The sequence below is a fragment of the Lactuca sativa genome, chromosome 6 (genome assembly GCF_002870075.4).
Source record: "Lactuca sativa cultivar Salinas chromosome 6, Lsat_Salinas_v11, whole genome shotgun sequence".
In the NCBI taxonomy this organism is placed as follows: domain Eukaryota; kingdom Viridiplantae; phylum Streptophyta; class Magnoliopsida; order Asterales; family Asteraceae; genus Lactuca; species Lactuca sativa.
This window is the reverse complement of record NC_056628.2, coordinates 54,024,506-54,168,684: the sequence shown is the minus strand read 5'-3', so window position 1 is coordinate 54,168,684 and position 144,179 is coordinate 54,024,506. Positions and strand designations below refer to the sequence as shown.

Sequence of the window (144,179 nt, the reverse complement as noted above, 5' to 3'; positions counted from 1 at the left end):
TTTTACCTACGCATGGATATAAAGAACGTCGAAAACGGAGCTCGTATGCGAGAGTTGTGATTTTTCTAAGTTCGAAGGCTGATACGCGATAGGGGGTGACGTGGCACCACCAGAATTGGACACGTGGCACCACCAGATGGCCACCACATGGACCAACTCGGTGAGTAGGTCCCCCCTACTCGGCGAGTCCATCAGATTTTTGCACTATAAATAGAGGTGTCGGGCATTCACTTCTCTTCACCCCTCAACCCTCTTCTTTCTCTCTCTAAACTCTCTCTCTAAGCCTCACTAACCCCCCAAAGCCTAGGGTAACTCCCTAGCACAAGGCGGAAGCCCCGGAGCGCCTGACGGCTCCGAGAAAAGAGCCTTTCGGCTCTGGAACGCTGCTCCAGCGAAGCCCGGTTTTGCGAAAAACCCGCTGTAAGTGAGCTGTACCTACCCTGTCTTTAGTATAGCTTATGTTTTAATATAGTAACGTTATTAGGAACTTATAATGAGTATTTGGGCTATTATTATGAGTTATATTGAGTGTTATTTAACGCTTATATAATAATAATAATAATAGCTAGACTATTAATTTGTCGCGGTTATCGTTAGACTAAACCCTAGTGGTATTGGTACTAGGTTTTATCGAAGGAAAATCGTTTTGAGAGTATCGAAGCGCTGTCCGAGTGCTGAGTCATCACCTTTTAGGTGAGTGCATAGTCCCTTTCATCTTACACATAGATATGAAGTATTTTATATAAACTACATGTTATGTGTGCATATTATCTGAATACTTGTTGTCTATGCTGGATGAACGTTTTATACATGTTTTAAAGGATTTAAACTGTATACGTATTTTATATATACGAATGTGTTGGGTATGAGATGGGTAGATGAATGATGAGAGATAGAAGATGACGTGAGTATACATTGGCAGCTATAGACTTAGTGCCTATGGGACAAACGCCGGTAGCTATGGACTTAGTACCTGTTAGACGTTGGTAGCTATGGATTTAGTACCTGTTAGGAATTGGTAGTTATGGACTTAGTACCTATTGAACACTGGTAGCTATGGATTTAGTACCCAATGAGTAGGATATAGCAGCTATGGACTTAGTGCTTTACGAACGAACATCGACAGCTATGGATTTAGTGTCAGTCCTATAACCCTGGAAGTAAGGGACTTCGGAATAAACGAATGTAGGATAGATGACTCTTATGTTAAATCCTTAAGAGTAAAGAAGATAATGGGGATGGGTAATTGGGTTAATTGTTTGATGATTGAACATAATAATTATATTATTGTGGGTTGAAAACCCTATGTACTCACCAGGTTTCCCAACCTGACCCACTCAGTTTATTTATATCATAGGTGACGATATGAAGTGACATTACACTGAGAGATTTAAAGAGATGTAGATCACTAGTGTAAATAATTGTAAGTTCTGTTTATGCTTATGTTTCTGTATTAACGATGACATCCCAAACGTTTTAAAATGAAATAAATGCGTTTCTTCGAAAATGTTTTAATAACGTATTTACTATGTTTTTCTGGGAACAAATTCCGCAACCTTTTTATGAAATGAAGTACTCTGATTTTTATAAAGCATAAACAAAATCGGTCTTTTCTGGCCGTGAAAATTGGGGATGTCACAGATTGGTCAAGATGTATTTGCTTTATTGGTTGATGAATGTAGTGATGTTTCAGAAAAGGAACAAATGGCTATTGTTTTGCGATATGTCGATAGTCGTGGCTTTGTGAAGGGAAGATTCATTGGACTTGTGCACGTGAAGGATGCATCCTCTTTGACACTCAAAAACGCCATGAATTAAGTACTTACAAGTAATAAGTTGAGTTTTAGTAAGGTAATTTATTCTTTATTTTTTTATTATTCCAATTTAGTTTAATTTGCTTTATGTGATATATATATATATATATATATATATATATATATATATATATATATATATATATAATTGTTTTAATAGATAAGAGGACAATGTTACGATGGAGCTAGCAATATGCGATGAAAATTCAATGGTTTGAAAGCTTTGATATTATAAGAGAATGACATAATTTTTATGTACATTGCTTTGCACACCAATGTAGCAAAGAAGCATGATGATGTTAGTGACTTTTTTGAGCAAATTTCGTTGGTGGTTAATGTTGTTTGTACCTCGTGTAAAGAAAAGACTTATTACGAGAACAAGTAAGAGAAATGGTGCAAAAAGGCTTGTGTAGTGGTGAACTTGAAACCGGAAGAGGGTTAAATCAAAAGACTACACTTGTTCGAGCAAGAGAAACAAGATGGAGTTTAAATTTCAACACACTCACAAGTTTGATGAAGTTGTTTGCGGATGTTCTTGTAGTTTTAGATTTTGTGAAAGAGAAGTGCGGGTCGTTGGCAAACCGTCAACAAACGTCCGGAATCTTAGCATATTTTAAATCATATGAGTTCGTGTTTTACTTACATATGATGTATGACATTTTACGCCTCACAGGTTGGCGATGACTTTTTGAACGACACATTGTTTTGTAATGTTAAGACCAAAGCACTTGCGAAAGTTGAGAATGAAAAAGTAATGGAGCTGTTTCAAAAGATGTATGCGCGAAGAGGAGAAATTTAAATTGTAATAGATCGTTGTTATATTATGTTTGACCAGAAAAAAATTGTATTAGACGTAATGAATCATTTTTATGTTTTATATTATGTTTGACCGGAAAAAATTATGCAACCCCTAGTATTAATTATTGTGTCTGCCCTTGTTAGAAACATACGGTCCCACGTGATACACATCTTGATCACTCCCTAAAGTGAATAACCCAAAATCAGATCAAAAGGGGGTCTTTTGAAGTGATAATACAGAGGAATACCTTCATCAACATAACCAAGTTGCTCCATCATGTCGTCTATGTCATGAACCGAAAATGTATCAATGTCTAATAAGTCTGCGTAATCTTGTGTTTCCTTTGATGTACTTTCTTCCAGGGAACTTCGTAAACTCACCACCGTGGTGCAACAAAATAGAGAAAATTGTTGGATGTTTGGCTATAAAAGGAAAAAAAATTGAAATTATTTTCCAAGAATCATACAGTACATTCAAAATTATCATGAAATCTTGTTAATGCTTACCATATCGACGTCCAACATTGATTCCTGCCATTGTTGCACGTGTATGCCAAGAAACCATGTGACGGTGTCCGATTGCAGGCGATGATGTTAGGGTTTTCGTTAGAAATGTAGAATTGTGTGTGTGTGAGTTTTTTGTTTGAAAAATGATCGTTGTTACCTTCTTTCTTAAACGATTACTCTTCTAAAATGGCGCATACCCTTTCTCAAAAGAAAAAGACAATATTACCCCTGTGTGCCTTGCACGTGCTGTGTTTTAACATATGCTTTTAACATCTATAGACAGATGGACTAAACGTGTAACAAGTTTCCAAACTGAGGACTATCCAAATGTAAAAATAGAGTTAGAGACTAGGCGTGCAAGTTACCCCAAACCATGGGGACCATCCGTGTAATTTACTCTTACATAAAAATAAAAACTCTTAAAAACTATTTTAAATATCTTCTTAATTAAAATAAAAGTTTTCAACAGTATTTCAAAACAAAGTTTTTTTCTTACATTTTTTCTATAAAAAATAAAAAAAATAAAAATAAAAAACATATTCAGTAACGTACCCTGTTGAAATCACTGATGTCTGTTTTAATACAACTGTTTTGCATAGCTGCATAGCACTAATGTTGTTGAGAGAATTTAGGGTTTGGGAATCCTATACCCTCTATTCCAATTTTACTTGCCTTGATTTTGTCAATTCTTGTCACTGTCTCTACACCTCCGTGACTACTAGTAATAAGTGTCAGATTTAACCACTTTAGGCGGCTCTCTCTTTTATTATATTCAAAAATAAACAAACTTTGATATCATATAGTTTGCAAAATATATAAACTAGCAAATAAAATAGATTCATATAAAATTATTACAAACTTATAATAGTATATTAACGATGTTGTATGAAAAGGATATGGAAGCTAGTCACGTAATATGAAAGTGTACAGCTAGATAAAAGGTGCTCATGTAAAAAATCGAAACGATATACGGAATTAGCTAAATCAAAATTTATTTTTAATAATAGTTGACAAGTTTCTCTATATATGTAATATTATATAAAAAAAAAAAAACAAAAGACATATGAGATATTGTTTTAGTTATCAAGACCGGTGCGTCGACTTTGAAAGCGTTGTGTGGAAATTTAAAATGAACTCCTCAATTTCGGATTAGCAACAGATAAGAACATATAGTGACATATTAGTGACAAATTACTGACCTAAATACAACGGATTAGTGATGCATTAGCGATCGAACCCGACGGAATAAAATTTCAGACATAATAACAATATAGGCCTTCTACAGTTGCACACTCTACATGTACTCAGGGCTTCCACGCCGTTAATGAACCATAGCAACATGCATTTTGTATTTAAAATACCATATCATTACATATGTCTTTACATTACAGATGTATTCATTACTAATTATTACTAAAACGTTCATTCAAAAAAAAATCATTGCTTTGAGTCACTTTGAACATCACAAAGTTATTTGCATGGTATGTAATTTATATATTGCTCAAGTATATAAAAAAAACATTATGTATTCTTCAAAATTCGTAAGCAATGTGGCTATAATAACATTTATTTGTGTTTGCAGATTATATATATATATATATATATATATATATATATATATATATATATATATATAGAGAGAGAGAGAGAGAGAGAGAGAGAGAGAGAAAGAAAGAGATATGAATAATTTGAAACGAACATAATTTTGTGAGACCATAATACCAAATTTTTTAATGAAATATTCTAATATTTTATTGTTTGTAAAAATAGAATATATAATATATTTTAACATTATATGTTTTAGAAATATTTCATTGTAAAATATGTTAAAATTATTGGCTTAGAATATTACATATTTAAATTTTATAAACACTAGAATATTAGAATATTTCATTAAAAAAGTGGTGTCACGATCTCATAAAATTAGACTGTCTCATATGAACCTAACAATATATATTTATATATATATATATATATATATATATATATATATATATATATATATATATATATATATAGAGAGAGAGAGAGAGAGAGAGAGAGAGAGAGTTAGGTTCAAATGTTTTCAGTATCTATTGTGTGCATGTATGATTGATTCTGAACCAATCATTTTAGTTATTTTAAGAAAAATAATTAATTCATATTAAATGTTGAAGATGTAATTAATATTCATTATATCTTCAACATATAATATGTATTAATTACTTTCTTAAAATAACTTAAATGATTGGTCCAGAATCCATTATACATGCACACAATAGATAGTGAAAACAAAATAACCTAACCCTATATATATATATATATATATATATATATATATATATATATATATATATATATATATATATATATATATATATGACGGTTCACATGAGATGCTTAATTGTAGACTGAGTAATCATAAATGATTATGACAGTTGGTGGCAAAAAATAAGGTGTTGACAGAGGTGGCGGTGGTATAAATGATGGACGTGGCGGCGGTGGGGTCAGCTGGTGTCAGAGATAGTGGTAGTGGAGCGGTGGTGATGATTGTGGTGGTGTAGAGGTAGGTTACGTTGAGACTAAAAATAAAGATCTTGAGATTCAACCTCAGTCATGTATATCACATATGCCGCTCTAACCCTCCGGTATACCGGCACGACAGGCCTGTTATAATCATAAATGATTATATAGCGTCGTCCGTTCCTTTCTCCTCCGCCACATCCCCACCGCCACAACCGCCACCGCCACCAGCTACTCCATCACTGTCACCTTTGTCACTTATACCACTGTCACCTCTGTCACCACCACCTTTTTTGCCACCAACTATAATAATCATTTATGATTACCCAATCTGTGAACAAATATATATATATATATATATATATATATATATATATATATATATATATATATATATAATCATTTATGATTAAGCATACCCTGCTGCTGCCGGTACGCTGGAGCGTTAAAGTGGTAAATAAGAAATATGTGGCTGAGGTTGAATTTTAAGATATCTATTTTTTCTTTTAATCGCAAGTGAACTGTCCCTATATATATATATATATATATATATATATATATATATATATATATATATATATATATATATATATATATATATATATATATATATATATATATATATATATATATATATATATATATATATATATATATATATATATATATATATATATATATATATATGGTTTCTTTTCTATTTTTCTCCGTCTAAAATATCAAAAGTCATATATACATGTATCATGTATAGATTAATTATACAGATTATGCGAATGAGATAGCATCACAAACATGTGAAATTTTATCCCAGACATGAAAACGAAATGGTAAACCCGATATTAGTACAAGTTACAAGTAATAAAAAAATAAACTATCTTTATGTCAAATACTTATAAAATATATTTATTACTCTGAGATATCACGAAATCTTGCATACGATTAGTTCCGCAGTTCCCAATTCATGTTTGATTGACATAATTTGATATAATTATTTTGGTTATTTAAAAATATGTTACAACAATTTAAAAGTATGAATCAATCCAAACTGAAAATATAGAATAATTATTATTAATGAAAATCATTTGGTCGAATATTATTGTCGAAAGACCTAGAACAATTATATATCTGAAGGGTGAGTACGAAGTTGCAACATGATCAAAGGCATTATCACAGTAAAAATTGTAACTACTTAGATGGTGTTTGGGATTGCTTTTAAAAAGGATTTTGGCTTTTTGAAAAAGCTAAAAATAAAAAAAATATTTGATAACTTAAGAAGTCATTTTTAGATCAATTTTTTGTGACTTTTGGTAAGAACAAAAATGAACTGTTTTAAACTTAAATTAGTTACAAACTTAAATCAACTTTCAAAGATGACAAAAGCACAATCCAAATTCATATATATATATATATATATATATATATATATATATATATATATATATATATATATATATATATATATATATATATATATATATACTAGCCGTCTACCCGTGCAAAGTGGCGGGCGGCGAATAATTTGATCTTTTTAGAGTTAAAACCATTTTGCGTTCACTTCAAGAAATGAATATTAAATGACATCTATTTTTCAAGAGCATTATCATACCATATTAAGAGGGTGTTTGGCTAAGCTTTTTTTAAAACAACTTATTAAGTTTCACATCACTATAAGTTAAAAAAGTGTTTGGATTAAAATAACTTATTCCGGTGGGAAACCTCTAATACGTCATTTTTTCATAAGTTACCCTACACTTACTTATTAACTTATAAGCAATAAACTTTTTTGCCAAACACCCCCTAAATGGTTATTACTTCCATTTATACATACTCAAACCACTTATACTGTTTATCGTCCTCTTTTTTTTCGTTTTCTTTAATTTCTTTATTAATTTAATGTCATACTAAGTAAAATGCTAAAATATATAAATAATAGTTTATAAAAGTAAACCTTTAGAATATCAGGTGTTGTGATTCAAAAGTCGATAAATAGACCTTTGAGAAGGCCAAAATACTCAGGTGTCAACTTGTTCGTTGTGATTTTAAACCAAGTTTGGTCACAAATTAAAACATTTTCAACGATGGTATGTAATTCAAGGATTCATATTGATTTAGGTTCTCAAAACCTTAAAATATTGAACAAAATCTATATAGAACTTTATAATAAGGACAATAATCACCGTAATCAGGAAGTCCATGTGATGAAACTTGATATTATAAGGACCAATGATGAAAAAGGTTTCATTTTTAGACTAAACAAGATCAAAAAAATACAAACTACCTTAATCATGTCAAATCTTGTGTTTAACCGTTCTTTATTGCAAAAGTAAGATGCCAAAATATACAAACTAATGATAATACAATGCTCTAACTGACTCTCTTGGTTGAGTTCTTTGAACCTGCAAAGCCAACACATTAAAGAAACATAGTAAAAACCTTTTTAGGAACAAACCTGATATAATAAAGCCTTCACCCAATATATTTATAAGATAAAAATACAAAAAGTTAAAAATGATGAAATCAATTACAATTAAGGATTAAAATAAAAACCTGTTAAGAAAGAGCCATCTACAGAAGGGATATTTGAATCAACATGTATTTTCTGATGATTTCAAATTTTGAATTATCCGAAATTCAGGGAAGGAGATAGAATTTGTTGAGAAATATAAGGATTCAAAACATAGGTTAAAATTTAATATTATTTTATTGATGACTATTTGTACTATTAGCTTAATGATTTGAACGTCTTAAAAAAATAATATTATTATATTTAATCTATTTTTAGAAATAGTAGGATTTCTTTTATAAGATAGTAAATATATATATATATATATATATATATATATATATATATATATACACACACATTTTTTACATATTATTAAAAATGTTTAATTTCGAAATGATTTTGAAGAATAACTAGTGTTGTCGGCATAAAAACAAGATGAGAATTATGATTGTATTTTTTAAACATAAATAATAATACAACAATATAATTTATAAAGTTATACTTAAAATGAGTTGGCGGGTTGAAAACAAAGTGATACTTTTATCAAATCCAACATATTTAATGAAATGAGTTATATAGGTTGACGCTTTAACTTAAATGAGTTGAAAATTTCAATCTAATCTATTAATTTTTGGTTGGATTAACAGTTCTATCGATTTTTGTCGGTTCTACTTTCAACTTATGCACTTATCATCTCATTACCACATCAATTTTTTAATTTATTTTCGCTTCCATTCCTCTCTTCCTACAACATATAGAATTAAGTGAATCATCGTGTGTTACACGATATTATATTTATATAGTTACAATAATATTTTTTTAATAATTTGTAATTCAATATTTATACATGAAAATCAACCAAACAAACCTATAATTAACCAATAATATTTATTAATTCCTATTGATTTAAATAAGTAGTTATGTCAATCATTAATTGATTTTTTTTAGACCGTTTTAGGTTGTATAAATTGTATATCAAACGTACATTAATTTCTTTATATAACAAATAATAAATTGTATGCAAAAAATACTACAACTTTTGGTTATTTTATACACCATTTTAAATTGTATAAATTTTATATCAAACATTTTTATATATAAAGAATAATATATATATATATATATATATATATATATATATATATATATATATATATATATATATATATATATAACACGAATAAATTATTATAATTTTTAATAACATAAACACACTACAACATCTACTATAAAATTTATATCAAAAAGAACTTATTAAGCACTTAAAAATCATACAGAAAGAATAGATAGAAATTAACATACATTTGATATATAGAAACACTATTATCCAAAAAAAAAAGTTTTGGATTACAATAACCATTGATGCGTCAAAACGTATTTTTCCAAGCCTTCGTATTTGAATCATAAATCGCTTTAAAACACATGATTTTTTTTGTGACCAAAACTTACTTATATACTACTAAAATAGCTACAATGTCTATATATAAGAGGAAAATTATAAAAAGACAATACCAATTAATTACCATAAATTAAAAAACTCACCAATTGTCATGATAAATTAATTAGTTATAATTTGAAATCATAATGGTCCTCATTTAGTTTCTTCCGTTTTCAAAAAATAATTTGAAATCATAACTAAACATAAATTTGAAAACACTTAGTTGTAGCCGGAGTTTTAAATGAATTTTGTGTTAGTAAATTTACCTATATTATAATAGAGTGTAGATGTTGGAGTATAAAATGGAATTTGGAGTGCCAATAATAGCAAATGGCATAACTATCATTGTTGATTTACGTAAACTAATATTTATTTTTTAATTATATATCTTGTCGAAATATATAACTACATAATTAAATAAATGATACTATAAAATTGTAATTCAATATTTATATATGAAAATCAGCAAAACAAACATATAAACATAAAACCAATAATATTTATTAATTGTCATAGTTTTAAATAATTGGTTATGTCTACCACTAATTGATTATTTTATAAATCATTTTAAGTTGTATAAATTGTATATCAAAAGTATGTTAATTTCTTTATAAAACAAATAATAAATTATATAAAAAAATAAATACTACAACTTCTGGTTATTTTATACATCATTTTAAGTTCTTTAAATTTTATATCAAACATATGATGTTTTTATATATAAATAATAATGTATAGCATGAAAAAAATACTATAACTTTTAAAAACATAAAAACACTACAACATCTATTATAAAAAATTTAACAAAAAGAACTTATTAAGCACTTATAAATCATACAAAAATAATATATAGAAATCAACATATATTTGATATATAAAAACATATTATCCAAACAAAAGTTTGCATTACAATAACCATTGACGCGGAAAAACTCATTCTCCTTTCAACCCTTCATATTTGAATCACAAATCACTTTAAACACTTGATTTTTTTATGACAAAAACTTACTTATATATTACTAAAGTAGCTACAATGTGTATACATATTTGGAAAATAAAAAGACATTACCAATTAATAACCATGAGTTAAAAAAACTCAAGAATTGTAGTGACTAACTAATTACGTTTAATTTGAAATCATAACTACATATAAATTAGAAAAACACTTGAGTTGTAGTAGGAGTTTCAAATGAATTTTGTGCTAATAAATTTATGGAATCCAACCTTCCAAACTTCCAAACCATGAAGATTAAGGGACAAAAGGCCTAGATCTAGAAGCAAGTAACAAAAAGATTAGACCTTGGACACTTACAGAGAATGTACAAGGGAAAATGATGAGGCTTGCTTGCTGAATCCACATTTTAAAGCACCTTCTTATTCTACTCCAAGCTACCAAGAGCACCAAAATGACCAAGAATCACCAAGAGAGGCTAGGTTTAGGGTTTCTGAGGTTAGAGGATGATGGAGGCTAATGATGAATAAACCCTAGCCTACACTTTCTTATATATAGGCCATAAATTCAGAACATTAGGGTTTTAATCGTCAGACGGTCGCCACGTCGTGGAGACCAAAACAGATTCACAATTCATTAGTCATCGCCACATCGTGGTGGTACCTCCACCACATCATGGCACCCAAAAAACATAAATAATTTTAAATGACAAGTACCTCAAGATCCGGATGTTACAAAATGATATAAAAGTGGTTGTTGAATATGGAGTGTTATAAAAAAAAGAAGCAATCATTCAATTCACTGATGATGATGGTACATTTTTCATCAAATCCTTTAGGGATAACTATGTATTGTGTAATCAATTTATGCAAATCAACAAGAGAAGCTGGGAAAATAAACATTTTAAGTTTTTTTTTTCTCAAGGGAAAGTTTCAAAGAATATTTTTATATGGATTTGATAGTTTGCTTGGTTACTTTTTCATTTCACATAAAGGTTACAAAATTGTTTATAGGTTGCTAAAATGACTAATGCTTGTGGTGAATTCAAATATCCAATAAAAATACTTACATAGTTGATATTTGTAAAGGACAACATACACATGTGTGCAAAATAAGCTTGATCCTAATAATAGGTTGACCTTGATCTAACCCATTTATCCCTTGAGAATTTGTGATTATTATGAAAACGTTATCTAAATAAGGTTTAACAACAATCAGAAAGTTGAAGATGGTTAACGATGTGTTAGAGGTGGGGGTATAAATAGAATGTTGAAGGATCAATTGGGGACAATGGCATAATTTGAAAGTTGAATATAGTTAAAGATGTTTTGGAGGCGGGGGCATAAATGGAAAGTCGAAGGTTATTTGGGGCTTCAAAAACTACCTAGATACACTATTATTGGCATCTTACCAATAATAGGATCAAGTTCTAGAGGACTTACTCGAATTTTCCAACTCTATTACTCTTAAGAACTAAGCCAAGCCACTTGGCATGGATGGATTCACTGTTAAATAAGAGGGTGTACTTGACCCTTCTAAAGAAATAGTAAGTTAATATTTCTTGGTAACAAATGGAAGTAAGTTCTTATTTCTAGCATTTAATTTGGTTTAAATCCAAGAAATAACAACTTACTTTCATTAGTTTGTTTATTACATCATCCTATTTTCATTTATTCTTGTTAAGCATTATACTTTAAAATGTAAAATGTTGTAATAGAAAAAAAATGAAATTAGTAACTCATAATCAACTAATAAACGAAAGTAAATTACTATTTCTTTGTAACAAATTTAAGTAAGTTGTGATTTTTAGCATTTAATTTTGTTTAAATGCAAGAAAGAAAGAAAATATGAAAGGACTCTTGCCATCTACATTGTATTATAAGAAATGTTTCCTTCTACATTGTATTTTAGTTAACTATGATATCCGCTTTGAACTTTTCTGAATTTCATGCCTCTACTTAGATGAAGAGATAAGGGCAAATGGTCATTTCATAAAGTTAATGAATAAGCATTGAAATTAGATAACCCGGTGACGGAAAAGATGCAGTTTCAAGATTTTGTACAAGCCTTTGGATTCAAATTTGCGATAATGTGGCTTTTCATAATTTGCATATAAAGGTGTTTGTGAATGTCACACCCCCGAACCAGACGGCGGAAACGTTTGAGGGCTCGTGTGACTTAAATTGAAATATCATCACAATGAATATACATGAAACATAACATAAACATCACCATGTATTAATACATTACAACTGACCTTGTTCACATCAAGTACATTGTTTACATTACAACATCACAAAACATAAATTGTTTAACGATTGACATTGCACAAAAGAGATTTTAGAAACGCGCTTGATGATTTTTCATTCTAATGGTTACCTAAGAATACAAGTTATTTTGAAAACGGTCAACGTATATAATGTTGGTGAGTTCATAAGCATGTTTGATATAAAGAAAAATAGTTTGTATTGTTTGTAAAACCCAGAAAATCTGATATTTTCTGTAACAAAAATTGTTTACGAAAAAGATGGGATGATCTCATAAGCTGTTAAAAGTTTCTCCCTAGAAAGGAGTTATTCGTTTCGGAAAGAGGGGAAAATTAAATCCACGATACATTGGACCTTTAGAGATTCTTGCCCGAATTGGTCCAGTAGCGTACAAACTGCAGCTACCCGCTGAGCTCAGCAACGTACACCCCGTGTTCCATGTTTCCAACCTAAATAAGTGCTTATCCGATGAAACTCTCGTCATGCCCCTTGATGAAATTAAAATCAACGAGAATCTCCTGTTTGTGGAGGAACAAGTCGAAATCATGGACAGGGAGCTGAAGCGTACCAAGCAAAGTCGCATTCCGATTGTGAAGGTACGGTGGAACGCGAAGCGTGGGCCAGAATTCACATGGGAACGCGAAGACCAGATGAAGCAGAAGTACCCTCACCTATTCTCGCATTCTCAATTCTAGCTTTCAAAAGAATTTCGGGACGAAATTCCCTCTAACGGGGGGATGATGTCACAACTAGGAAATCCGATGCCTTGTAAACATGGAACAATGATAACAAATGCCCAAAAATCTTCTCTTTCCCTCTCCATTTTCGGCCCAAGCCCACAAAGAAAGAAAGAGTTGACATTGTGGTGCCAACTCATTTTTATTTAGTGGACTTCCATGCATGCTCTCATACTTCCATGCAACAATCCCATCACCCTTCTCTCTTCTTCTCCCTTTCTTCCTCTCGGCCGAACCCAAACAAACACACACACACTTCACTCAAAAATTCTCTCAAGAAACTCTCTCCATTTCTCTCCAAATTTTCGAGATCTAAGATGCTTTCAAAGAGATTCTTCCATAAAAATCATCATCCAAGGTAGGTTGATGTTTGATCCATGCTTTAACTCACTTCTTTTCATCAAAAATCATCTCTTAATCCATTCAAATTCATGATCTTGCATCTTAGAACACACTAAGTTCGAGATCCATCCAAGAAACTTGCTAGGGCTAAAAATAGCACCAAATTTCTCCCAATCTTCTTCAAAACTGAAACTACAACTCAAGGTGAGCTTCATACCCCTTTCTTTTCGGTTTTCATGAGTTTTATGGTGGATAATACAAGAAAATGTGTAGATCTATGTGTATGTGTATGCTATGTGTGATTTTATGCATGTATGTGTGTGATTTCATGTGTTTTGTGATGAATATGTTAACAAATGGGGTGTAAACCCGAGATCTATGACATGAGAAAGGAAACAAACATAATCTAAGCCATTTTATACCAAACAAGTCAAGAATGATAGCTTATAAGGTTATGATGAACATATTCTAACATAAAACCTATTTTAGGGTTTTAAATTGTCAAAAATACAAAACTTGGGTTACAAATCAACAAGTCACGGTTTTTTGAGGGTCAAAAGGGTCAAAATAGTTTCTATAATCATTTTTCTGAATAATAAAATTTTCAATGGACTTAAAATGTAAATTTTTAGCTTAATGGGCTAATTTTGGGCTTTTCGGCCCAATAAGCCTTAAAATGCGAAAATTGATAAATTTTAGGGGCTGAAATGAAACTTTCGGTAAAACAGGGGGTAATTAGCATAACAAAATATTTTAAGGGTCAAAAATGCTTTTCACTGTCAAAAAGGACCAAAAATGGAAAGTTTTTAGATTGTGGGCCAAAACTGTAAAAGTTGTGAAAAATGGGGTTCTAACCAAGAATCACCATTCTGGGAGGGTTGAAGCTGCCAACAAAATAAATTTTGGGTTAAAAATTGTGTTTTCATCAAATAAACGATACAAAAGTGTCAAGAAAATGTTTTAAGGACTAAAAATGAAATTCTTTTATATAAAAGGACCAAAAGTGTTATTTTTATAAAAGAAGGGTAGTGAAAAGGTCAAATCCCTTTTTTAAACAAATTAATTAATACAAAATACAAGATCCACAACTACCGACGAAACGGAAAACAAATACACTTTCAACAACAAATATCGTTACAAACGAAGCGATTCGGTCTCGAATCAATACAAAACAACAAGCGTTGAACCAAGCCATCTAAATAAATACGCGATAACTATGAAGAGCAAACTTACAAACTTTGGGCCTGGAAGTTTCAAATCATGCTTGTTGGGCCTTGCTAGCCCATTAACATGATCTTTGGGCCTAAAAGGAATATGCTTATGTGCTATTGGGCCTCCTATGACCCGATTTCATATAAAAGGACTTCAATGGCTCTAATGTGCTATTGGGCCCTAGTGGCCCATTAGCATTGCTAGTGAGGTCAAGAAATCAAATGCAAGTTGGGCCAACGTGCCTTTTCGCATTCCCGATAGCCTAAAATAACTCATGGAAATAACGGGACTTTGTACTCCCCTTTTCCTCGTTTGATAGGCTTACGAGAAATCAAGATAAACAGATTCAGGACGTTATTCAAAAGTAATCATGGTTGTGGATTAAGTGAGTAGTAACGGGCGACGCCTTTAAGGATCGTTCGAAATTTGTAGTTATAAACTAGTCATTTTCTAATGCGTGGTTATAACAACTCACAAACCCAAATTAATCCAACGCCACCCGAGTAATCAAAATCATTCGTCGTAATGGTATAACAATTGAGAAATCACTGTATTTTATGTATTGGGAAAACATCGGTTTTTCTAGGAAGTTCAACATTTTTCACTTGTGCGATTAATACTAAAGTTCAACATTTATACATGTTTTGAAAATCAACAAGCATATATTCACGGATCTTCACACTTTTTATAAACAATGATCTTTTCAGAAAATATCGGATTTTCTGGGTTTTACAAACTACACCAAATCATTTTATCAAAACATTGCTTATGAACTCACCAACATTTCATATGTTGACGTTTTTCAAAATTAACTTGTATTCTCAGGTAACAGGTAAACCGAAGAATAAGTACCAAGTAATTTCAGGGTGTTTTGCTTATGATATCTATCAGATAATCTATGTTATGAATTCGAAATGTTCAAAACAATGTAGTGGATGTAAACAATATCAGTTGTATTATTTTAATGCATGGTGAAGATTTATGTTATGATTCATGTATATTAATTGTGATGGTATTCAATTTAAGTCACAAGAGCCCTCGGACGTTTCCGCCGTCTGGTTCGGGGGTGTGACATATGGCCCAACAAGGCCCATTGAAGGTAATCTAATCCATTTTAGGCCCATTATGGCCTAAAATGTTTAAGTTTCATGAAAGTAGGTCCAATTAGAGCTCATTTAAGAGTTCTAAGCCCAAAATAGTCAAATTGGAGGCTTATTGGTCCATTAGGCCCAATAAGAAAATCCTAGTCCATAATGGACTTAAACCAGAATTTTTAGGGTTTCAAATCTATCATTGACCATTTGAAGTGTTTGTATTGAGCTTTGCTCTTTCATTTGGATTTTTAACGGAAGTTGTTGTCATTGAATATTCATAAGTCATGTTTTCAAGTCATGGTTACAATTGTTGTCATTGATAATGTTTACATAATTATAGAATTTCCTAGCCAAATTTGCTAGTTGTGACAGTGAAACTAACAATAAAATTTTTCGATAATGTCATTTTTCCTAATTTTGTAATTATGTTGGTCTTTTAATCTTTTGCTCTTGGAGTATGTTGTTGGAGTAGAAACAAATTGATTTTTAAAAATGTCGATTATATCATCTTACTCTTGAATTGTTAGTTAAAACATCCTAGTGTACAAAATTAACATTCTACTTTCTTAGAAATGTTAGTTATAACATCCTACTTAAGATGATAATCAATGTTTTAATCGATTTTCAGCATCATACCTTTCTACCATTTTTTTTAACATCCTACTTTTTTAGCGTCATACATGTATAAAAAAAACAATTTGTCAAATTTTGTTTTTTTTTTTGAACCGGCAAATAAAGGGTAACCCGACCCGATGGATCAGGAATGTCTGGCGGGCCACCAAGAGGGGCACCACTCACCACCAAAGGGAACGAAGAATCGAACCCACGCCAATCCAGGGAAAATCCCCCAAATGTGTTCAGCCAAGAGTAGAACTCTTGACCTCACCCACTGAGGCCTATAACCCAGGATGCATCACAACCAGCTAGGCTGGTGATCACTTGCATTTGTCAAATTTTGCTAACTTGTTTAAAAACTCCTACCAATTGACTTCCTTGAACGGAATGTTTAATTTATGTTTCATTAGTTTTCAAAAGCCATAATTTTGTTGTTATAAAATTAATAAGCATAAAATATAAAATATTTTATGGATGATATTCATATATTTTATCGAAAGTCAAGAATTTTTATCCTTTCAAATTGTTTTTAGCTTTTTACTATGCCTATTTTCATTCAACAGCTGGAATGTTGTTATAAAATTAATAAACATATAAGTATTTTACCAAAGTGGAAGAAAAAAAAAATAACTCGTCATGTGGCAGAAAAAGATTATAAAATTGGTCCTTGCTAGAAAAAATATTATAAAATTGGTTCTTGTTGCTAGAAAAAATATTACATAGTTGGATCCTTTGGTAGAAATATATTACAATAATGGTCCCTTTGGTAGGAAAAATATTACATATTTGGTTACCAATAATGAGATTTTTTTTTCTTTTTGCTATTTTTTGTTAAAAAAAAGAACGTTGGTATTTATAATTACTCGCAATTTTAATCAATTCCATCCATTACAACCTTAATTCCTCAATATTAGAACAAATTCGAAAAACTCTATTCTTAGAAAATTACCCAAAAGAATTATCAACTCATGATAAAAAAAATGTAAAACCATATACTACCTCTTAAACCTTTATATTCATTTTATAGTCATTAACTCATAAAATAATCAAATGATTCAGTCAATTTATTCGGTTTAACAAAGAAACAACATTTATATCAAAAACCTTTTATCCACGTAGATATTTATATCAATAGATTTTATTAGTTCAATATTTAATACCAAAAAAAGAAACATATTTCATCTATTTTAATGAACTTTAGTTACTCATTTTACAATTTTAAATTCCTTTTTTTTCACCAATTTTGACCTCATTGGTCCTTACGCTAAATTATAGACCAAAATGGAAAATTTGAAATATACACAAGGATAAAAAATATACGCTAAATTTGTCCTCAACTCCTCATGCTCTTCTTCAACCTCCAATCCTTATATTTCGTTTTATTCTTCCCCACGTTCCCTCAATCTATGTCAATATGAAAAATTATATAACAGTGATTATGTCACTAAAATTCAATGTTACACTGTTTACTTTACCATTTTCATTGCCTCCTAAAATCAAGAATGAATGATAACTCGGCCAATCAAAACAATCAACATCAACAATAGCAACCCAAGTTAAATTCTTGAAGCATCTTTAACCCAATAGCAACTTTTGAATTTCGTTAGTATTCTCGTGTTTCTATGCTATGAACTTTTGTCGGATTTCCATTTTTTCCTTTGATTATAATTGCTCTGCATTTTTGTCGGATTTTCATATTTTCCATAAGTTAAAATTGCTTTGAATTTGAAGTTCACTACTAATATTTGAATTTCAAACTTTGATTAGTTTTTATGCTTTGGTTTGAGACTAGAAAGAAGGGAGTCAAGACCAATGTGCTACAACACCCATGGCAAAAACCATAAACGGGTGTTCAAATTTCTGAACTTTACATTCAAATTATCAAATTTTATATACAAGATAACAAGATAGAGCAAAATTTTGCAATTAGAAATCCCTCAGATTCGATAGAAAAAACTTGGTTTGTGCTTCAGCGATTCAACCCTCTCACTTTGCAAAAACAATTAATGTTCACTTTATCTAACTTTCTGCACATAAAAATATACAAAAAAACATAATGTGATATTAGACAAAAAGATAACGCCATAACAAAACGCATCAAATTATCACACCAAAATTAACCAATACCTGACTATATAAAACTTGGTGATGATGAATAAACCACACAACGATCATTTTGTCCGAAGTCAATGTCTAGTTTTTTCACAACTCCATGTTTCAGATCATAACTACACACACCACAATTCCGAATAGCAGTTTTTATGCACATCATATATCTCTTACTTATCAAGCTAGACATAGGCGTTATAAGAAAATCATCGTATTCTCCAAAAAAGCAATTCGGAACAGTTAACTCCAACTTCTCCCACTTCATCTTCTCAAAATCTTTTAAAATCCACATGTCAGTTTGTTCAAAGGAAACTTGATGAATAAGAGTGAGAAAACCACCCATTTCAAAAACAGTGTATCTGAAACTAAATTCAGGTATAGGAAGACTCATTCGGATCATCTTCTCTTTCACCATATCCATGGAAACCAGGTACCCTCCATCACCATGAACATCCCAGTGAATGTATCTCGCTTGAACTGAAACTGGGTAACCCCAAGAACCCCACCCTTCATCCATGCAAGAAGGAATTTCAATCTTTTTCCACTTTGAGGAGAAACGAGAGAGAATGTTTCTTTTCAAGATAAGAATATGGCATTGCATTGGTGGACCTATAAACATGTGAAGCACTTTGTATACTCCTTTAAATCCATCAAAGGAAAGGGAAACTCCACATTCGTAGGTGTAGCGTCCTCTACAATATGTGCATGAAGGAAGATATGATCCTTCCTTTGTGATTAGGTTAAAAACGTATTCTTTTCTTTCTTGATTTGTTATCAGAAGAAACTCGTTACACCATGACATTACCCATCCTTTCTTAGGTAAATCCAGGTTTTTCTCTTTTAGTTCTAGCTCTTGTTGTTCTTCTCTTATGTCTACATGTCGCACTGTGGGTTTACCGAATTCTTGGAAGATAAAGGAAGTGTGGTCTAGTAAGAGCCCATTGGTGATTACATTGAAAAATCGTCTGCAAATGTGCTTAGCTTTATAACGAAGGAAATCATCAGGAAGTCTTTTGAGGATTTCTATAAGGATATCGTCTGAAAGAAAATCAAAGCAGTCAACTTTCTGTTTCTTTCTTGTCATTTGTTCATCATCTTCAGACTGTTTCCTATACGCGTTTGTTGCCAACTCTATCGCCTTCTGATGCAAAATAGTATATATTACAAGCTGTTCATCTTCTTACAACATGGATTCTGAAACGCAAGGTTAACTGATGTAAACTAGGAGTTATATCGATCATATCTAGAATCTATAATCGATCCATGGGATTAAATTCAATAAAAGAATGGGTGTGTACACATTAACGCTATCGAATTCTCATAAAGACTCGATGCATATACTGCAAGATTAAATACAAAACGAAATTGCATAATTTATGATTCGATCAACAGACATTTGTGTCGAATTGCAAGATAAGAAGGGCAATTTCACATCGTGAACTCTCAAGATGAAATAAATAAACGAAAGATGTACATAAGAAGCGATATTGACGAAGGTGATGAGAAAAAAACCTGTAGGACCTCGTTTCCATAAGAGAAGAAATCGATCATCATCGTCGTTAGGTTTCCAGTTAGTATTCGGAAGAAATGAGGATGTTCTAGGGTTCAATCGAGCAGAGCTGGGGTTTATCAAAATCTCATTACACTTTAGAAACAAAATTTGTAATTCGACGACTATCGCAACTAACATGCGTCAAGGGCGGGTGGACTTAAAAACCTGAATATGATGTCGTGGAATGTTACATTTTATAAGAGGAATTTTTTATTATGTTGTAGCTTTCCTTTGTCTATATAATTTTAAAGTTGGGGATTTTGTCTATTTGCAGATTTGGTCATTATCATAAATGAAAAAATTATTCATTAAATAAGATATTAACGTTTATTGTAAACCAAACCTGAATGATGTAAACCAAACTTGAATGATGTAAACGGAAACAAGAAAAACATAATCGAACGATATGGACCAAATCGAAGCCACGATACAACAATCAAAATAGTTAGTCGAAACCTCCTAATGTTACTAGACCTAAACCATACATCGGTGCAAAACTTGAATTTTCATAGCAAATATATGGTGCAAATAGAGATAACGAAATGGTGTTTGTTGATTCTTGTGTCTAACTTTTCTATGTACTATACGATAGTATTTAGGAAAATTAACCATATATTTATTGCAACAACCCAATTTCCAACAAAATCTTTTCTTTTCATCATGTCCATACTAAATTTCCAAACACAAACAACCCTTCAACCAGCAATCACCACCCACACAACCCTCGGTAGGAATTGTTTTTAGAGCTGTAAAAGTGCAATATCAATTCTAAACTATCTATAAGTTTTTCTTTTTTCTCTAGTAAGACTAGTTTCTTGCTAGAGTTTTGTTTTTAATTCAAGTTAGTTGTTTCTAAAAAAAAGTGCAGTATCAATTGGAGATGGGCCATGTTTTCATTTTTGAGAAACCATGGGAGATTTCAAAAAAAATATCCAAATAGGTTCACATTCCAACGTCATCGGAAACACAATCGAAGAGGCCACAAAATTCGAGTCGTGTTGACATTTCCGATACACGAACTTACTTCAACCTTAACATTGAGACAAATGAAATTTTAGATGAACTTGCAGAGGTCTCCCCTCAGCAACCGGTGGGAAGGAACAAGGCAAAGCAAGCGGCTAAAATTTTTAGAGGATAGTGAAAGGAAATCGAAGCCTGTGACATATATAGAAGAGAAATTCAAGAAGCATATAGTAGCAGGGCGTAGGCGCGTAGCAAATATAGGGCAAGAGTGGGCCTTGGCCCACCCACACAAAATTAAGGTTTTATATATATATATATATATATATATATATATATATATATATATATATATATTTGTTATATAAAAAAATTAGGATTATGATATGGTATATTCCATTCAAAACTTGAAATTAGTAGAAGAGAATACATTATTTCTATGTCTATCCATTTTAGATTATTTTAATGATGTAAGACGGCATAATGTGCAACTTAAAATAAACAATTTAGTTAAGAATGTATATATAGTTATATTTTGTTATCGCTTGAAGAATTTTGTCACTCGTTCATATTTTATATATTATTTGTCATACCCTAATACAAAATCATGGGTACGCCACTGCGTAGTAGTGCAACAAGAGAGAAATGCATTGAGACGTGAGCACTTAGAAATTCTTCGATGACGAGAAGGGGGTTGAGAAGAAACAAAGAGAGTGAGAAGAGGCAACCCAACAGCAACAAGAACTCTTCAATGATCTGATAATTCTAAGGATGAGAACTACAGGTTTGGCGCCCAAAGATCTTGAGGTTTTGCTAGCGTCTAAGGCAAAGATTCGAGAAAATGTTATGGGCAAAATTTAAATTGGTTATCGTTGTATGTTTTTTATTTATCGTAATATTTTTTTAATGTCTTGTAATGTCTTTATTTTCAATTAAAATGTATTGTTTTTGTGTAAATATTATGTTCAACAAAATTATATTTTAAAAAATTATTTAGTTTATTTATTAAAAAACGAAAAAAAAAAATGACATGAAAATTAAAATGGTGTGTTGTGTGGTAGGGATAAGCATTTGGACCTCCCGATTGGACGAAATCGAGACCAAACCCAGTTTATTAGATTAGGACCGGTTCTCGGTTCTTTGTATTCATGAAAAAGGTCCGAATACAAAGCAGGCTGGTCGAGGTACAAACCATTTACTCTCATCCCTACTCCTCCTGATCACTATGCACATCCCAAATCAGATTCAAGCACATCAAAAATTAAAAGTTACAAAAAAAAAAACCACACAACAAAAATCTATCAATAAGTCTTACATAAGCTGCGACATTTGTGGGTGAGACCGTGAGACAATCGACATGTGTGCAAGTTATAGTATTATAGATGAAGTTAGATTTGATTCAAAGTTCAAACAAATGATATAAACAATCATAAATTATTTTTTTATCTAAAACAAACAATTAAACAAAACATTATATTTTTAATCTAAAACGAACAATCAATCCAAAAAAACATAATCGTTCTAAGCCTCGTAACAAATAAACTAACTTCGGTAGCGCTTCAACGACTTGTACCACTACCATATGCACCTAAAGTTATACCGGCCCGGGTACAAAAACCAGAAAAACCCAGACACAGTAAGTCTCAACAACCAGTCCACGGTCTACCCATTTCTGTCAAACCAGTTCGAGGTCCAAACATTCAACCCGTGACTATGCAGTGACCATTTCTTTGTAAAAATGAAATGATGTGGAGAATGACATGACATGTGATGTGATAACAAAAAACGGTATGTAGAGAATGACCCATACCCACTTGCCTAGTAAAGTTTCTTTTTAAAAAAAAGAAAAGGAAAAACTATATGAGATTGCTCGTTAATAAGCTCAAGAGACTTTCTTTTATGTGTTTTCACATTTTCCATGAGATACTTTCAACTAAAACCTAGTTATCTCAAGAAGATGAAAGTGTATAAGTTGATTATCACTTATCATCACAAGTATTTTAGTTATTGTGAAAGTAATGGGTGAGAGTAACATTTTCTTTAACAATTATTAATCATATAGTCCAACAGAAATTTATTGACATTATCAATCATTTAACAAACAACGAGGGCAACGACACTCAAATCCAAACCCATTGGACAAAATATTTTGTCGAGCATCACGATCCATACTTGCATCAATGTAACATATCCGCAACTCTTCACCTGCCACATCATCAAACAACTTCTTAATAACATAATAGACATCAGACAAAATCTTATACTGTGTTTGACATGTATTGGACTCTGACTCTGACCTGCTTCAATGTCTCTCAAAGCTTTCAATCGTGCATCCACATTTTCCACCCAAACTATGTGCGAATTAGGATCTATATCATAGAAAATCAAGAAACTACATCAAATACTAATTTTCATTTTATAATAATTTTGTGTATATCAAGGTCTTACCACAGTCATGATTATAAAAAGATGGAAGAATATAAACAGCATTGCCAACAGCAGCTTCTGATTCTACTGATAAAGCTGCTGATGCAAGTAGATCTTCATAAGAACAGCCTCCAGCTAACTCAATACGAAAAGCATTGATACGAATTCTTGCAAGTACTCCAGAATACCATTCGATAGTTAAAACTGTTGATAATATATAGTCAATTAGTCAAAGTTAATTCAAAACGTATAGTTTAAGATAATAAGTTAACTGAAAATCAGCATTTAGAAAAAGACTGTGAAGTTACATTTTAGTTGTTTGCTTGTGATGCCTGAAGCTTCTAGTGCACTTTTCAATAAACCAAGCTCCTCTTCCATCTGGGAAATGTTTAAAAGAATGTGTGAGAAAATATGGTTAATTAGTTGACATTTTATAAAAATAACAAGGCTTTATGTGTTATATTTACCTGTGAGATCATTTGAGGAGACAAAAGGGCAGGTTGAAGTATGTCTAGAGAATTTGCAGAGGTTATTCCGGATAATATCATGCAGGCTAATCGTTTAGCAAGAAATGGGTATTTCAAAGCCCGGGTTCTTTAAGAGAAAATAATCAAAGAGAAATTATCATCTGATAAATGCAGATATGAAATACAGGCTAAAACTATTGGAAAATAAAAGAGCGAGAATATGGATGATCCTTACTGACAATGAGCAACAAATGCTGACCAATCAGCTTCCTTTTCAACTTCATAGAATCCCTAATGAAATCAGCATGAGTGAATGAGAGTTTGTAGGATTGCAATAAGCATTGGTGAATTTGAAAATTAACAACTACTTTGACATCGAAAGTGAATGTGCAGTTATTTTGGGGATAACATGGTAACAAAATGATCGATTAAGGTTTTGTATGTTATGATCATGTACCATTTTCTTAACCTCAGTCAAGTTCTTTCTCTCAGAGACAAAATCTCAAACAGGTTGTGGGCATGTATACATATATACCTTTGCTTGTTCCCTACATTCTTCACTGCAAAACAACACTTTCTGCGCCTCAAAATCGGAACCTTTTGGAGTGTTTTTGAGACAAAAGTAACATACTCTGTCAATTGAGGAGAGAGATGGGTGAGAGATCATGGGTCTGGCTGTATGGATGAGTTCGCCGGATTCTATATTCCGCGTAGCAAAAACACCACGGCCAGCTGATTCAGTGAGTAGAACCTGGATTGGTGGCGGCGATGGTTGACTGCACTTCGAGCCATGGCGGTGGTCGGTGGCGCTGGTGGTGGAGAAGAAGTAGGAGGTCAAAAGTTGTTTGCTTTTTGGAGGACATCGCTGTGCAAAGCGTCTGGAACGAAGTAACGATAACATTTTGTTTGGGACAGGAAAATAACCAGAACCGAACTGAGATCAGATCGTTCGGTAGAGCTCCAACCCAATGTGTCTGAAGTCTGAACTGTGAAACCAAAAATAGTCATCCGACATACTCGAATGGATGATTGAAACAGAACAAGTATGGATTTTGTTTGGAATCAATTCGTTTCAAATCAAACCGTATGCATACAGGATAGAGAGATCTGGATTGACTATCGACAAAGGCCCAAAAAATTTGTACAAGCCGAAATTAATCCACATTAATGTAGTTTTCTTTTCGTTTTTATTAGGAATATGACTTACGAAGGTAATTAACTTTTCGGTATGTTCACATCTGGGTAACTATCTTTTTTTGTAAAAATCTAGGTAACAAACTTGTTGGAAGTGTTCACATATAACCATTATGACCTGCTATAGCAGGTTAAATCCTAAATGTGAACAGTTTCAACAAGTTCGTTACCTAGATGTGTACAAAAAAAAAATAGTTACTCAAATATGAACAAAACGAAAAGTAAAAATTAAATTACACGAATGGTCCCTGTGGTTTAGGGGAATTTGTGTTTTTGGTCCCTAACTTATTTTTTTTAACTTGGATGGTCCATACTGTTTATTTTTGTTGCGCGTTTGGTTCCTGTCTTACCTAATGAGACTATTGTGCCTTATTAATTTATTTTTTAATTAATTTTCTTATTTATGTATTTATTTTTTGTATATTTAAAAAAATTAATAGACCACCCTACTGTTTATTTTTTAATTAATTTATTTTTTTTAACTCGGATGGTCCCTACTGTTTATTTTTGTTACACGTTTGGTTCATGTCTTACCTAAAAAGACTATTTTGACCTTATTAATTGTTTTTAATTAATTTTCTTATTTATATATTTATTTTTTATATATTTACAAAAATTAATATACTCCACATATCTGTATCTCCTCACCGTAATCCTGAAACCACATTTGAGAAATTTAATTTGAGTCTTACCGGTCACCATCTCATCTCTCATCCTCCCAAACTTCTATTTCTTTTCCATCTTTAGTAACATCGACGTCTTCACTATCCTTCTTTTTTTGGTATTTCAACTCTAGCGAACCAACACCATAACCTACAGTCTCTTCATCTTTAGTGGGTTGCGGTATTGATTCGACAGAGTTGAAAGACCGAAAAAAGAAGTGATGATGAAGACGTCGATATCACTAAAAATGGAAAATAAATAGAAGTTGAGAATGATGAGAGACGGGATGGTGTGGAGATACATATATGCGGGGTCTACTAAATTTTCTTAAATACATAAAGCATAAGTACATAAACAAGAAAATTATTTTAAAAAATAAATTAATAAGGGCACAATAGTCTTTTTAGGTAAGACAGAGACCAAGCTCGTAACAAAATTAAACAGTAGGGACCATCCGAGTTAAAAAAATAAATTAATTAAAAAATAAATAGTAGGGATTATCTGAGGAGATACAAATATGTGTGGTCTATTAATTTTTTTAAATATGTAAAAAATAAATATGTAAATAAAAAAAATTAATTAAAAAATAAATTAATAAGGGCACAATAGTCTTTTTAGGTAAGACAGGAACCAAACGCGCAACAAAAATAAACAATATGGACCATCCAAGTTAAAAAAAATAAGTTAGGGACCAAAAATACAAATTCCCCCAAACCACAGGGACCATTCGTGCAATTTAATTTTTACTTTTCGTTTTGTTCATATTTAGGTAACTATTTTTTTTTGTACACATCTAGGTAACGAACTTGTTGAAAGCGTTTACATCTAGGATTTAACCTGCTATAGCAGGTCATAATGGTTATATGTGAACACTTCCAACAAGTTTGTTACCTAAATGTGTACAAAAAAAATATAGTTACCCAGATGTGAACACTTCCAAAAAGTTAGTTACCTTCATAAGTCATATTCCCTTTTTATTAAGGTAACTGTTTTTTAGTTTTATTAATGTAATTTTTTTTATTTAATTTGTTGAAAATAGTTTTAATTATATAAAATGTTTGTATTAGAAAAATATAAAATAAAAAAAATATTTATGACATGGAGTGGTGACCAATTAAAAGGGTTAGTGAGTAGTTAATTAAAAGTGATAGGAAATAGTATTGCGATGGGATGATATAACCCTTTTGAATTTGAAGTGATGATGTGATTACACTTTCAGCCTCCATGTTTTATAATCTACCCACATTCCAATTTCTCTTACTAAATCAGGTTCTAAAAATTATATAATTAGCCTTCAATTTTTATAAATTTTCATTTGTCTCTTTTTCATTAATATAATGTTTTTTAGTCCCTCGAAGTTACTTTGCTTATATATAAATAAAATTTTTATTTAGGGCCCATTTTACTCTTGGCACATAGCCATCAAAATCAACCAGGAATAGGGATGCTCGAGATGAGCTCGGGTCTCTATGAGGAGAAGAGAAAAAAAGGCTGAGGATGGATATGTTGATTCAAGGTAAACGGTATGGATGTCGTGCAATTTGCTTGTCTATTCATCGAAACTTTTTTGAAGTTGTTTTGATATAAAAAATTTTAAACTTTATTTATACAATCACTTCATAAGAAGATATTCCACTACAAATCATTTATATTTCACTGGAGCTTAGAAATATTCAAATATATCGAACGCTTCCTTCATTTTCATATATCCAAACTCATTTCCAAGATTAAAGGCTTAGCAACAAACCATTTCAGAACGGCTTTTGCATAGAGTAGTCGTTGTATGACATACTAGGTGTGAGACCCGTATATTATACGGATTGATTTAAAAAGAAAAATAAACATTAAATTAAAGTGTAAACATAAAATATTTTTTAATGTACAACTTTAAAATAAGAAAGGAAAAATGTATTTATTGCAATTTAATATCATATATATGATATTTAATACTTTGCATATATAAATATATGACTTTAATTTTAAAAATTGAAAAAAATCAAAAATTGACAAGTGGATAATATTTATTTCAAAAATACCACAAAATGACAAGTGTCAAAATTTATGAGAGATTAACACGTGGCAAAAAAAAAACATTCATTTATTAAGGAGGATAAGAACAAAATTCACAACAAAAACCAACATACAAATATTTTCGGACTCCTTCGTCATATGATTTTTTTTTTTCAAACTCGTTGTTTTCGTTAGAGGATTTTAGAAATCAATAACCTTCACAGTAAACCAAAGTTATATGGGAGGGAGCACAAAAGTTGATCCCAAATTAATCCATGTTCTTTTTTTTTTTTCAAAATCAATGTTTGTTTCTATAAAATTTACCTAAGTTATTTTTTTTGTATAAAATGTAGGGTTTTTTTTTTTGAATATCCTATGTAGTAATCTAAACTAGTATATATCACATGACTATAAAGTCGTAACCTTTAATTTGTATTTATTTATCTTTAGATTTAACTTGTTAGGTACACAAGAACGCAACAAAATGGAATTTGTATTTATTTATCTTTAATTTGTATTTATTTATCATTTGTTTGACTTTTTTATAAGTTAACAAAGTTGTATATATGCTCTCACAACATGAGGAGTTGATGATAATCTTCCTCACGCTTAATCATGAACACAAATATGGATGGTTAGAGCATTAGGTATGGGTCACGTTATAACACCAAGTTCATATGTCATCTCATCTATAACATCATCATAACATCAAGGGGGAAATGGTGTTCCCCATGTTATAATATGTTAAGAAGTAGAGAGAGAGAGAAAAAAAAATGATTTGATTGGTTGATAAAGGCAACAACCAATTAAACTTCCCGTTGAATCTTGTGCTCGTCACAACAAGATATGTCATAACATCCTCTTAACAAAAAGGAGGGGTGGTGTTCATCTTATTATGACTAGGTTATGAGGTGCCACATCAACAAAAATAGCACTTCTCGTTGCTCATACCGTATGCTCTTAAAGATATAACTTATGATGTTGTTTGGTGGTGTATGTGACGATTTTTTATGATTATTCATTTTTAGTTGTCGACAGTATGATATGGGTCATCATCATTTTTGTTTAGATTATAGACATTGATATATATTTCTTACGAATTTATTTTTTTGAAGTGTTCAATTTATTTATATATTTAATGAGATTATTATAAAAATATTGGTCTTTTAATTTGTTTATGTTGATGTGATGAATATATTATTTTTGATTTTTTAATATCTATTTATTACGATGTAAAATATATTTTTTTTCTAAGTGTATAATGTTGTAAAAAATTGTAACATATGTATTTTATGTCTATGGTATATTTTGTTATTGTTAGTTCATTTCATTCTTATCCTTTTCTATTCCTATATATCAAATTATCAAACAATATGGATAAATGATCCATTTCATTCCAATAAAGTAATCAATCATGAAAATAAAATGGAAACAATCAATTTCATTACTACAAATTCAATTACGTTGTCATTGTATTTCACCATGACAATAGAATGGAAATGAAGTTGTTGAGACTATATTTAAATATTTTTTGTATTAAGGTCGAAGAACACCTTAAGGTGTTGAGACTTTAGCTATTATCCTTTTTCATTACATGGACTAAAAGTTTGGTGTTTGCCTTTGCACTTGCACCCTTTATATAACAAAAGTACAAAACTCCCTTATCTCTAACAAAATTACAACTCTTCTCCTAATGCTTTTTTTTTCTAAGTTACCTCCACAATGTCCCTTCATTTAAAGTATAATTTTCGTAGTTGGGTTTTCTAAAATTCTTTCATTAAAATAAAATATTTGACTTGCATGGATAAAAACGATCACAATTTTTTTTCAAATGGCTAAATAAATAAATAAAATAGCAAATACTTTCATCTATTTTGTGTACTATAACATCCTTACTTCCGGTTCTTTTTATTACAACATTCTACTTTCAATTATTATCTTAATAAGGCATTGCACTTTGAAAAACTTATCCAATTATCGAATAATACCTTCAATTTTTTTCTTATCAGAACATTATGTAAGTCTCAAAAAATCTAATCAATTATAACAACGAAATTTGTTTTGTATTTTCATGACATAGCTACATATTTACCCCTTCAACTTGTTTAAACTGTACACATTCAGTCACTATATTTTTTTTTCTCACTTCAAGATACATGGTATGCTTGTCTATCCACATAACATCAAACCAATCACATTTGATTCCCTAATTCACTTTGAATCAAATTTTCTTGCTTTTTTCTACAAGAGTTTGGAAATTATGTTGGTGACAGATTAGCAAAACTTAAAAGAAACAATAGAATGCCATAGCATGTAAAATCCAAACCAAGTGTATCCATAAAGGTTAACCAAGCAAAAACAAAAAAAAAAAAAAGTTCTTGGTTGAAATTAACAAAATCATAAAATGCTATCGACTATGGAGTTAACATCTTGTACCTGTGAGAATTTGCTGAACTGATTCATTGTTGAAATCCTGGCAACAAATACAAATAGAAATCATATCAAATTCAAGTGTAATTACAAGGCAAAAACAACTTGACACATGTTCGAAATGTCAAGAAAGGTAATCAGAAAAACATTAAGGATAGTATACAAGAAATTAGACAAATTTACACAAATAGTCCTTATGGTTGGCAGAAAATACCACTACAAGTCCGTTTGAAATTAAATTAACATGGTTGGTCTTTTCATGTTTAAAAGGCAGACGATGGGTGGCAGAAAAGGGCCCATTGTCTGCATTTTAAACCTGAAAATGACCAATAATGTTAAAAACTTCTCAAAAGGACTTGCAGTGGTATTTTCTAGTAACCACAAGGACCATTTGTGTAATTTTGTCAAAAAAACTATATACTTTTAGTTTATGAATTACCCGACTATATAAAACTTGGCGATGATGAATGAGGCACACGACGATCGTTAGATCCAATTTGAATGTCAAGCTCTTTCACATGAAAATCTTTCAGATCATAACTACAAACAGCTCCATCCCAATTAGAAAGCCTTATGCATGTCAAATATCTCATACTCATCATCCCAGAGACAGAATCTGGAAAATATTTAAAATATTCTCCAAAGTACCAATAATTCGGGATACTTATACGCAGCTTCTCCCACTTCATCATCTCAAAATCTTTAAGAATCCACATGTCAGTTTGAAAATCGTTAAACATCCACTTGTCACTTTTTTTAGAGGAAAGTTGATGAATAAGAGTGAGAAAACCACCCATCTCAAACACAGTGTAGTTGACATTACTAGATTCAGGTATAGGAAGACTCATTCGGACCATTTTCTCTTTCACCATGTCCATTGAAACCAGATACCACCTTTCACCATGAAAATCCCAGATCCTCCAATGGAAATACCTCGCTTGAACTGAAACAGGGTCACCCCAATAAGGACGCCTTTGGTACATATAAGTAGGAATCCATTCATCCATGTAAGAAGGAACCTCAATCTTTTTCCAATTTGATGAAATTCGGGAGAGAATGTTTCTTCTCAAGACAAGTATATGGCATTGAAGAGGTGGGCCCATGAACACATGAAGGACCTTGTATACTCCCTTGAATCCATCAAAGGAAAGAGCCATTCCACAGTTAGTGTCGTCTCCTTCTCCACAAGATGTACAGTGTGGAAGAAATGATCCTTCGTTTGTGATTACATTGAAAACATACTCGTGTTTTTCCAAATCTGTTACTAGAAGATACTCGTTACACCATGTTATTATGTGGCCTCCTATAGGAATTTCAAGATTTTGCACTTTTACTTGTAGCCCTTGTTGTTCTTCTGTTATGTCCACGTGGCGTACTGTGGAATCGTAAGATGTTTGGAGGATGAAAGAAGCATGGTCTAGCAAGATCCTGTTAGTGACTATATTGAACCAACGTTTGCAGACATGCTTAGCTTTATAACGAAGGAAAGCTTCAGGAAGCTTTTTAAGGATTTGTAAAAAGATGTCGTCTGAAAGGAAGGCAAACCAGTTCTCTTTCTTTTCCTTTCTTGTCATCTCTTTGCTCGTTTCTATCTCCATCTCCATTGCCTTCTGTTTCAAACAGGAAGCAACATAAGGAAGAAACATTTTTATGTATGTATGCATAGGGAACTGTATGAGCTTTGTGTCTATACTTCAGTTGTTTGCAAATGAATACTCAATAACTTACTTGGAGCAATTAAATACTATATGTTTTTGCTTTGGATCAACGTAATAAAGAATGCAGAGTTTAGGTGTAAACAAGATTATAACCTAAATGTTCATATAAAATGGATTGAAAAACAATAGTTACACCTTTAATTGGTTGAAAAGAGACAGAGTATGAATGAGGCAAAAATATTCATCTTCTTACAACATAGATTCTAAAACGAGTTCAACTGTTGTAAACAGCACTTATATAACATCTAGAATCTGTAATTACTTAACTACAAGAACTGTAATCCATCGATCGGGTTGTCATTAAGGATCGGCGCACATGTAATGCTAGATACGAAACGAAATTGAAGAATGTAAAATTACGATTCGATAAACAAGCATTTCCGCATAAATGCAAGCACGTACGGAGGACACATTTCACATATAGAACGACAGAAAATAATGAAACATGAAGGTGAAGTGAAAACCTGTAGGGCGCTGGTTGTCGATGATAATCGGAATTAGGTTTTCCGGTGAGTAATCCGCAGAAAATGACGGTTTCTTAAGCTCAATCGATCCAAATCGGACTCTCATATGCCTCCCAGTAAACCTGGAGAGGTCGGTTTTTTCTTTTTCCCAAAATTTCGGAAGAAACGGATTTGGATTTATAATAAGTATAAAAAGAATTTCAAAATAAAAAAAAAAAAAAAAAAAATTGTTTATTAGCTTGTAACTTATTTGTTTATCTTTTTTAATAAATAAATGTTTTTTGTGTCACTTGTCACATTTTCATTTAATTTGTCAAATGTCATTTTATGGTTATTTTAAAATTATTTTTTTTGCACATGTCATTTTATGAGTTTTTTCTATTTTATTAAATTTCATACATTGTTTTAATATAATAATTGCAATAAATATAATAATAAATAGATTATTTTTTAAATTTCATTAATGAACTAAACTTTTAATTTCAAAATTCTTAAAATTAAAGTTTATTAATTTCTTGTATTTATTTAAATTATTTTTTAGATTTAAAAAATAAAAAAAACATATGTATTATAATAATTCAGTATTTTTCTTATTTTCTTATAAATTCAAATTTATCAAATATTTTGACCTTTATATTTATTTTATTTTTTAAATTAACCCATGTAATACATAGATCTCACAACTAATTATCTAATAAGTAAGTATAGGTAGCTTATGAAAAAATGACTTATTAGAAATTTTCCTTTGAATAAACTATTTTTCATCCAAATATTTTTTTTAACTTATAGTGGTATGAAACTTCTAATCCTCGCTAATAAATCAAAATCTTTTTGCCGCATGTCATCTTTCCTTCATTTTGACACATGATATTTTCTAGAATTTTTGAATTTTTTATTTTTTACTTGTTATTTTATTGTATTTTTCAATTTATTAAATTAAAATTCCACATTTAATATGTAATGTAATATATATGTAAGGTATTTATTAGAAAGGGTTTATATATGTAATGTATTCAATGTATTAAAGCATCATTAATTTTAATAATTTTAAATTTTTTCTCATTTTTCTTATAAATTCAAATTTCTCAAATTGTTAAAATTTCATATTTAATTTTTTTTAAATAAACTTTTGTAATACATGGGTCTTACACCTACTAAACTAATAAGACAAGCTTAGTCAAACACCCCTAAAAAGGAAATTATAAACTCACCACATAAATTTGGTTTTCTATAAATGTCCAACTAATATTGTTATTAAGTTACCACTAAATATTGTCATTGAAATAACCAATATTTTTTTATTCAATATTTTATTAAAAAAACCCTTAATAAAACTTAAAAATTCGTCCACCTAACTATATTTTTTATAAATTTACTGCTAACATTGTGTTACTTTTACATCTAATGCTAGTATTAAGCCTCTAACTTAATAACTTATGTAGCTATGTAGCTATATGTATAACGTTAAATCATAATATAATGCACACTAATAACGTGGCCTCCAGCATGGGCCAGAAGCTATGTAATGCTTCAAAAATCACAATAAATTTAAAATTTTCAAAACAACCTATTTATTAAAAATAAGTATTTACATAACCATTGTTTCTAAAAATATTATTAAAAATCAGAGTCTCCCAAGATCAACAACATAAAATCAAGGATGTGTACGGTCACGTCTTCGTCTTGCCACGATCCTCGGAAGTATCAGAAACAAAACTAAAACTGTAAGTCAACGCTTAGTGAGTTCCCCTAAAGTACCACCACATAAACATAACAAATAACAGCATGCATACAGATCCTTCAGCATGACTGGATCGCCTCACCGGGCCTTCAGCCTATCTGGATCACTCTATGGGCCTTCGGCTTGACTGGTCCGCTCTGTAGGCCTTCAGTCTATCCGGACTACCCTAGGTGTCTTGCCTTTAGTCTCGGTCCGCCTCAACCCAGTAAATCATCACATATCAACATATACCATAACAATCAACAGTTAGCATATACAGGTAATCATGCAGATCTAACAAATCACTACAGCATAGCAACATCCTAAATACCAGGATACAGATCTAACAGATCACCACGGTATATCGATATATAATAAACCAGGATATCAATCCAATGGGATAGCCTTGGTGTCTTCAACCCGTAAGTACAGTGAGGAAAACTCACCTCACTGTCTGAATGCAGTTTGAATAACTCCCAGCTCTGACAACCAGGTCAACCCAAATCCTAAATGTCAAAACATTTCCTATTCTAAATTAATATCATTTCCCCCAAAATACCCTTGGTCAAAACCGGTCAAAATCCACAATTCAATCGAGTCAACACAGTCGAGTCGACTCAGGCTTCGTACGTTGGACATACTCCAGAGGTATGCGGGGCGTACTCGAGGTCCGAGGCATCAGGACCAAATCTGCGTACACGCAGCGTACCTTTTGGTATGCCCAACGTACGCAACAACTCCCTTCTTAATCGATTAAGAGCTTATTGCTCCGACTTATCATGTCCAAATGCATATCCAAGTCCCAAATAATGTTTTTGACCATAAAGTTTCCAACTTTATGGTCTTGCATGGCCAATAAGGTCTTAACATTAAAAACATCAACCACTTATGTAACAACTGGCTATTTCGGATTATTAAAAGTCAAACAAGTCAACCAAAAGTCAAGGCAAGTCAAACAAAAGTCAAATAGTTAAAATTAAATCATGAAAATTCACTTTGCTTTAGAGTTTTCGGTTTTGGGAATCAAAAATCACATGTCATGGCCGAAATCTCTTAGGCCGAATTCATAGCCTAGACCGAAATCGCTTTGGTCGAGAACATGTGATACCGAAATCTCTTTGGACCGAAAACACTCCAGACCGGAGACCTTAGTTCTCGGTTGGAGCTTGGACCAAAATCAAGGTGATTTCGGTGAAGATAGTCCGAAATCACAAATCTTATCCGGTGGCACTTTTTCCAATGTGATAAATTACACAATCCAATGCAAGTGTCACATCATCTTCACCCCTCTTATATAACTTAGACCGAAATCACTCCCCATTTTCTCATGTACATCTTCAAAATTCTTTACATTTTCTCTCAAGATTCATAAGTACATCTTTAAATCTTCAAACTTTCCCGGGAGTTTAGTTCTTCAATTGAATTCTTAGGAAATATTTGTAAGTTTCCTTGTTCAAACTAAGTGTTTATACAACACTTTCATTGATAGTTCATCTAATTTACACACTTTATTATGTGTTTAAGACTATTAGGATACGACTATCTCCAAGTGCTCTAACTCGAAAATCATCCCCATCATTTCGTTATCCAGCCAAGAACACACACGAGGTAAGTTCATATCCCTACACTTTCTGCGATTTTCTATGTTTTAGGGCGCGGGGGGGGGGGGGGGGGTATAAGTAAAACACGAGAAAACTTGTGTTAAATATACAATATGATTACACATACTTTTACTACCGTTTGTGCAAAAATACTAAAATACATGAAATAAATTTATTTCCAAATTCGTGAACATATACATGCAAAGTTTTTGCTAAATTTACAAAGTTATGAAAAACGAGTACAAATACACTATATTCACTAAAATAAACTATAATGAGTATAGTTTATAAGACTTTAACACTTTTTGTAACAAGTTGAGCAAAAAGGTTAGAATTATATAAACATACATATATAATTATTTCATTTCATTTTATTATCATGGTAAATTGATAATAGCATACAAAGGATTCATTATTTCAACGAAACATTTATATAAACTATAATAGGTATAGTTTATGGAACATTCACACTATTTTACCCTTTTGGGGACAAAGAAATAATTGTTTAAAAGTAAAATTATTTTTACACTAGGTAAACACTATAAAAGGATGATACATACATTTACAAGAAAATGAGTTTTCATTACACTACATGTAAACCGCCAATATGGCTTTAAGAGACATTCCTTCACCGTACTTACCAAATTACATACTAAAGTTCCTGTATTATAACAAGAATCTCCTGTAAGAGAGTGTGGCACTTGTGTATAGATCTAAACGGGACTGACAATCACACACCTAAATTGTTAGCTATAGTTGGACCGGCAAGTCTAGGGTGACAAATGGCATACAATTCCGACGTTTGGAGAACGTCGTACAGGCCATCTAGGTCATTAGCATGGTTATAATAACTCACAAGGGGTATTAACAATATGTTTGGTTTATGAATGCATACATACCTTCAAATGGTTTTATTTAGATAAAACTACATTACATAATTTTCTAGTACAATATAGTTTACATTTCCGGAAACATGCATTCAAATGGTTTTATAAAGATATGAAACTATATTATACTACTTCAGAGTAAAGCAATACTTATACATTTCCAGTCTTAGGGTTCCTAAGACTACAATTCACTTTAAAAGAAAATATTGGATTTTCTAGAAGAACGCACTATCATTTTCAAGGAACAATGACATATCTTTCTCATACAAAATGTGTATGAACTCATCAACTTAAATGTTGACACTTTTTCAAAACCACTTGTATTATCAGGGAATCAATAGACAGATACCCACACAGGTTTTGTGAAGATGGAGCGTAACAGTGTTACGTCTTATATTTTTGTTGTATGTTTTTTGAGTCAAACAAACAATGATTCGAATACAATGTAAAAATTTATAAATTATCAATATAATTTTTGTAATGTTTTGATCTCTATTATTCAATTATTATGATATTGCACATGAAAGTCATCCATCCCCAGACGTTTCCGTCATTTTACTCAGTTTGGGGGTGTGACATATTGGTATCAGAGCATTGTTTATAGTGAACTAAGTATATCAAACCATATAAGATATACAACTATAAATACAATGGGACTAAAACGCTTTGACTAAAAAGTATACTTTTAAAATATAAGTATTTTTATAAAAGTATACGTATCTACATGCATACTAGAACAGTGTCGTAATAAGAACCATATAAAAGTATTTAGATAAGTTGGACACCGCAGTTAATCCTAGATAGTTATGTAGTCATATATGGGATGAATATAGCCTTATCAACTATATTTATGCGAGATATAACTAACATGTGTTTGGGAATTATCTTGGTGAACAACAAGTCTAAAACTTACCAACACCCCATGCGAGGAAACACTATAACCAAAACATAAAGTTTAAAATACTATAAGAGTATTTTACGATACTATAGGACTACACAATTAAGCCATTTATGTGTCTTTCATACCATTATTCTTATACAGTTGACATAAACAGACCTATAGTTAAGATTCTAATTCGAAAACATCTTTAAACCTTATAGCAGAAAGATGCCACCACGTAAATCTATCAGGCATGTCAACAACACACCATTAACTCCACCACCGCCACCACCTCCACGGATGGACACTGTCATTTTCAAAGCCGCTGTGGAAGCCGCCATGGCGTAAATCAGCATAAATAGTGCCAATAGGATGGGAGGTGGTACCAATAATACCAACCAGGGAGATAGTCAGGGACACCCGAGGGAATATTCCTACAAAGACTTCACAAATGGAAAACCAAAGTCTTTCGATGGCAGTGGAGGTGTCATCACTTTAACAAGGTGGTTTGACGAAATAAAGTCAGTGTTTGAAATCTACGCATGCCCAAAATTAAACTAGCAAGGTCAAATTCGCAGCCTACACATTCATGGATAGAGCCCTCTCCATGAGCTGGGAGGACTTGAAGATCTTGATGCTAGCAGAATACTGCCCGAGGGGTGAAGTACAAAAGCTAGAGCAAGAGCTCTGGAACCTTACAATGAAGGACTCTGACATCGCAGCCTACACTGCCAGATTTAGCGATCTAGCAATATTATGTCCCGGGATGTTCACCCCGGAAAGTAAAAGGGTGGAGCGATACATCTAGGGACTATCCCCCCAGATTCAAGGAAATGTGATATCTACAAACCTGTCCACTTTTGACAGTGTCAAACGCTTAGGACAAACACTTGTGGATCATGGAGTCCGCCAGGGCTTTATGACAGCTATTCCCGAGCAAGCAAAAGGGTGTGATATTAAGAAGAAGTTTTGGAACAAGAAGAAGGGCCAACCAACACAAGAGCCCACAAAGAAACAACAAATTGTGGCAGTTCACGCTGCTACTGTTCCTACCGCTCCAGCACCCGCGAAACAATATGTTGGAACTCTCCCAAAATGCAACAAGTGAAACTTTCATCATTATGGAGCCTGCAGAGAGATGCACTGAAATAATTGCAACAAGAAGGGGCACACTGCCCGCTTCTGTAAGGCACCGGCACAACAAACCACCCAAGCCACTAATGTCGGAGTGAACCAGGCTTGCTACGGATGTGGTGAAACGGGGCATTTCAAGAGGGACTGTCCAAAAGCAAGGAATTTCGGAGGCGTGGGAAGAGTTTTAACAATGGGGCATGAGGAGGCCATGAATGATCCTACCGTGGTTACCGATACGTTCCTCCTCAATAATTCATATGCATACGTACTTTTTGATAGTGGTGCAGTGAAAAGTTTCGTGGGCGACAACTTTAAACACTTACTTAAACAAAATCCCCAATCACTAAATGACATGTTCACTGTAGAAATGGGAAATGGAAAGGCAGAGAGCACTAACGATATATACATAGGATGTACCCTCACTCTAAACAACTATTCTTTCCAAATCGACCTAATGTCGGTTACAATAAAAAGTTTTGACGTCATCATTGGCATAGATTGGTTAAGTCCTCACCATGTCGATATCCTGTGTTACGAAAGTTTCATTCGCCTTAATCTGCCAAGTAGCTAAACCCTCGTTATTTATGGTGACAAACCCGACACGAACCTTCAAATCATTTCTTGCGTCAAGGCTCACAAGTATCTACGCAAGGAATACTACGCCTTCTTAGCCTACATGGTGGATAAGAAACAAGAAGTGAACGACATCAAGGATATTCCCGTAGTCTGTAACTTCCCCGACATATTTCCTGAAAATCTCTCAAGAGTACCTCCCGAACGCCAAGTCGAGATCATAATTGACTTGATTCCTGGAGCCACCCCTGTAGCCAAATCCCCATACCATATTTTGTGTGATGATATAGTTGAAAAAATTAAATAAAGCTTCAAGAAGCAATCAAAAGTCGGGAAACAAACTTATATGAGAACTCTTTCAAAAAAACAAGCTTATATGAGAAAGCTACAAGAGATATATGATCCATAAAAAAACTGACATTGGAGAACCTGCAGTTCAAAAAAACACTCGTGGACGACCAAGTGTGAAGAAACAACAGAAAAAGAAAGTCAATCCTCCAAATCAAGCTCCTGGTAGATACAACTTCTCAACCACATCAAAGTTTGTTGGGTTCGATTTAAATAAAGAACCTGACTTAAATGATGAACCACCGAGATTCTAACTGAGAAGTATTCTAGTGGCTTTATATTCGATAACAATTGCTTGAATGGTTAGAGAGTTAATATTACGCATATCATAGAGTTTTTACTGACGGGTTCAACGAGGTATACGATTCATTGCGTTGGTCTGAAACACCTGCACCTTCTCGATATTGGTTGCATATGCCTTTAACTAGTTACCTAATTTCCAGCAAGTTCGGTGTGATCGTTCATTGTTTAAGCTACGAACAATCTACGACATGTTTCCCTCTTTGGAGAGGCCCCGAAGAGTTCCATCCCCACCGAGCCATTACATTGGCATTTGTAAATGGCAACCATTATATGTCGGTGTTTCTGAAAGGAAATTACCCAATGCCTCCTACCACAATGTATTGGAATGCCCACAGAAGTTCGTCAACATCTACATGGGAAACTATGTATTGGTCTCATTTTGAATTATACAATCAACTTAGGCTTCATAGTTGTGTAGCACCTTGGATACATATCGATTAAGTGCGAAGGTATTTGAACTTTTTTTTATTTGTTGCGTTGAAATATTATTTTATTATTGTCGTGTGTTAAATCAAATTCTTTTATATAAAATAATTTTATTAGATGCATATTAATAATATATAACAAATGTTTTTGGTTTATAAATTTAAAATACAAAAGTGTTTTATTAAATAGATTAAATAGTTTGCACAAATAATATATGTAATACATATAAAAAATGTTTTATTAAATATATTAAATAGATAATCAATTATTTTTACATCAAATAATTACTTAATCATTATAGTAAAAAAAAGATAAATTATTAAATAATCATTTTAATCAGTTAAAGAAAAAGTTAATATAATGATTAGGGGTATTAGTAGAAGGCAAAGGGGGTATGGATAGCATATGCCAAAAAAATGCAATCATTGACGTAATTATAGATAAAAATATAAAATTATAATCTAGTCATGAGTGACATCCATAAAAATTCAAGCCAATTTAAAACTTTTTAAACAATATAAAAACCATTAGTTATTACAAAACTTGTTTTACAAAATGTATGATATCAGAGTATCGCAGAAACATAACATAAATATGAGCAGTTGTACGATCACGCCTTTGCCTTTCCGCGATCCCCTTGATGTACCTGAAACAATAAACTGAAATTGTAAGCCCGAGGCTTAGTGAGTTCCCCCAAAATACCGATACATATACAGTCCAATAACACAGGAACAAATAACAGCATGTAACGAGTCCACAACTTTACAGACTGGAATACCCATGGGCCCACAGTGTGAGTCTGGACCGGGCCCACAACTCACATCTGGATTGCCACCAAGCCCATAGTACGAGTCTGGATTGCCTACCAGGCCCACAAATCGTATCTAGAATGCTCCTAGGGTTTGTTGGCTATCGCATGGAGCAGTACAACCTCAACCCATCCCACATAACATGTCGACATGTAACAGATAAATGCACATACCAATAATCAATAATATCACAGGTAGTTCTACAGGCCTACCAAACTAGCATATCCAACTAGCATGCATATCTAACACATGCTTATGATAACAAATACTAGAATATCAATCCAATAGGCCGACCTTGGTGCCTTAGACCCCTTAGTATAGTGAGGATAACTCACCTCACAAATGTCACCTCGAAAGATAAGCTCACACTCTCGGATCACTGTCGAAAACTCCACCACCTATAATCGTCATACAACCATGTTCATAAGTCCCAAAAATGCCTCCAAAAGTCCAAAAGTCGACCCATGGTCAAAGTCAAGGTCAACTGTCAAGGTCAACCATCCATGTTGATCTGAACTCGTCGAGTGCAACTAGACACTCGCCGAGTTCCTTGCATAACTAACCCTCTCACCGAGTTACTCTAGTGACTCGCCGAGTCTACGACAATCTTCATCGGACTCGCCGAGTCGTTCATCCAACTCGTCGAGTTCATGACCATCTTCGTATGACTCGCCGAGTTCAACCATGCGACTCTCCGACTCCCTTCAATCTTTCATCCATACAGGTGCTCTCTAAGCCATGCAAAGTTGCAAACTTTACGTGCATGCAAGATGATAATACCCCAAAACAAGCTAAAGGAGCGGCTTAAGGTAAGAGAACGGTCATAGCTTGACAAGGACTAAAACTTTATGATAGAGAGGGGCTAAAGGAGTCCAGATCTGAGGTTGCATCCTCAGATCTTGACCCAAAACGGAGAACCGCCACACAAAACTCTAAAAGGGGCTCTAAACCCATAAATGGAGAGATCTAACTAAAAGAGATCCAAGGTAACAACTTGTTACCTCCAAAATGATGCCAAGACAGAGAAGGATTCAGATATACAACAACTCCTTTGCTCCAACTTCTTGAACTCCAAGCTTTACTCCAAGAATCTTCTTCCAAGCTAAGAAACACTCAAAGAAATAGAGAGCAAGCACAATTTAGGGTTTCTGAACTCGAGGGAGGCAGTAAGAGAGGCTAAGTGTAACGCCTCGTTCTTTAAATATCTATGTATGGGTTCCCGAGAGCAAGAGTAAGGGCGTTTCGGTCCTTGATGTGGATATAGAGTTCATCGGGAACAGGTTTAGAATAGAGGAGTTACGGTGTTTCAAAGATATTGTCGATTATATCCCTTAATGGGAAAAGTTGATAAGGAAGGCCAAGTATGAGAATGGGACACGCTGAGTACCCCCAGCGTATTTGGGTGAATGAACGCGGGTCTGTGGGGGCGTACGCCCAGCGTACGTCCAGGGTCTTTATGATGGGTTTTAGCCATAAGAACTTTCCTATGTGCGCATGCAAAACCCTAATGCTTGGATCTAGGCTTTCTAATTAAACATGCTTTGAATCCAAGACTTCTAATGACTAATTAGGAATAATGACAATACTAAATCAGATCTAGAATCATACCTTTGAATCTCTTGTTTGATCTTGTTGTCTTGGAGCTCTAGAGTCACAATTGTCACTCCTCTAATGGCTTACACACACCAAATAGCAAGGAGGATGATTTGGGAGAAAGGAGAGGGGAGGAAATCGGCCAGGGATTCTCTACTTTAGATCAAGTGCCGATTTCCCTTTGCCATAGGGTCTATTTATACTTGTAGACTCCTTAAGGGTTACAGCTTAAACCGTAACTGGATAATCTGCTCTTAAAGCTATCCAAATCCATTCCTTAGATAGCCTTTGGACGATTTTAAGCTATCCCTAGCTTCTAGAATTTGTCCAACATCTATCCAATATGGATTTACAGTCTAAAGTTTAACTATCAAACAATTGACAGTTTATACCCTCTTATTTAATTAATCTCTTTAAGTCACCAAATTAATACCAATTAATTTATGACTTATATTAATCAAATAACAATATTATTCTTTATATTATTCTCATAATATATTAATAATATTTATTCTCTCTTAATAAATCATCCTATCAAGTTGCTATGGTGAAGGCAACCCAAAAGGACGATGCACAACCGGGTTAAATACTTGCCTAATATAGTTGCAGCCTTAGACACTATTCCAACAGTCTCCCACTTGGATAAGTCTAGTAACTATATGCACAAGTACAATTCGATTTGCAATCGTAGCTCTCAAAGACGCTGTCAAACTCTGATCTAATCAATCTTGTCCTTTAGATAAGGGATCATACAGTCATCTGTTAGATATCATGCTGACAATTCAATGGAATGATTAGTCAAGCATTTAGGTTTCTCGATCTATGATTTATTCGACATAGAACTTAATCGAACACATCAATTCAGTTCTGACCGGGCCCGGCACATAAGTCAATTCAAATCATCGAGCGGCCGAGATATCGCTTTTACCTTCTTAGGATAAAAGTTACAGATAAACTTCGACTTATATGCATTTACTTATTCATTAACCAACTCTACACAACAATGCGTTTTATAACACCGAGTTACTGATGCGTTTTCGCATTATCAATGTACAATCAATTAACAAATAACAAACCATATATCTAGGTTTTAAGACTATATGATATTATCGTCTTGCAATCACCCTTTTATATCATATTCCATAAGGTGATTCCAACAAGCGCGGGTTTGTTCCAATGCTCAAAACTAGTTCATAAGCACTCATGAATGTTTGCAGCAACCCTTTGCTATGTCTAACACCATTTAGACAATCTACATACCAATTCATGACAATCTTCATTCATATCTACTTCCAACATATGAACGATTGTGGACAATTTGAATAATTCGATTATTCTTAATAAACTCAATTATTCTGGAAGTCAAAACATGCAAAGTGAAACAATAGTTAAACAATTAACATAAGATAGTAACATTACTCATAAATAAAACTCCTTTATTTAATCATCAAATGTTAATTACATTTATCTATCACACGTTTCTAATACAATCTAATCTATGCTAATGTCATCCTTCAGCCCAATGCTCCTAGCATGCTGCAAGTGCTTAACCCTACTCAGTCCCTTCGTAAGCGGATCTGTCGGGTTATCTTCTGATGATATCCTCTTCACTATGAGTTGTCCTTCTTCTACACGATGTCTAATAAATTGATATTTTCTATCGATATGTCGTGATCTACCATGATCCCTCGGTTCCTTGGTCAAGGCAACCGCTCCTTCATTATCACAGAAAATATCCATGGGCTCCTTTATGGCAGGTACGCCTCCAAGATCACCAATGAAGTTCTTCAGCCATATTGCCTCCTTTGACGCTTCGCTTGCTGCAATGTACTCTGATTCGCATGTTGAATCAGCTACGGTTTCCTGCTTGGAACTTTTCCATGTCATTGCTCCTCCATTCAGGGTAAAGACCCAGCCCGACTACGAACGGTAGTTGTCCCTGTCGGTCTGAAAACTGGCGTCACTATACCCTCGCACCTTCAAGTCATCACTCCCTCCGAGGACTAAGAACCATTCCTTCGTCCTCCGAAGGTACTTAAGGATATTCTTCACCGCAATCCAATGGGCTCTGCCAGGATTCCTTTGATATCTGCTAACCATGCTCAAAGCGAAGGTTACATCAGGGCGAGTACAAGTCATAGCGTACATGATTGAGCCAATTGCGGAAGCGTATGGTACTCGGCTCATTTATGCTATTTCAGCTTCAGTACTCGGACTTTGAGTCTTACTCAACTTGGCATTACTTTGTATCGGTAATTCTCCCTTCTTTGAGTTTTCCATACTAAAATGTTTTAGTACCTTCTCTAAGTAAGTGTTCTGACTAAGTCCTATTAGTCTCTTACTTCTTTCTCTTACTATCCTTATTCCCAAGATATAAGAAGCCTCTCTGAGGTCCTTCATAGCGAAGCACTTCCCGAGCCAGGACTTAACTTCCTGCAGAGTCGGGATGTCGTTTCCTATGATTAATATGTCATCGACATATAGAACGAGGAAGCTAACTATACTCCCACTGGCTTTGACATATACACATGATTCATCTTCGCTTCGTACAAATCCAAACTCTTTGACTTTCTCATTGAAGCAAAGATTCCATCTGCGAGACGCTTACTTAAGTCCATAAATGGACTTCTCAAGCTTACACACTCTATTCGGATGCTTCGGATCCACAAACCCCTCTGGCTGAGCCATGTAAACATCCTCAGCCAACTTTCCGTTAAGGAAAGCGGTCTTGACATCCATTTGCCAAATCTCATAATCATGAAATGCGGCAATCGCTAGCATCACTCTAATAGATTTTATCTTCACAACCGGTGAGAAGGTCTCATAATATTCAACTCCAGGAGTTTGAGTGAAGCCCTTCGCAACTAATCGCGCTTTATATGTGTGTACGTTTCCATCCACGTCGGTCTTCTTCTTGAAGATCCATTTGCACCCAACGGTCTTACGTCCGGGCACATTATCAACCAAATTCCAAACTTGGTTATCATACATGGAATGGATCTCGCTATCCATTGCCTCTTTCCATTTCACAGACTTCGGGCCTGCCATGGCTTCCTTATAGCTGTTAGGTTCATCAAGGTTTATTTGTGTACCGTCACTAATATATGTGTCCCCTTCGGTAGTAATATGAAAACCATAAAACTGGGGATGAACTCTAACTCTATCGAAACATCTAAAAGGTAAGGACTCGTCAATCGGTTCAACTAGAGTTTCCTCATCGGGTTGAGTGCCAGCGGCAGAGGTTCCTTCATCTATCGACTCTTAAATCTCTTCAAGTTCGATTTTCCTCCCACTGTCTCCTTGGCCTATGAGTTCTTGCTCTCGGAAAACTCCTCTCCTCGCAACAAAGACAACATTTTCCTTCGGTCTATAGAAGAGATATCCAAAGGATTTATGTGGGTAGCCGATGAAAATACATCGCTCACTTCGAGGTTCGAGCTTGTCGTGAGTATCTCGTCTTACGAAAGCCTCAAACCTTGATATGTGCCAACGAGGGAGCTTTCCCTGTCCACATTTCGTGAGGTGTTTTGGCAACCTTCTTAGTAGGGACTCGGTTAAGGATATGGGCGGCAGTCTCTAAGGTATACCCCCAAAAAGAGATAGGTAGTGAAGCACGACTCATCATAGAGCGAACCATATCCAATAAGGTTCGATTACGCCTTTCTGCCACACCATTCAACTGCGGTGTCCTAGGAGGCGTCAATTGTGAAACTATTCCACACTCCTTGAGATAATCGTGGAATTCAAGACTTAGGTACTCTCCTCCTCGATCGGATCGGAGCATCTTGATTTTCTTGCCCAATTGATTCTCCACTTCATTCTTGAACTCTTTGAACTTTTCAAAGGTTTTCGACTTTTGCTTGATTAAATAGATATACCCATATCTACTATAATCATCGGTCAAAGTTACGTAGAAGCGGTTCCGATCCTTTGTGGTTGATCTAAACGGTCCACATACATCGGTATGTATTAGGTCCAATAGACCCTTACCCCTATCGCACGTACTCGTGAAGGGTGATTTAGTCATCTTTCCAAGCAAACAAGACTCGCACGTGTCATCTTCCCTAAGGTCGAATGACTCCAACATTCCATCCTTTTGGAGTTGGGCTATGCATTTCTTGTTGACATGTCCAAGACGACAATGCCACAAGGATGCTCTATCCATACTATTGGAAGAATCTATGTTTAAAACATCATTTCCTAAGTTATCAACAATCATAACAATTTCATAAATTCCACTACATGGTATAGCTTCAAAATAAAAGACACCATTTAGATAAGCCAAAATAGAACCATTCTCATTATTAAAAGAAAATCTAAAACCTTGTCTAAACAAACCATGAAATGAAATGATGTTTCTAGCCATTTCTAGCGAATAGCAACAATTGTTCAAATCTAAACATAAATTATTCCTAAGCACTAAAGAATACACTCCAATCTTGGTCACAGTCGACGATCTTCTGTTCCCCATGATTAGATTGATCCTCCCTTGCTCCACATCCCTACTTCTTCTTAGTCCCTGCACATTAGAACAAATGTGATAACCACAACTGGTATCAAGAACCCAAGAAATAACATGATTAGAATCGTTAGATTTAATTGTGTATATACCTGCGAAAGACGGCTTGATCTTTCCTTCCTTGATGGCTTGCAGGTACTCTGGGCAGCTTCTCTTCCAATGTCATATCTTATGGCAGTGGTGACACTCTGCCTCCTTAGGGTTAGGGCAGGGCTTAGCAGGATCAACTTTGGTCCCACTAGAAGAGGCACCATCTCGGGATTTAACCTTGCGATAGTTCTTAGACGAAGCCTTCCTCTTCTTTCCCTTTCCTTGACAAATAGCCAAGACAGGAGCAGCGGGTGGATTGGGAGTTGGTGCAACAGACTTGTCTTTGAAGTTGCTCTCAGCGACCCTCAAGAGACCTTGGAGTTTGCTTAGGGTGACCTCCTCTTTGTTCATGTGGTAGGTCATCCTAAAATGATTGTACATCGGAGGCAAAGAGTGAAGCACCATGTCGATCGCCAAGTCTTCCCCAAAGTCAACATTTAACTTGCGAAGGCGGTCGACATACCTTTGCATCTTTTGCAAGTGCATGGTAAGAGATTCTCCATGACCCATCTTAGCGGAAATCATGTTAGTGAAAATCTCATAACGCTCTTGTCTCGCGTTCTAGTGGTATCTTTCCAATAAGTCTTGATGTATTTCGTACGGGTACATGTCCTCATAGGAATTTTGGAATTCGGAGTTCATGGTGGCTATCATGATGCAATGTACCTTCGTTGCATCGCGCTCATGAGTTTCAAAAGCGGTTATTTCAGCCAGAGTAGCGATTTCAGGGTTGATCTTCTCGAGCTTCTCATCGAGGACATACTCCTTATCCTCATAGCGAGCAATGGTGCGAATGTATCTTATCCATTCGCTAAAGTTCGTTCCATCGAAGGTGACCTTTTGGCAAAGGCTCATCAATGTGAAAGAACTAGCAACAGTGTTGTTTGCGTTCGACATCTACAAATAGAAAGGACAAAGATAGATTAGAATATGAATCCCTAATTATCACCCAATAAGAAAAATTAGGGATAGGATCCAACAACAATATTTACATATTAGAAAAGGGATGTCGTAATCCAACATGCAAATAATATGAAGGTAAGTGAATGACGATTCACTAATTCTCCACCACATAAACCTAACTATTAGACCTAAATGTATTGAGAATTCCTAGATTCGGATGAGATTCATTGAAACTATTCAATGACATGTTTAAATGTTGATATGCCCCTCTTGTTTGTGACTGGGATACCGAGGATCACAAAGCGGGTGTGAATTACCATGCAAATTCACATGGTGCCTTCATTGTAATGATCACCTATTCGATGTGCCGGTAAACCACACACGCTCCATCGAACTATGATAAACAATGAATCACCCTTTGCCACCTTTGCTTAGAACCAATTAGTGTGCCGGTAAACCACACACGCTCCACTAACTTCTCAGCAAGGGTGCAAAGTATAATTTCATGGGATTGCATCAATTCACTTTTCCTAAAGTAACTAAGATTGGGAAATTTTAAAAAAAATATGTAGTTACTTTATATTTCTTATTATACTTTTAATGAGAGGATGAGGTTGCCCTATCCTACCCGTTCGGCTAACGACCCTCCACCGATCAAGCAAGCGGTGGGTGTGAGTGTACACCCATTAAGCGTCATTTTATAGGCCGCAACCATATACTCACCTTATAGATCGGCTTCGTGAAAGAGGCCTACTAACGGTAAGACTAGCATATATATATATATATATATATATATATATATATATATATATATATATATATATATATATAATTCTTGTAATATTATATTAGTATAGGGTTGTATTTTAATCCTTTTAAAATCTAGGGTTTGAAATTTAAATTGTCTAAATTAAAACTTTTAATCACAAAATGTAAATTTCAAAACTTGAGGACAAGTTTTAAACATTTAAAACATGGAGGATCAAATAACAAATAATTTTAATTAACAATTAATTCCCTAATTATCTATATTTGATTTATTCGAGATTTCATGCAAGATAATTACCAAATTAATCAAAATAATTAATTAATTATCATATAAGGAAATTAAATATTTTATTAGTTGATAAATATCTTTAATTAGATCAAGATTATAGTCATATATATCAAAAAATCGGATTAGGGTTGATATAATATGATTAAGGTAAGTTTTCATAAGATAATCATTAAAAAATCCCGAATCTGGCCATTCCTGACGCTTGGACTCGCCGAGTGCACCAAAGGGACTCGCCGAGTCCACTATGGAACTCGTCGATTCCATGACTCAGAAACACAAAATCGAATTTTGCAGTTAAGATTCAAACAATTAAGCAACAATTTAATGATAACCAAGCTAGGGTTTGATACCACTGATGGGTTTTAGCCATAAGAACTTTCCTATGTGCGCATGCAAAACCCTAATGCTTGGATCTAGGCTTTCTAATTAAACATGCTTTGAATCCAAGACTTCTAATGACTAATTAGGAATAATGACAATACTAAATCAGATCTAGAATCATACCTTTGAATCTCTTGTTTGATCTTGTTGTCTTGGAGCTCTAGAGTCACAATTGTCACTCCTATAATGGCTTACAAACACCAAATAGCAAGGAGGATGATTTGGGAGAGAGGAGAAGGGAGGAAATCGGCCAAGGATTCTCTACTTTAGATCAAGTGCCGATTTCCCTTTGCCATAGGGTCTATTTATACTTGTAGACTCCTTAAGGGTTACAACTTAAACCCTAATTGGATAATCTTCTCTTAAAGTTATCCAAATCCATTCCTTAGATAGCCTTTGGACGATTTTAAGCTATCCCTAGCTTCTAGAATTCGTCCAACATCTATCCAATATGGATTTACAGTCTAAAGTTTAACTATCAAACAATTGACAGTTTATACCCTCTTATTTAATTAATCTCTTTAAGTCACCAAATTAATACCAATTAATTTATGACTTATATTAATCAAATAACAATATTATTCTTTATATTATTCTCATAATATATTAATAATATTTATTCTCTCTTAATAAATCATCCTATCAAGTTGTTATGGTGAATGCAATCCAAAAGGACCATGCACAACTGGGTCAAATACTTGCCTAATATAGTTGCAGCCTTAGACATTATTCCAACACTTTAAACCCTAATTTGAGGGTGATCCACTATATAAGGAACATAATGGCTCAAACCCTAGCCTCATTATCAGTCTCCCCAACCTCAGAGAAACCTTAGAATGCCTCTCCCTTCCTTTTTGTGAGATCTTGACCTTGGGAAGCTCATTTTGGAAGTTTAAGCTTGGAAGAGGAAAGGAGGGAGTTGTCAAAGAAGGACTTGAGAAGTTGGAGCTTTTAGATCTGGAATAACATCATCTTCTGGAGCCCTTTTGAGGTATAAAGTCTCTTGCTTGACAATCATATTGTGTAGATCTTTGTGTGGTGAAGTTTTGACATCATTCTTGTCCCAAAAACCCTCATCTTGATGCATGTTTTGAGTTGGTTGAGATTAGCTGTCCTTTTAGACCTTAAGAGAGGTCTTGAGTAAGAAAAATGAGGTCCCAAGGGTTTTGGTTGTCTGTTATGTGTTATAGATAGGTCTTAATGGATTAAGACCTTGGATTAAGAGCTTTATGGACGTCCAAAGTAATAAAGTTTGAGACTTTATGACTCCTAGGCATATTTGGTCTATGGATTTGAAGTTTGGACTTAAGACCTAAAGTCATTAAGATCTTATGGGAAGTTGTAGTTCAGCAGAGTTATGCCCGGCATAACTTAGAGTACGCCCAGCGTAGTGGGTCTGTGTCCCGTTTCCTTTTCGCGATCAGCGTTGTACGCCCAGCGTACTCCCTCTGTTGGGTTTTCATTTTGGGCCTTAGGGATTGGGCTGTTATTGGGCTGCTGGATTTTGGGTCGTGACTGGACATTATGGATGGAGTATTGTGGAGTCATTAATTATTATGGACCATGGGTCTAAGCCCATTTGGTGAGGTGGGCCCAATTTAGTAAATTGGGCCAATATTGGGCTTTGCTTCGGACTTTTGGTCTTTGGACCATTAGTGGGCTTGAGAGCTTATCTAGTGATGCGTCTTTCATATTTTGATTGTGGGCCTTAGTTATGGACCAGATTGAGTTAAGGGTAAATTGGTCAATTTACCCTTGGAAGGATATTGTGTTGGGTCTAATGGTTATTTTGCTTCTTCGGATAGTTCGGGATTTTCGGTGAGGCGGTGATTCGGGAATCTGCTTCTTCAGTTGTGGTTGGTATTTTCGGGGTATCTTACTAAGCTTTTGGGCTTACAATTGTGGTTTAATGTTTTTCAGGTTCTTCAGGAGACCGTGGCAAGGTAAAGGCGTGATCGTACCGCTCCTCATGATTATGTTTTATGATGTGATTCTGGGAAGACTCTGATAATAATTGTATTGAAAACCTTTTTGTAATAACATTAAGAAAATGAGTTGTTTTTGAAAAGTTAAAATTGGTTGAAATTTTATGGTCGTTACACTAAGGGGGGACAAGTGATCCTTAAATAGGGTGTAAAACCCCGAAAATTAGGGTTTCACCTTGCAACTCCTACTCGTCGAGTCCCTTCTTGGACTCGACGAGTAGGTCACTTAAACACGTGGATCAACCCCCTGCTACTCGACGAGTCGGGTAACCAACTTGTCGAGTAGACCTTGAAAAGAAAGTTCTTATAACCAAAAGAAATAAGTACATGGGAATCGGGATGTTACATCATGAGTTAGGTAATACAAAAATCAAGATAGAATGATGAGGAGGTATAGAAAGATTATAAAGGGGGTATGGTTAGACAACCACCTATAATTAACCAAATGTCATTATTGATTTTTTTCAATTTCTATTTTCCTTATTAATAACTAAATTTCTATTTTAGATGCACGTTAAACAGGTAACTGACCTTAAACATTTTTTGAAATAGTACATATTTACACCTTTTATTTACATTTATATTCGATTCTTAAGTTTTTTTATTTTAAAAAATTACTATTACATCTTTTTTATTATTGGTACTCTTATTATTATTATTATTATTATTATTATTATTATTATATAGACACACACATTGTTTATGATACGAGGAAGAATCGATGAACATAGTTATATTATTATAACAAGTAGTGAAGACTCGATTTATACAAGAAGTATTTTGAGATTATTCGGATCTAATAATTATAAAAAACAATAATTTTAATATATATATATATATATATATATATATATATATATATATATATATATATATATATATATATATATATATATATTTCGTGTTCCTTTGCTTATATAAGTGAACAAAATCATATTTGGATTTTTTTATTTATTAAATAAACGTAAATAAATGAGTTTTATCAAACATTTGGATATATGTTGGATTTGTTTACTAATATAGTTACATTTTAGTAATAACTCTAAATTTAAAAATACAAATGTTAAAAATATATATCGAATTAAAACCGTACAGCATTGAAACTTTTGTTTTTGCAAAGTTAGAAGTCGCACCATCGGTTAAAAATATGTATCATATTTAGATTCGTTACTGACCCGCATACTATTCAAATGCTAGTTACGTAGTCGGTTTCTATTAGGTTGATTGGAAGTCAACGAAAGACGTTAGAGGCTATGTTGATTACTGCTTTTTTTGGTGCATTTGGAATTTTAAAAATTTTATTATTTTTGGAACGATTATACCTAGGAAATCCATCATTTTTTATAAGGTGGTTGATAGATTGTTTTTTTTTTTTATTTCTAATAGATGTAGGAAAGCTAAGTTGTGTTTTTAGTTTCTTGGTTTTAAAACCTGGTTTTAGCTTCTATTTTATTGTAACGAGTCTTTTTAGCTCTTCTTTAGTTTTCAAATAAAATTACGCCGTTCTAACAAAAACTAATGAATTTTTGTCAAACTATTTAGAACGTTTGGATATAGGTTCTGTTTGTTTATAGTTACATTTTTAGTGAATAACTATAAATTTAAAAATACAAATGTTAAAGAACATTGTAATTAAAACTTTATTAAATAATACAAAATATTTTTTTATACTATAAATTTAATTAAATAGAAGTTGTTGGAAAATACATAACTATTAAGATTACAAAAAATAAATTATATATTAGTTATAAGGTTTAATAATAAATATTAATAACATAAAGGCTTAAGTTAAAAGTTTGATATATCTCAGGGGAGGTATATGTAAATAATCAATAAATTTTGATTTTGAACGTTTGGTAACCGTGTATCAGTTTCATGCGTTTACTTTGACTATTGGGTTGTTAACTTGTTAAAATTCCCCGTTTACACCATGATGTGCATAGAATTCCGCTTATAGGGTCTTTCCCATTTTTCACATAACAATCAACTTTTTTTTCATTGCCCTTTTGCGCTCCGTAGAAGCCGGAGTTCCCCACCATTTCGGCGGCAAATCCTACCTTCGTCGCCACCGCAGTTAGTGTCGCCGCCGCTGGGTCGACCGGAGCTACACCCAACGCCTTTTAGGTCAACCTCTTCTTCACCAAATTGTTTTTTTGAAGGTAAAACTCTATTTTTCTTTTGAAACTTTTAAATTCAAGTGGTTATATGTTGAATATTAGGTTTAGGTTTATGTTTTTATGTGTTTAAGTGTTATTTCTTAGATTTTAGGTTGAATTTTGCCATGTGATTATGTTGATTACAGTTGCTTGCGAATTTTTTTAAGGTTCATACTTGTATGATGGGTCACTGTATCCTAGTTGTCCAATTCACAAGGCTACGAATTTGACTTATGTCGAATATTGTTGTGGATTTTATTAGTATACATATATCTCTTTTGGTTTTCCTAATAGGTGGAATTTAAAATGGAAGAGTATCGTTGAAGTGCATGGAGGGCATTAGCATCATAACTCCGATAACTGAATCTGTATGAAATTAATAACTATTTTCTAATATCACGTGGCCTTGTTTTGCTAATTGTTTTGGGCTTTCTTTAACAGCTACCTCTACCTCTTAATTTTCACTGGCATATTAATGTTTGTTGATTTTAATAATATTTTGAATTTATGGTTTATATTGGTTTATTGAATTGTTGGTTTATTAATATTTTAAAGTTATGGTTTAACCATATGCTATAAAAAGATTGTCTTAGCGGAAAAAAAAAACTTATTTTAATGGATTTTTCTGACCACGATTTAAAGATGAAGAATGGATTTTTTTCGCCACGATGCAAACGAAAACAAACTTGATTGTTAGGAACATTGTTTGTTGTTTTCCGGTTTAAATTTTGTGTGATTTATCATATTTGTATGTTCGCTTTAAATTATATGAGATTTATCATATTGGTATCTAACCGTTCTTGTTCAATCAAATGTAGGATACACACATTATGTCGGGTTGTCGTGGCCGTGACAGTACCGGTAGTCGACAACATGACTCTACTCTTGGCCGTGACAGTACCGGTGGTCGACCGCATGACTCTACTTGTGGTTCTGAAAGTCAACTGCATGACTCTGGTCCTGAAGGTCGGCCGTACGGCTCTACTCCTAGTCCTAAAAGTCGACCGCATGTCTTAACTTTCGGTCCTATAAGTCGACCGCATGACTTTACTCATGGTCCTCAAAGTCGAACGCATGAATCTACTCGTGGTCCTGAAAGTCGACCGAATGATTCTACTCCTAGTCCTAAAAGTCGACCGCATGACTCTACTCCTGGTTCTGAAAGTCGACCGTATGACTCTACTCCTGGTCCTGAAAGTCGACCGCATGACTCTACTCCTGGTCCTGAAAGTCGACCGCATGACTCTACTTCTGGTCCTAAAAGTCGACCACATGACTCTACTCCCGGTCCTAAAATTCGACCGCATGACTCTACTCCCGGTCCTAAAAGTCGACCGTATGACTCTACTCCCGGTCCTAAAATTCGACCGTATGACTCTACTCTCGGTCCTCAAATTCGACCACATGACTTTACTCTCGGTCCTCAAAGTCGACCGCATGACTCTACTCGTGGTCCTGAAAGTCGACCGCATGACTCTACTCCTGGTCCTAAAAGTCGACCGTATGACTCTACTCCTGGTCCTAAAAATCGACCGCATGACTCTACTCCTGGTCCTAAAAGTCGACCATATGACTCTACTTCTGGTCCTAAAAGTCGACCGCATGACTCTACTCATGGTCCTAAAAATACTCATACTCATAGACGACTGCATGACTCTACTCATGATCCGTGACAATACTTGTAGTTGGCCTCACGACTCCAATCCTAATGTGAGCGACAAGAATGTACATGGCTTACTCCGTTGAATGTTCGTGATGCCGAGAACTTAGGTCGTGGATACGTTGGCAACACAACTCGAATGTCGCAGAATACATATGGCGATAACAGGCCATCTCTTGTTGAAGTTTGCATCCTATCAGGTACATCATCAAATCAGGCTTATATTTGATCAATTTTTTGGATGGAGCGCGACCACATATACTAAGCTTCCCCCAACAGTATTTCAACAGATATTTCATGCTTTTTGGTAAATATATCAATTATTAATTTGTATACCTTAAGTTGATTTGTTTTATGTTTGCCTTCAAGGCTAAAAATTATGATATGATTCAAGAGTTGGAGTTTTGTACACATATTGTTAAAGCAATATGTGTAATTTATCTTTTCCTTTTTAGATAATTAGAGCCCCAACTTCAAGTAGTATAATAATAACAGTTGTTTTCTTTGGATAAATTGTAGGAGAGATACACTAGTGTCATAGTTGAAAAGTAGGCAGAGGATCTAACTCAACATCCGGAGGGTGATGTTGACTTGTAGGTGCAAGCATAAGAAGGGAGAGGCAAATGCAGACATATTTACGGGGTAGGATGTTCAGATCGGCACTTCGTTGTCACATGTACATCATCCAATGAGAACAAACTGACCTCTTCTGACTATCAGTAGTCACAACAACTAGGGTGAGGAAACCGAACGAAACCGACGAAACCGAACCCGGAAAAACCAAAACTGGAGCAAAACCGATAGTTAGCGTTTGAATTTTTTAAAAATCGAAAAATCAAGTTTTGTTTTGGTTTTTACCCAGAAACCGACCCATACTTAAAATCGACAAACCGCCCCAAAAAACGACCCATCCAACTCCAAGAAACCTACCCATACTTGATTGTGTTTTGGTTGTAATAAAATATTTTGGGCTAGATTGTAACTTGTAATAGACTATTTGGTTGTAAGATTCATGTTTTTTGAAGTATTTAACTTCAATTTTGTGTTTTTTTAAGTATTTAACTTCTTGCTTTATTTCTGGAAAATAGGTTTTAACCCAGAACCCGTGAGTGTATGGGTTGAACCCAAGAAACCGAAAAACCGTTCAAACCGATCTCAGACCCCGAAACAACGAACCAATCAGAAACCCCCTATTGGGTTTTAAAACCAAAAACCGACCATTTATGGGTTGGGTTGGGTTTGGGTCCAAAACCGACCCATGCACAACTTGTAACGCCCATAGATTCGGGCTAGTCAATTTAGTGACAATGATTGTCAAAAATGACTTTTTGATGGAAATTATTTATAATAAATAATCTCAACCAAGTTATAGTATATGTAACAAGGGTTCCGTACATATAGAATGAGAATTAGCCAACGGGATCTAAATGAAAGTTGTAGTACTCGTAAATACCAACACGTGGATATAAAGAACGTCGATAATAAAGCTCGTATGTTAAAGATATTGACGAAACTTTGTCCCTACTCTTCGAGCGCGATAAATCCGATACAGTTTTGTAAATCGGAGATAGAATTAGAATTAGCCGACGGGGATGAAAATTGTAGTGCTCGTAACTACCAACGCATGGATATAAGGAATGTAGAAAAAGGATCTCGTACACGAAAGATACGGACGAAACTTAGGGCCTACTCTATGATCAAACCCTTATAAATAAAGGATGAATTATTCATATTTTCTTCACACCATAAGTCTTTCTTTATCTCTCTAACTTCTCTCTAGACTCCCAAAACCCGTCTAATCCCTAGTAACCTCAAGGTGCTAGATGAAAGCCCCGGAACGCCCGAAGGCTCCGAGAAAAAGAGATTTTCGGCTCAGAAGCTCTGCTCCAGCGGAGCCTGGTTTTTAGCAAAACCCGCTGTAAGTAAGGTAAGCCTAACCTACTTTAAATATAGCCTATATTTAAATATAATATCGTTATTATGAACTTATAAATAAGATTATCAGTTATTCAAAGTCATTATACTGATTGAACTACTTACGGGAGAGGTGTCTAGAATGGTCACGTTGGGTTTGGTTGTTGGATTTCAGAAAAGCTATATGTCGAAATGGTCCTGCCTCCCAATTGTCCTGCCTGGCTGATCCTTACTTGATAGATCATGAAGTAGACTCTGAGTTAATAATGAATCTAGACTAATAAGTGGTCGCAATAAATATTAGACTAAAACCTAGTGGTAATAATACTAGGTTTCGTAGAAGGAAATTATTTTTAAGAAGCAAAGCGCTGTCTGTGTTCGGAATCACCACCTTAACAAGTGAGTGCTTAGTCCCTTTCATGAACATGATTTTAATACGAGTATTCATTGAAGTATTAAATGTATGATTATGTGTGAAATATTTGATTTTGCCTGAAATACGTGTTAAAGAGCATACTTGATAATATATGATGATTTAGGATAAAGAATAAATCTAAATTAATTATGAGGAATATTGGGTAGTATCTTCTTATGAGTACGAGTTAGATATACACGGAGAATAGAACTTTAAATTATGTCATTGATCCAGGAGCATGAATTAGACATAGTCATTCGTCCCTAATCCGAGAGTATGGATTGGGCACAGTTATTTGTCATTAATCCGGGAGCATGGATTAAGACATAGTCATTTGTCCTTAGTCCAAGAGTATGGATAGAACATAGTTATTTGTCATTAATCCGGAAGTATGGATTTAAACATAGACAATTGTCCCTAGTCCGAGAGTATGGAATGGACACAGTTATTGATCCGAGAGTATGGATTAGATCAAGGAGTATGGATTAAGTAAAAAAAGATAAATTTTAAGGTCTGAGGGTATGGATAGTGTTGTTGTGAGGATCGACGGGGTGGGGGTAAGAATTGCTTATATATGGTGAAATTGTATACTTTGTGAGTTCTAATATGTATATATATATATATATATATATATATATATATATATATATATATATATATATAACATTGTGCGATTGAAATCCCTATGTACTCCCCAGGTTTCCTAACCTGATCCACTGAGTTTATTTGTATAACTGGTGTCGATATAAAGCTACACTACACCGAGAGATAAAAGATATGTAAATCACTAATTTAAATGAATGTAAGTTCTGTTTATGCTTATGTTTCTATATTGACGATGACATCCCAAAGTTTTAAAATGAATAAAATACGTTTCTTCGGAAATGCTTTGATAACATATTTATCATGTTTTTCTGGGAACAAATTCCACAACACTTTTCTTTACAAGGTTACTTTGATTTGAAAATAAAGTATAAACAAATCGGTCTTTTCTGACCGTGAAAATGGGATGTCACACAACCCTAACTACAACGGATATGTTTCTATGATAGATAAATTAAAAATGTAAAGTATGTTGTTATTATTGATAAAAAAAAATTCAAGTTTATTGCTATTATGAAAAAAATACAATGCTACAATGGATAAAATAAAGTTTGTTGTTATTATTTAAAAAGCATAAAAGTATATTGTCTTTGGTAATAAATAACAATTAAAGTATGTTGATATTATGAAAAAAAAAAGGTAAAATGCTATAATGGATAGAAAATAAAAGTATGTTGTTATTGTGAATGAGAAAATTTAAGCTCATTCCATTTATTAGTGAAATGTTGCTATAATAGATGAAAATGTTAATATATACTTTGTTTTTACTATTTTTATGTTACTAATGTATGTATGTTTCTTTTAACATTTTTTTAGGTCCGGGAGTTGGACCTATCATGCCGAATTGGCCCGAAAAAATGGCGAAATGGCCGAAAGACAAGCACAAATAGAAAAACAAATGGTGGAAATGGTCAAATTCATGAAATGATATGAGGGTAATAATCGTCCCAACAATCCACCCAATCCATCGAATGCTCCTTAGTTTATTTGGTGTAAATGTTTGTACGTTTTTAAGACTTATATATTATGTTTTTGGTTTACACGATCGTTAAAACTTATGTTCTAAAGTGTAAATGTTTGTATGACTTTTAGATTTATGTTTATTGTTTTTGTGTATGAATTTATAACATAATTTTGTTATTTGTATTAGACTTTTTTTAGCATTTTAGGCTGAATGTTGTTGTTGTTGTTTTTCATAGCTGTCTTGTTTCTCATAAATTCCTAGGAACCTTCTGTCATGATAAAAATTAATGTCAAGAGAAGTTGTCAACAAAGGGAGGGGATGGAAAATTTTCTTTATTCCATGTTTCTGGGTTCGGAGAAAATGAGAATAAATGAGAGGAAATTTTTAAGTTTTTGTATTCCCGAGTTAGGAGGGAAAAAAAAACTTAAAGATTTTGCTTTCCCTCACTTTCTTCTCAAATCCGCCCAATTTTGGAAGGAAAATATAGCTTCAAAATCTTTTCCTTCCACTCATTTTTCTTCCATTAATGAAACTCGGGAACATGATATTCTTTCGACATCCCTCACGTTTTCTCCATTTCCATCCATATCCCTCCTTAAGTAGAACTCGAGAATAATACATAAAGATCAATTAAATGGTAAATAAGTTTCAAACCACCACTTTTTGGTAAATATTTTTTAAAAACACAACTCTTTGGTACAAAACTCTAAAAAAGTTATCGTTGTCCACAAAAAAAAATATAAGAACATGTAATAATACATTTTTGGATGGATTATTTAAGTAATTTTGTCTTAAAATAATGAATTCCAAATTGGATAAAAGAAATTGATAATGATTTAAAAAAGTAATATAATTTTTGATTTGTAAACATTTGGTCATTAGGTTTTTTCGTCCGTATTTACCCCTTCAACTTGTTAAACTGTACACATTCAGTCCTTATGACCGGCTACTCTAGGTTAGTCGATAAAAATGATTGAACAGAGTAATATATTTCTCACTTTGTACACATTTAGTCCTTAATATTTTTGTACACATTTAGTCGTTAATATTTTTTTGTTGCAAAATAAGTCAATTTTGTTTTTATACTCATTCAATACTTATGAATGATTTCTTTAAGTTTCTTCTCACGACATCTTACGTGAAACATTCATTAATGAGATGTTTGCGACTTTTAATGTTTATGTTCATCGCGATCTTGACTACAACTTTCATTTATATTGCTCCCGTTAAAAAGTTATATATTTTTACTTACGATCTTTATATCTATACGTTTTTTATGAATGAATGTATGGATGTCTTTTTAATAAAATCGAAAGTAAAAATATATTACATTTTAACGGGATTAATTTCAACGAAAGTTGTATAGACTCAAAAAACGAACACGTGGATATAAAGATTTTTAAAATCTGATATCCTATGAAGAAATTACGACATTCAGAATACAAAACCTAAACCAAACCACAAGACCTACACAACCAAACAGTCGAAATCGCGATGGACATAAACATCAATAGTCCTAAAAAAAAATAATATATATATATATATATATATATATATATATATATATATATATATATATATATATATATATATATATTAAAAAAACATGACAAAATTCATACAAATCAAAGAATTTAACAAATCGAAGAGGTAACTATACGGAAAAAAATCAATGATCAAAGATTTATAAATCAAAAAACATATTACTCTTCCCTAAGGAAATGTTCGCAATATGGATGTAGAAGCCAAAAATATATATAACCAAACGTTTGAATTTCTTGCAACCAAACCAAATCACCATCATCACCGCCACGTGGTTGGAAGTTGGAACCACTCTATTCCTTCATCTCTCTTCCAATTTGAGATCGTCTCAATTGTGTGTGCCCTAAATCATTCCTGATCATAGATACCACTTGCAGGTAACACACATTGCCCTCAGCCAAAACTGTGTGTAAGAGAAAGCCAATACGATCATCCTCAACGTTTTCATTTGCATTTCTTCTTCCGACTCATTCGATTTAGAATCCTTGTAATCAAAGGGTTACACCATAATAGCCACATCAAGGTAATAATAATGTATTCACCCTTTACTTCTCATTGTTGCTTATAATGATTTCTTTGAAACAGGTTTTCAAAACATTGCATTTTGCCGGATTCTTAATTGAAAAAAAAAATTCGGTGATCAAAACGCGTTTTAGCTCATGGATCGTGACAATTACTTTAATTATCCCCTGCTTTTCGATATTAGTGGCTTTGTGTATTAATTATGAACCAGATCATGAATGAAGTGTGTGAATTTACTTAGATGAATGTATGGAGCATATGGCGCCACCTCCATTAATGGAGATCTGTTATCTATTAATTGTCATTATAAAGCTGTCTACCAATTGGCATTATCACCTTTTGATCATGCATTGAGCTACTTGTACTGTGAATTAAGTACCAGTCCATTAGGGTTCTTATTCATTGCTAGATTCAATTCTCATTCATCTTACACTTCAAACACTCCGAATTGTTAGTATTACATTCAAACGCCCTACCATATCAAATCATATGGTTATTCAGCATTTAACGTGGCACTTTAATATGAATTCAGTAGGGGACAGAAGTGGATGTTTCACCTAACATTATTAACTCATGAGCTACACAGCTACCTTCAAAGTTGACTTCTAAAATCACTTAAAAAATCTATTCTGATGATGTCTTTCTTTTATGTGTCAGGTTGCTGATCTCAAACATACCTAAACCCCAATTTGTTTATGCAAACAACAATATATATATCTCTCTCTCATTCCCATTTTCACATATTGATGAAATCGATTATTCTAGAAAGATGGTTGTTTGAGGGTTTTTAAAGCTTTAATGGGAGTAAAATGGAAACTCGTGTTCCCAGTTTATTCCTCTACAAAAGAAGAACACATTCCTGCAAAAACCTTTGAAAGTCAAATGACAGAGTCAAACATGGTGGGGCCTGAATCTCCATTGCCTGAGCCTCTAATGGATCGTGATCTTGCAGCATTGAAGCTTCAGAAAACATACAAAAGCTTCAGAACCAGAAGACAGTTAGCTGATTGTGCAATACTTGTTGAACATAGATGGTTAGTTAATAGTTATTCAATTTTTTGCAATGGGTACAAATCTTTATGCATAGATTACAAGTTGAAATCTTTGATTATGTAGGTGGAAGCTCTTGGATTTTGCTGTGCTCAAGTGTAGTTCTGTATCATTCTTTGAAATTGAAAAACCAGAAACTGCTGTTTCACGTTGGTCAAGAGCAAGAACACGAGCTGCAAAGGTACATATTTTTAGTTTTTACTATCTTTAATTTTTTTACTTCTATAAATATTAAATTCTAGGGTAAAGTATATAAAATTATCCTTGTAATGACTCATTCCATTACCCTAAGTTTATACCTAAAATTTCAGGTTGGAAAAGGGTTATCACACCATGCAAAGGCATGTAAACTAGCCTTACAACATTGGCTCGAAGCAGTAAGTTTTCCAATCTTGATGGATTTTATCTTTTTTTTTATTTATAATTAAATATATTGATTCAATTTCATTTTTGTAAAAAACAGATCGATCCACGACACCGTTATGGTCATAATCTTCATTTTTATTATGTCAAATGGCTTCATTGCGAAAGTAAACAACCCTTTTTCTATTGGTAAGATCGTATCTAACCAAAAAAAAAAAAAAAAAAACACAAGTCAAGTTGACTTTTACTAAACTAAACTAAACTCCATAGTTTATGACACAATGTTAGGCTTGACATAGGGGAGGGCAAAGAGGTCAATCTTGAAAGATGCTCGAGGTCAAAGCTTCAACAACAATGCATCAAGTATCTAAGTCCCGTAAGTTTTTAGATAAAAAATTTACACGGGTTTGCTTTCTTTATACAAAAAATTTTGATTTTTTTTTTTTTGTTTTCAGATAGAAAGGGAGGATTTTGAAGCTACAGTGGAAGACGGGAAGTTTATTTATAAATTGAGTAGGAAGCTTATTGATACACGAGAACCCACGGGTGTGAAATGGATATTTGTGCTTAGTACTTCAAATATTTTATATGTTGGGATGAAGCTTAAAGGCAAATTTCAACATTCGAGTTTTTTGGCTGGTGGTGCTACATTGTCTGCTGGACGATTGGTGGTTGTAGACGGTATCTTGAAGGCATGTCTATCTATATAACTAAATTTCAACCGGTCATCAGATATTCTGATGACCGGTCACAATCATCCATCCGATATCTGATGATATCGGATGACTGAAATCTGTTATTTGGTATCTTAACTGTTAATTTCTTCTGATAGGCTGTGTGGCCTCATAGTGGACATTACCTCCCAACCAAAGAAAATTTTGAAGCTTTCATTTCGTTTCTTGAGCAACACCAAATTAATATCCAAACTATTAAGGTACAATAATTATTCAATATTCATACGAAAAATCATGTCTTTTTATCCGGGTTAAAATCTATTTTTCCAAAATTTAAACCAAGATAATATCAAAAAGGTTCGAGTCTCAACGGCTACAGTATGAGAGTTTTAATTTCCAATATGAATTGAACTTGTACATGTCAGTGAGTCATTGTATACCTGATTTACATGTGGACTAGATAAGATTTTATTTAATGATATAAAATTCACAGAAAAGCCCAGATGGGGATGAAGAAGTACCAAATGAAAAAATGACGGGATACGAAATGCGGAATAGTGTATCAGAGCCGGATTTCTCTCGAGCTACAGAAGAAACCGAATCCAAATACCGAAATGATTCCAAACCACAAAGGGAAAGGTCGGGCACTTGTCCCCCATTTTCAAACCCAAAGATCCCCACAATTGAAATCCCAACAAAAGAAGACATCATTTTGTCATTCCAAACTTCAGAATCCCAAACAGGCCCTACACCCGAACCAAAACCGGAACCTGAACCCAGTCACTCCTCAGATGAAGGGGATGATCATGATGAAACAGCTGAAAAACTGTTGTCAAGTATCGAACTCATGGTATCCAAACGGAATCTTTTTGATTCGGGAGAAGAAGGGTATGAGTTTCCGGTTTCGGAGGAGAAGATTATGGAGAGGATTAATTCACATAAAGAAACAAAGTCTTTTCAGTTGGCTAAACAGCTGAGCTGTCGGTGGACAACGGGTGTGGGCCCACGAATCGGGTGTGTACGAGACTACCCTACGGAGTTACAGTTTAGGGCTCTTGAGGTGTGCTTGTCACCCAAAAACTCTCTTTGGAGATTGGGGTTTAAAAATTGTGAAATAAGTAATAGGAGGAAAAAAAGCTATTCTTTAGCGAATATAGAAGAATTTTCAAGAAGTCATCAAAGTTTAGACTAGGAATCACATTTTAGGATCAAATTTTGTAATAATATGTTTTCATTACTTTTTCTAACTTGTCTTTGTATATGTTTTCATCGTTTGTATTTACCTATTTACCTTTCCCCTGATGTTTCATATGCGTGATTTGTTTACACTCTTATTAAATATAAATACCTGTATAAACTCTTTGTCAAATACCATTACAACATTTCTTGAAAAAAGATCAAGAACGTATTGAGACTAACAAGAAGTCAACTTTCATCATTCTTTGAGGCAAAAAAAAAAAAAAAAAAAAAAAAGTCAACTTTTGTTGAAGTCTCATATGATTACATGAAGATCAGATGAAAGGAAATATGATGTACTCTGAATAAAATAAATTCCATATAAAACGGTAGTACCCTGCTATAGCCTCCTGCAATTGAAAAGTGGTTAAATTAAGTCTAGCAAAAGGTACAACTTTTAATGCATGAAATACAAGTCATTATAGCATAATAACACTGAATCTATGGAATTTTGCAACAAGTATATGTTACCTGGGTGTAATTCGCACGCTCAAGTACCCATGCCTGAATAAAGTTATCCATATTTAATTTTTATTTTTTTAAAAGGTGAAAAAATAAAAAATTGATTAAATAGATTAAATAAAAACCTGAAAAATCAAACAGGAAGCCAAGATGGTATGTAATGGTATCATCAAGCTGCTCCTGAAAGCCTGCATTTTTCATAAAGCCATTATTCTAAAATTTTAAATTCTAATTCAGAAAAAATAAATATTAAATTTCTGTTACTTTATTAAACTCTCATTTTTCTTAGACAACTATGGAAACCTTTATGCTTTGTTGGTCCTTGGACCATGTAAAAAGACATTTTTGCCCTTTTCAGTTATTTTAGACATTTTGATATAAAGTGTTCACCTGAGGCAAGTAGAATGCTGCCACTATTGAACCAATATAATTCATCATAAGAAGCCCAGATCCTAATAAAGCAATGTTTCTTACTCCAAGTTTTGTTGCAAAAGTGGAAATTTGAAACCTGGAAAATGATATCATAATCAATTAAAAAAACAAAAGAAATGGAAAAAAAAATATTACAGTTTTAAATTTTAAAAACTTACTTTCGGTCACCTTCTACATCAGGAAGATCTTTAGTAATGGCGATTACTAATGCAAATAATGTCACAAATGTTGTGATAAAAGCCACTGGTGAACTGCATAAAAATTGAATCTTGAAATCATTTCAAGAAAAAAAGATATTGCAAAAAGGAAAAAGTTAATGTAACTTTTTTTTTTGTACAAAAAACAATTAAAAAAGAGTTACATAAAAGCAAGAATTTATAACCTCCATTGAAATGTTAGTCCTAAAGCAGCTCTCACAGCATAATATACACCAAAATTTAGAAGAAAACCTCTCACCTGAAGAGTTTACATATTTCATTCAAGATTTAGACAATAAAGTAGGTTGATATACTTTTATTGAAAAAAAAAAGAATTGTAAGAAAAACTACCGTGGCAATGATGAGAAATGCTGCAACAGGAAATCTTTTCATGCGAAATGGTGGAACAGAATAAATGGTGCCCAGAAAAAGACCAAGACAATAAAGGGAGGTGATAAAAGGGCCAAAATTCATGGCGACAATAAGAACACCAAGTGCTGCAAATGATAACACTAAAAACCATGCTGATTGAACAGAAAGATCTCCAGCAGCAATTGGTAGATAGGGTTTGTTTACCCTGAAAAATCAAAGCCAGAATCAAGTAATAAACCACAAAACTATGTTAATAATTGACAATTATGAAATGATACAATGCTTACTTATCAATTCCGATATCATAGATTTGATTGATGCCGACTATGTAACCATTTCCACATATCAGAGCGATTAGGCCGGAAAATGCCTTGATTAAAAGCGACCATTTGATGAGATTTGGGTTTTCGAGAAGTGCTCTTGTTACTAAAGACCTATGAAGAAAATTAGAGAGAAGATGTTTTAGTTTTGATGTTTTGAAGCTTGTGATTAAGGTTGTTTGATGATATATATGCTTACACTGATCCTAATGATGTTCCGCGAATTGTGTGGGGTCTAAGAAATCTCCAGAATGCGTCTTTGAAATCAGCAACTTTCTTTAATGGTGGTTCGGATTCAGCAGCACCAACTTGACTGCAGGCCTGTTGATGAAGATCAGATTATAAATAAGTAACTTCTCGAAGAACTGAGATGGATTGATGCTTAATTTCGAAAGCTCGAAATGCAATGGCAACGGGAATCCAAAATCGAATTCAATCCTACCTTAGAATCAAGTAGCAATTGGCAACTGAAAAGTAAAATTAGCAAGAGCTAATAGGTAACGATTAAAAAAAATTAATTAAGCAAATTTTGATTGTTACTCCCACCATTCCCAAATTTTATGAGCTCAATTGGACTTCATTCAACTTCAAACGCGATACACAATTTGAACTTCACAGTAGCGATCACGTGAAATTGATAAATTTCGAAAATCTAAAGACGAATTTCACCAAAATATAAGAAATCCACGAAGATATCGATGGAATTGAACATACCGTGATGGAGAATTGCTTTGGGAATTTGTTCGAAACGACGTTTGAGCTTCGTTTGATACTGTAGAAGTTGGTTGTAAGAGTAGAGTTGTCAGGGAACTTGAAAACTGTATCGTAGAATTTGCATTTGGTGTTTGTGGTAAATTTTCTGAAATGTGGAGATGAACCAGAAATTCGAAGGGAAGAAGATGAGAGTGATAACTCCATTGTGAGGGGGAGAATGAACTCGTGGTGCCTTTTGTTTGAGTATTTTTGCCAGGGTACCCTTATTGGTTGTCCTTTTGTTTCAAAGGAACCCTCTTCTTGGCTCTTCTGTGCAATTTCTTCACACACGATTGTTTTTTTAAAACTAGTTAACATTTAATATTATCTATCTTTCGTCGCTCGCTTTTTCAATTTTATTTTCAAAATGCAGAAAAAAAAATTTCGGTCTTTGCCTATCTTAAATTTTTTTTTAAAAGATATATTTTATATAAATATTATATTTTTTTAGAGAATTATAAATCATAAATTTTAATATATTTTTTATAATTTTTTAATATATACATAATTTAATAAATATTAAATAAACTGCAAAAGAAAAAAAAAAGTTGGTCAATCACAGAAGAAGAGAAAGGTCAGGGTAGCCTCCCCTCACCTTTCCTCCGCACCCCCTAAACCACATTGGCAGTGTTGTATAGTTGGATATGGTTCCTTTTCACGCTTCCTTTTTCTATCATCGCACCCACCGCCCTAATATCATTACATTTATGATGGTGAGTGTCATATCATAGTATACGATATTGTTGTAATGTTATGTGATCATCATATCATTTTTCCCTTATTCTATAAAGTTAGTTCGAGTAATAACACACTTTTATTTTTATTTTTTTTATTTCTTTAATTATATAAAACTAAAAACAAATCCATCATTTTTTATTTATATTGAACAATGGAATAAGTTATTGATTTACACTTAAAGGGTGGATAACTTTTTTATGAGATATAACTATTTTTAATAATCACTCAACTTCATCGGTGTACATAATTTATTTAATTTTTTATTGACCATTTAATATATATTAATCAGTAATATACTTTTATATTTTGTATATTTTACCCCTCATTTTTTACTTATATTTCAGTTTACCTTTTAATTATATTTTCAGCTTAAAACATTTTTTATTTATTTAATACTATCAAAACCCCTCATTTTCTACTTATGTTTCATTTTACCTTTTAATTATATTTTCAGTATAAAACATTTTTTATTTATTTACTGTACTATCAAATGTCTAATGACATTTTATTTATGAAAAATAAATTTATAATGATATATAATATTTTTAATTTTTTTATAACTAGGATGTGTTAAACAAATTCTCTTATTTTACATTTATAGAATAAAGCCTAGGTATATTTTTATTTTTATTTTTGTTTGTTTGTGGTATTCAACATCTATAAAATATGTTGTGTGTTTTTAAAAAAAAATGTTTAATTAAATGAGAGGGTTTTGTTTCCGCCGTTCCAAAAAAAAATGAGAGGGTTTTGTATAACATTTTTAAAAGATAATGATAGATTAGTTAATAAAAAAACTACTTGAAAAGGTTAATCATTGGAAATGTAATATAGTTAGAGGTTAAAGTTAATGAATAATGAGGTGACAACAATTTTAAGTGGTGATATAACTTTACCAATGAAGATTCTCTTATATGGAATTGTGGAACAAGAAGTTATTGATATCTATTGACATATTAAAATCGGAATTTGAGCATCGTGAAGACATACCTTTTAGACTCGAAAAATAGACTAATTGGTTATTTTGGCATTTTTCTAGAATTAGGTGTTTTTTCCACAAAACCTCTTCCAGGCCTCTTTTTCTATTAGCTGACATATATTTTGTAACGTTCCAAAATCATACTAAAAATTTTCTTTTTTAAAACCATTTTGATAATCCATAAATCATTCAGAATATTGTTCCAAAAGCCATAATTGTTAATCAGAGTATCCCAAAATCATTTATCAATCAAATATCAAAGGATGATGTGCACAATCATATATCCGCCTTGTCGCGATCACTAATGTACTTGAAACCATAAAATCAAACTGCAAGTCAAAGCTTAGTGAGTTCCCCCAAAATACTTCACATGATAATAACAAGTATAATACATGCAAATAAGGTTTGTTAGCCTATGGCCTTAACCCAACCGTCCAGATTTTATTGGCTTATAGCCTTAACTCAACCATCCTGATTTTGTTGGCTTATTGCCTTAACTCAACCTTCCTGAGTTTGTTGGCTTACAACCTCAACTCAACCATTATGGGTTTGTTGGTCTACCGCACGAAGCAATACCACATCAACCCAACCATTCATGGTTTGTTGGCCTCCCGCCTCAACCCAACCACCACTAGATAAAACGAGCTTGTTGTTTAACAACTTCCTGCCGCAAAGACAACTCACGCATTCCTAAGCACATACATCTTATGGCAACTTTCCCTGCACCCTGTTTTTATCAAATCTTGAACTAAAATCTCGCATACCTAAAGTGTAGATACATGTGACCTATTATACCAAAACCATAATTTGAACATGTCAATGGCCCTCCAAGCAGAATACCCAATTCTCCCCCACATAGGGTTCGAACTACCATTAACTAGCATTGCAAACAAACCAAATCTCAAATCGGCTCAACCAAATCCATATTATCCCCGACTCTTGGAGTGTATAACACAACGCAAGGTGATCTTCCAGATAAAGACCAATAAAACTCAAAGAGATTTTGAATCTTAGATGGATCCCTCATATCTTCCTAATCATAGCTACCTCTAACATCAAGAATATCATGCATATACACAATCAATAATTCCAACAGTCCATTTATAACACTGATTCTTTATCTAGAAACAATTAGACTACCACACACCTCGTCTACAAATCCCCAACCATCGATTCATCGCGAGAATCCTTCATAAATACAAGAGGCATCAGTCTCATAGTCGGGATACATCAGAGACAATAAAAGTTGGCGTTCCCAATTCACCCCCCTTGATCACCTGAAGCAATCAACTAGCACATGACCTAACTAAATTCAAAGAAAGCAGACCCTTGATCACATATCAAGACAAACATACCATAAGAATCCTCCTGTGCATTTCCACACTGCCACACTTGCCGCCAAAAACCACAACCATCTAGCCCATGTTGGGTCTACACCCCAACTCTAAAATTCACAAGTTTTCTCTCCCTTTCCTACAAACACAGAAAGCTGTAAGAACATAGCCCATGTTCAAGATAGTGACATCCCAATATATCTACCAATTATTTAGCCTCCGGGTACAATCCTCAAGTCGATCATCACAATTGCTTTGTTCTTGAGTCTTGCGATTCGACTGGCACTACCTTAAGCAAGGACAAGCCCGAACTGACATGACCACTAAGGCCCCCAAAAATTCACCAAACCCATCCTCAGTTTGAACAACCATAACCGATAAATCGATGAGAACAGAGCCACACTTCAGTGAATCATGGTTCCAAACCATACAATCTATCCCCCGTCAGCTCCTTAGAATCCCTGAAATCCTCCTCGATTCGAGTACGGATCCTGTTATTTAAGTAGCACGAGCCCAATACTACCTTTCACACATATCCGTACTTTTCCTCAAGAATCATTCCAGATACTCTAAGTAACTACTCATGTCCACTACTGTTCGATCCAATCACATATACCCACTCTTCAATAATTACACATCGCCAAACAACGCACCAATTTCTCTAAAGCACTTCCTACGCTCTCCCAGGATTCCCACCCACCCTGCCATCAGCTGCTGAAGAACCCCTAATAATATCAACTAATTACTTCATTAATACAATTGCACATAACAAAACTTAAATTGTCTTTTGAATAAAAGAACCAACTCTACGACGCTTAGACTCAAACGAGAGTTGCACAATAGGGCCAATCAATCATTCCAAAATTAGTTAACCTTTGCAGCATGTAACTTAACATATTCATTTAATAGTTAACTCGTATCAATATGAGTCCTATAAAGCATAAAGCAAGCATCATTCAAGAAGCGAGATTGACTGACAACAAGACATCATAAAAAAATCAAGCAGATCCTCACACATAATTCTTGACCATTGTGTCCAAGCATCTAGGACACGTATACGCCCTACACTTACTCTCTCAAGAGTAACTAACAATTCCTTGCTTGTTGGCTTACTACAAACTATACACACTCAAGGAACTTCCACCAACCCTACATCCGATCGTGCATGCTAATTATACATAATGTTGGATTCCATGGACAGTCGAATACTTGATTTTACCTTAAGCTCACAACCAGACGAGGAACGAGAAATAAGGCTAAATCAAACATTCTTGGACTACAAAATCTTAGTTATATATAACTTTGGTGCACACACTAAGCAACCACGATATTGAAGTCAATTCCATCTAGCATAACAATAAATTCTCTTAGGCTATCAGGCATCATAAATCATGCAATTCTGTCATGCAATTCCTGAATATCCCTAGCCTAACAACTAGCATGCAATTCTATCATATCATCTATACACAAAACAAGTGTAGGTATCTTGGGGAATACTTTCCTTGGATCCAGCTGATTGTACACATCGCATCCTCTCTGTTGATTATTTAGAGTTAATTTGAAAATTAATATTGCAGATCCTTAGTTTGAGGTTGGAATCATACAAATATTCATTCGATTCTCTCAAACCAGGGATCTAATACCAATTTGTAACATCCTAAATACCATAGTAAAGATTTTTAGTTTTAAAACCATTTTGATAATCCATAAATCATTCGGAACATTGTTCCAAAAGCCATAATTGTTAATCAGAGTATCCCAAAATCATTTATCAATAAAATATCCAAGGATGATATGCACAATCATACCTTCGCCTTGCCCCGATCATTTGATGTACCTAAAACCATGAAATCAAACTATAAGCCAATGCTTAGTGAGTTCCCCCAGAATACTCCACATAATAATAAGAAGTACAATATATGCAATTATGGTTTGTTGGTTCACGACCTCAACCCAACCGTCCAGAGTTTGTTGGCTTATAACCTCAACTCAAACATCAGGAGCTTGTTGTCTTATAGCCTTAACTCAACCATACAGAGTTTGTTGGCTTATATCCTCAACTCAACCTTCCTGAGTTTGTTGGCTTACAGCCTCAACTCAACCATCCCGAGTTTGTTGGTCTACCGCACGAAACAATACCACCTCAACCCAACCATCCATGGTTTGTTGGCTTGCCTCCTCAACCCAACCACCAATAAGTCGACATATACAACAAATAAACAATAATCAGCAAGTACATGCAATCATAAAGATCTACCAATCTAACAGGTCACTACAACATAACAACATCCTATATACTAGGATACATAACCTAGTGGGCCGATATTAGTACCTTCGACCCACGAGTGAGAAGAACTCACCTTAAAGTCCAAAAGATATATGAGCTGATCACTGCTCCAAATACCAGGTTTATAGGTCACCTATGCAACAGACAGGGACCAAGCCTCAATCTACAACTTAAAATACCCTAAATAACCTAAAGCCAAACTTGGTTAAAGTCAACAGTCAAAAGTTAAAGTCAACATCCAACTCGAGTACGCCCAATGTACCAACGTAGATCCCAATATGGCGATTACGGGTGGAAATGAGGCCACACGTTGTGTAGCTAGAACTACTCCCCATATAATAAGTTATTGTCCAACTTTTCCCATTAAGTGCTTAATATAGAAAATTAACCATTTAATTCGCAAATCTGGTTATCGATAGCTCCATAATGGATAAAGTTTCCAACTTTATCTATTATAATGGTCCAAACAACAAAGGTATAGTCTTTAAGTCTCAAAGGGACCAAAAATGCATATTTCTCAACTTAATCCATTAAGTCTAAGTCTCTAACCAAGGTCTACACTATGTTTGGGGTTCTTTGGACATCCGATGCTCATATGCACCAGGATTGAGCTTTTTAATTGTGTCTATGTGTCTCTTGAAGTCACCTTCCACACGACTCATAGTTGCAGCCTAAAACAACTTCTTGAACTCTAACCTAGTGTAATCTTTTTCTAAATTTGCATATATGTGTCGGGCACATTGCTTGTGCTCTACATGTAGCAATATATCTTTACCAGATTGCAACAAACCCTATATAAAAACCATCATACATGTAAGTATTTATAAGTAATTTGAAAGGATTGATATTTTATAAAGAAACTTACTTTATGTTGATTTGATATAACTACTAAGCTCGTGCCATCAATAAGTTCTAGATCACCACTGAGTAGCTCAAGCAACCAAGTCCAGTTGGACTTATTTTCCACATCAACAACAACCCAAACAATTGGATTGACCTGGTTGTTAGCATCTCTACCAATGGATGTTGGTAGTTCACCCTTCACCTACCCCTTTAAAAAGTACCCATCAAGCATAATTAGTCTCCTACACATTATTTTCCAGCTAACACTTAATGCTTTGAAACAAATGTAAAACATGTGAAAATAATTCTTTCCATGTGGATTGGTTGTTACACCAACTTGACATGTGGATCATGGGTTTAACCTTAACCATTCATCACCATAATCCTATATCACTGCATAATGCTCAATGTGTTTACCTTCTATTAAATTTTTGGCCATTTCATTGCCATTTTAACTTGTCCTATAGATACCACACACCTATACCTTTGTATGATGTCACCAATCATTTCCTGAAGTTTCATCTTTGGCTTATTTGCAATTCCAGTCACATAATGTCTTCCAATCCATTCATGGAAAACAATGGATCCAAACTTAAACTGCATATAACATTTATGGCCAACATTCATAGCTTTGATTTGAAAAGATATCTCTTTGTACATCCATGCAACATAAAGTCTGAAAGGGCATTTACTTTCCTCCTTCCTCTTGCCACATCTAGCTACAATTCTTTTACTATCACATTTTTTTCAAATTATATTGTATAACCATGTGACACTGCATAATTGGTGACACAAAACTTTAGTTGGGCAAGGGATTCACAGATGTCACCAAGATTTGGTACCATCTTGTCCCACTTGATGGTTGGGTCATGAATTCTATAGTTGTTTTTCAATACCTCCTGTTCGTCTTCATCACTCTGCCAATCGGTAACATGGTATACTTGTGCTCTGATTTCATCTGCTATACTAGAATTTCGTAGGTTTTCATCATTTAATAGAACATTTAGGAAGATATCCTTACCTTTATCAAGCGAGGACACAAATTATTCCTCTGGTTCATGGTCCATGTAAATGTCGTGGAGTCCAAAATCCATTTCACTCAAGCCAGAAAAATGGCTTATGTATGTCAGCAAAGGGGTCAGCGTACCCTTCGTCTGATGAAGCCATTACACCCTCCTGCATAAACACAATAAGTTTAGGAAACTATTTCAAGAAATATTGAATGTAAACACAACAAGATCATGACCTGTAAAAACCTTACCTTTTGAAGAACAATTTTACCCTAATCTTCTCCAAGAAAACCATCTTTTGAAAAGCTTTTCTCTGTGTATACAAAATTTCAGTCGACGAAATGAGAAAAGGTGAAGTGATCGGGATATAGAGGGAGGATGAGGATGCGACAGTTTAATGTCCGTAACGGACTTGGAGTTTTCTCTCAAACGATGTTAATGAGCATTCCAGCTAAGCAAGTGGTAACCTGTTGATTAAAATAAACCAGTTAATAGGCAAAAACGACCCATTTAATACAAGTGCGAGGCAAAAAAAGACATAAATTTAAACTTTTGGCAAATCTATCAATTTCGTGAAAGTTGAAAGTTTTAATATCATTAGCCCTTAACACATCTTAACTTATTAAATATATACCCGGTATAAATTAAATGGGCCATAAATAAGCCCAATAAAGAGCCCAGTTATCTGATATAAACCTAGTTAGGGTTTTGTCATCGTCATCAACGTCCGAAAGATCCCGGCTAAACTACAACACCAGCGGCTTTCCCCTCGCCATTCACCCCCTCCCCAATCCTCAATCCAAGGTTTGCTTAGTAGTTACTGTATACTAATCATCCTATTTCTCTTTATATCTTTTTATAGTTTGTTTGATGTACTGAATTTAATCTCAATTTCGTTTCTGTAAGAATGGCGACCATACCACCTATTGCTGAAGACGATAAGGCTCACTGCGAAGTATTGCTTTTCAATCGTTGGACTTACGATGACGTTCAGGTTCATTTCTTAACAGATCTATACTACAATTATCAATAAACAGTCCTACAATCTGGTTTTCTTCGACATTCTTTTAGTTAATTCGTTTAGCCTGATTCCTTCATTTGAAAGTCAATTTAGTACCTTTTGTTTAGTAAACGCTGTTCGTTATTGTTCATATAGTTTGTATGTTAGCTATTAAACCAGATGATTATTGACTTTCGATAGGTTGATTTCCTTGACATTTTCACAATCGACAACACAGTGTCTATCTGTTATCCATCATCCGAATAATTATTCACATTATCAATGTTCTTCATTGGATTCATTTACAGGTCTCTGATCTTTCTGTCGAAGATTACATCACTGCAACTGCTTCCAAGCACCCAATCTACATGCCTCACACTGCAGGTAGATACCAAGCCAGAAGATTCAGAAAGGCTCAATGCCCAATTGTTGAGCGTTTGACAAACTCCCTCATGATGCACGGAAGAAACAATGGTAAAAAGTTGATGGCTGTTCGCATAGTCAAACACGCCATGGAAATCATCCATCTTTTAACTGATGCCAACCCAATTCAAATCATTGTTGATGCTGTCATTAACAGGTAGAAATCAGAATCGCCCTACTTATCTAAGCTCGATGATGTCTTACAAATCTCATCTTTCTTCTTCTTTTTTTAGTGGACCAAGAGAAGATGCAACTAGAATTGGTTCAGCTGGTGTTGTTAGGCGTCAAGCTGTTGATATTTCTCCATTAAGACGTGTGAATCAGGCAATTTATCTTCTTACAACTGGTGCACGTGAGAGTGCATTTAGGAATGTTAAGACCATTGCTGAATGTCTTGCTGATGAGCTTATTAATGCTGCAAAGGGATCTTCAAACAGGTAAAGACTTGTATTTCATTGTTTAATTATATGTTTATAGTTACTGTTTATGATGTATTATTGATTTTGTTTTTGATGTTTATGTAGTTATGCTATTAAGAAGAAAGATGAGATTGAGAGGGTTGCAAAGGCCAATCGTTAAAGAAGATTTGATAATGTTAGAGAAGTCGATTTTGGTTGTTGGAATGTTTTGGTTTTTCATGAAAAACAATTAATTATCAAAACTATTGGTTGTTTTGTTATGGATTTTGAGTTACAGAGAAAGTATCTGCATTTGTTTTGATATACCTTTTTTTGCTATTATTTTTTTGTTATTAATCAAATATCTGCTGAGACTTGAGAGTTTGTCTTTTGTTTTGGCACTCTTTTAGTGAAATGGATGAGATTTTCTGAATTAATGTTTACCAGACTTATTTATTATTTTATAAACTTAACATGTTTAATAAGTAGGTTGAAGCTAAATGACCTACCTAAGCTCTAAAGTTTTACTAAAATAGAAAAAAGATTGCACGTAGTTACATAAGTTACAAAGTCCAATATTAAAAATGTCTTAATATATAAAAACATCCACGACATTAAAGCTATTTGGCTATGGTTTTTCATGCCCACTTAAACAAAATATCTTGCCACATCAATCAAATGAAAAGCTCAAAATATATTTACAATAAGAAACTTTTTTATTATGCTTTTTTATAATTAAAAAATGCTAAGTATTACAAATGGTGATATGGGTCCAACCAAAGTGGTTAAACAAACTCTTGGTATTGTTTGAAGTCTATGGACTCCACTAAGAATATGAAAAAACTCTCCCTTAGAACTTGTTCATTAACAAGTCATGTTGAAAAACTCCATTTGAAAAAGTTCCTGCTATAAAGAATAAAAATTTTCATGTTGAAGAAGTTTTGAAAAAATGAATATACATATGATTTAGAATGAAACGTAATCAACTTATTGGATTGTTGACTAGTTGGTCTATTGGTATTTGGTGGCCGACAATGGAATCTGGATTGTAAATGTTCAATTGTTCGAAAAAACGAATACTATGGTAAGGGTAAGGCTGAGGTCGTGAGTGAGAACTAAGGAGTTTAGTTAGGGTTCTATTATATGAACCAACAATATGAGAATAAAAGATGAAACCAAGCCAATTGGTTAATTAAATAAAAAAAGAATTCAAAATACTAAATATGTATTTAAACATATTTAATATATGTTCAATTTAAATGAGTTGAAAATTCCAATACAACCAGTTAATTTTGGGTTGGGTTGATGATTTTTTTTTGCTTTTTGTTAGGTTGGCTCTTAACTAATGACGAATTAAAAGTAATGGTTTTTTTGAGGAAGAAAAACCATTTTATGAGAAAAAAAAAATGAAATTGTTTTTTAAATTTTCCAAAATTTTATATGAGAAAAAAACTTGTTTATATATAATTTCTACCATTTTATATGAGAATAAATAGTCAAGATTACTATAATATAGATTATGAGTTCTCAAGAATTTTTTTAAATTTGTAGTACATATTCAAATTCTTACCATTTTTGCGAGTTCACAAAAGATATACTGAGTTTGTAGAGGCCAACTCAAATCTCTACAAACTTGTTTTTTTAACATTGACTTATGCAGACCGAATTCTTTAAGAGCGAGTTCATAGAGAAGTTTTTTTAGATCTGTTTTTTTGCGGATTGTAAAACAAAATTTGAAATCTAACCCTTTAAATATATGGAAATTTGAAATCTAACCCTTTAAATATATGTTAGTCCGTAGAAGATCTTTTTCGAATTCAATGTTCATTTTCGGAAAACCTTAATACTTTGTTATTTTTTGGCAAAAAATGTTGATTAATGGCTATATTTATTATTTTCTCATAATATAATTTCTTTACTGAACGTTTATTTGATATTTTTTTAGTTAAATATTTATTATTATTTGATTAGTTTGTATTATTACAATTATCATAATTTAAATAATAAATAATCATAATCATTTTAATTTACTACTATACAAATAAAACCAATCATTAGAAGTATAAATTATGGGAAATTCTATATATATATATATCCCCTCAAATTGCTTTGTGTAACTTCTTGTGAGTATAATTTGTGTACTCTCATAATTTGACAATTTGTATGAGTAAGAAAGATATGGAGAATAATTTGTGTGCTCTCATAATTTGACAATTTGTATGAGTAAGAAAGATATGGAGAGTAACATTTTAATTTATTTGTTGATGTAGAGTGAAGATAAGAATGAGGGTCTTATACTAATACCGATGCATATGTAACTGCAACTAATATGCCAGTTAAAAAAGCAGTAGAATTGCAGTGGCTTGGATAACCCAAGTTATGTATATACAACAAATTTATAAATTTATAATAATGTATTATCCTATCTTTATTATTATTATTATTATTATTATTATTATTATTATTATTATTATTATTATTATTATTATTATTATAACTATAACGTATGCATCAAATAAAAAAAATTATAAACCCAAATTAATATAAAGAAAGATATAGAGGTTACATAATGTCATCTTTGACCAGGTATATAAAGTATATACGCTTGACGCCCATATCCAAGGACATATTAGTCATTTACGTGAGATTTGCCGCCATGGAAGTTAGTACTAATATCCTTGGTCCTCATCTTCTTCCATGCCATCTTGCAACACTTCCTCGTAATCTTTCTCCAGAGCTGCAAGATCTTCACGCGCCTCCGAGAACTCGCCTTCTTCCATCCCTTCACCGACATACCAATGAACGAATGCTCGTTTCGCGAACATAACATCGAATTTATGATTGATCATACTGAAAACCTCCGACACCGCCGTGTTGTTGCTGATCATACTCACTGCTCGTTTCACCTTCGCCAGATCTCCGTCAGGAACCACCGATGGAGCCTGGTTGTTGATCCCGCACTTGAATCCCGTCGGACACCTGAAAAATGTAGAGGTAAATCAACATTTTTAACATTCCATCGTTCTTCAGATCTAGATAAAATGCAACGCGATTAAACTCACCAATCGACAAATCGAATCGTTTTTTTGGTTTTGATGGCTCCGACGGCCGTGTTAACATCTTTTGGAGCAATGTCTCCACTATACATTAAGCAACAAGCCATGTATTTCCCCCGCCGTGGATCGCACTTCGCCATCATATTCGACGGATCAAACACGGCGTTAGTGATTTCTGGAACTGAAATCAGCTCGTGGTAGGCTTTCATCGATGAAACCACTGGTGCGTATGATGAAAGCATGAAGTGAATCCGCGGGAATGGGACTAAATTCGTTTGGAATTCGGAAATGTCAACATTCATGGATCCAGGAAACCTCAAGGAAGTTGTTAAAGATGAAATCGTTTGAGATATCAATCGATTCAAGTTCCTGTAAGTTGGCTTTTCCATATCCAACGCTCTCTTACAGATCCCATATATGGCTTCGTTGTCTAGTTGCACGACAATGTCTGTGTGTTCAATCAATGAATGAGTCGATAACACAGCATTGTAAGGCTCCACAACTGAAGTCGAAACCTACAATTTCACAATGAAAATCAGAACACGAAAATTAGGACAAGTTAATTTGGAAATTCGTTACCTTGGGAGATGGATAAATTGTGAACCCAATTTTCTGAGTTTTTCCATATTCGTTAGACAAGCGTTGTAAGAGCAACGACCCCAAACCAGAGCCAGTTCCACCACCCACAGAATTGAAGATCATAAACCCTTGCAAATTACTGCAATTGTCTGCTAAGATTCTCACCCGATCTAAACACTGATCCACAACTTCTTTCCCGACTGTAAATACATTATATGATTATGTTCATATCAATGATCAATCGAGAAGATGAAAAGTGATGTAAAAAGTCAAAAAATTGAAGTCAAATTACCGGTGTAATGTCCTCTGGCGAAGTTATTGGCGGCATCCTCCTTACCGGAGATGAGATTTTTGGGATTGAATAGTTTCTTGTAGCTTCCGGTTCTTACTTCATCAATGACTGTTGGTTCAAGGTCGACAAATACAGCTCTTGGGACATATTTCCCGGAGATCCCTTCCCTGAAGAAGGTGCCAAAGGAATTGCTCTCTTCGCTTGATGAGGTAATATTTCTAGATCCCAGCCTACAATTTTATTAAAGATGATTTTTATACTTTCAAAGCATATAAAGAATTAGTGTTAGATAGTTATGTCTGTTATAAATACGAAAGTATAGTATGGATGTATTTTCCAAGTCAGTGATATTATTTTCCGTCAACTCTTCATCAATGACTTTGCAACTTCCGTCATCTCCTATCTACTTGTTGACTACCACAACTTCGGAGAATTGATAATACTATCTTTCTACATGCGATGAGCTTCCTACCTACTGTATTATATTTTCTCTTTAGTTTTTCTGGGTCCGATAACAACCTTGTCATCTACTTCCACTGCCAATGCCGACCTCAAGATGATGACGATGAGGATTGGACTGTCATTGATTCCCGGATAAAATCATGGTTTTAGTCTACTTGTGATGCTAACTTTCTTTGGATTATACCCGGTGACAATTGTACAACGAAATATCTATGGGAAAAACTTGATGAATTCTTCCTCAACAACATAATATCACGAATTCTACAAGTCCAAGAGAAATTTCGAAACATGAAGAAAAGTTCATCTACCATCACTAAATGTTGCCATAAGCTAAAGAATCTCGCTGATGTACTCGCCGATTGCGACTCCAAAATTGATGAAATGGAATTAGTCATACAATTAATCCTACAACAACTTCCCCATTCCTATCACATTCTTTTTAATGTTCCGATTACTCAAGGCACATCAGGACAATTTCATGCATATTTTGGAGCATTTAGCATTTTTAGGACACCTATTACGCAGCAGTATGGACTCTTCGTGCCACCACCATCGACCTATGCTCTTGGTTCTCGCTCCCCTGCTGTTATCGCACCACCACAACCATCTCCCATTATTGTCAGTTCTCTCCAGAAGCCACTTAACATCATCCACACTGCTTATGTCACAGGAAATCTATTGGATTAGATGTCTAAGCCAATAACTAAATTAATATATATTTGAATTAAAAGCGGAGTCCCTTTGGGTTGCCATCAAACCTAGTATCTAACAAAATGATTTTTGAAGTAAGAGGTTGATTTATTGATTTATTATAAGATTAATAAATAGAAATAAATAATTTATTAATATGTTGTGAGAATAAAATATTAATTAGAAATAGTATTATTTAATTAATAATTAATTAGAAGTTAACTAGAATTAATTTTGTGATTAATTGGATTAATTAAAATATAAGGACTAAAGGTGATAATGTTTAAAAGTTGAACATTGAAGGATTTCAGAACCTTCCACTTGAGGAGGATGGTTTTGGAGGTTCCTAGGGCTTCTTGAAAGCCTTAGGGAGCAAGAAAAATGATAAGAGTTATATAAAGAAACATGCCTTATCCTAGACTCCTTACTTACCTATATAAAAAACCCCTCATAGGGTTCATAATTTTGACACTCCCCTTCTAAGAGCCTTGGAGCCGAAAATTCTTTTCACTCTCCTCTCTCGCTTAAAGTCTTCTATTGCTAGGGTTTGGGTACAAACCATTAGAGGCACGAGATTTCTGAAGCTTGTTGAAGAAGTAATTATTAATTATTTACTACAATAATTAAAAGGTATGTAAACCCTAAAATCCTTTATGAATTTCAAAAATAGTAGAGCACTCCTAGGGTTTTTGATGTTCAATTATTTGTTGCAAATTAAAAGAGAAAACTTAGATTCAATAGATTGCATGTGAACTTAGGGTTAAGTTTTTCCGCCATATATATATTTTTTAGTAAACTACTGAAATTGTCCCTATGGTTTGATCAAAATTGCACGTTTAGTCCCTAACTTTTTTTTGCACTCAGATCGTCCCTATGGTTTGATTTTGTTGCGTTTTTCGTCCCTATGGTTTGGTCAAAATTGTACGTTTGGTCCCTAACTTTATAAATGTAAGGGACGAAATCAAACCACATGGACGATCCGAGTGCAAAAAAAGTTAGGGACCACACGTGCAATTTTGACCAAACCATAGGGACGATTTTAGTAATTTAGTCATTTTTTTTGTAAGCTATAAAACCTATCAACATCCCCCGTACCAACAACTGTAACAACTGATGCACTACTTTGGGAACCCTCATTAGCTTCTTTCATCCATTCTACAACAATATTTTTTCCCTTATCAACCTACGCAACATCCTAAAAACAAGCACCAACTTTTAGAGGGCATGCAACTCAAGTAGGACCTCCAAACTGACCTCACCTCTATGTTTCAATCTATGCCGGTTCAACCTCCTCTGGAAAACAATTACTACATGGACTTTGTAGCAAGCTCTCACATGACCTTTAGTTAAGGTAACATACTAACATGCACACTCTAACTCTATGTAAATCTCAACACATAATGGTTGGTAATGGTGCTGTGTTTCCTGTCAATTATGTCGATCAATCTTTTTTCCTTTTTCCAATAAGCGTCTAGTACTTTCCAATGTCCTTGTTTCCTATAAAATGGTTAAGAATATTATTTATGTTCGTCGTTTTTGTACTGATAATTGGAATTCTGTTAAGTTTGATCCTTTTGGTTTCATGGTGAAGGATCTTATCACAGGCGCTGAGTTACAAGGCTGCGATAGTACTCACTTTGATCTCTATCTAATCCCTCCTTCATCACCATGGTCCGACTCTGGCTCTGATCTTCTTTCCACATCATATGATATGTGGCATCATTGAACATTTGTCTCTTGTTGTAGTCGTAGCTCCTTTTTATGTCATGTTTTCCAATTAGGAAAACATTGTCATTTACCATTTAATTTATCTTCTACTAGAACGTCTCGTGTGTTTGAACTAATTAACTCAGACCTATATTATATTTTATTTTTGGACATTCTCTCTCATTTTTGTGGGTGTTTCTTTTGCATATGAAATATGATGTTTTTTGTTTTTAAAAACTTGCATGCCTGTGTCATAAACCAGTTTAAAACCGACATACAACTTTTTCAGTGTGATAATGGTCGTGAATTTAATAATCAACCCCTTTTCGATTTTTTCAATATTAATGGCATCAAAATTCGATTTTCCTGCCCTTACACGTCTCAACAAATTGGAAAAGGCTGAACGAACCATTCACACTATAAAAAACGTTTTTCATACTTTTTTAATTCAAGCTTCCTTCCCACCTACATTTTGGGTGTAAGCCCTTCATTCCGCTGCACACACCTTCAACCTTCTCCTTACCACTACTTTAAAGTTCTGAACTCCGTTTAAGATACTTTTTGGTTTCTCTCTCTCTCTCTCTCTCTCTCTCTCTCTCTCTCTCTCTCTCTCTCTCTCTCTTACGTGTTTTGGTTGCCTTTATTACCCTAACACCACCTCCACTGCAACACACAAGCTTGTTCCTTGCTCTTCAGCTTGTGTCTACATTGACCATTCCCTTGATCACCATGGATATCGGTGCCTCGATCTCATCACTTAGAATGTACTCATCTCACATGATGTTATCTTTGATAAACACCATTTTCTCTATTCTGATTTTCATTCTCCTACTCCTAGTGTCTGTGAATCATTCAGTCCCGATGATGATGATCCATCTCCATTGTCTAGTATTCCCGATGCTTTTTCTCCATCATTGGACCCAACTTCCACCCATATCCTCTCTACCGAACCTCAATCTTCTGGAGCATCCTCAACCTTGTCTCCATCCCCCCACTTATTCCCTCTTCCTACAAACAATCATCATATATGGTCATCAGATCTCGCAATGTAATGACCCATAATTTTGAATGAAATAATGTAATAAAATAATATTAATATGGTTATGAAAATAGGTTTTTATTATGAAAATAAAGAGTTATGTTGTGTAAAATGTATGATATAATAAAGAAACCTGACGTGACGCGTAGGATAACAGACACGCCACGTTAAAGAAACAAATGTGAAACACGGATACAATGATGCGGCGCTTCGATGTAGTAGACAAGTTTTGGCAGCGTGTGACACATGGTGATGCAAAGTTATACGTAGTAACGTAGATAAACAGACAACAAGTGTTGAGTTGTGGCATCTTTTGAAACCGACACCTGGATGCAACGCGTCCAAGGATTTTACATGACGTTTCGTCTGTGGTTTATTAATATGTAAATAGGGTAAACATGTTATTTGGTGATTGTTTTTATGGAAAACTAGATCGAAAGCTTGTGATAACAACTGGTAATATGACAAAGTAAATTGTGGTTAGAAGACACGAGGTTACATAAGTTGAATGAGTCGAGGTATCCTCTTATTTCATATTTTTGCGTAAGTATGATTAGTAAAATAAGTGTGAAGGGTTATGAACCCTAGATTATGTAAACTTATTGATCTGGTAACTGATAGTTACCATGGTTAAGGAGTGATCGATTAACGATCACTATTGTTGGATTGGATAATTTAACTTTTGGTGAACCGTGGCAAATTTTGAGAAACTTGAGAACTAATGAAACATGATATAGTAGTAGAGGAAAGAGGAGTTTACTGAAAAAAGAAACTGGAACTTAGCTGGTGTTTGTTTTTTTGTCTGCAGATCTGCGCGGCCTCTTCTGTCTGCGCGGCGCAGACCACGCGCAGACATTAGCCTTTGCAGACTGTTTGTTTTTTTGAAGACTGCAGACCTAAAAATGTCTGCGCGCCCTCTTCTTGGCGCAGATGTGGACCAGAGTCTTCTAACATCTTCAGACATCTTCTAGCCTAAAAAGCATATATATATATATATATATATATATATATATATATATATATATATATATATATATATATATATATATTAAAGTTTTTTTTTAATTTATAATTTTTCTAACTTTATTAATGATAAAAAATTTGAAAAAAATTACAAAACTTAAAAAAAACGTTCGACATTACAAACATGATATTTTTAACAAATTTATAAATAAAAATTTATTACAACAATAATCGTTGAAGTTGTTTATATAAATATGAAAAAAAAATCATAATATATTCTTATATTTTTTGCCAAATTTTATAAAACATTATTTAATACAGTATCGTCAAGTTCTCGAGAAAAATATTTATGGTACATTTTTAATGGATTTAATTGAAAAAATCGAAGTTTATTTCCATCCATTTATCTATAAATTCTTTGATCACTAATTATAATGTTTAGTTATAACTTTGCAACCAAAGTTGTTGGTTTTTATAAAATATATACGTTAATTCATACCATTTTTATTTTTATTTTTTATACAATAATACATAAAAGTTGTTCTAGATTCGTTAATTATTTATAACAAAGTCATAAAAATATTAAAAAATCATTTTGAAGTTTAAAAAAATCAGTTTATTTAGATTTCAGTTTATTTTAGTAGCCCGCAGATGTTAAAAAAACAAATAGTCTTTATTTTTCAGACCGCAGACGTTTAGTCCACCTCTTCTACTGCAGAGGTCTACAGATGTGATCTGCAGACTGTAGAAATTTTGCCTCAGAAAAAACAAACAACACCTTAGTGTCTACTAGTGTGACGGGTGAATAATATGTATTTAATTGTTAGGATATATGGTAGGTAATCGAAGAGTGGTATACCCGATTGTTTGTATGATTTTTTTTTTTGACATGAGATTATGTTATTGGTAAAAGCTATCATTAAATATTTAGTTGGTTGTGAAAATGGGAATGTAGCAGTAAATATGTTGGGGGTAGTAACTCCAATCGTGAAGTAGGGGTCTCAATGACTTGTTAGGAAGTGTAATTTCCTAAAAAGAAAGACTGGCAGGAGGGGTTACTAATACAAATGGGTTTTGAGTAAGGTTTTACTTCTTGTAACCTCGGGCTGGGTTTACTCTAGCAAAGACTATGTTAGGCGAATGTACTTTCTAATAGTGCAAGTTATCAAGGAGGGTTTACTTCTTGACAAATGTTTGTTTGATTCTATGTTTGAAATTGTTATATGACTCACTAAACTAGTTTCTATGATATATATGTTTTCCATGTATTCTAGGTTAGGTTCCAAGTGGTAGATGTGAGATGATTGCAACAAGGACATGGACCGGACATAATTTTGTTTTATATTGCTCTTGTTACTGTGACAGCCGAGGAAAGTACATCACGACCGCCGTTAGGAATTAATTTAGCCAAACAAATGTAATGGAGAAACAATGTACGTATTACATTAAATTGATAAATATATTTAAATACACCCTTACACATACGAATAATGCGACAAATAAGCTAAAAAATAGGTGCACGAAAAGTCATGTCACCTTATGAACTGGTTAATATATTCGGGAAGTATATGACAACGTGATTTCAAAAATATAAATTTCGTGAAAAAACGGCTTCACATGAAGAACTTATGACATTTACTGGAAATAAAAATTAACCATGTAGTTAATTTTTACGACGTAAAAATAGTACGAAAAGATCGGTTAAGTTTCGGCCCATGCCACAAAAAGAAAAGTCGTAGTACTCCTCAATATAAGAATTTTGAGACGAAAAACACCAAAATCGGAGTCCGTACGAGGAAGTTATGATTTTTATTAAATTATTTATGAATACCCTATTAGGCTAAAAGAAAAAAAGTTCAAATTTGCCAACACAACCTAAATTAGAGTTGTAGTACTAGTCGAGAGCATCGCGTGGGTATAAAGAAGGTTAGATCGGAGCTCGCACGTAAAAGATATAAAATTGACAAAATCATTTATGTGTGCGTGCCGGGAGCTCACACTGACATCTGATTCGTGAAGATTGCGGATGACATGGCCAAGCGAGTGAGTGACATGTGGCAACGCCCGGTTGGAGCCATGGACGTTAGGATGATATTATGTTTGGTAGTTACCTTGCCAATATGTTAGGAATAATATTATGTCTAGTTGAGCCTATATCAGATCCTTATAAGATATAATGAGTCGAGTCTCATATGCTTCAAATATAGGATCGATTATATATGCTATAATATTCATTTATTCTAATTTCAAATGCTCATAGCATTTTAAGAAAAAAAAGACTAGAATTTTGTGTGACTAAAGTTGTTAAATAATTGTCATGAACATTCTAAGGTTGTACCAAAGTCTGGTTGCTTGTGGACAGTTAGAAGTATGATATTAATTTGGACGGACCATAGTGACAAGATTCTGGATTGAGATGATTCTTGATCAAAATTGATAGTCTTATGGAAATGTTTCCATAATGGGAGATACTTGGAAAGCCTACATGTGAGTTGGAAACTTTAATGCAAGAGAAACGTTCAATGAGTATATCTTGAACCTTATTACCATGGAATTGTTTCTAGTAACAAAGTTCCAATAGGATATTTTGTAATATCAAAGGTCTTTGAGACTTTGGAATCTTGATATCAAAGGAGATTAATTCATGTTAAGTTGGAATTCCATCACATCTTCGATAATGATAAAAATTTGGAATTGTGAAATGAGCATCATTGGAATAATGTCCAGTTGATCTGTTCACAAAGGAATGATACAAGCATATGAGTCAAAGTTTATTCGTTCCTTTTGCCCTGATTGGATAAACGATATCTTTGGGCCTCTCGGTGATTTGATATTGATTTATATTGTTGGGCCCAACCATAACTAAATTGATGTGTTTAATTGGAAGTCTCATGCCGTCATCAAAAATCAGAAATCCGGAAACAAAATTTGGACAATGAAATTGATTCTAATCCATGTCTCATATCCATACAATATATTGTATATGAAGGAATATTTGATCACTTATCTAAAGGACAAATATTTGATCGGATCAGAGTTCGAGAGTTGCTTTGGAAATCATCATTTGCTGTTTAATTTAAATGTTATACCTGTAATTTAGTTTTAGACTTATCAAAGTGAGAGACTGTTGGATTAGGTGTCTAAGTCCATAACTAAATTAATATAATCTTGAGTTATTAGTAAAGTCCTTTTGGGTTACCCTTAAACCTAGTAATTGACTGTAATATTTTTTGGAGAGAGAGTGACCGATTTATTAATTTATTATATGATTAATAAATTAATTAGAAATCAAAATAAATGATTTATTAATATATTATGAGAATAATATATTAATTAGAAATAATATTGTTTAATTGAGAATTAATCAGAAATTAATTGGAACTAATTTTACATTAATTGAATTAATTAAAAGTAGGACTAAAGGTGACAATATTCAAAAGTTGAATATTGACTAATTCTAGAACCTCCCAAGCGGGGGAAGGTTTGTAGAAAAGGATTCTAGATCTTTGCCTGGGCTTTAAGGAAACTTAGAATGCCTTAGGGAGGAAACAATATGGTTAGGGTTATCTAAAAGGAACTTTCCTTACATACAACCTCCCTAGCACCTATATAAACCCCTAAGGGTTTAGAATTTCGAAATTATCATTCTAAGAGCCTTGAATTCGAAATTCTTCCTTCTCTCCTTCTCTCCTCTTTAGCTTCAAATTGCTAGGATTTGGGTGTGAGCCATTAGAGACACGATACTTCTGGTTCTTGCTGTCTAAAGACCAATCAAGAAAGAATACTTGTTTATTTGCTATAATAAACAAAAAGTACGTAATTTTTATAAACCCTTTCTTAATTTCGAGTAGGAAGACTTATCAAGATCTAAAAGGCATGTAGTGTTGGTGGGGTATGTAGCGCTATGTAGCTAAGTATATTTCAGAATGTTCAACATGCGCTCAAGTAAAATTTGAACATTAGGCACCTTATGGACAATCAAAATCTTTGCATGTGCCAGTTGGAAAATAGGATGGGATCACGATGGATTTCATCATGGGGTTACCAAGAACTAGTGCAATTCTTGATGCCATCTGGATAATGGTGGCTCGATTAACCAAAAGCGTATTGTTCTTGGAAATCTGAGAAATAATGTCATTGGAAAAGCTGGCTAAATTGTATGTGGATGAAGTTGTAAGATTACATGGAGTACCATTAACTATCGTGTTTGATTGAGATGTGAGGTTCACATCCAAATTCTAGCAAGCGTTACAAGATGTGTGAGGGACACAAATCCATTTAAGTTATGCATATCATCCTCGGACGGATGATTAAAGTGAACAAACCATTCAAACTATTGAGGATATGTTGTACGCCTATGTGATAAAATTTACAGGCAAGTGGGATCAGCATCTACAACTTGTGGAATTTTATTAGAATAATATGTAGCATTCAAGTATTGGAATGCCTCCTTACGAGGCTTTATATGAGAGGAGACGTAGAACCCCTCGTGTTGGCTAGAGACCGGTGAAAAGAAGCTTACATACTTAGAGATATTAAAGGTCACGAATGAACAAAGTATATTAATTCATACTCACATGAAAGCAGCTCAAGATAGACAAAGGAGTTATGCGGGCATAAAGAAAAGACCTTCTGAATTGAACCTAAGTAAGTTGGTGATGTTAAAAATATCATTATGGAAAGGGGTGATGAGATTCAATAAAAAAGGCAAATTATTCCAAGGTATATTGGACCATTCCATTAAATGATATGAAAGGTGAGTCTTCCAACATGTTGATTGAAGAACCATAAGCAATAATTGAATCAAGGATCAAGAAACTAAGAAATAAAGAAATCGAGCTAGTATTGGTCCAATGGAATCATTCCTTGGGACCAAATCATACTTTTGAATCAAGTAATGTAATGAAATAGTATTAATATGGATATGAAAATAGTTTTTTTATTATGAAAATAAAGAGTTAATTTGTGTAAAATATATGCTAGAAATAAAGAAATATGACACATAGGATAATGAACACGACATATAGATACAAAGACATGACATGTCGACGCAATAAACACGTATTGCCAACATATGACATGTGGCGATGCAAAGTGATATGTGGCTAAATAGACGAAACATGTTGTGTCTTCTGAAATCAACACATGCATGCGACACGTCTAGGGATTTTACGCAGTGCATCAGATTGGGTTTCATCCATGTATAAATAGGGTAAAACAGGTCATTCAGTGATTTTTTATGGAAAACGAGATCTAAATCGTGTGATAAGAACTAGTAAAACGACGGAGTAAACTGTGGGTATGTTAAAAATATCATTGTGGAAATGGGTGATGAGATTCGGTAAAAAGGATAAATAACGCCCAAGGTATATTAGGCCATTCAAGATATTGCAAAAGATTGGATCTCAAGCCTTTAAACTAGAGTTGCCTTTGGAACTTAGTGTAATACTTGATGTATTCCATGTGTGTTATCTAAAAAGGTATTTTCCAAAAGATAATGAAAAAGTAGTTTGTTATTGTGGAAATAAAGAGTTTTGTTATACAAAATGTATGCTAGAAGTAAAGAAACGTGATGTGTAGGATAACGAACACGATGCGTAAAAGAAAAAAACATGACGCTTTGATAATAAGACACGACATGTTGATGCAATAGACACATATCTCCATCATATGACACGTGGCGATGCAAAGTGTCATGTGGCGATGCAAAGTGACGCGTGGCGAAACAAACAACATGTGTTAAGTCATGATGTTTGAAATCGACATTTGCATAGACACATCTAGGGATTTTACACGACGCGTCAGATGGGGTTTCATCCATGTATAAATTGGGTAAACCAGGCCAGTCAGTTATTTATTTATTTTTTTATGGAAAATGAGATCGAAATCTTGTGATAAGAACTACTAATATGACAACGTAAACCGTGGTTAGAGTACACAAGGGTACAAAAGCTGATCGAATCATGGTATCCTCTTATTTCGTTTTTTTTTCATAAGCATGATACGTAGTGTTGTAAACCCTAGATTACGTAAAATGATTAATCTAGTAGCGGGTGGTTACCATGATCAGGGTATGATTGAGTAAACAGTCACTATTGTTGGATTGGATAATTTAGCTTTTGGTGAACTGTGGCAAATTATAAGAAACTTGGTGATTAATGAAACAAGTTATAGAAAATAGAGGAAGAGGATTTTACCAAGAGAAAAATTGGAACTTAGTAGCCACTAGGGTGACAAGTGATTCATATCTATTTAATTGTTAGGAATACATGACAAGTAATTGACTAGTATACCTAGTTGTAGTATGATTATTTTGTGTTTTGATATGAGATTATGTTATTGATATATGCTAGCATTGAATATTTGATTGAGTGTGAAAATGGAAATGTGGCCGAATAAGTAAGAACTTGATGGGGGTGGTACCTCCCATTTTGATGACTTGTTAGGAATGGGTTACTTCCTAAAAATAAAGACTTGTTAGGAGGGGTTACTTTTGGCAAGGGCTTTTCAGGAAGGGTTTATGTCTCGGTAATCATGGATTGGGTTAAGGAAGGTTTAGTCTCTAGCAAAGGCTTTGTTAGGAGGATGTACTTTCTAACTTGGCAAGTTGTCAAAAAGGGTTTACTTCTTAACAAATGTTTGTCTGATTGATGCCTGAAATTGTTATATGAATCATCATAGTTTCTCTGATGTATGTTTGCCATGCATTCCAAGTTCATGTTCCAAGTGGTAGATGTGAGATGACAGCAACAAGAAGGATATGGACTGGATGTATTTTTTTTTTTTTATCTTGCTCTTGTTGCTTCTGATATGGGTTTGATATGTTTGTACACAAGTGACTTATGTTTTGAAAACTAAACTCATGGTTTTTGTTAAACTTGGATGTTGTAATATGTTAAAATGATTTTAGAAAACTACTTGAAATATTATTAAAATTATTGTAAGAAGGAACGGATGTTACATCTTCAGTCTTACGACCACCTCACCACCACCGAAGTTTCCCAATCCCTCGATCCACAACTTAGGCAATGTGTGACCCCCATTGTCGTGGTGCTATATATGGATGCAATGATTGTTGCACTTCAATCTAATCATACATAGGATCTGATTCCTAAACTGCCCACAACCAACACAAATGATTTTCGTTAGCTGTGTTGTCATAAATTCAACAATTTTGGTCGCCTTCTTCGTTACAAAGGACGACTCGTTTCTTAGGGCTTCTCCCAACGGCGTGGTCTGGATTTTAATGACATGTTCAATCCTAGTTAAAACTAGAAACCATAACATCACAATCTCTCGTCATTACCCATCCATCAACTTGATGTTAAAAATACGTTCCTTCATGGTGATTTTTCTTAAACTATATACATGTGTCAACCTCCTGGTTGTGTTTACCCTTAATTTCCAGATCATGTGCATCTTATGTGCAAGGCGTTATACGACCTTATGAAAGATCCTAGAGCATGATACCAACACTTTATTGTCTACCTTTCCTCATTAGGTTTGCTCAACTACAAATCTGATAGTTCTCTTTTCACCTTTCATCGTGGGTTTGATGTTAAATATTCTCATCTTTACATCGATGGTATCATTCTTATTGATTCTTATCCTTTTCTTATAACCACCACCATCTTTCAGTTATCCTCTAAGTTTCATATGTCTGTTCTTGGGTCCTTATCCTTCTTCTTGGAATTATTGTTACTCACAATTCCTCATGTCTCTTTCTCTCTCATACCGCCTTCACTCATGAGAGTCTTGCATGTGTTCATATGGCTACATGTAATACATGCAGCACTCCGGTTGATACTAAACCTAAGCTCTCCGCTAATGGTTAGTTGGTTTTTGATCTTACGTTATATCGTAGCCTCACATGAGCTTTGTAATACCTGACATTTACTTGTCTCGATATTGTCTATGTTATTCAACATGTCTGTCTTTTTATGCATGAACCATAAACTCTATATTTTCTAGCTCTTAAAAGAATCCTACGATCCTCAAAGATACCTTAACTCATGACGTTCATATTCTTCCTTCAACTGTTAATCGCTTGGTTTCCTATTCTAATGTTATCTGGGTTGGGTGTTCTTCCACATGCCATTCTACCTCGGGGTTTTGTGTGTAACTTGGCGACAACATCACCCTCTAGTCCTCAGAAACAACAACATGTTGTGTCGAAGCCAAGTATCAGGGGTAGCCAATGTAGTTTTTGAAACTACAAGGATTCACAATCTCCTTTTTGAGTTATATTGTCCGTTATCACGTACCACTATTGTCTTTTATGACAATGTTAGTCTCATGTATCTTGCCTTTAACCCATTTTAACACCAACGTGCCAAGCATATGGAAATTGACTTGCATTTCGTCAGGGGGCATGTTGCGCTTGGTCATGTGTGTGTTTTACATGTTCCTTCCGCAAATCAATATGCATATATTTTTACCAATGGTCTACCTATACATTTTTTTCTTGATTTCAGAAATAGTTTGAACTTTCGAGAACCTCATGTTTCCAACTACGAATGTGTTTTAGATAGTTATGTTTGTTATATATACGAATGTGTAGTATAGGGACCTAATGTAACTTGTATAATCATATATTGATTAATCTATTGCTACCCTAATTAACGGGGTTTCAATATTCCAACAATTAGAAAATACAAATTTAGAATAGAATATACTTACGTAGGCATATAACCATTAGATTGAATGCCATGTTCGAGGCAATAAAGCTCCCAACATGAATTCCCAACTTGAATTCCTGCTTGCCCAACATGAATGCTTACGATTTCTCTCATATTTCTTCTTTTTATTATTTTATTTTTGTCTTTTCCTCTATTTCTTTTGTGTTCTCTCTACGAAACGATATGTTGTATGATATCGTTTCGTAAGAGAGATGGAAAAGAAAGCGAGGATTGTTTATTGTTAATTTGATTTATGTTTTGATAATGAAAGGGAGTTGGTATTTATACAAGTTTAATTTAATTGAGGATTTGTGTGGGAAAACGAGTGTTGTGGGTTATATCTTGTTATATTTGGATATAAAAAGAGTATTTCTTGTTACTCCACAAAATATGTGTGGTAAGAATCTTTCTAAATTTATACGATGAAACACATTAGGAATATGTAATGACAGATTTCCATATTTAATTATTTATAAACGTGGTAAGAATTTGGAGTTTCTAAATTTATATAATGAAACACAGATGGAGCATGGAATGACAGATTTACATATTTTCATATTTATATATTTATCTTGTTGACTTTGAATGCAACAATCGATTTTTAGTTGAACTGTTTGGTGATCGGTTCACGATTTAACATGTTCAACTCGGTTATGAGGATTTTTACAAACATTAAGAAAACATATAATCATAAGTTTATATCGTCCGAGTTATTCAATTTGTTTTAGAAATGATATGTTTTTAACGGGCTAAGTAAAATCTCATTATCCAAGCTTAATAAACTTGTTCAAACGGATTTTCTCTACACCGGTTCAACTTGGTTTTTGAAAAACCGTCCGGTTCGATCTGGTCTAGAAATTGAAATAAAATCGGTGATACTTGAATCGTTCATCTATCCGGGTCACGGTTCAAACCGTTTTTTAAAACATGGCTTGAATGTTTATAAAATTAGAAGTCTTTATCACCTCAAAACAAACTAGATCAATTCAGATTTTGACTAGAGCTATTTGTTTTTATTTGGTTAATGATGGGGACCTATTTTGCATTTCTTTACATAATACGATTTTTATGTATTTATTTAATACAATTACATAAGCTGAACAAGAAAAAATATAAAAGTGATCTATATGTCTTTTTTGTTTCTTCCTTTTTTTTTATTCGATCTGATTTTTTTAATTTATATATGCGGTCCAAAATAGTATATTCTAGTGGTTTTAGTCCCTTAACCTAGTAAGTGTCGTTTCAAAAGCTAACTATCACACATTAGGGATGATATTTAAAACCGGAAAACTAGACCAACACCAGAATCGGACCGGAACCGGAACCATTTGAACATAATTTTCAACGTGTAGTTTAGAGTTTGAACATAATTTTCAACTAAAAATTTATCATTTTTAGTTTTATATTTATTGATTTATAGTCCCCTAAAGTCAATATATCAAAGCTGGAAGTTTTTTAGTTTTTTTGTATTCTGTGAGTTTTAAAACATGCATATCTATTTCGTTTGAAGTCAGATTGACATATGGTTTTTTCCAACTTATAGTTTAGAGTTTGTACATGGTTTTAGACTATAATTTTGTCATTTTTGGTTTAATATTCAATGACTTACAGTCCTCCGAAATCGGGATATCAAAGTTGGAAATTTTCAACTTTTCAGCTATTTGTTTTTGTACTTTGTATTTTGTGAAAACGTTAACACATGCATATCTCTTTCGTCTAAATTCGGATTGACATGTTTTTTTTTTTTTTTTTTTTTCCTGGAGTGTAGTTTAGAGTTTGTGCATGATTTTAGACTATTACTTTGTCGATTTTGGTTTTATATTCAATGACTTATAGTCTCCCGAAGTTGGGATATCAATATGAAATTTTTTAAAGTTCAACCCACTAAGTAGTAAGTAATTGCCAAAAAAATTATGATGTTTTCAGGTTTTCCAATTCGAAACCCACTTTCTCTGGTTCCAACCTACCCACTTTGATGTTTCTGGGTTTTTCGGTTCTAGACCCACTTTACCCAGTACCGTACCCGGAATCGAACCGGAACCAGTTCCTATATACCGGTCCGGTTTCTGGTTATACAAAATTCCATTAACCGGTTCCGAGTTTTCTGGGTCCGGGTCCATCCGATCCGGGTTTGGACCCACTTTCATCCTTACCCCACATCACATTAATCACCTCTTATTTGGAATTCCTCTTCCATCCTCTACTCTAGTAAACCCTCTCTAAAACCCACAAAACCCTAAATGAATACATGTTACACCTTCATCTTTTCTGCATGTCATTCAATAATGGTGTTGACAATGTGACCCTTAAACAGAGGAATCAAGTATTTTATGCAAGGATTATATATGGTAATGTTCTCTAGTTCCATTAAAATTTTTTAAATACCTAAAACTTATCGCTTTAGTAAATGCAAATAAAGAAGAACATATTGCAAAAGCCACGATTAGAAGTTTTTCCAATAAATAAAAATGTGACGCATGTTCTTAAGAAAGGGTATATAAATCACAAGTTTGGAAATCCTATGTCTTTTTCCCGCTACATGAAGGCCCGTTCAAACTTGATGCACATTTCTTACTTGATTTTTTCATTGCGTTTTGATGATACTTCTTTGGACAGAGCAAATCTTATGCAGTTTCTAATTTTCTATGAGTATGTCATGTTTGGCTAGCTGTAGCAACGAAGAAATTTGAGGTTATGATATATATGTTAAATAAAAGGATTTATAGAAGGAATTAGGGTTGTTATATGACATATCCCATTCAAAACTTGGAATTTAGTAGAAGGGAAAACGTTGTTGTTTATGTCAATTAGACTCCAATTTAGATTATTTTAATGATATAAGATAACATTATATACAACTTAAATAAACAATTTAGTTTAGAATGCATACATAGTTATATTTTGTTATCGTTTGAAGAATTTTACCACTAGTTTATATTTTGAAAATTATTTGGCTAAAATAAAATCATGACTACACCACTTGACAATGGTGATCGGAGGTGGCCCTATTTCATTGATTTCTTAAATTGGACAAATCCAAGCACTTTAATTACTCTAAGTTAACATAATTGAAGGTAACACTCTTAATCTATTTGTAATTTTTGAAATTGCTTTAGGATAACTGAGTCATATAGAAATTGCTTGTGGATTTATGTTATTCTGAATATGAGGACTTACGAATTACCTAAAAGTTTAACTGGTAGATGGAAATTAGTGTGTAATTGATTAAAAGACAATGAAGACTTGTCAATTGTAACTTGATTTTTGTTGGGTTTCTAGATTTTTATAACTTGGTGGAGACAAACTAAAATCGATTTTATCTTTTCGAATCTGGATTTTTAAATCGAAGAAAATTCTACCTTAAGCACCGTTGAACAAAACACCATCAAATCCTCAACTGGTACAACTCGGTGCTTAGAATATTGATTATTTTGGTGGGTTTTAGTATGCTTGGAATATATGTAATCTTTGTTGGGTTTGAGTATGATTTTTCCCAAACTGAATGAAGAAAGTGATCCTGAAAGATCTCCAATTATGCTAAGTGTTTTTTTCACTTCTTTGTTTTTGCTATCCATATTAGCTATAACTATAACTATCAATGTTGAATTTTTGGTGTATTTTTATCTACATCTTGTTGATGAACATTTTGTTGATGATGGAGGCGACAGAAAAAAATGAAAATGGAGACTGTAGGAAGAAAAAATAATGGGACGAGAAGAAGAGAACATATGTATCTCTAGCCACTCCTAGTGTCGGTCACTTCACTGTTACCTACTGAATGCTTCCTCCTACTATATCTCGGTGCCAAACACCCCTCCCAGCGAATGGATCAGATAATCCTTCGAGTAAAAGATTCATTCCTGTAACGGTTAGACTCATACGAGAGCTACGCAACAGAGTCAAATCATTCCCTCTAAGATTATTTAATCCTGCTGTGAGTGACTTGGCACCTCCCGATCAAGTGGTTGCTACACAAATAATCTCTTTTCATTACTCCTAACCGAAGACCCCACTATCTCTTATCTGCTTTCCGAATAAACAGAGACCATCCTAGTCCCCACTAATCTATATTAATCTGGGTTACCCGACTCCCATCGGTTACTGAACCCAAGCAATCTCTCAATCGCTTCCATCGAATTCTGAAGAGAGCTTCAGCTATTGAAACTATTCTATCCTCATTGCCACTCATGGCTTCAACATTCCTGCTGATCCTCGCGATCACACTGTCTGACCACTCCTTGTTAGCATAATCTACTACAAAAGGTGAAGGCTACCCGAACTGCTGTAGTCTTACATCATACCTGGTCTCCAACGACCTACCAATTTCCAAAACCAAACATATTATGGACTACTCACATCCGTACGACTGCCCCTATCTTAATCCATCTGAAGAATTCCGGGAGAGAATCATACATTTGTTGCATTCTTATCGCCGAATAGGGGCCGACGAATGCTACGGGCCACCCCGCAGTCTTATGCTCTCATACTAATTGACAGCTAATGAATGCTACGAGCCACCCCACAGTCTTACTATACCCATATAACAATGGCTGACCAACAAATGCGACGGACCACCCCGCAATCTTACTATACCCATATGCCAATGGCTAACCAACAAATGCTATGGGCCACCCCGCAGTCTTACTAATTGCTAATTATCAAAAGCTATGGGCCACCCTGCAGTCTTACTATACCCTTCCTAATAACTCGTGAATGCTACGGGCCACCCCCATAGTCTTACAACACTTTTATACTACCTGCCAACTAATGCAACGGGCAACCCCACAGTCTCACCACATTTCTCATACTATCTAACCACTGGTGAATGCTACGGCTATCCCGTAATCTGACAACACTTTCCACACCGAATGGCTGCTAGTGAATGCTATGGTTGACCCATATTCTTACAGCACTTTCCCAGCACCTCCCCAAAGTCGGGAAGCACACACGACCTAATAATCCAGCTGAACTCCTGTCTTGACTGAAATTCTCAACCGAATATCATGAAACTAATCATCAAACATTCCGAGGACGTGAACACATCATTAACAAGTTTTCCAACTTCCAGTTCACACTACACCTAATCCGTACAACTCCTTGATCCATTCTTCCCCCTGACACGGATGCAAAACTAATCCTAGTTTCACAATCGCTTCTGCTTCTGAATCCCTAGATGATTCTCCCCCATTTGGATTCTACTACGTCTTCATAGTACTCGATAACTGAAGGATTTCCATTCCTTCGCTCTTACGGGCTAGACGCCCCGGTTACCAATACTTATCCTGGCTAGTGATCGATTACTAGCCCACTTCCAAAGTTCGCACAATTATTGAAAACTGGATGAATGCCTTCTGAATCTTTCTAGCGATGATCCCATATGCTCGATCTGACATCCCACTCAAATCTTAAGGTCCAATTAACCAATGCTCTGAGCAACCCTTTCAGTGATAGACCACTTCCCTTAATTCTTCCAAAATCCATCCCAAACACCAAGACTGAAACCACCGAATACTAACCCTGCGGACCCTGACCGAAGACTTTCACATGATGCTCCTGAACTAATCTCGACCGTAACCAAGATAACACTAAACACTTCGAACCAGAAAAGGGAAATGACCTTACACTTGCTACTAATAATTCCCGATATGCAATTGCCATATGACATTTTTTGCAAATACAATACGAATACAAGCAAAGAGATAACTCATACATACTCTTACCTAAGACCGAGGCAAGAACAACCATAATATAGATAGAATCAAAAAGAGCAATTGATACATACCTGCAACATTGCCTGTTGTAATCCGGATCCCTCCTGCATGTTACTGCAAAGACCGACTCCTATCTGTTAGGGCTCCTGTCTTTCCCTCTCGTCCATTAGTGATCCTCAAAGTGTGCAGAGAAAACGTGCTTGCTATCCTTCCCCTCATCGTCGGACAGTCGGCCTTCTTGTGGCCCATCTGATCACAGTGAAACCATAATGGGCTTGCCCCCTGTGGTCAATCCCTGCCACACATGTAGCAGCCTGAACCCCTGGAACGACAAACTCCCTCGTGCAGTTTTCCGCATGTGCTTCACTAACTTCGGCGTTGCCAACCTACCAATCGCTGATCTGTAGTCTTGGGCCTCTTCCCGGGACCCTCCAAAGTATACACCTGATCTGACCTCCTCTTCTCAATGTGCTCCAAATCAATCTCCCGCTCTCGAGCTCTAGAGATCACATCGTTCAGGGTCTCACACCCTGAAATACTTACGAACTTCCTAATGTCATCCTGCAGCATGCCGTGATACCTCACTTTCTTTATCTCCTCATCTGCCACATACTGCGGTACCAATAAAGCCTTCTCCTGAAATTTGGCAGTGATCTCTGTCACAATCTCCGTGGTTTGGCGGAGATCCAAAAACTCTCGCGCCAACTGTTACACCTCAATCGCTGGTGCAAAATCAGCTCGGAATTTGGTCGAGAAGTCATCCCATGACATGACATCAACTGCATCATCACCCAACTCACTACTGATCTCTTCCCACCAATCACGTGCCCGATCCTTCGACAGGCAGGAAGCATATCTGACCTTCGCCTCCTCGGGGCAGAAACTCGTCCTAAATGCATTAGCCATATCTGCTAACCACCTCCTACTGACAATGGGGTCCCTCTCCCCATGGAACGCAGGAGCTCCACAAGCACGGAACTCCCGGAAAGTCAGTGTGCGAGCTCCAATGATAGCCATAACCTCTGTATGGAACGCGTCCAAGCGCTCATCCACTATCTCCGATACATATCAAGAAACCTCTAATGAAATAAACTCTCGCAACCGCTCGCTAATCGGCTCAACATCTGCACCCGAGCCAGAACCCGAACCTGTACAATCTCCTTGAGAGCTCATCTCCAATCTGAAATACAAAATTCCAACTATCAAACATAACCACAGGTCCTTTCCTCATAAGCTTCTTAGATTCTCCATGACTTCTCACCGATTCGAGTATGGATCCTGTGCTTTCAGTAGTACGGGCCCAATACTACCTTCCACACCTATCCATATTTTCCACACTAATCATCCCGAGTCCTCCAAGTCACTTTCTTAAACCATTATGCCAATTGATGTGTGTAAAATGCACTTGTTTTATCCCTACTTTAATTAATAAATTAAACACACAAAGGCAGTGAACCTGTCTTTTAGTGGTATAGATTAGTAAGTAAGGTGTCGAACTCAAGGAACGGAAAATTAAACTAATAACTAATTTTAACTAAACAACTAATAAAAGTAAAAGGGTTTTCTTCTAGTTTTGCAAGACTAGAAACTTAGGCACACTAAATTAACTAAATAACTAAAGCAACAACTATTCACCAAGTTTGATAAAGATGTTTCTATTTAGGTTCAACCAATTCACTCCTATGGTTATTTGTATTTATGATAGATTAATTGCTATTGGTTACCAATTAAAATGGTTAGGTTCATGTTCATTACTCCTAACCCTTAGACAATTAACTAATTTAAGCGGTGATCAAGTGTTTAAACTAATTAATTCCCTAGATTAATGATTTGGATTAAATAAGATTTGTAATGGTCAATTAAGTTATTAATTCAATTAACCTCTTGTTGATGGTTTCTCAAGCAAGCTCACACATTAATCTTCCTATTGTCTTATTAATCTTAGTTTCATAATCATTACTTCTAAGCATATGGTTTAGTATTCACATAGACATATGAAGTTAACAACTAAGAGATGTTCATGCAGCCTAATTGTCTTCCAATTAATAGAAAATAGTAATGATTAATGCATAAGGTTCTTTAACAAACTTAATTTAATGAATCACCAATAAACAATTAATCAAAGTTAAGGATTTAAACCATAGGAGTTCCTTGGTATTCCCCAAACAGAAACAAAAAACGAAATTAGTTCATAGTTGTAGTAAAAACAAACATAGAAACAAATTCAACTAGATTAGACATCATCAAATCCTAAGCTTAAGTGGAATGATTAACCTAGTTGCTTCAATTCTTCCAAAAGGTTGAAAATTAGGGTTCCTCAACGTCTTCTGGTGCTCTTAATCGCAGAAGGATCTTCAAAAATCGCCAAAGGTCTGTTCTCCTCGGATAAAGGTTCGATTTTTATAGATATCTCAAAACAGGGGGTACTCGGCGAGTAGCAGACCCAACTCGCCGAGTAGTCGTGTTGTTATCTGTCTAAGATCAGGAAACGTGGTGATCTTCTGGAATATTCAGTTGGACTCGCCGAGTAGTCGCGTGTACTCGCCGAGTAGGTATCATTTTGTTCCTCAATCTTCACTCTTTGGTCTTTAATTGTTTTCCCTTGCTCCCTTTTACTCCCAAGCATATCTTTTGGACTGAAAACAAAATTTAAACAATATTAAGTACCTTTTGTCCATATTATTCACATAACTAGTTAAAAATGAATAAAAATATATACTAAATAATTAACTAATTATGCACATATCAAAATACCCCACACTTGACTTTTGCTTGCCACCAAGCAAAACTAAATTTTAAACATATTAGAATCACATATGACAACTCCAATCTAACCCAGCCATTATGCCAAGACCGCAACGCATGCATTTGTGTCTAAAATTTTTCCTAAGGACCTCCCATACTCCAAATACTCACAATCCTCATAAACACTTGCCCACTCATCCCGAACTATGCTCATTTTATGCAACCCTCCGAATCCATCCTCAGAAAACCTCTTTACCCTCAAGGTGTTTTTAATTGAGCAACCCAAGCATACAATAATCTAGAATTACAACTTTTTGATACCACATTGGAGCTCTTTTGGAATTCTTCACTTCTTTAACATTTGATCTTTAATTTTTTTGAATTCACCACCTTGCTGTTTGATTTTTGGTATCTTCAACTTTTTGAGTTTCTTTGAATTTTGATCTTTTGATCTTTACTTTGATTGCTCCAAAATTCTTCAAACTTTTCTTGTAATTCCCCCTTTTTTTTACATGTACTTCACTTTTTTTTTTTCACTCAAATCCCTACATGCTTAAGCAGGGGCGCTCAATCTCAACCTTTATTGGCTATCGATAACAATTTTCCTGGATACATTTCAGGTTTAGGCTGCTAAACATATTGCATCCCTCGGGCTGAGCAGGGTTGTGTTTTTTGTCCCATGATTTCACTGGAATAAGGAAGCCACAAATGCACTAGAACGTATATAGGCTCAACTAAACATTTGGGTTTTCATGCAATTATCAACACAACTCAATTGGAATCCTAATTTTTTTCTTTTACCAAAATTTTCTAAATTAAATCCTAAGTAATACTTTTGATATGCAAAATTTTTAAATTTAGCCTAAATTAAGATTCTAAATTTTCTATTTATGTGATAACCCCCTACCCCACACTTATTTTATGCAATGCCCTCAATGCATATTATGTAACATAAAAAAAAAATAAAGCGGGAATTGGAACAAACTCCCCTGGGGTAGCAGTTGATAGGTTGATACGCTTCATGTAAGGCTCCAACTTCAGCTGACTTTGGCATGAGAACAGCACATCCATGCCTTGGGTGTCAAATCTCGTGTGGTTGATAAGTTGAAAATTTTAAAGGAACAAGCTTCTTTAGAACATCTCCAGAAACAATTCCTCCCAAATATAAATGTAGCAGTGAAAGTGCCCAAAGCAACTTCTGGAATTTGAAAATTGGCAGAGTACTCGGCGAGTAATAGCGTGGACTCGGCGAGTAGATCCCTTCTCAGAATAATGCCGAGTAATAAGTTAGGTACTCGCCGAGTAGATTTTGTGCACTCGGCGAGTAGACGAGACAGTCCCATAAAAACAACACTAATGCTCCATTCAACTCTAGTTTGGAAATGCAATCTGACCCTCTCTTCTAATTCATCCAGTAATAATACACTCCATCACTCTTGCACGGACTCAATCTTAAGAACAACACGTCATAATTCTTGAAAATCTCCTAATTCCCATTTTGACCCTCAACTTAGCATGTCTCCTAATCTTCTTTCCTGAAAAAAAAATTGAACAACCAAAAGTGACACTAATAATTAAACCACCAAAATAACCAACATCCAAGCGTTTTAACAATTGTCCAAAACATAATTAAAATATCATCATAAAAACAAAAACAAAAGAAAACAAGTCTTCATCATTCATCCTCCATATCAGCGCCTCCCGTGCCACTTCCTCCTTCTCCGGCTCTCCTTCTCATCCGCTCCTCCCAATTCATGATATACGGGTATCCGGGACCGGGTTGTGGGGCGATATTCATTTGCTGAAAAAGATATTCAAAAGATTGGTTAGTGTAGTTCACCCCTTGCCCAATGTCATCTAGGTAGCGGCGGTACTCTAATTGATTCCACCCATCATTATCCTCCTCCACCGGAATAACCGGTGGGTCTTCTCGTACCCGTTCGCTACGTTGCCTAACCCGCCTTCCCGGCTCCTCCGGAATCGCCGGCTCATCCTCATGTGGGATGGTAAAGGAGTCACCAAACTTTTCAACTATCCTCGCCCTCCGATATAATGTCGTGTTGAATGGTGGAGGGTGGATAACCGTGAGCGCCCTAGCTTGCGGTAGATCAAGTATCCCATATGACTTGGCTAATCGAGTAATAAACATTCCTCCATTAATTTTTGAATTAACTTTCTCCTTGACCGCCCCTTCGGCAAGGAACTTGGAAATGCAGTAAGGAATGTTGCAAAAGGCCTCGGGAGTAATGATACTCCATAAATAAAAGATGTCAAGGGTTGGAACCTTGTCCCAATCCTTCCTTTGGTTGATGGTACTGGCAACAAATCGGTGAAGAAGTCGGTGGATCGGTGAACGGATGTGGCCTTCTTGAGCGGTGGACGGAATATACACTTTGTTGGCTATTGTGCTCCACCATGTCGAGGCCACCACTGCCTCGGGAAGTTCTTTGTGGTTGTTCTCTAGAAATGCTTCAAAATCTTCTGTCATCATCACGCTTTGATCATATATCCCCAACCTCCACGAGAACTCAGCAATGCTGCACTGTCGCAGCTCTCCACCCAAAGAAAAAGAGATCACGTTGGGATTGTAGTAATCACTACCACCTCGGAATGAGAAGGTAGCAAAAAAACTCCCAACACAACTCAGCATACACGGACTCCTGAATTTTGAACAACTGTAACCACCCGTCACAAGTAATAGTGGTGTACCCCAAACTACACTCTTTTACCAAATATGGTGTAATCTCCTCCTCTAACCCGACATTTCCCAGCCAACCCCAATCAACTGCATTCGGGAGATGAATTTCCTTTTGTTTTAGGGCTTCCAATCTGTTTCTAGCCCGGTTTTGGAATGACTTGGAAGTTATGTGTTGAAAGGTAAGCCATGGATTATCATTTTGACTTCCTCCGCGTGAAGATTGCCCTCTTCTGAACATGGTTCCTGTATACAAACACCAACAAACACACCAGCAAACAAAACCCAGTAATTAAAAACAAGAAAGTGGGTCTGAAAAGGCATCTACTCGCCGAGTACACGACCTACTCGGCGAGTAGGATCAACTGCGGGACTGGAACTGTCTCGGTCCTGTATATAGCAGTTAATAATCCAATCTTCCTACAGGGGTTTGTTGTAATGGCCTATCTAACCACAAATCATAAAGAAATTCGCCCTAATATCACATAATTCATGGCTAATTCGAAACCCTAAAATTGGATGAAACCCCCAAATCCGAAATCAAGTCAAATCGGGGCAAATTCGTGATAAAGATCAAACCTTTAAGGAGTTTGTGGTGTAAATATGTTACCTTTTTGGTTGAACGATGAGAAACGAGTAGAAATTCGGAAAAAATTTGATGAAGTCACGAAAAATCGCTTGGATGCTTCGAGGATTGCTGTGCACGACGAGTGTGAGGGGTAATGGGTGAAAAACCCTCTTTTTACAGACTTAATATTCACCCGTGTAAATCGGCTACTTGCCGAGTACATCTTTAGTTCTGCGTTTTTTCTGTTTACTCGGGTAGGTACTCGCCGAGTATACGGCCCTACTCGGCGAGTAAACCTTACAGTTAAAATTTTTTATGTGACAAATTTAAAAAATTTATATATTTTCTACTTTTTAAACCCTCCACCCCACACTCTAAGCATTGCTTGTCCTCAAGTAGTGATGTTCTCAAAATAAATGAAGAAAAGAAGAAAAAAAATAAAGTAAAACAAAAGGAAAGAAAATGCAAACTTGTGACTCGGGTTGCCTCCCGAGAAGCGCTTCTTTTTAGGGAGTCATTAGCTGGACTCCTCCCCTTCTACGTGGCTGCATTCTTTTCCAGCAACAACAATTCTTCCATTCCTTCATTACGGGGAACTCCTTCTTCATATGCTTTAACCCTATGACCATTGACCTTGAAAGGTGTGCCATCTCTTGATAATAGCTCTATGGCACCATGTGGAAACACCGTCTTCACTACAAAAGGCCCATCCCACCTGGATTTGAGTTTTCCCGAGAAAAGTTTTAGTCTTGAGTTGAAGAGCAACACTTTTTGACCTTCTTGGATTTGTTTATCTTTGATCCTCTTGTCATGCCACATCTTAGTCTTCTCTTTATATAGTCATGAGCTGGAGTATGCATCATTCCTTAGTTCTTCAAGAGCATTCATTTGCATTAACCGGTTACTCTTTAGTTCATCCATGTTGAAGTTACAACTCTTTAATGCCCAAAACGCCTTGTGTTCTAGCTCCACCAGTAAATGGCATTGCTTCCCATAAACTAACCTATATGGTGTGGTACCAATAGGTGTTTTGAAAGCTGTACGAAAGGCCCAAAGTGCATCATCTAGCTTATCCGACCATTCCTTGCGATTGCCCCCCACCGATTTCTCCAAAATTCGCTTTAAGGCTCGATTTTTTACTTCGGTTTGTCCACTAGTTTGTGGATGGTATGATGTGGAAAACTTGTGGGTGACCCCATATTTCTTTAACACTTTTTCCAATTGATCATTAGCAAAATGTGTGCCTCGGTCACTAATAAGAGCTTTCGGGACTCCAAACCGTGAAAATAGTTTCTTTAAAAATCGTATTACCACCCGTCCGTCATTTGTTGGTAATGCTTGTGCTTCCGCCCACTTAGATACGTAGTCCACCGCCACTAGTATGTATTTGTTTCCTTTAGACATGGGAAATGGTCCCATGAAGTCAATTCCCCACACATCAAACACCTCGCACACTTGGATACTATGTTGTGGCATTTCATTTCGGGATGAAATATTTCCCATTCTTTGACAAGCATCACATTCTTTGACAAATTGGGTTGCATCTTTAAAAATTGTTGGCCAATAAAACCCAATGTCAAAGATCTTCTTCGCCGTGTAGTGTGCTCCATGATGTCCTCCCGTGGGCCCGCTATGACAATGTTCTAGTATTTTCCGGCTTTCCTTCCCGAACACACATCTTTGTATGATACCATCCGCACAGCTTCGGAAGAGGTATGGGTCGTCCCAATAGTAATATTTGATTTCAGCAAAGAATTTCTTCTTTTGTTGACTGCTATAGTCCTTCGGGATGTAATTTGTTGCTAAATAGTTAGCTATGTCTGCGAACCATGGCTCTTCTCCCACTGACACCATGATGTACTCATTCGGGAAGTCGTCTCCTACTACATCTTCTTGCAACTGCGGGTTCTCAAGTCTTGACAAGTGGTCGGCTGTCACATTCTCCATTCCCTTCTTGTCTCGTATCTCTATGTCAAATTCTTGAAGAAGCAGCACCCATCGTTTTAGTCTTGGCTTGGCATCCTGTTTGGAAAATAAATACTTGATAGCCGAGTGGTCAGTAAAAACAGTAGTTTTGGATAAAACCAGATAAGGGCGGAATTTGTCAAAGGCATACACCACAGCTAGTAATTCTTTTTCAGTGGTGGTGTAATTTTCTTGGGCTGGGTTTAGAGTCTTACTAGCATAATATATGGGTTGGAAGGGCTTATCAACCCTTTGACCAAGGACAGCTCCTAATGCATAGTCACTAGCATCACACATGATCTCAAAAGGTAAGTTCCAATTTGGAGCAATAATGATCGGGGCATTAGTTAGTTTTTCCTTTAAAAATTCAAATGCCTCTAAACACTCTTTAGTGAAATTAAATGGTGCATCTTTTAGTAGTATTTGTGTTAGAGGTCTAGTTATTTTGGAAAAATCTTTTATGAAACGCCGGTAAAAACCCGCGTGTCCTAGAAAACTCCTAATGCCCTTCACATTGGTTGGTGGGGGTAATTTGGCAATAGTGTCTATCTTTGCCCTATCCACTTCAATTCCCATTTTGGAAATTTTGTGGCCCAACACTATGCCCTCCTTGACCATAAAATGGCATTTCTCTCAATTGAGTACCAAGTCGGTTTTTTCACACCTAGCAAGCATTAAGTCAAGATTAGTGAGACAATCATGGAAATATGATCCAAAAACGGAAAAGTCGTCCATAAAAACTTCCATGAATTTTTCCACCATATCGTGGAATATAGCGGTCATGCACCTTTGAAAAGTTGCGGGTGCATTGCATAACCCAAAAGGCATGCGTCTATAAGCAAAAGTCCCACTTGGGCAAGTGAATGTGGTATTTTCTTGGTCCATTGGGTCTATGGGTATTTGAAAATACCCCGAGAATCCATCTAGAAAACAATAATAGCTATGGCCCGATAATCTTTCTAGCATTTGATCAATAAAAGGTAAGGGAAAATGGTCTTTACGAGTGGCATCATTTAGCTTTCGATAATCGATGCACACTCTCCAACCGGTTACCGTTCGTGTCGGAATTAGCTCGTTTTTTTCATTGGTTATGACCGTCATCCCTCCTTTCTTGGGCACCACTTGGACCGGACTCACCCATGGACTGTCGGAAATGGAATATATAATTCCCGCATCTAAGAGCTTGACCACTTCCTTCTTGACTACTTCTTGCATATTCGGGTTCAGTCTTCTTTGGTGTTGTACAACCGGTTTTGCTCCTTCTTCCAGGTTGATCTTGTGGGAGCAATAGGATGGACTTATACCCTTGATGTCGGTGATGCTCCATGCTATAGCTCGTTTCCGCTTCTTCAATACTTGCACGAGTTCTTCTTTTTCAGAATTGGTCAGGTCAGAGGCTATAATTACTGGCTTTTGGTTGCCTTCCTCGAGAAACGCATACTCCAAATGATCTGGTAAAGTTTTCAGCTCTGATTTTGGGCTCTGACTGTTGGACTCGCCGAGTGGAGGTGAGGTACTCGGCGAGTTGATCGCTGCAATCACGAATTCTGACTTTTCTTCAAATATACTCGGCGAGTAGATCGTCCCCACTCGGCGAGTAGGACTATTAGATTGCTTCATTAGTTCTTCATACTCCGCTTCTTCCAATAGTCTTTCAATTTCCAATAAATCTTTTTCTGGATCAAATGCTTCATCTAAATCTGCAAACTTGCTGGAATCGTCAGGTATGTCTTCCTCCAATAGTGCATCGAGCATGTCGATTGAGAATGTCGTGTCGTCACTGGTCCTAGAATACTTCATAGCTTGGTCCACCCCGAATGTTACTGAATCGTCCCCGACCCGCAAGATGAGCTTTGAGTCTCTCATGTCTACTATAGCGTTGGTCGTGTTGAGGAAGGGCCTTCCAAGGATGATTGGTACTTGTGGATCCGCCTCCATGTCTAGAATGATGAAATCGGCAGGAAAGACAAATTTATCCACCTTGACTAGTATGTCTTCGCATATGCCTCTTGGAAAGGTGACTGTTTTGTTGGCCAAGTGTATTGCCATGCGAATTGGCCTTGGTTCCGGGAGATCTAGCTTCTTGAAAAATGAATAAGGCATTAGATTCACACTTGCCCCCGAATCGGCTAAGGCATATATGGTGGTTAAGTTGCCAAATTGGCAAGGTAAGGTTAAACTCCTCGGGTCGCCTTTCTTCTTAGGTAGCCTATTTAGCATAGCAGCTGAGCAGTTTTCATTGAGTACCACCTTCTTCACTTCTTCCATCTTCTTTCTATTTGTGAGAAGTTCCTTAAGGAACTTTGCATATTTAGGCATTTGCATGACGGCTTCAATGAATGGGATGTTGATTTGAAGAGTCTTGATGTGCTCTAGAAACTTCTGGTACTCCTCTTCCTGCTTCTCCTTCTTAGCTCGGGTTGGGTATGGCATGGGAGGCTGGTAAAGTTTTTCAAAAGCCTGAGTGGTGGGTTTTTGTGATGTACTCGCCGAGTCCATACGTGGTACTCGGCGAGTAGGACTATCAGAGTTTAATTCTTGGTTTTCTGCTTTCTTTTCTGCCTCCTCCTTCTGTGATTTCTTGGATGAATCAGTCTGAATAGGTGTCAGGGGGGTGATTATCTTCCCACTTCTTGTTGTGACAATGTTTATTTGCGCGCCTCGTGGGTTGTTTTCGGTTTTGCTAGGGAGTTCGCCCGGTGATCTTTGGTTGATTTGTTGAGCAAGTTGCCCAAGCTGTGTCTCTATATTGTGAATAGATGCTTGCTGGTTCCTTAGCATGGTCCTTGTTTCTTGAATTGCAACATCATGGTCATTGTGTCTTTTTTCTGAAGCAGCTACAAATTTTGTGAGCATTTCTTCCAAGCTTGGCTTCTTTTCTTGCACCGGCTCCTCCTTTTGGTATAACCCTCTCCCTTTTTGCCTAAACCTTTCCTCCTTGGCTTTCTTGTACTCTTCATAAGGGAGTCAATCTTTCTTTTGTCTTCGCCAGTCTTCATCATATCGGTCTCCACTTGAGTAACACACTTGCGCCTTCTTGTTGCCATTTTCATCTAGATCACAATCTCTAGTGAGGTGCGGTCCATTGCAGTTTTCACAACCCACCCGAATAGCATGGATTGTTTGATCCATTTTATCCATCCTCCTATCCATAGTTTTTAACATAGCCATGACCGCGGATAAGTCTTTAGTGGCTGCATAGGCGGCTCCCCTAGTGACATCATGCCTAGGGTTGTGGTATTCTCTAGAGTGTTTAGAGAATTCTTCAATCAATTCTTTGATCACCGGGGGTGGCTTCTTTGTGAGTGGGCCTTGCGAGTCTAGTAACTGCCTGGTTGTGACATTGACTCCATCATAGAAGATGGATACTTCTTGCTGGCTCTTGAGGTCATGATGTGGGCAATTTCTTAGTAAGCTCTTGTATCTTTCCCAAGCTTCATATAGAGACTCTCCAGCTTGTTGTTCAAAGTTAGCAATGGCCTTCTTCAACTTGGCTATCTTGGAAGGTGGGCAGAAGTGATCAATGAATTCTTCTTTCATCTTGGCCCAAGTGGTGACTGACCCGGGGGGAAGTGATTTGAGCCAGTCTTTTGCAGCACCTTTGAATGTTACCGGGAGCATACGAAGTAGCTGAGTCTCGCGGGGCACATTTGGAACATTAAAGTAATCAGCTACATCATTGACTTCATCCAAGTGTTTGTAGGCATCTTCATGGTCTTTTCCATAAAAGGGTATTTCTTTAAGTAAAGCTAGGATATGACCCTTTAGCTCGAAAGTAGCAGTCGCGGGAATTGCGGGTTGCACAAGTCCCGGGCCAGTATCGTCTCGCATCCTTTTCTTCCATTCTCCCATGGGGATTTCATCAATGTTAGCCATTGTGACAGCTAACTCTTCCTCGGATTCGGTTTCGTGCTCGTATGTCGGGTCCTCTTCTTCTTCGGTCTCGTAATCGATATCTTCCTTAGCCGGTTCGTCGATTACTAGGGAAGCCCTGGATGCTCCTGATTTTCTGCTCTTCTTTTTCCCAAAAACAGTCTTCAAATTGGACAAGGGTGATTTCTTTGGTGTACTTGAACTCTCCACGTCCTTTCCCTTGTTTCTTTTCAATGCGGTTTCGGGATCTTCAAATGGAGTTACCAGCAGGGTGTTTGATCCTCTGGTCATGAAAGTCCTGCAAGAAACAGAATAAAAGCGTAAAAACAACAAAAAAATTGTACTAAAAAAATTCGAAAATTTAACTGCTGATTACGCTGCTACTCGCCGAGTAGGTGCGACTGCACTCGGCGAGTACCAGTGTATTTTTGAAAAAAATAGAAACTTACTATTAAAACTTAAACAGAGACTAAGACCTAATTACTGACTACTAAACTGTAATAAAGTAACTTTATGCAAGTAAACTCACACAAAGGGTCGAAAAAATTAGGAATTAGATTAATTAATTAGAACCGTTCCCCGGCAACGGCGCCAAAAACTTGATGTGTGTAAAATGCACTTGTTTTATCCCTACTTTAATTAATAAATTAAACACACAAAGGCAGTGAACCTGTCTTTTAGTGGTATAGATTAGTAAGTAAGGTGTCGAACTCAGGGAACGGAAAATTAAACTAATAACTAATTTTAACTAAACAACTAATAAAAGTAAAAGGGTTTTCTTCTAGTTTTGCAAGACTAGAAACTTAGGCACACTAAATTAACTAAATAACTAAAGCAAAAACTATTCACCAAGTTTGATAAAGATGTTTGTATTTAGGTTCAACCAATTCACTCCTATGGTTATTTGTATTTATGATAGATTAATTGCTATTGGTTACCAATTAAAATGGTTAGGTTCATGTTCATTACTCCTAACCCTTAGACAATTAACTAATTTAAGCGGTGATCAAGTGTTTAAACTAATTAATTCCCTAGATTAATGATTTGGATTAAATAAGATTTGTAATGGTCAATTAAGTTATTAATTCAATTAACCTCTTGTTGATGGTTTCTCAAGCAAGCTCACACATTAATCTTCCTATTGTCTTATTAATCTTAGTTTCATAATCATTACTTCTAAGCATATGGTTTAGTATTCACATAGACATATGAGGTTAACTACTAAGAGATGTTCATGCAGCCTAATTGTCTTCCAATTAACAGAAAATAGTAATGATTAATGCATAAGGTTCTTTAACAAACTTAATTTAATGAATCACCAATAAACAATTAATCAAAGTTAAGGATTTAAACCATAGGAGTTCCTTGGTATTCCCCAAACAGAAACAAAAAACGAAATTAGTTCATAGTTGCAGTAAAAACAAACATAGAAACAAATTCAACTAGATTAGACATCATCAAATCCTAAGCTTAAGTGGAATGATTAACCTAGTTGTTTCAATTCTTCCAAAAGGTTGAAAATTAGGGTTCCTCAACGTCTTCTAATGCTCTTAATCACAGAAGGATCTTCAAAAATCGCCAAAGGTCTGTTCTCCCCGGATAAAGGTTCGATTTTTATAGATATCTCAAAACAGGGGGTACTCGGCGAGTAGTAGACCCAACTCGCCGAGTAGTCGTGTTGTTATCCGTCTAAGATCAGGAAACGTGGTGATCTTCTGGAATATTCAGTTGGACTCGCCGAGTAGTCGCGTGTACTCGCCGAGTAGGTATCATTTTGTTCCTCAATCTTCACTCTTTGGTCTTTAATTGTTTTCCCTTGCTCCCTTTTACTCCCAAGCATATCTTTTGGACTGAAAACAAAATTTAAACAATATTAAGTACCTTTTGTCCATATTATTCACATAACTAGTTAAAAATGAATAAAAATATATACTAAATAATTAACTAATTATGCACATATCACCAATAATCACTGAACCATACTACTAAACTTTTGAAGCATGTCCTAGGCTTTCCTAGGTTCCCGAACCCACCTCGTCCTCAACTGATGAAAGATTCCCAATAATGTCATCTAGCTACCTCATGAACATAGCCACATGCAACAGAGATCAAATAATCCTTCAAGTAAAAGACTCATCCCTAGAACGGTTGGACTCAGAGAAGAGATGCGCAATAGGGTCAAGTCCATCACCCTGAGATTATCCGGCCTGTGTACCGTGACTTAGCATATTCACTTAGTAGCTAACTCATATCACTAGGAGTTCCACAAAGCACAAAGAAAGCAACATTCAGAAAATGGAAAATCTAACCAAAATTGCCATTATATCGTCTTATCAGGAATTTGTACAAGCATGCAATTCAAAGGCTCATACAATCAGGAATAATCTAAACAAGCCATCCTACTATTGGCTAATCAGCTCTAGCATGCAAATCACATAATCATATCATATCACATAACAAACATGTATTGGTATTTTGGGAACCACATACTTGAGCTCGGTTGATTGCACGCATCACACACCTTGTTCTTTTCAAAGTCCTTTTCTCTTTTCAAACTTCTTTTTATAAAATGATTTTGCTTTTGAAAATTTTCATACCATGTAACGTCCCAAAATTTAAGACTAAAAATTTCTTTTAATAAAGTATCACTTAAAGTAAAATCATCATTTCAAAACATAAACAGAGTATTAGTTTTCAAAACACATGTTCATTATCAGAGTAAAACATTCCCAGGCTGACTAATCTATGGTGTGTGCCATGCGATCATCCCGAGCTCCATCATCCGCTACCGAAAGTACCTGAAACCAAAACTGAAAGCCGTAAGCACGAAGCTTAGTGAGTTCCCCAGATACCGCATACCATACAAACCATTCATAGCCAAGAGCTATACATAACCGACTTATCCATAATCAAATAAGGTGCTATGTGCCAAACATAGTCTTGCCATTATGCCACGGGCCGCGCGTGGTCTTCCTGGTCAAGCCTGGGCCGCTCCCTGGGTCTTACAGACAAGTGCTAAGGGCCACCCTCTGGTCTTACAGACGTGTGCCAAGGGCCACCCCCTGGTCTTTTATGCAAGTATCACAAAGACAACCGTACATACTACTCTACTCAGCTAAACAACATACAGTGTGCCAGAAGCCACCTCCTGGTCTTTCATATATAACAGCATACAATGCGCCAGGAGCCACCTCCTGGTCTTTCATACATATTGCCTAGGGCTAACCCCCAGGTCTTCCGGTCATACATAATAACATACTGTGCGCCAGGAGCCACCCCCTGGTCTTTCATGCATATTGCCTAGGGCTAACCCCCGGGTCTTCCTATCATACATAATAACATACTGTGCGCCAGGAGCCACCCCCTGGTCTTTCATGCATATTCTAAATGGGCCGGCATTGGTGCCTTAGACCCATACAAACAGTGAGGAGACTCACCTCGCCCTGCTGAACTCTGCTGATAATCCTCTGGCTGCTGACCGACAACTCTCTGAACTCCTGCTCCACCCGCTCCCCAAGCTACCAATGTCAAAGCAACACTGAGTCTAACTGACCCTCGGAAGACAACCAAGTCAACTCAGGTCAAAGTCAAAGTCCTGGTCAAAGTCAACCTTCCAGGTCAATCCTACTCGCCGAGTCCACTTACTGACTCGCCGAGTTCTTATGCTCAAAGTCCTTCCAGTCGCGACTTGACTCGCCGAGTCATCCCCTGACTCGCCGAGTCTATAGATTCCCGAATCCTGTCCTGACCAACTCACTGAGCCCTTGCTCGACTCGCTGACCCGAGTCTTAACTCGAAGGGTTTGGGACCACGCGACCTGGCTCGCCGAGTCTAAGAACAGACTCGCCGAGTACAAGGCAATCTTCAACCAACTCGCCGAGTTGTTCATCCAACTCGCCGAGTCCATGCCCATCTTCATCCGACTCGACGAGTTGTTCATCCCACTCGTCGAGTTCCTCCTCATCTTCAAGCTACTCGCCGAGTCCATTCAGATCTACATACATGCAGAGGACTTTCGAGTCATGCATGGACTCCAAACTGTAGATCTACCCTTCCCAAGCCTGTCCCCCACGTAAAGTTGCAAACTTTACGTGTTGAGAGGGAGATGTAGGCAATAAGCACCATAAACTAGGGTTTAAGGCCAAGGGGCTTCAAAATTGACTCAAGGGTTGCTACTTTATGCTTCTCCAGTCCATAACACACCTGGATCTGAAGTAGCAACTCCAGATCCGGCTCCTAACTCAAAGTAATATCATTATGGCTAAAGAGCCCCAACAACCACATGTAAATCAAGATGCAAAAAGGGTCCAGGAACTAGTTTATACCTCCAAAAGCTCAGAAATGTCTTCCCAATCCTGGATCTACAGCCCCCTTCTTGCACTCTCAAGATTCTTCTTCTCTCTCCAAGCTAAATGCACTCTTGAAGGAAATAAATGGCTCAAATAGAGGATATGGCGGCTAGGGTTCGATATCCAGGGCTTAAGAGGCAGTAAGGGACCCTAGGAAGAAGATTAAGACGTTTATATAGGCTCCAAGTCCCGAATTTAGGGTTTTCCTCGCACAGACCCTACTCGCCGAGTCGCCTTGGCCGACTCGCCGAGTTGGTCACTTAATCCTCGACTCGGATCCCGCTCGGACTCGCCGAGTTCCTCCTTGGACTCGCCGAGTCCCTCCTAAATTTAGGGTTTTCTTTCCTTTCTTGGCCTTCAAAACTTTGGGTGTTACATACCAAGTCCTTAGTTTGAGTCCAAACATATCAAAGAGTGTGCCCGATTCCCTCAATCCAAGGCTCTGAAACCAACATGTAACATCCCAAAATTCAAGGCCAAAGATTCCATTTTTAAGTAATTTATTATAAAACCGTAAGTATAAAAACATTCATAATAACATCTCATGTCAAAACCAAAGTGTCAATAGTCAAACATGTTATCATAAAATAATATCAGAGTGTAATCCCAAAGATCTTATGTGTGGAAATCATAGTGTGATGCGTCGCGATCGATCCGACTCCTTTCCTTTGAAAACGAAGTACCTGGAACCAAAACTGAAAACTGTAAGCACTAAGCTTAGTGAGTTCCCTAAATACCACATACCATACATATCAATATACAGCCTAGCATATTTGGGTGTTGGCCTACCCCTTCGGTCTCTTTTAGCCGGATACTGTCTAGCATCTAAGCACATAACTTGTATAATGTCATACATATATCATAATCAGTCAAGATGTTATGTGCCAAACACAGTCTTGCCATTATGCCACGGGCCGCCACGTGGTCTTTCTTGCCAAGCCGGGGGCCACCCCTCGGAGTTACAGACAAGTGCCAAGAGCCACCTCCTAGTCTTCCATGCAAGCATCACAAAGACACCTAGCATACATACTACTCTACTTAGCATCTAAGCACATAACTCGTATAATGTCATACATATATCATAATCAGTCAAGATGCTATGTGCCAAACATAGTATTTGCCATTATGCCACGGGCCGCCACATGGTCTTTCTTGCCAAGCCAGGGGCCACCCCTCAGACTTACAGGAAAGTGTCAAGAGCCACCTCCTGGTCTTCCATGCAAGCATCACAAAAACAACTAGCATACATACTACTCTACTTAGCCAATTAACATACAGTGTGCCAGGAGCCACCTCCTGGTCTTTCATACATAATGCCTAGGGCTAACCCCCGAGTCTTCCTACCATACATAATAACATAGAGTGTGGCAGGAGCTGCCTCCTGGTCTTTCATACATAATGCCTAGGGCTAACCCCGGGTCTTCCTACCATGCATCAAACAAATGGGCCGGCATTGGTGCCTTCGACCCATACATATAGTGAGGAGACTCACCTCGCACTGCTGATAATCCTCTGGCTGCTAACCGGCAATTCTCAGGCTGCTGCTCCGGCTCCCCGAGTTATCAGCACCAAAGTAACACTTAGACCAAAATGCCCTCAAAAGTCAAACTAAGTCAATATTGGTCAAAGTCAAAGTCAACGGTAAAATTCAACGCTCCGAGTTGACTCAACTTTCCGAGTTGCCCCATCAACTCGCCAAGTTCTAAGACTCAGAATCCTGAAGTCACGATCCAACTCGTCGAGTCAACCCCTAACTCGCCGAGTTCCCAGGCTACTCATGGTCGCGATTTATCGAATCAAATCGTCGAGTTCCTCCATATAGAAAACGGGACAACTCACTTCCACTCGTCGAGTTCCTCCCTGGACTCGGCGAGTACCTTAGTCTATTTGGGCTATCTTAATGGATTAAGCCCCTATACTTCAAATCCCAACTCCATATTTCAAATACACTCTGGAAATGACCTTAGAAGGGGAAAGTTTTCAACTTTACCCATTAATACCCTTGCTTAAAGGATTTTACTCAAACCCTAACTCTTAAGGGCCTAGATCTTGGTCCACAAGCCAACCATACACAAAACTAATGCATCCAAACATAGATTTGGACCCAAACATCTCATAACCATGTAAAGCTCTTGCCTTTTTCCTTCCATACATGGTATTTTGAGCTAAAGAGGCCAAATGAACACTCTATTGCTTGCATGGGGACTCTTATGGCATAAAGTTTGCACCTTTATGCCAAAACAACCCTTAATGGTTCTAGATCTGGAAATATAAGACTTTGAGACGTCCATTCTTCACATGCTAGGACACTTGGACCAAAAACCCTCATAAAGTGACAACCACATCCTATATCAAGAACCCAAGAAATAGCATGTGATGAGTTATTAGATTGAATAATATGAATACATGTGAAGGACGGCTTGATCTTCCCATCCTTGATATCCTGCAGATATTTTGGGCAGCTTCGTTTTCAATGCCCTTTTTCATGGCAGTAGTAGCACTCTACATCCTTCGGGTTGGATGAGGGTGCAGCGGGACCAGTCTTGGTTCCACTAGAAGAGGTGTCATCATGGGACTTTCCCTTATGGTGGCTCTTGGAAGGAGCCTTCATCTTCTTTCCCTTCCATGCCCAATAGCCAAGACGGGGGAAATAACAGTAGAAGTTGATGCAACAGATTTGTCCTTGAGGTTGCTCTCAGCAGTCCTTAACAAGCCTTGAAGGTTGCTCAAAGTGACCTCCTCCTTGTTCATGTGATAGGTCATGCGGAACCGGTTGTAACAAGGAGGCAATGACTAAAGGATGATATCAATTGCCAGCTCCTCATCGAAGTTAACATTTAACTTCTGCAACCGGTCGACATATCTCTGCATTTTCTGCAGGTGGGCTATGACGGACTCGCCGTCCCTCATCTTGGTAGTGATCATCGAAGTGATGATCTCTTACCTCTCCTGCCTGGCACTTTGGTGGTCCCTGTCTAGTAAATCCGGATGCATCTCATAGGGATAGAAGTCCTCGTAGGACTTTTGGAGTTCAGCAGTCATAGTCGCGAGCATGATGTAGTGAAATTTCGTAGCATCACACTCATGAGCCTCAAAGGAAGCGATCTCCCCGGGAGTAGCAGTGTTGACATCCACTTCTTTCAGCTCCTTGTCGAGGACATACTCCTTGTCCTCGTAGCGGGTAACCATTCTTATGTTGCGGATCCAATCATTAAAATTGTTTCCATCGAAGATCACCCTCCCACAAAAATTCATGAGTGAGAATGAGCCAGAAGAGTTTGAGCCAGAATCGTTGTTGTTGTTTGAGGTAGACATCTGAAAAAGAAAAGAGACAAATTTTGATTAGATAAGAATACCCAATTAAACACCCAAATGAGAAATTAAGGCTAGGATCCAACAACATTATTTACAATTTAGAAAAGGGATGTTGTAATCTAAACAACAAATAATTTGAAGGTAAGTGAATGACGATTCACTAATTTTCACCATGAAAAACGAAAAGGAAAGTAAGTATTAAATGTATTGAAAACTCCTAGATCTTTTGAGATTCATTGAACTTTTCAATGACATGTTTAAATCTCGATATGTCCGTCAAGTTTGTGACTGGGATACCGAGGATCACAAACAAGGTGTGAATAACCATGCAAATGTACTTGGTGCCCTCAATGTTACAGTCACCTAATCAATGTGTCGGTTAGCTTCACACACTCCATTGATCTATGAAAAAAATCGAGTCACCCTTTGCCACCTTTGTTATACCCAAATTAGTGTGCCGGTTAACCATGCATGCTCCACTAACGTCTTTGCAATGGCACAAAGTGTAATTTAATGGAATAGCATCATTTTCATATTATACCCAAATTTGTTATACCCTATCCTACCCTCCACCAATCAAGGAAGTGGTGGGTAAGAGTGGACATCCATTAAACTGTCATTTTATAGGCAGCAACCTTATACACCCTTATAGATCGGCTTCGTAAATGAGGCCTACTAACGGTAAGACTAGCTTTATCTTATATATATATATATATATATATATATATATATATATATATATATATATATATATATATATATATATCTTATAATATTATAATAGTATAATTGAATTTTAAACTTGTAAAATTCTAGGGTTTGGAATTTAAATATTTCAAAATTAAAACTTTTAATTAAAAAAAATTTAAATCCCAAAATTTGAGGGCAAGTTTTGAAACTTTTCAAAAACATCTTTTAGATCAAAATTTTAAAATTATTAAATAATCATATTATTAATATTTATCACATAACTTGACCTAATCTTTTCCACACAAGATAATTCAAATCAATTTACAAATAATCAATTTTTATCTTATAAAACAAGTAATTATATTAAATTGACAATTATCTATTAATTTGATTTGGATATCAATTACCATAACAAAAAATCTGATTTTTAATTTGAAAAAACAATTTATGGTAATTATCCAAAACAAATTAAGGCAGAAAATTCGGAATCCAGCAAACGGTTGTGCTTACGTCGTGACCTTCTCTGGTCACATTGTGAGTTTGGTTAAAAACAGAAAAAAGAATTTTATAGCTTTGAACAATAAACTTTGCATAAAATATATCTGAATAAACAACCTAGGCTCTGATACCACTGATGTGATTTGAGCAAAACAACATTCCTATGGTGTTCATGCAAACTCTAATGCTCAGATCTAGTTTTTCTAATTGTACATGCATAATTGTCCAAGACTTGCAAAACCCTAATCTAACATACCAAAAATCGAAATCTATAACTAAATAAGTCCAGATGATCACATTTTGATTGTTGCAAGAATCTTCAAGCTTTGAGAGCCTAGTATCACAAATGTAATACCTCTAATCGATCACAAACACCAAGGCAAGAAGGATGATCTTGGAGAGAGATGATGGAGGCACAAAATCGGCTCTAAGGACTCTAGGGTTCAAGCGGTAGCTGATTTTGGATGCCCTAGGGGTCCTTATATAGGTGTGCTGCTAGAGTTTTAGTCAAAAACCCTAATTTGATAGCTTAGACCTTAAGCAGTCCAATGTAACCTTCTGGAATAAGGCCTTGGACGATTTCAAGGCACCTTTCACCCTAATTTCGTCGACCCCCTTGATCCATAAGATCCACAACCCGAAAATCCAATTATCTTATAATTGCAATTCCAGTCCTCTAAGTTCAATGAATATCTATTGATCACAAAATTAATTTCTTAATTAATTCTTGATCAATATTAATTAACTAATATGATTTCTTTTTTAATATATTATTCTTATAATATATTAATAAACCATAATAATCTCTTTCTCAATTAATCATCCAGTCAAGTTGCTTTGGTGAAAACAACCCAAAATGACCATGCTACAACGGATCAAGTACATATGAAACATAATTATGGACTTAGACACTAATCCAACATCCATTTCATCATCATTAACAAAGGTAGGTGATTTAACGGTGGGAGTAGGGTTGTTTAACACATCGAATATATTACTCCAATTATATTCCTCTCTTATCATCACCTTCTATTCATTGTACATATTTCAGTAATGGTGGAGATACACACGAGGGCCTCGATCTCCATCAGATCGGAGAGAGAGGAAGAATGAATTTAACATGTTAGGTTAACGAGATTATGTAAAAAATTATGAAGAAGTGAGTGGAGGTATTGGTACTGGTAGGGTGGGTGGGGGTATTTTTATTTTATTTTATGTTTTAGGTGAAATTTAACTAAGGAAAAAGAAAAAAGGAAATAAAAGGGTAAAGAGATCAATTTAGGTGGCTTAAGGATAATAATGCAAGTTTTAGGAACTACGAAGATGAGTTTGTCATAAAAAAAAAAAAAAAAAAAAAAAAAAAAAAAAAAAAAAAACATTAGCATAGACTATGGACCATTTATGTAATTTTGTCTTATATATAGTTATTATATACTATATCTTTATTATTATTATTATTATTATGAAGGGCATCAAAAACAATTATAAATCCAAATTAATATAAAGAAATATTGAGGTTACATAATGTCATCTTTGAGCAGGTATATACTATTCACGTTCATATGCAAGGACATTTAGTCATTTACATGAGATTTGCCGCCATGGAAATTAGTACTCGTATCCTTGGTCCTCATCTTCTTCCATGCCATCTTGCAAGACTTCCTCGTAATCTTTCTCCAGAGCTGCAAGATCTTCACGCGCCTCCGAGAACTCGCCTTCTTCCATCCCTTCACCGACATACCAATGCACGAACGCTCGTTTCGCGAACATAACATCGAATTTATGATTGATCATATTGAAAACCTCCGACACCGCCGTGTTGTTGCTGATCATACTCACTGCTCGTTTCACCTTCGCCAGATCTCCACCAGGCACCACCGACGGAGCCTGGTTGTTGATCCCGCACTTGAATCCCGTCGGACACCTGAAAAATATAGAGGTAAATCAACATGTTCAACAATCCATCGTTCTCCAGATCTAGTTAAAATGCAACGCGATTAACTCACCAATCGACGAATCGAATCGTTTTTTTGGTTTTGATAGCTCCGACAGCCGAGTTAACGTCTTTCGGTGCAATGTCTCCGCGGTACATTAAGCAACAAGCCATGTATTTCCCCCGCCGTGGATCGCACTTCGCCATCATGTTCGACGGGTCAAATACGGCGTTTGTGATTTCAGGAACTGAAATCAGCTCGTGGTAGGCCTTCACTGATGAAATGACTGGTGCGTATGATGAAAGCATGAAGTGAATCCGTGGGAATGGGACTAGATTAGTTTGGAATTCGGAAATATCAACGTTCATGGATCCAGGAAACCTCAAGGAAGTTGTTAAAGATGAAATCGTTTGAGATATCAATCGATTCAAGTTCCTGTAAGTTGGCTTTTCCATATCCAACCCTCTCTTACAGATCCCATATATTGCCTCGTTGTCTAATTGCACGACAATGTCTGTGTGTTCAATCAATGAATGAGTCGATAACACAGCATTGTAAGGCTCCACAACCGAAGTCGAAACCTACAATTTCACATCAAAAATCAGAAGTCAGAACACGAAATTTAGTTTAGGGCAAGTTAATTTGAAATTCGTTACCTTGGGAGATGGATAGATTGTGAACCCAATTTTCTGAGTTTTTCCATATTCGTTAGACAAGCGTTGTAAAAGCAATGACCCCAAACCAGAGCCAGTTCCACCACCCACAGAGTTGAAGATCATAAACCCTTGCAAATTACTGCAATTGTCTGCTAGGATTCTCACCCGATCTACACAATGATCCACAACTTCTTTCCCGACTGTAAATACATTATATTTTTATGTTCATATCAACGATCAATCGAGAAGATGAAAAGTGATGTAGAAAGTCAAAAAATTGAAGTCAAATTACCGGTGTAATGTCCTCTGGCGAAGTTATTGGCGGCATCCTCCTTACCGGAGATGAGATTTTTGGGATTGAATAGTTTCTTGTAGCTTCCGGTTCTTACTTCATCAACGACTGTTGGTTCAAGATCGACAAATACCGCTCTTGGGACATACTTCCCGGTGATCCCTTCACTGAAGAAGGTGCCAAAGGAGTTGCCCTCTTCGCTTGATGAGGTAACATTTCTACAATTTTATTAAGAATTTAAGATAAATTTTACATTTCCAAAACACATAAAGAAGTAGAAAATAGAAGTTTAGAAATTAGAATAGAATGTACTTACGTAGGCATATAACCATTAGATTGAATGCCATGTTCGAGGCAATAAAGCTCCCAACATGAATTCCCGACTTGAATTCCTGCTTGTCCGACATGTATGCTCACGATTTCTCTCATATTTCTTCTTTTTTTATTTTGTTTTTTTGTCTTTTCCTCTCTTTCTTTCGTGTTCTCTCTAAGAAACGATATGCTGTTTGATATCGTTTCGCAAGAGAGATGGAAAAGAAAGAGAGGATTGATTATTGTTAATTTGATTTATGTTTTGATAACGAAAGGGAGATATGGTATTTATAGGAAGTTTAATTGAGGATTTGTGTGGGGAAGCGAGTGTTGTGGGTTATCTGTTGTTATATTTGGAAATAATGAGAGTACTTCTTGTTACTCCACAATATATGTGTGGTAAGAGTTTGAAGTTTCTAAATTTATATGATGAAACACAGTTGGAACATGGAATGACAGAAACTAGATCAATTTTGATTTTGACCGGATGTCTGGTTTTATTTGGTTATTGATGGGGAACTATTTTTGCATTTCTTTACATAAAACAATTTTTATGTATTTCTTTGTGTATTATAAATAAAGTTACATATGCATTGTTAATTTTTATTTTGAACAAGAGAACTGCAAATAGCTGTCCATCATGTTTTAATGTCACACATTTTTATTTATTCTTGAGAAAAGAAACCTTGAGGTTTTTTTCTTTCCTTGACTTTACATGTATTTTAAAAGGAAAAAATGTATTTTAAAAGGTAAAGAAAGCCATGTGAAGATAGGTTTGTGTTTGTGTACCTCCAAGAATCTTTGTTTATTTATTTTTGTTTTAGCCTTCTAAATGCTAGCTTGTTAAATATTTAATAAGAATAATAATAATAATAAAAATACGTGTTAGACAAGATTTGGAAATTATAGTTCCATCCAATCAAATAATGGTTCCGCTTGTTATGTATAACATTTTTTTTTCTTAGAAAGAAAAAGAAAAAACAAGGAATTTAGAGACGAAATCGAAATTTTTTGGTTTGAGATCAAATTGACACCATTACTTTTGTTCATTTTGGATTTTGATATGGTTGTGATTTCAAAATTAAGTAATAGTAATTTATGAGATCTCAATTAGTCAAATGGATATGCATACATGTAAAAAGTGACTATTTGGAAGATGTGAGGTTAATTAATGTTGTCTTTTGGTGAAAACTATTTTAACTAGTTTATGCTTGAATAGTTTATGTTACTATGTGCAACTTTTTATGGATATGTTATACCAACTTCAAAGGTATTAATTAAACTCTACGTATATTTGAAGAACCACTTTACCTGTTTAAGGAAAATGTAGAACTTGCGACCAAGGTTGCTTGCTTGATGCCCAAGAAGTGTGCACGATTGCTACTCGACCACAAAAGCATAACACCATGTCGGTTTTTTTAATCAAAATATGAATCTAGGAAGAAGATGGAAGATTATGAAGACGTTGGGAGCTATGAAAGGGTAAGAGGGAGAATGAAGAAGAGAAAGATGCTAGTTATTTAATGGGTCCTTTTAAACAACAAACACATAGACCATTTCTTTTTCAGGATAGAAAAACCAAAATCTGTTACAAAATGTTTTACATCATTGAAGATATAAATAAGATAAACATGATCTAGTATCTTCATATCGGTTATCAAGTTGTGAGAGTAGTACTGAATCACGTAGTTCCCATTAAAAAATATGATAAATCACACCAATGGTCCCTTTGGCTTAGGATGATATGCATGCTTGTTCCTAACTTTTTTTTTTTTTTTTTAAATTCGGATCATCACTATGATTTGGGTTTGTTGTTGGTTTAGTTCCTACCAGACATGAAATGACAATATTGTCCGTATTAGTTCTTTTAATTTATTTATTTGTACTTTCAAAAAATAAATTAGATCTACAGCACCTCCGACTTCCAACTGATCTCAATCCTACCCACCCCACCTATTTTATACATGGTATATCCTTTCCCCTTTCTCTCTTCAAGCAACAAAATGAAGAACCTAACAAGGGAAAAGAAAAGAAATGAATGAAAATTGAAAGAAAGTAAAAGAAATTGGTATTCTTAAGTTTCATTACAGTACTGAAGTAGAAGGAAATGAAATGATCATTTTCTTTTCTAACTTTCTTTCCAATTTGGAAGTATTTGGAGAGAAATGAACAAAATGTTTAATTTTTCTATTACTTTTTTGCAATTCAGGAACACAAAATACAAATTTGTTTTACTTTTCATTCTCTTCTTTTCTCTCCTTACACCACCATATCCACCCCTGATGATCCCTTTCTTGCCCTACTATTTTAGCAACATCTCTGATCCCTTTTCTTATCTTCAATTTCTTGCTCTATCGTTCATGGTGATGGTATGTTTAGGTTACAAAGAAGGAAGAGGATGACAACGGGTTTGGGATTGGTGATTTTGATTTGTGGGTTTTTCCAAAATTCCAATGATAGTTGTTGTTGTTGTTGTTGGTTTTTTTTTTTTTTTTTTTTTTTTTTTTTTTTTTTTTTGTAGCTAAGAAATAAGAAATTGATTTTGTTTATTTTCTTTTCCGGATTTTGTTTGTAGTTTTGATTTTGATGTATGAATTTCATATAGGAGGTTAATAGTGGTTTGAATTGATGTGATTTTTAGTTTTGTATATGTAGTGATTGTTGGAAGTGAACTGTGTGCCACATATATCGTTGCCATGTACGAACGTATCTATGAACAATAAAGGATTGAGGTTTAGAATAGTGGGACCCAATAAAATAAAATATATAATAAAAACTAAAAAAACATTTAATAAGGACAATATAGTCTACTTTAAAAAAAATAAAAATAAAAAAGAAACGATTACACAAATGTCCTAAACTATAAGGACCATTCGTATAATTTTATCCTAAACACATGTTTTGATTACATTGAATTATCGACTTGTTTGGATAAATCCATGTCATCGTTGTCTTTTGCCTACTTATTCATCTTTCATCTCAATCATGCAATAACAAGTAAATACAATTCTTGTTAGGACTTGACGAATTCAAGCCTACATACTAGTTCTTCAAGAATTATACAATTCTTTGGTTATGTATATGCACATTCTTCCCATCTATTATTTTTTGTAGTGTACAAACAATTATAATCTTAGTTTAACCTAGAGAAATGCTAAATCTTTTACCAATAATCCCCACAAGAACAAATCCCATCTGTAAACCGATGAAACCGACTCAAATCTCTCAAAACAATTTCTCTCTTTTCAACTTTCGATATCAACTTCATTACAACATGACAATCTTCACAAACTCTCAAGTTCTTCATCACCCTCAAAGGAGCACCTCCACCCAAACTAATCAAACCAAAACACACCGCAAGCTTTTCACTATGCGGATTCACCATAAAACCATTCCCCTTTTTCTCATTTCGGTAACCAACTTTCTTAATTTTCTCAAACACATCATTTAACTTCACATATATACTTTCACTTTGTGGATGCGATTTATCACCAACCAAAAACGAACTCACTCGATTCCCTACCTCAATCCAACTTAACCCCGGTTCCTTTTTTATCCTTCGGGTGCTCATCAAGTCTCTTATTTTTGTAGCTTCTGATTCCATTCCGGCGTCAGTGTAGACGTTGTAAAGAAGGACATAAGAAGAAGATGATTCCGGCTCCAACTCGATTAATGTTTCCGCTACTTGTTTTCCAACCTCCGTGTTTTTGTGAATCCTACAAGAACTTAGTAGGGCCCGCCACATCACCGGTGTATTTTTGAAATTTGAATTCGTGATGAAACTTTTGGCATCGTATAGCCTTCCGGCACGCCCTAGTAGATCTACCATACACGTGCAATGCTTTTCCGTTGGTGAAATACTGTATTCGCCCTTCATAGTTTCATAATATCTGACAAATTGTTAAAATATATTAGCTTTTTCAACTTTACATTACACAAAAACACCATGACATGACATGATATGACAAAATCAATACTGCTTAAAACATTCATAGTAGTAAAACTATCTCCACTATAGTAAATTTTTTTCTCTAAGGTTTATTAATTGGTCCCACCTATTTCAATTTATGTCATCTTTTTTTATATATATAAATCAATATTTTTTGAAATGAAATTTACGTAAGTAAATAGTATATATTTTTATATTGCAAAAAGATGTTTTGGTATCTAACTATAACAAAAAAAAATGTTTTGAAAAATTGTAACTAAATTTATATAACAAAAAGATTATGGATATATTTGAAACTAAATTTACACACAAAGAGTTAAACTTTTATAATTTTTTTTATACAAATCAATATATTTCAAATTAAATTATTATATTAATATAACCATATAACTTTTTTGTTTCTACCTATACATTCATTTTAAACCATGTTATCACTACTTATTTGAGTAAACAATAACATAAAAGTAATTAAAAGGAAAAACAAATTTAATAATTTGAAGAAAACAACTTGTTAATTACACAAATTATTTTGAAAAAAACTTGCACATTATTAGTCAGCTAATTTTTTTCATTGCTTTTTCAAAACAAACAAAAGCTTTCAATAAGCTCCTATTATAAGATCTAATGGGACAAAAATTGCAATATTTTGTCTCACCCAAATACTGTACAACCTATTTTGTTCTGTTATGTCATGTCATGTCATATCAAAAAGAATATTTACCTGAGTCCTTCCTCAACAAGTCCTCCATGACTACATGCAGTAAGAACTCCAAGAAACGCCACATCATTAGGCACAATTCCACTTTCAATCATCATCTCAAAAACCCTCAAAGTCTCTTTAGCACATCCATGATGTGCACTACTACAAATCATACTACTCCATGCCACCACATCACATTTATCAGCCACCTCAAACACCCGATTTGCACAATCTATATCACCCGACTTCGCATACATATGTATCAAAGAATTCAACACAACTCCGGAATCACCAATTCCACCTTTCACCGAATAACACTGAATCCCCTCACCACATCTCACACTACCCAAATTCCCACAACAACTCAACACATTTGAAATCGTGTACTCATCTGGTTTCAATCCAAAACTAAGCAATTTGCAAAAAAGAATCAATGACTTTTCAAATTCACCATTTTGAGCATGACCCACAATCATTGATGTCCATGTCACTATATCTTGCTTATTGGTTGATTTAAAACAGAGTAAAGCGTCCTCCATAGAGCCCCATTTGGAGTAAAACTCAACAAGAACACTCCCTATGTATTTATCTTTGTCAAAATTGTTCTTGCAAATAAGTGCATGGATTTGTTTCCCGAATTCAAAATCTTCAGATATGATACAAGCTTTGATCATGGTAGAAAATGTAAATTCAGAAGGCCTGAATCCATTCCTTTGCATTTCAAGAAAAAGATTCAATGATTTGTTCCCGAATTTGAGCATCCCAGAAATCATTGCGTTACACATGACAACATTCTTGTTGGGGAGAAGATTAAAGATTGAAATTGCATCGTGTAATTCTCCAATTTTAGAATACATGTCGAGTAATGCGGTCCCCACCACAACATCAAGATCCCAACCGAGTTTTATAGAACATGAGTGTAACAACTTCCCCCATATTAAAGAATGATTGAAATTCGAACAACATGCTTTAAGAACACTACCCAATACATAGCTACTAAATCTTACTTCACATTGATGCATTTTGACCAAAATTTGTAGCATTTCGTTGTGTAAATTGGATTTAGCATAACCAGAAATCATTGAGTTCCAAGAAACGTCATCTAATTGGTTACATTTGTTGAATGTGATTCGGGCTTGATCTATTCTCCCACATTTAGAATACATAGCAATAAGTGGATTGGTTAAAAACGCATCTATGCCTACACCAGTTACTATAATCAAGCTATGTATGACTTTTCCTAGTTCCAAATCACCAGTTTGTGCACAGATGCTTAGCAGACTTGCTAATGTGTGCTTACTGAGGTTAACGTTTGTGGTTCTAGCTTTGATAAAGGCTTCTTTTGCGAAAATGTATTGACCTAATTGAGTGTATCCGGAAATCAATGAATTCCAGGAAACGACATTTCGTTCAGGCATTTCATCGAACAGTTGGAGAGCTAAGTCTGATTCGTTACATTTGAAGTACATGTTAAGAAGTGTGTTGTGTAGAAATAAGGTAGGATTGTAACCTGTTTTCACCATATGAGATTGAACGAGTTTCCCGTGAGCTGAACAGCCTGATTGCGTGGATGATAGAATCAGTTTCGTGTAAGTAGCGTCATCTAGAGAATTACCCAGTTCGGGTGGTGGAATCGTCTTGTCTCCGGTGTTGAACCATGAAGAAGCTTTGTTAATGGAAGGAGTGAGAGCACCGGAGGAGACATTGATAATGTCTGATAAAGATGGAATTTTGGCGGGTTTCCTTTGGAGCAACATGTGATGATCATCGGTTAATATTGTTAGACGATTGAACTTTTAATGTTCTCTCAAAACCTATGTCACTAACACCGGTTTCTACAATTAGTTAAAATGTGATGCCCTAAAAATTGTTTGAAATTGTTGAAATAGGAGATTGTTGAAAGAGGAGGCTGAAAATCTTTTTTTGATGCTATAGTAGGCTGAAAATACTAATTATTGTTTCAAACTGTTGTTGAATGCTATGAAAATTGGTGTTTGTTTTTGGAAATATGAAATAATGATGTTAGTTGTCGATTGTTTATTGTTATTTGGTTTTGAAAATACTCTTTATTGTTTCAAATGGTTTTTTTTTTTGTTGTTGTTGGAATGTGTATGATATGTTAATAGCTTATGAAATCATATTTGTCAATTTGTGAATGCTACAATACCTTATGAAATTATTATTGTCTATGATATATTGCTTATTAGAAATGAGAGAAAAACAACAATGGACCAATGAACATTTAAAATGCTTATTGGATACTTGTATTGAAGAAGTAAAGAATGTTGGTAGAAAATGATTGAGTTTGCAAAAAGACTCAAGGATAAGGTTTGGAAGAGTTCTTAAGGAGAAATTTGGGTTTGAGTTGAGTCAAAAACAAATGAAAAACGCATATGACAATCTGAAAACCAAATACACAGGATGAGTGTATTTAAAAAACAAAAGTGGTAATATATACAACTCTCAAACAAACACTTTCAACTTAACAGCGGAGGAGTCGGATGATTTTAAGAAGGTATATATATCTACTCTAATAAATGAAAGTTTTTTTTGCCACTTGTCAAATTCTCATTCAATTTGCCACATGTAATTTTATGGTAATTTTAAATTAATTTTTATTCCACTTGTCATTTTATGGATTTTCTATTTTATTAAATGCCAAATATTATTTAAATCTAATAATAAATGCATATCAATTTCATTAATGGACTTTTCTTCTAATTTCAAAATTACTAATTTAAAGTTTCATTAATTTCTTTTATTTATTTATCTAAATTATTTTTTTTAATTTAAAAGACAAAAAAAAACTTTAATTTTTATAATTCAATTCTCACTTTTCTTATAAATTCAAACTTCTCAAATACTTTGAATTTTATATTAATTTTTTTTAAATAAACCCATGTGATACATGGGTCTCACATCTAGTATGTATATATATATATATATATATATATATATATATATATATATATATATATAGACACACACGCACACACATATTAAACGTTTACGTTTGAAGTTGTCAAATATTCTTATACTATTATTTGTTACATTTGGGTTTAGGGGCATCCAAATGCTGCTTCATTGAGAACAATTCCACTGTCTTTTCCAGATCTTTGTGCACGTCTTTTTTATGGAAATAGTGTCACCGGTAATTTTAGGAGTTACTCAACTCAATCATCATCAGTAGCTGGAGCATCCTCCTATCGTGTTCCACTACTTCAGATCACCGTCAACCCTTTTGATGCAATAGATGATGATGGTGTTGACACTTCCCATCATGGGCCACCACCTTCTGCCGCTTCACCTTCTGCAGCTTCACCTTCGGTTGGTTCACATTCTGCTGCTTCACCATATACTGCTTCACCATCCGATAACCCCAACAAAAGGGCTAAACCCTCAACTCCTATAGCTTCTAGTGCCTCACCGTCTGCTTCTTCACCTGATGGAACTTCAATTACTGCTGACGATTTAGCATTTGAAATGAAAAAAGCTCTACAAAGTTTGACTAAAGTGTAATTCCTCAATGTTTAGAGAAGTTAGAGGTGCTTCAGTTAGGCGCTACACATCCTTTACGCTTTGTTGCATATCATATTTTTGGAGGGACCATGAACATGAGAGAGATGTAGATGCATTTGCCCGATGTTCTCGAGATATTACGAGGATGGCTTGAGATGACGGGTACAAGTTTAGGAGTTTTGAAGGATGGAAAGATTGTCCGACGAGTTTCTAGTGTTGAAACTATTTGTTAGGTCTTTTTGCCTTTGTTGGAACTATTTTGTTAGGTCTTTTTGCCCTTGTTGGAACTATTTTTTGTTATTTTGCTACTTGGAATATGATTTATCTAATGTTTTTTTGGTACTTGAAATATGATTAATGTAATGTTTATTTGCTACTTGAAATATGGTTTATGTAATGCTTTTTAAAGTTCTACTTCGTTGATTTTAGGTTCATAATGGATCATGATCAAAAGTTACTTCTCGTAATTCTTATGTACCTATACATCCGTTATTTTTGGAAGAGGGGTGTGAAACGATTGCGGGATAATGATTCGGAAATGACGGGACATGAATACATAATGGAGTTATTACATCGTAATCATTTACAATGTGTTGAAGTACCATGCATGTCCCATGAGTCTTTTGAACGACTATGTGCTCATTTTAGAGCAAATTACTCATTAAAAAACAGCAAACATGTATCGGTTGAGGAAAAGATGGCTTTGTTTTTTATGATGATCGGTCATAATCAACGTTACGTGATTATCAAGCGGAGATTTCAACACTTGAAGCAAACAATTCATAAATTTTTTTATAAATTGTTGGAAAAAATGATGTTTTTCGCACAAGATGTTATAGTACTAACTTCTTTTAATCCGAATCCAAACATTCTATGACATAATATGAGGCTACGAATGGTTTTCAAATGAGCAATTGGTGCACTTGATGGTACTTTGATACATGTTGTTATCCCTGCTAAGAAACAAGACTTATATAGAAGTAGGGGAAATGGAGATTACTACCAAAACGTATTGACAATTTGTGACTTCAATATGATTTTTACATTTGTTATGGCCGGATGAAAAGGGATCATAATCTAGTATTTTTCTGAAGTCCGAACCTTATATAACATCGTATATTTGTTGTTTGTTTTATTAAAAATCTCAATTTGAACAAAAAATTTTCTTTACAAGTATAAGCATTTAGGTTTAAAATTAAACAAAAAAAAATTTAAAATCCTAAAGCTATTCATGTAACATTTAATAAAAAAAACTATTGAGTTTTTTAATAAATTTTCAAAACTACCTTAAACATTTCAAAAACTTCTAACTATTTTTGTCAAACACTCATATAATAAATAAAAATTACAACTTCGAGTTACCATCTAGTATTGTCAAACATTTCTTTTGCAAGCCTTTTACATAATTATAACCTTCATACTATTCGCAAAATATTGTCATCACTCTAGTTTTATAATTACTTAGAATCCTTTTAATCAAATCGAAGTAAAAAAATAAGCACAACCAATTACTGAAAATAATATAAATTTACAGAGTCGTCATCAATTAACTGATTTTTTTATTCTAACTTTAAAGGTTACAAATATTTAAAAATCGCATATCCATATGACTTCTACTTTTCTACATAAAGATTATTCTTCCAATAGTCTTTAATCCTGCCTTTTAGAGATGTAAATCAAATATTCAACAGACAACTTAACATATGATCAAACCTCTTTGTTCCAAGAGGGTTGACAATTTGAGTCAAGACAAAACCTTTTTTGTTTTTTGAAAAAAAAAAAAAATCCAACACAACATATGCAAAATGGATTCATCATCAAAGATAAGAATCAAATCGAAATACCACCAAATCTTGATTAGATAAATTCAAGGGTCAATACTGATAACATGATCATGATGTAATTAAACTTGAAATTATCAATTACATCCCAAACAAACATTCTTCTCCAAAATTACATCTCTACCCTCTCAACCAAGTGTTTCGATACGATGAGTTATCACGCAGTGAAGCATCATGCGGCTTATACTCCATAACATACCCATGTGGAAGCTTCAAGTGTCGTTTTATTTTATCTCTTAAAGCCATCACCACCTACCCATAACAACAAAAAACTTTCACCAACATATCCAAACATAACACATATATGATATAACAAGGGCATTTTGGTAATTTTCACCTGATTATCAGATGCATTACGGTTCCACACGCTCAATATATCCTCATTGAATCGAACACTCAACACAATTCCACATATATTATCACTGTAATCAAGTTGATCACCTACCAATGCCAAAACCTAATAATATTTTTAATTAGGATACAATATTTCTTATGGTGTTGACTTATTGACTTATTATAAAGATCATGCACTTTTTTCACTTACCAAATCCTCCCAGAAACGTCCTGAAACAGCCTTTTTGAAACGTATGATCCATTTCCCACCATTGCAATTAGCAGAATCCTAAAATATACCAATAAAAATATAAAAACCCAAATGGTTATAACTTATAAGTTATAACTCTTAATACCCTAAAAGGAAAAAATATATATATAAAAAAAAAAAAAAAAGAGTTCAAATTTGTAGTACCTCCCATAATGGACGGATTCCTTGTTTGAAAAGATGCAAGTCGGTTGGGCTAGGCAAGGAAGATGGACGAGATAAATGACAATAACAGACCCAAAAGCCTTCAACCTGTTGAAGGTAATGAACAATTTTGTGTTACAAGATTATGGGTATGAATGTCATTTTACAGATGAAGTATAAGGATGAGGTTTGGTTTACTGTGCTGAAGTCCATTATCTGCTTTATGTTGTCTTCGTATGATGTTTGAGTTCGAACTCCAGGTGTGCGACGAGTGTACCAAAATACAAACTTATTCTGATGGGAGCAAAAGAAATATTAAGAAAAGTGTGATAAAAATCAATCATGCTTAGGCAGTTTAGCATTCAATCCAAACATAGGATCTTTAATACAACAACTAATCATAGGTAATAAGCATAGAAAGGGGGAGAAATCCTGCAAAACTAAGCAAATTAAGCTTCTCAAATGAGATTACTGGATGACTGAGTATAAACATTTTCAATTTCACTACAACTTTGAGCAATGAAATCTTAAAGGAATAGCATCTCACTTCCGTTAACTTTTTCCGTGTTAAACCTAGTGATTAATCTACCGCTAGCATTTTTTCCCTGTTCTGAAAGTGTTGTCCCCAAATTCATTGCGGAAAATCAAGTAAATGAAAATCGTTAGCACATGAACAACTTTCGATTGCAAATAACCTACTTGATATTCAAATTCTAGCTCTGTTTCTAGATGATACATTAACCTAAAAGCTACAGTCACACGTATATCTACGAAAGTATACTGACCGTACCTTGAGAGGATGCAAACCAGCTTTAAGCTCGCGCGACTGCCGTTCACGATCTTCAGATGAATCGTACTCTGATTGAGAGTTTATGTTGGTATTCTTATCTGCTTCCGCCCTCTTCTCCATTGATGCGTCCATCTCTGATAACTTTTCCGGTACACTTCGGGAAAACCCTAGCTCTCTCGCTCTCGACAGTTTTGGGATTGATTCAAAAAGAGGGATGAAAATGAAACGAAAACTTTCGGTCCTTTTACAAGTCGGGTGGGTCGGACTTATTTGCACCGATATTGTGACCTGGTCAAACTCCGTACGTGTACAATTTTCCGTTTTTGGTCCTTGTACTTAGAAAACTATCAAACAAGGACCTCATATGTATATGGATAACTACATCTAAAATACTGAAATACACGATAAATACGATAGATATATCAGCTAATAGTAAATTTCTACAAATTTGGGAAGGAAGATATCGATAACTACGTCTAAAATATTGAAATACATGATAAATATAACATATATACTATGTTAATAGTCCCTTCCAGTTTTAAAACTAAATGTAATGTCGAAGATGTCACACCCCCAAACCAGGATGGCGGAAACGTCTGGGGTGGATGACTTCATGAACAATATTATAACATAATGTACAATAGTGATCAAAGGAAACACAACCATTATAAATATAATTGAGAATGTATGTTGTTTCCAAGTACTATATGTTTCAAAACCAATTACATTATGATGACAAAATGAATAGTACGACGTCGTAACGTCCCATCCTCAAAAGACTTGTGACTACCTGTTTAACGGTTTTCTAAGAATACAAGTAATTTTGAAAAGTGTCAACAATTAAGTTGGTGAGTTCATAAGAGTTTTGTATATGAAAAATCTTAACTTTTTCCTTGTAAAATGATAGTGTTTGTTCCCAGAAAACTCAATATTTCCTTAAAAATAAGTTGTAGTCTTAAAAAGCCTAAGACCAAAATTGTATAAGTATTTATATACTTAAAATAGTAGTACATAGTTTTATTTTTATATAAAACCATTTGAACACATGTTACCCCGTAAACTAAATATATCGTTGATTTCCCATGTGAGTTATTACAATCATGCAAAAACTGAGTTATTACTCTAATCAATACAACTTCTAAAGGCTAGGCTAACCCCTCTCTATAAGTTCTCTAAGAAGGGTAAAAGACCATTCTACCCCTCTACTAGCTCATAAGTCCAAACACTGACCAAACCCTAAAAGTCAACAAAAGTCAATGGTCCAACCTTGACCAGACTCGTCGAGTGCACTCGGGCGACTCGGCAAGTCCACACTGGCCCTCTGAATGCTTCCAAGCCCCACTTGGCACGACGAGTTCCCTCTCCACTCGTCCGGTTACTCAGCAACGAATCGCGGGGCAACCCCGACTCGACTCGGCGAGTTGCTCCCATGATAACACTCATCTGACCTCTTGAGGTCAGATCTGCTTCACTAATCTATAGATCTGGCTCCCCCATGACCAATAACCACGTAAAGGTCGAATCTTGCTACACATGCAATGCTCCCAAGGCTTATTTTGGTAAAATCCCCTCTAACATGGCAACCTATGTCCATTTCCTCCATAAACCCATAAAAAGCATAATGGTTCAGGCTCTTTGGACCTCAAAAGGTCCAGATCTAGAGTTTAGCACTCAATGGGACACTATACTCAACTAAACAAGCCATAAAAGGGTATAGAAAACCCTAAATTCAATGCCCATAAGCAAAACAGAAAGATAGGATCGAATAGCTACCTCAAACTTGAAGATCCTCTTGACCTCCCCTTGCTAGAAACACTTTCTCATTTGCAAAATCACACCAAAAATGATCAAAAAGGCTCAAACTCGCTCACAATCGGTAGGGTATCTCTCTCTGGACTGGTAGCCGCAAATGGAGGCCATAAAGGCCTTTAAATAGGGCACATACCCCGAGAATTAGGGTTTCAATCCACAGCACGGACTCGTCGAGTCCACCCTTCCCGACTCGTCGAGTCCGTTCATTAATCCAGTTAGCATTCGCGGTCCTACTCGACGAGTCTACGACTCAACTCGTCGAGTCCCTCTCTTTTCTCACAAATAAATGATAAAAATATTAATACCTGGAATACATGATGTTACATATACACAAATATCACGCTCTCTTACTGAGATTCTAGTTATAATTCAGGACTTTATTATGTACTCTGGTAGGTACGGTGAAGCCTTTGTCTTACATAATTGCTTCAACAAATTTACATTTTATGTAATGAAAACCCTTCTATGTGTAAATATCACTTTTTCATAGTATTAATATAGTGTGTAATAATTATATACTTTTATATAATTATTTGTCTTGTCCGAAAATGTTATGATAGTATTAATGACATATAAACTATACATATTATAGTTTATTATAAATATTTCGTTGTACCTATATATATATATATATATATATATATATATATATATATATATATATATATATAAGTTAACATGTTTAATTGTTCATAAATAACATATATTATACATCTAACACACGTATATGAACTATTAGTAAGATAAAGTCAGTTTTCTAGTTTTTGACCTTTTTATGTCACCAAACGGTAAAGATTGAATTATAAACTTTGTAAAATTTATTTTTACCTTTTGGTGAAGTTTAAGTTAAGCTAACCTTATACGTTTAAAACAACATATTTTAGGTCAAATCTCATAAAAATGGTACCATAACCTGGTTATGACCATTTTTGTTAGAAAACCATATTTTTTACATAAAATGATCGATTTCTTAGTTTTCTTTTTGTAAAACCAAATCCTTGGTATTTATAACTAGTTTAATAGCATATGTCCAAAATAACATATTTTGATTTATATCCCACAAAAATCATGTAATAACTTGGTTATAACTATTTTTTCTAGAAAAATCATATTATGTTCATAAAAACCATAGTTTTTATAGTTTTGTTTTTATGACTTTTTCTTAAGAACATATAGCATGTTTATACTCATTTTTCATAGATTTGTATTATAAACACCATACCACACATAAATGATCATAATACTAGGTAATAACATTATTTCATATAGATAACATTTTTACACAACATGAAAGTAAGCATGTATAACAACCTGTACAATTATACAAGATTCTCCCTCTAAAACTTAGATAAAGATGAAAATGAGAGGTATGAACTCACCTTGAGTGTGTTTCTTGGTGGATAAAGAGGCGAAGATGAAAGATTTCAAGCTAAGAACACTTTAAGATTGAAAGATCCTATGGATATTAACACATATTAATGTGTGTAATTGTAACAAAACTAGTATATATATATATATATATATATATATGTATGTATAGAATCACTAGATTAGTAAGGAGAAACTTACCAAAAGATCAAGAAAAAGATTATGGAGATTAATCTTGAGAGATTGAACTTGTTCTTGAAAAAGGAGATGAACAAATGAACAAGATGGGATGAGGGGGAGAAAGAGGGTTTCGACTGAAAATAAAGGGAATAGAGGGGGGGTATTGGGGGGGGGGGGGGGGGGTAGGGAATGGTTTCTTGAATTTAATATTCAAGCATGATCATTTCAATTAAATAATACTACTTTTAAAAAGAGGTAATAATCATATGGAATAAAATGTGTCGTTAGTTTATTTTTATAAAAAAGGGTAATTTTTATAAAAGTTGGTGATTTTTTAAAAAGTGTGGTAAAATGATGTATAATTACTTAATTTGTATCATATAAGGTCAAGTTATTATAATAATCATTATTATCAAAAATAATAACACATTACACGAAAGTTAGGATGATTCCTAATTCTTTTCGTTAACATTTAAGTGTTTAAGTCGGGTAAAGAATTTGTCGCATTTGGTGATGAATTCACCAAAAATCTGAATATGTAACATTTGTTATGAATTTGTCACGTAGTATAACGTTTATGAACTCAACTACATTGTGTTATGAATATTATTTATACCCAAATAATATATAATTGAATTATCGAACTTTTACGTTACTAACCCTAATCAGGGTTTATATTCAATAATTGGTAAAAAGAGAGGTACTTTGAATTATAACTTGCCAATAGTACATTAGTAACATTAGGGATATCACATTTCTCCTGAAATTATAATACGAGTTGAGTTGAACTGGTTGATTTTTGTTTACTTTGTTTGACCAAAATTTACGGTTGTCACATCATCCCCTGTTAGAAGGAATTTTGTCTCGAAATTAGCACTCTAAGTGGGTTCTCAAGAGTTAGGGAAAATATGTGGGTATTTATGTTTCATTTGGTCCTTACGTTCCCAGCTAAATTCAGGTCCTCGCTTGGCGTTCCATCGAACCTTTACTATTGGTATGCGACTTTGCTTCGTTCTTTTGACTTTCCTGTCCATGATTTACACTGGTTCCTCGACGAAGTGGAGACTCTCATTTACTTTGATTTCGTCAAGTGGAATGAAGAGAGTCTCATTGTACATACACTTCTTCAAGTTGGACACATGGAAAGTGGGGTGCACGTTGCTAGGTTCTTGAGGTAGCCGAAGTCTGTAAGCTATCGGGCCAATCTTGGCAAGGATCTCGAATGGCCCTATATACATTGGATTTAGTTTCCCACGTTTTCCAAAATGTATCATTCCTTCCCAGGGTGAGAACTTCAACAATACGCGATCACCAACCTGGAATTCCAAGGGTTTGCGTCGTTTATCAGCATAACCCTTTTGTCGGCCCCGAGATGCCTTTAGTCGTTCATGGATCTGAACGATCTTCTCTGTCATTTCCCATATGATCCCAGGGCCGGTAAGAGTGCTGCTAGGCACTTGTCCTCTAGCTAGTTGAGTGTCACCCACCTCAGCCCAACACAAAAGTGATATACACTTGCACCCATAGAGGTCTTCAACTGGTTCAACTTTATTGCTAGAGTGATAACTATTTTTGTATGAGAACTCGATGAGTGGTAAGTGGGTATCCCAAGCTGTACCAAATTCTATCACACAAGCTCTCAACATGTCTTCCAACGTTTGAATAGTTCTCTCGCTTTGTCCTTCGGTTTGTGGGTGATAGGTTGTACTCATATCGAGTTTGGTTCCCAAGGACTTTTGTAGTGATTGCCAAAACCATGAGGTAACCCTACTATCTCCATTAGAGATAATGGATATAGGCACACCATGTAATCATACAATCTCCTTGATGTACGTCCTTGATAGTTTCTCCATTTTGCCTGTCTCCTTTATTGGTAGGAAGTGCGCGAATTTGGTTAAGCTATCTACAATTACCCATATAGTGTCAAGCCTACTAGTTGTCTTGGGAAATTTAGTTATGAAGTCCATGGTTATCCGCTCCCACTTCACCCGGTCATATATGGTTGTTGTAGCAAACCTGAGGGCTTTCGGTACTATACTTTGAACTTGGCGCAAATCAAACACTTGCCCACATAAGTAGCGATTTTTTCCTTCATGTTTGGCCACCAATACAGTTTCTTGAGGTCTGGATACATCTTATATAACCCGGGATGAACGGGGTACTTGGTATTGTGAGTTTCGTTCATGATAATGTCTTTGTACCCGCCAAATCTCGGTGTCCAAATTCGTTTCATGAGGTAACGAGCTCAGTCATCCTTGACCTCAAGGTTTTTATCCATTCCTCGTAGGGCTTCACTTGTGACATTCTCAAGTTTCAAGTCTTCAAGTTGCACCTCCTTGATTCGAGTGGACAGATGTGAATGGATAGTCAATTTTAATGATTTTACTCGGCGACCTGAGTACTCTTTTCGACCTAGGGCATTTGCTACCACGTTGGCCTTGCCCGGATGATAAAGAATTTCACATTCATAATCATTTAGTAACTCTACCCATCGTCGTTGTCTCATATTGAGTTCTTTTTTATTGAGGATGTGTTGGAGACTCTAATGGTCAGTGAAGATTGTACACTTTGTACCATAAAGTTAGTGTCTCCAGATCTTTAAGGCAAACACTACTGCCCTAATTCAAGGTCGTGTGTGGTGTAGTTGACCTTGTGAGTCTTAAGTTATCTTGAGGCATAGGCAATGACCTTACATCGTTGCATAAGTATGCAACCTAGACCTTGCTTGGACGTATTGCAATAGATCACAAAGTCTTCCGCTCCTTCTGGAAAGGACAAGATCGGAGCATTGCAAAACACTTGCTTTAGCGTCTGGAAAGGCAGCTTCTTGTTTATCCTATCAATTGAAGGTCACTCCTTTCTGGGTAAGGGCAGTAAGTGGCTTTGCAATGTTGAAAAAGTTCTTTATGAACCTTCGATAGTAGCCAGCAAAGCCCAAAAACTGGCGGATTTATGTCGGTGTCCTCGGCGCTTCCCAGTTTTCAATTGCTTTAATTTTGGAGGGATCCACATGTATCCCTTCCTTGTTGACCACGTGTCCCAAGAAGTCCACCTTTTGAATCCAAAATTCATATTTTGGAAACTTTTCATACAACTTCTCCGCCCTTAGTGTCTCCAAGACTTGTCATAGATGTTGACTATGCTCTTCCTCACTTCACGAATAGATTAGTATGTCATCGATAAACACTATCATGAATTTATCTAGGTAAGGTCGGCATACGTGGTTAATTAGATCCATGAACACCGTGGAGGCATTAGTCAATCCGAAGGGCATCACAACGAACTCGTAATGGCCGTAACGAGTCCTAAATGCCGTCTTAGGAATATTTTCCTCCTGGAATCTGAGCTGATGGTACTCCAGATGGGTTTTGAGCATTCTAACACCCCTAAGTGTACATGTAACCCTAGAAAACCTTGGATCTATGTTTGTCTAAAATACATGCAAAATATGATTTCTAAGGTTCATAATCCTATCTAGCATACATGGGGAACTTTTAATCTAAAAGATGGCTAGAATTACATACCTTGTAGTTGATTTGATTCCTTGAAAACCTTGAGAGCCTAGCACCCCAAGTGTGATGCCTCAAATGCTTCACACAACACTAAATGCTTTGGAATGACTTTGAGAGAATGCTAACACTTGTAAAAATCAGCCTAGCCCTCTTATAACTTAGTATAGCCGATTTTGGTGGAGAACATGTTACTTATATAGTGTGTCACATCTAGGGTTACACCATGTAAACCCTAATATGACATGAATCTTCATTTCCATGACCCATGGGTTTGTAACTCCCATGAGCATCCTATGGGTTTAACCCAACTTGATAATCCATGGAGCCTTTTAGCCCACTATACAAGTTATGGATGATTTACATAATCAACCCATATATTTAATTAGTCATCTTTTGATCACTTAATTAATTACAAATTAATTCTTGATCAATACTAATTAAATAATACTATTAATATATTAGAACTTATAATATATTAATAAACCACAAGTGTTATATCTCTCATTTAGTCTATCCGAATGCATGATGCCATGCAACCCAAATGGACCATGCCAGGTCGGGTCAAGTACATACCAAATATAGTTATGGACTTAGACACCTTATCCAACAGTCTTCCACTTGGATAATTCTAATAACTATATCTGTAAGTATGACTTCAGGAACCGATCAGCAATCGTAGCTCTTTCAAGGTCTCTCGGAACTGAGAAGATAATGATGCACCACTTAAGATAAGTGATCATATAATCCTCTGTTCTAGATATTAGTCGGAAAAATACATGGAACAATGTCTTACTTATTGTCCAACAGTTTGTTTCCCGATTTCCGATTTGTTTGACATAGAACTAAATTGAACACACCAATTCGGTCTGACCGGGCCCGATACATAGGTCAAAACAAAATCATCGAGGGGCCTAAATATCGCTTCTAATCCAAGAAGGAACATATAAACTTCGACTTATATGCTTATTCTACTACTTGTTGAATCACACACAAGAGTACGTTTTATAACATCGAGTTACCAATGTGGTTCCGTACGATCAATGCATAACCATCTCATAGGCAACAAGTCATATCTCTAGGTTTGAAGACTTATATGATATTACCGTCTCACGATCACTCAAGATAAATTCCATGAAGTGATACCAGTGAGCGTGGGTTGATTCCAGTGCTCATAACTTATCAGCACTCATGAGTGTTGTAGCCCTGTCCAACAACTTAGACCTCTGCAACCAACCCATGACAGTCTTGATTCATACCTACTTCCAACATATGACCGACTGTGGAGAATTTGAATAATATGATATACCAAACATAATTATTCTGGAAGTCAAAACATGCAAAAGAAATATAGTAAACGATCGACAAAAGATAGCAACACTTTACTCATAAATAAACACATCTTTTATTCATCATCAAATGTTAATTACACTTTACAAATTTCAAAATTATCTAACTATTAAAACTAATATCATCCTTCAGCCCTATGCTCCGAGCATGCTGGAGATGCTTAACCCGACTCAGTCCCTTCGTGAGGGGATCTGCTGGGTTCTCATCCGATGATACCCTCTTTGCCACGAGGAGTCCTTCTTCTATTCGATGTCTGATGAAATGGTATTTTTTGTTGATGTGTTTGGATCTCCCGTGATCCCTTGGTTCCTTGGCTAAGGCAACTGCACTTTCACTATCACAAAAAATTTCCATTGGCTCCTTTATAGCTGGTACAACTCCAAGGTCTCCATTGAACAGTTCAGTGAATCTCAAAAGATATAGAAGTTTCAAATCCAAGTAAAACCTAATTAAATTATTTCGTTTTCATAGTGGAAATTGGTGAATCGTCATTCGCCTACCTTCAAATATTTTATAGCTTGGATTACGACATCCCCCTTCCAAGTTATAAAAGTATTGTGTTGGGTCCTAGACTTAATATTTCATATTGGGTGTTATATTAAGGACTTTAGATCAACTATCTTGAATATCTCCCAAAAGATGTCTAGTTCAGACATCTATGATCTTCCCAAATCTCTTGGAACTTCACTTCCTCCACCTCCTCCAATTATTCTCCC

At 34.9% G+C, this 144,179-nt stretch overlaps 10 protein-coding genes, 2 long non-coding RNA genes and 1 other non-coding gene across 15 annotated transcripts; 5 read left to right on the top strand and 8 right to left on the bottom strand.

The window, feature by feature from the left end:
- Positions 1 to 18,540: 18,540 nt before the first annotated feature.
- Positions 18,541 to 20,635, bottom strand: LOC111905354 (uncharacterized). The gene is made up of 3 exons (XM_042895741.2): positions 20,406 to 20,635; positions 18,912 to 20,087; positions 18,541 to 18,811 (listed from the first exon to the last, which is right to left on the bottom strand). Exon 2 carries the CDS (start codon positions 19,975 to 19,977, stop codon positions 18,916 to 18,918), a length of 1,062 nt encoding a protein of 353 aa, XP_042751675.1. The 5' UTR covers positions 19,978 to 20,087; positions 20,406 to 20,635; the 3' UTR covers positions 18,541 to 18,811; positions 18,912 to 18,915.
- A 2,793-nt stretch (positions 20,636 to 23,428) lies between these two features.
- On the bottom strand, positions 23,429 to 25,432 carry LOC111905355 (histone-lysine N-methyltransferase ATXR4). Its single transcript, XM_023901049.3, has 7 exons — positions 24,835 to 25,432; positions 24,535 to 24,590; positions 24,300 to 24,426; positions 24,141 to 24,210; positions 23,854 to 24,036; positions 23,703 to 23,774; positions 23,429 to 23,610 (listed from the first exon to the last, which is right to left on the bottom strand). Exons 1-7 carry the CDS (start codon positions 25,198 to 25,200, stop codon positions 23,492 to 23,494), a joined length of 993 nt encoding a protein of 330 aa, XP_023756817.1. The 5' UTR covers positions 25,201 to 25,432; the 3' UTR covers positions 23,429 to 23,491.
- A 4,965-nt stretch (positions 25,433 to 30,397) lies between these two features.
- On the bottom strand, positions 30,398 to 32,991 carry LOC111905353 (uncharacterized). The gene is made up of 3 exons (XM_023901047.3): positions 32,779 to 32,991; positions 31,036 to 32,206; positions 30,398 to 30,639 (listed from the first exon to the last, which is right to left on the bottom strand). Exon 2 carries the CDS (start codon positions 32,198 to 32,200, stop codon positions 31,040 to 31,042), a length of 1,161 nt encoding a protein of 386 aa, XP_023756815.1. The 5' UTR covers positions 32,201 to 32,206; positions 32,779 to 32,991; the 3' UTR covers positions 30,398 to 30,639; positions 31,036 to 31,039.
- Positions 32,992 to 53,921: 20,930 nt separating this feature from the next.
- LOC111905352 (uncharacterized) lies at positions 53,922 to 57,024 on the top strand. 3 transcript variants are annotated; one of them, XR_006184239.2, is made up of 4 exons: positions 53,922 to 54,146; positions 54,962 to 55,314; positions 55,829 to 56,003; positions 56,323 to 57,018. It is a non-coding gene; the product is annotated as an uncharacterized LOC111905352 (long non-coding RNA). The 3 variants fall into 3 exon arrangements; XR_006184238.2 differs by having other exon boundaries at positions 54,962 to 56,110; positions 56,323 to 57,024; XR_002854845.3 differs by having other exon boundaries at positions 54,962 to 56,003; positions 56,323 to 57,019.
- Positions 57,025 to 61,421: 4,397 nt separating this feature from the next.
- On the top strand, positions 61,422 to 65,359 carry LOC111905348 (IQ domain-containing protein IQM6). The gene is made up of 9 exons (XM_042895739.2): positions 61,422 to 61,764; positions 61,827 to 62,797; positions 62,880 to 62,994; positions 63,125 to 63,190; positions 63,277 to 63,365; positions 63,465 to 63,552; positions 63,632 to 63,868; positions 64,009 to 64,110; positions 64,344 to 65,359. The coding sequence occupies exons 2-9, from the start codon at positions 62,562 to 62,564 to the stop codon at positions 65,040 to 65,042; spliced, it is 1,632 nt and encodes a 543-aa protein (XP_042751673.1). The 5' UTR covers positions 61,422 to 61,764; positions 61,827 to 62,561; the 3' UTR covers positions 65,043 to 65,359.
- On the bottom strand, positions 65,182 to 67,843 carry LOC111905349 (homogentisate solanesyltransferase, chloroplastic). The gene is made up of 10 exons (XM_023901043.3): positions 67,584 to 67,843; positions 67,069 to 67,190; positions 66,837 to 66,983; positions 66,529 to 66,754; positions 66,363 to 66,436; positions 66,139 to 66,231; positions 65,939 to 66,056; positions 65,674 to 65,736; positions 65,558 to 65,590; positions 65,182 to 65,436 (listed from the first exon to the last, which is right to left on the bottom strand). The coding sequence occupies exons 1-10, from the start codon at positions 67,785 to 67,787 to the stop codon at positions 65,362 to 65,364; spliced, it is 1,155 nt and encodes a 384-aa protein (XP_023756811.1). The 5' UTR covers positions 67,788 to 67,843; the 3' UTR covers positions 65,182 to 65,361.
- A 7,637-nt stretch (positions 67,844 to 75,480) lies between these two features.
- On the top strand, positions 75,481 to 76,955 carry LOC111905351 (40S ribosomal protein S5). The gene is made up of 5 exons (XM_023901046.3): positions 75,481 to 75,614; positions 75,717 to 75,804; positions 76,119 to 76,390; positions 76,467 to 76,670; positions 76,758 to 76,955. Exons 2-5 carry the CDS (start codon positions 75,718 to 75,720, stop codon positions 76,810 to 76,812), a joined length of 618 nt encoding a protein of 205 aa, XP_023756814.1. The 5' UTR covers positions 75,481 to 75,614; position 75,717; the 3' UTR covers positions 76,813 to 76,955.
- A 2,192-nt stretch (positions 76,956 to 79,147) lies between these two features.
- Positions 79,148 to 94,233, bottom strand: LOC111905350 (tubulin alpha-2 chain). The gene is made up of 5 exons (XM_052764625.1): positions 94,099 to 94,233; positions 80,559 to 80,788; positions 80,267 to 80,466; positions 79,694 to 80,202; positions 79,148 to 79,610 (listed from the first exon to the last, which is right to left on the bottom strand). Exons 1-5 carry the CDS (start codon positions 94,209 to 94,211, stop codon positions 79,301 to 79,303), a joined length of 1,362 nt encoding a protein of 453 aa, XP_052620585.1. The 5' UTR covers positions 94,212 to 94,233; the 3' UTR covers positions 79,148 to 79,300.
- Positions 80,631 to 83,600, top strand: LOC128126697 (uncharacterized). Its single transcript, XR_008224749.1, has 2 exons — positions 80,631 to 80,767; positions 83,302 to 83,600. It is a non-coding gene; the product is annotated as an uncharacterized LOC128126697 (long non-coding RNA).
- A 16,933-nt stretch (positions 94,234 to 111,166) lies between the features above and the next one.
- Positions 111,167 to 111,273, top strand: LOC111905481 (small nucleolar RNA R71). The gene has a single exon (XR_002854879.2). It is a non-coding gene; the product is annotated as a small nucleolar RNA R71 (small nucleolar RNA).
- A 10,708-nt stretch (positions 111,274 to 121,981) lies between these two features.
- Positions 121,982 to 123,954, bottom strand: LOC111905347 (tubulin alpha-2 chain). Its single transcript, XM_023901041.3, has 5 exons — positions 123,705 to 123,954; positions 123,389 to 123,606; positions 123,097 to 123,296; positions 122,513 to 123,021; positions 121,982 to 122,430 (listed from the first exon to the last, which is right to left on the bottom strand). Exons 1-5 carry the CDS (start codon positions 123,815 to 123,817, stop codon positions 122,115 to 122,117), a joined length of 1,356 nt encoding a protein of 451 aa, XP_023756809.1. The 5' UTR covers positions 123,818 to 123,954; the 3' UTR covers positions 121,982 to 122,114.
- A 2,739-nt stretch (positions 123,955 to 126,693) lies between these two features.
- Positions 126,694 to 130,349, bottom strand: LOC111905345 (pentatricopeptide repeat-containing protein At3g13880). The gene is made up of 2 exons (XM_023901040.3): positions 128,371 to 130,349; positions 126,694 to 127,590 (listed from the first exon to the last, which is right to left on the bottom strand). Exons 1-2 carry the CDS (start codon positions 130,104 to 130,106, stop codon positions 126,864 to 126,866), a joined length of 2,463 nt encoding a protein of 820 aa, XP_023756808.1. The 5' UTR covers positions 130,107 to 130,349; the 3' UTR covers positions 126,694 to 126,863.
- A 3,349-nt stretch (positions 130,350 to 133,698) lies between these two features.
- LOC111905344 (eukaryotic translation initiation factor NCBP) lies at positions 133,699 to 135,465 on the bottom strand. The gene is made up of 6 exons (XM_023901039.3): positions 135,245 to 135,465; positions 134,653 to 134,748; positions 134,458 to 134,562; positions 134,254 to 134,331; positions 134,047 to 134,166; positions 133,699 to 133,961 (listed from the first exon to the last, which is right to left on the bottom strand). The coding sequence occupies exons 1-6, from the start codon at positions 135,374 to 135,376 to the stop codon at positions 133,830 to 133,832; spliced, it is 663 nt and encodes a 220-aa protein (XP_023756807.1). The 5' UTR covers positions 135,377 to 135,465; the 3' UTR covers positions 133,699 to 133,829.
- Between the last annotated feature and the right edge of the window lie 8,714 nt (positions 135,466 to 144,179).

Coding starts and splice junctions, on each gene's coding strand:
- LOC111905350 (XM_052764625.1), bottom strand. CDS start 94,211: ATGAGAGAAATCGTAAGCATTCATGTTGGGCAAGCAGGAATTCAAGTT. Junction 80,203..80,266: donor CAATTTATCCATCTCCCAAG/GTAACGAATTTC, acceptor GTGAAATTGTAG/GTTTCGACTTCAGTTGTGGA. Junction 79,611..79,693: donor ACGATTCGATTTGTCGATTG/GTGAGTTTAATC, acceptor TACATTTTTCAG/GTGTCCGACGGGATTCAAGT.
- LOC111905347 (XM_023901041.3), bottom strand. CDS start 123,817: ATGAGAGAAATCGTGAGCATACATGTCGGACAAGCAGGAATTCAAGTC. Junction 123,297..123,388: donor CGCCAGAGGACATTACACCG/GTAATTTGACTT, acceptor ATGTATTTACAG/TCGGGAAAGAAGTTGTGGAT. Junction 123,022..123,096: donor CAATCTATCCATCTCCCAAG/GTAACGAATTTC, acceptor GTGAAATTGTAG/GTTTCGACTTCGGTTGTGGA.
- LOC111905351 (XM_023901046.3), top strand. CDS start 75,718: ATGGCGACCATACCACCTATTGCTGAAGACGATAAGGCTCACTGCGAA. Junction 75,805..76,118: donor GGACTTACGATGACGTTCAG/GTTCATTTCTTA, acceptor ATTCATTTACAG/GTCTCTGATCTTTCTGTCGA. Junction 76,671..76,757: donor GCAAAGGGATCTTCAAACAG/GTAAAGACTTGT, acceptor ATGTTTATGTAG/TTATGCTATTAAGAAGAAAG.
- LOC111905349 (XM_023901043.3), bottom strand. CDS start 67,787: ATGGAGTTATCACTCTCATCTTCTTCCCTTCGAATTTCTGGTTCATCT. Junction 67,191..67,583: donor CAAAGCAATTCTCCATCACG/GTATGTTCAATT, acceptor CTTCATCAACAG/GCCTGCAGTCAAGTTGGTGC. Junction 65,437..65,557: donor AGCGTGCGAATTACACCCAG/GTAACATATACT, acceptor TTTCAATTGCAG/GAGGCTATAGCAGGGTACTA.
- LOC111905353 (XM_023901047.3), bottom strand. CDS start 32,200: ATGGAGATGGAGATAGAAACGAGCAAAGAGATGACAAGAAAGGAAAAG.
- LOC111905345 (XM_023901040.3), bottom strand. CDS start 130,106: ATGTTGCTCCAAAGGAAACCCGCCAAAATTCCATCTTTATCAGACATT. Junction 127,591..128,370: donor CTTGTTGAGGAAGGACTCAG/GTAAATATTCTT, acceptor ACAATTTGTCAG/ATATTATGAAACTATGAAGG.
- LOC111905354 (XM_042895741.2), bottom strand. CDS start 19,977: ATGACAAGAAAGAAACAGAAAGTTGACTGCTTTGATTTTCTTTCAGAC.
- LOC111905355 (XM_023901049.3), bottom strand. CDS start 25,200: ATGTTATCGTTACTTCGTTCCAGACGCTTTGCACAGCGATGTCCTCCA. Junction 24,591..24,834: donor AATGTAGGGAACAAGCAAAG/GTATATATGTAT, acceptor TGATTTCATTAG/GGATTCTATGAAGTTGAAAA. Junction 23,611..23,702: donor TTTGAGAGACATTGAAGCAG/GTCAGAGTCAGA, acceptor ATGATGTGGCAG/GTGAAGAGTTGCGGATATGT.
- LOC111905348 (XM_042895739.2), top strand. CDS start 62,562: ATGGGAGTAAAATGGAAACTCGTGTTCCCAGTTTATTCCTCTACAAAA. Junction 62,798..62,879: donor ATACTTGTTGAACATAGATG/GTTAGTTAATAG, acceptor TTGATTATGTAG/GTGGAAGCTCTTGGATTTTG. Junction 63,366..63,464: donor AAACAACCCTTTTTCTATTG/GTAAGATCGTAT, acceptor ACACAATGTTAG/GCTTGACATAGGGGAGGGCA.
- LOC111905344 (XM_023901039.3), bottom strand. CDS start 135,376: ATGGACGCATCAATGGAGAAGAGGGCGGAAGCAGATAAGAATACCAAC. Junction 134,563..134,652: donor AGATAATGGACTTCAGCACA/GTAAACCAAACC, acceptor TACCTTCAACAG/GTTGAAGGCTTTTGGGTCTG. Junction 134,167..134,253: donor GACGTTTCTGGGAGGATTTG/GTAAGTGAAAAA, acceptor AAATATTATTAG/GTTTTGGCATTGGTAGGTGA.